The 144,179-nt window shown below is 41.2% G+C and overlaps 2 protein-coding genes and 1 pseudogene across 2 annotated transcripts; 2 read left to right on the forward strand and 1 right to left on the reverse strand.

Moving 5' to 3' along the window:
* The first annotated feature begins 2,011 nt into the window (after window positions 1-2,011).
* On the forward strand, window positions 2,012-23,489 carry LOC110206794 (quinone oxidoreductase-like protein 2). The gene is given in 11 exon segments (XM_020984294.2): window positions 2,012-2,389; window positions 2,504-2,612; window positions 4,857-4,953; window positions 7,820-7,878; window positions 8,577-8,642; window positions 10,489-10,598; window positions 11,197-11,278; window positions 13,817-13,998; window positions 16,147-16,160; window positions 16,163-16,374; window positions 19,516-23,489. Coding segments are annotated over 11 exon segments (1,077 nt in total). The 5' UTR covers window positions 2,012-2,312; the 3' UTR covers window positions 19,585-23,489.
* A 9,022-nt stretch (window positions 23,490-32,511) lies between these two features.
* Window positions 32,512-115,348, forward strand: SEC16B (SEC16 homolog B, endoplasmic reticulum export factor). Its single transcript, XM_078156479.1, is given in 27 exon segments — window positions 32,512-32,614; window positions 55,624-55,993; window positions 58,940-59,049; window positions 60,041-60,161; window positions 62,152-62,272; window positions 64,788-64,935; window positions 66,571-66,719; window positions 68,740-68,801; window positions 69,880-70,015; window positions 70,854-71,084; window positions 75,441-75,538; window positions 77,456-77,537; window positions 85,514-85,631; window positions 86,303-86,414; window positions 88,798-88,903; window positions 93,776-93,916; window positions 94,993-95,115; window positions 99,177-99,255; window positions 102,780-103,007; window positions 103,010-103,051; window positions 103,914-103,969; window positions 104,674-104,820; window positions 105,907-105,999; window positions 109,359-109,467; window positions 110,386-110,438; window positions 111,476-111,574; window positions 112,387-115,348. Coding segments are annotated over 26 exon segments (3,138 nt in total). The 5' UTR covers window positions 32,512-32,614; window positions 55,624-55,688; the 3' UTR covers window positions 112,456-115,348.
* Window positions 78,687-79,472, reverse strand: LOC110206899 (small ribosomal subunit protein eS1 pseudogene; annotated as a pseudogene).
* Window positions 115,349-144,179: the final 28,831 nt, after the last annotated feature.

Here is a 144,179-nt window from a genome sequence, read left to right on the forward strand (position 1 = left end):
TATATTTTGCTATTATTGTGTTATAGTGAAGGCTCAAAGTCTTCCTGGGACAGTAACATACAATGGAAATTTTCATAAATGACCGATAGGTTGCCTTCTACTCTAGACTAATTAACAAACTTTATACATTCTCTGCTCTGCTACCTTTCTTCTAGCTCTTGCTAGAATAGCAGTGGCTACCCTTCCCCCTGCTGCCAGAAGGCTAGGCATGTCACCTTTCACCTCTTTCCCAGAGTTCTCTGGTGTGTTGTGGGGTTGGAGTGGGTCTAGTTGCTGCCATCAGGTCAAGTCTCTACCAATTGTATTCCCCTAATTTAGAGGTCCAAGAACCCCAGTTCTGTTTAACTACTTACCGTTCAGTCCAGCTTTTGCAAAGGAATGTATGCTTCAAAGATACAGCAGAAACAAATAGACGTTTCTGTTCTACCTCCCAATGCTTGGGGGAAGGGCATTATTTTCACCTCATACCACCTCAGACTGGGGAAAGCAGGGGAATTAGATTCGCAGTTTCTAAATAGCACAGTTCTACCAAGTGCCCATTCCAAAATCCCTCTGGATTTTCTTCCTGGCACTCTGGCTTTTCAGGTTTCCCTGCTGGGTTGGAAGCAATATCTTGCTTGAAATCTTTGCTCCAGGGTCACTCATATTTGAGTTGAGCTCATGGGGTTGGGACTTCATTCCCAGATCCTAGAACCAAAGAGGATAAAACAAGTCTAAACCACTAAGTAATTTTCTGTGGCCTCAAAGAACCTGAAGGGGAAAGGAAAAGTGGCCCTCCTCCCACCCAGTTTAGTGCAAGATGCTCATGCTGTGAGTGAATAGTACTTTCACCCTGGATGCTATCAGACATAAAGGGAATGACTACCCCTATCTGATAGTTTTAGAGACACAGCCAGCTCCTGCTACATAGCCAATGGAAAGAGAATGCTTCCACCTATATGGCAGGGAAATACAAGACGTCTTTTCCCAGAAGCAGGTCTTTGGTATCTCCCACACAAATTTCTCCATCTTAGGTAAGATGCGGGCATGTGTCAAAGCCCTATTACACTAACAATTCCTAGGATTTACAGCTAGAAGTGACACTAGACATCATCAAGTCTAACTTTCCCCCATTTCCTTTTTACAGATAAGGAAACTGAGGTTCCCAGTATTTTAGGTGGTTTGTTCAAAGTCCCACTTGTGACAACCATTTAGTGTGAAAAAATGAAACTTCACTGGGGACATATTCAATTAGAGTCAGGGCAGGCACTGAAAGCCGGAGGTGATGAGAAGGCAGGGAGCCTGGCGGTAAGTAGTGACACAGAGAACAATCTCACATGAGCTTCAGGCAAGTGGAAGAGATGGACTTCACTTTGGAGAGGGAGCAGGGAAGGGCATCCCTGTTAGTATATGGGCACCCAGAGTAGAACCACTTTGCAATAACGCAGAGGCATGACCATCTGCTGCATCTCTGCACCCTACGGAAGATGGGGCCTCTCTATCTGACTTGTGCCTAGAACCTCTATGTATTCTCTCCCTCCTATTAAAGTGTGAGTCCTCTGTAAGCAGGGACTATCTTACTTTCCTATTTGTTTCTTCAGCACTGAGCACAATGCTTTCTTTACATGCAGTAAGGGCTTAATAGATGCTTATTTTCTGGCTGTATTGCAACCATTATATAAAGATGATAGTGATGCTTGTATTTAGCAAGTAGGAAAGAGAAACCATTGGCATCGAGAAGAAAAGAGAGATCAGGTCTTTAAAAAATAATCAAACAAACTTCAAAGCCTCGTTATATGCCCATGTGACTTCTTTACTGCTATTAACACAAAAAGTAGCCCTGTCAAGATTAAAAAGTTTGCTAGCGTGGTGCTCGAGTGTCCCAACTTTGCTAAAGGAGAAATAACAATAACATCAACAGCAGCCAGACGCCAAGAAGTTATTGCCTGGGGGACAAGTGGGTATTTAGTTCTGCTTTTTAACTGGTTTTTCTCCCTCTCCTTTCTCCATTATCTTGGCACTGCATTAATAGACACCTTGGGTCACTCCTCAGTCAGCAACCCAGACAGCCTAACAGAAGAGGAAAGAGACGCAAATAGCCAGGGGGAGTCCTGCCCACAGAACTGGAGCTCAGATTCCCCTCACTGGCTTGGGTTTGCTGTTGGGAAGATGTGAGGCAGGATTGGGTGGGTGGCATAGTACTACAACCCATACATGCTTCTTGGCCGCCTTCTGTAGTTAGAGGAGAGCAGCCTAAGAGTCTGGGATTTTTCTGCTTCTAAGCCATCATCTCCTGTTTGAAAACTCTTCTCAGAGTGTGGAACCCAGAGAGGATGGCTGCGTCTGGGTTCGCCCGGTGTCTGTCCTGTGGGCCAGTTCCTACAACTCTCCTCTCTTGGCGGCTGTACAGGTAAGAAACCCCCAGTCCTCCCCATCCCATGGTGGCCTAGGGCAGGGGCTTGGATTTCTGTCACAGGGGATGAAGGGATCTTTTTCAGGAGGGACTCCCTTTCTTGTCTTGCAGAAAGGACAAGGCTGGCTGCTTTCGCTACTACCGGGCAGCAATCTGCAGGAAACTGAAGGTCCCCTTGGCTATTGAGGAAGTCCCTACTCGCCCCATCCAGCCTGACGAGGTAGGGATCTCCAGGGACAAAAAGTCATATTTAGGACCACCCACAGCCTTTCCCCTTCCCTAGTCCACTGGGTGTTTATTCTTTAAATGTTATAAGCTCTTCAAAGACAAGTACTGTTTCTTTTTGTATTTATATTTTCAACTCTTAGGACAGTGACTTCTCTCCCTCCCTTCCTTCCATGCTTCCATCTTTCCCTCACTCCCTTCTTCCCTTCTTTCCATCCTTTTATCCTTCCCTTTTCCCCACCCTCCCTTCCTTTTCTTCTTTCCTTTCTTCCTTTCCTTCCTTCCTTCCTTTCTTCCTTCCTTCCTTCCTTCTTTCCTTCCTCCTTCCCTCCCTTGCCTTCTTCCCTTCCTTTCTTCCTTTTTCCTTCCTTCCTCACTTGCTTCCCTTTCTTGGTTTTCTTTTATCCCCGGGCTAGAGAGTTACTGGAAACCCCTGCTGACCCTTCTCTTGGTGTAGGGTTTGCACTTCAAGTGAATTCACTGAAATGTTTCCCTACCATCTCATCCTCTGCACCAAAAAGAAAGAAGAGAGAGAACACACACACACACACACACACACACACACACACACAGAGACAGACAGACAGACAGACAGAGACAGAGAAACAGAGCAGCAGTATTGTTTCTAAAAACACAATAGCTGTAACTTTAGAAAGAAGACCTAGAGCTTTTTTAAATGGGGAAAATAACATCATTAATATCTGCCTCTCATCGTTGCTGTGAAGCTCAAACATATGCAATTTCAAACTTCCAGGCTCTCTATTAATGTCAATTGTTATCATCATCATCATTTAATTCAGTGCTGGAAATAGTTGCTCCTTCTTTTTCCTCCAATTTGTCACATCTCTCATTTCAAGCTTTGTAAAATGTAAAGTGCTATACAAATGTAGGTTAACAATGATGCTTATTTATATAGCACTTTCAGGCTTATGAAACAACTCTTATTATTATTATTATCCTCACTGCTATCTTATTCTCATCTTTTTTTTTTTGTTGAGGTTCAGACAGAAATGGTCCTTGGACTCTATTCTGCTATTATTCTTACATATTCAGTGTTCTACAGACCACCGCACAGGTAGAGAAAATGACTGCTTTGGGTAATTGGATGAATATTAGGATGGAAGCTCAGTTTCTGTAGAAGCAGTGAGTAGTGCCTAAGTGGCATCCACCACTTCTCTTGCTAGATTCTGCCTTTTGTTCCTTTGTCACTGCCAGCTCCTGCTTTACCAAGTTGAACTGCCAGGACCTGGAGGAACTCTTGGCTATGGTGTAATGGAAAGAGGTCTGGGTTTGGAATCAGGAGAGAACAATGTCTGAATGCTGGATGACTTTTTCTTTCTTTTTTTAAATAGTATTTTACTTTTTCCAATTACGTATAAAGACAATTTCAAACATTGTTTTTTGAAAGATTTTCAATTCCAAATTTTTGTCCCTCCCTCCTTCTCCTTCCCCCTTCTTAGGATGGGCAAGCAATCTGATAAAGGTAATGCATGTGCAATCATGTAAGACATATTTCCTCATTAGTCATTAACATTCATTTAAAAAAGTTGAGTTCCAAATTTTATCCCCCCTTCCCTTCCCTTCTCCCTGCCTAAAATGAAATTTGACATGTTATATATGTGCAATCACATAAAACATATTTCCATATCAGCTGTGTTGTGAAAGAAGAAACAGACTAAAAGGAAACTCACACATACGCACACACACAAAAGTGAAAAATAGTGTGTTTCAATCTGCATTCAGACTCTATTAGTTCCTTTTCTGGATGTGGATACCATTTTCCATCATGTGTCCTTTGAAACTGTCTTGGATTATTGTATTGCTGAGAAGAGCTAAGTTAATCATAGTTGATCATCACACAATGTTGCTGTTACTGTGTGCAGTGTTCTCCTGGTTTTGCTCATTTCATTTTGCATCAGTTCATGTTAAGTTTTTCCAAGTCTGGATGTTTTACTAGCTGTAGGATCATAGGCAAGTAACTGAACCTTTCTGAGTCTCAGTTACCTCATCTGCAAGTTGGAGATAATAATATTCATGCTACTTCCCTCACAAGAATCTTTCAAGGAAAGTCCTTTGTAAAGCTGAAAGTGTCCACCTTAATTGGAGACTATTGAGAAACATGGTAGAGGGAGGACCAGAACAGAGGTCTCTTGAACTCCTATTCTGCTTTGTCTCCACCAAAATAGATTGTTACCATCCTGGTTGCCCTGTTTTGTTTTGTTTTGCTTTCTCTTTGCAGGTCAGAGTTGATGTCCATTTTTGTGGGGTTAACTTTGCAGACATTTTGACCTGTCGGGGGCAGTATCAGGAGAGTCCATCCATTCCCTTCACACCTGGTGAGTAAGAGAATGGTTGTGGAATTAATGTATTGCTTCCAGGGATTGCCAGGTGACTTGTTGAGAGGTAACACAGTTGGGAAATGCTGCATGGTGATACAAGGCAGTGGTCTTTGAGATGGAGCCAGAATCCTAGCTCCTGATCAGATGTCATGGTAAAGCATCCCTATGTTGGTGTTTGTCCTAAAGACTGTGTGCCCTCAAAGGAGGTGCCTCACACTGAGGTAATCACTGTTTGAAGTAGTAGAGTATCTGCTAGTTTGGGGGGATAGGGAGGGTTGTGTTTGTGGCTAATAGAATCATGTACTTCTAGAGCTGGAAGAGCTGTCTAGGTTATGTTGTAGTTAGCAAGAGTGGAGTTCCAAAGAATTTAGCTATTTGAAGAATGTCACTCAAATAGCTAAAGTACAAAAAGCTAGGTGGATTTTATAGTGGAGGTAGCTAGATTGCTCAGGGGTGGAGTGCTGGACTTATAATTAGGAAGACCTGAGTTCAAATCCTGCCATGTATGCTTACTGGCTGTGTGACCTTGGACAAGTCATTTGACTGTTTTATGTCTCAATTTCCTTATCTGTAAAATAAAGATAATAACAGCACATACTTCACAGGTTATTGGGCAGATCAAGTGAGATAACGTATGTATAGTGTTTTACAAACCTTAAGGCATATAGAAATGCTAGCTATTATTGTGTTCACATATAAAAATTTTTTAAAAAAACTATAAAAAGTGGTTTGGAGGGGAGTACCAGCTGCTGGGAGGCATTAGGAAAGGCCTGGGAAAGCAATATAATAGAGTGGAAAGAATGCTGGCTCTAAGGTTGGAGAATCCGGGTTTGAATCCCACATTTGGTGCTTGCTGCTTGCTGCTTATGTGACCTTGACCATGTCATGGAACTTTCTTATGTGGGGATTAAAAGTCACCAACCTACAATAAAATAGACTGAGGCAGAGCTCTGAGCCAATGCCACTTTATTAAAGGGTTCATGGTCCCCTCCAAAGGAGTGGACCTCAGATCTTCCTCATGATCTGAGATACCTCCTTCTTCTGGAACCTTGTATTTATAGAGTTTGATACCTAACTATGCAAAAGAGGCATGGCAAAATACAGAATCCCATTGGTTGATGTAAGCTAAAATAAGCAAAAATGATTTGTCAGCAGGGTCATGAGTTGAGTGAAGCAAGGAATATCTCCACTTACTAGGTGGTCATAAGATGGATGGGCTCCTACTTAGGTTAGGCAGGAGGAGATGGTACAAGCTGTACATACACTCCAAGAACTTACTGGGGGGACTTTACATGCCATGCCACCTTGGTTGTCTTGGTCATGGAATTTGAGCAAAACGGGATGCAGATATCTTTGTCAGCATTCTTGTGGTTGCTCAAGTGAATTCCACAGCTGTTAAACAAGTAATGAACATTACATTAAAGTTTGAGGCCTATTATAGGGCCCTTCTACTAGAATCTATATTCCTATGTGACTTATACAAAATATGGATTAATACATTGCTTATTCTTATGCCTATTATTAGGTGACTGACTAGATATGTATTACTAGATGATATATTAAAATAATTACTAACAATCAGCACCCCTTATAAAATCATAATGAACTAATACTGATTAGAGTTTGAGTGAGGGTCCTCCATGAATCATTTCTCTTACCTAGACCTCAGTTTTCTCATCTGTAAAATGAGGGGGTTATACCCAGTGGCCTCTGAGGTCCTTTTCAGTTCTAGACCTATGACCTTTCGATTATATTGAAGGTGGTCCTTGAGTTAAGCTTCGAAGGAAGCTAGGGATTCCTTATATGCATATCATAAGTATAAAATGAATAAGCGTAAATGTGTACAAAGTAGTTGAGAGGAAGGCATTAGCAGTGGGGGGAGGGGAGATCTGGAAAGACATGCAGAAGATGTTACCTGAGATGAAACTTAAAGGAAGAGAGAGACTACAAGGTGGAGGAGGTAACTGGTCAATAGACACCTGGGTTTGTATACTGCTTTCAATGCTAATATAAGCTCTAGTCCTGTGGTCTTGTTATTTCATAACTCCAAGCCTATTTGTTCAGTCATAAAATGGATTCAAAACCCACGAAGGTTATTGTGAGACTCAAAAAAGATAATAATGATGCCAAATAAGGTTAATGATGCCAAAGACTACATAAATATATTTGTTTAAGTATTTGAAGGACTATCACATGGCCCCCAGTGGACAAATCTAAGAGCAATGAGAGGATTCCACAAAGAGTGACTTTAAAGGAATGATTTCTTACCAATCAGTGGCATACCAGAGTTGAATGGGCTGCATCAAGTGATGATATTTTCCCATAAGGGAAGTGTTCAAGCAAAGGTTGGCTGGCTACCTGTCAGGAATGTTCTAGAAGGAATTCTTCTTCAGGTTGGACTAGATGGTCACTGAGATATTTTCCAACTCTGAGGTTTTGTGATTCTGTGAGTAAAGTTACCAGTGTCTTCCAGGAGGGTACCGCAGAAACTTAAATCAGGTTGCCATGGACTTGGGATATAATCAATCTGGAGTGCCGTATCCTTCCTCCTTCAGTCTAGATTCTAATGGTTCTGTGGGATTTTTAGCATTGAGTCCATGAACTTGTTTTTTTCCTAATACACAATAAATATATTTCAATATAATTGGTTTCCTTTGTAATCCTATATATTTTATTTTATGCATTTGAAAACATTATTTTGAGAATGGGTTCATAGGCTTCACCAGAGAGGTCTGTGGTACAAAACAGGTTAGGAACAATTATGAAAAGCATCAAATATAAACTTCTTGTCTCCATAAAGCTGATTAGAAAGTTGATAAAGGAGCATGATGGCATTGGACAAATGATCTTATCTTCTTTTTAGGATTAGAGCTTGCTGGACAGGTGTTGGAGATTGGCAGAAATGTCAGCACAGTAAAAGAGGTAACCCAGCAGATCGGGAAGACCTGTTGGATCAATGCATGTCATGGGGCATGTGGGCAATATGTTGGTGTGATTAGTAGGTTTTTTTTAAAGATCCTTGCCAGGGCCTTTGCCAGCAGACAGTGAAGCCAAGAGGAAAGAAAGGCTCATAGATTTATAACTGGAAAGGATTGAGTCCAACCTCCTCATTTTACAGATGAGGAAACTGAGGCACAGAGGGTGCCATGTTGAGATTTATACAGTTAACATTTGAGATAGGATTTGAACCCAAGTCTTCCTGCTTTTAGGCACTTTGTTTACTACTCTTAGTGACAAATTCTAAGGTAGACCGAAGAAATCAATGAAAGTTTTTTATTCCATTTAAATACCTCCAGAGTATGAATAAGAGGCAATACCTTGGTCTTTCATTAGAGAGAAGAATGTTCTGTCTGTGTGTTCTGTGACAAGAATAACACCAGCATTTGAATATATGTCACTTGGACATATATTCTGTCCTCATTTTGTACTTTACCTTCCCCATTCTCTGCCCACACAATAGTTCATGTTGGTTTGACAACTGGGTATTAGAATATTGATGGTAGCTATGTTACTCTGAATAGGTCACCAAAGCAGTCAAGAGTCTCTCAGTGTTGTAGACAGAACAGCTTTTCAGAGCATGAATTTGAATGTGCCACTAATACTTTTTATTTTCCTTACAGGGAGATCGTATTATTAGTGTGAATAACTTTGGTACCATGGCTGAACAATGCATTGTTGATCAGAAGGTAGCTTTAACTCTCAATAAGAATTCTGAATGAATTCTTTTCCTCTTCTTTTACTTTTCCCTTCCTCTTCTCCACTTCTTTTCTTTCCCTTCCCTCTTTTGTCCCCTCCTTCATTCTCCTTTCTCTTTCCCCTCTTCCCTTACCCCCTCTTCTCCCTTCTCTTCCTTTCCTTTCTCCCCTTCTCTTGTTCTTCCTTCCCTCTTCCCCCTTCCTTTTCTTTTTCCCCTTTCCTTATTCTCCCCTTTCCTTTTCCCTCTCCTTTTTATCTCCTCCCTTCCCCTCTCCCACCACCTTCATTTTCATCTCTCTCTCTCCCCCTCTCCCTCTGTCTGTCTTTCTCTGTCTCTCTCTCCTTGTCTCTCTCCCTTTCTCTCTCTCTGTCTCTCCTCTCTTCTCAAATCCTTTTCCTTTACCCACTACATTTCCCCATCACACTACTAGGTATGTACTCACAACTGGTGTGGGAAAAGGGCTCTGAGGAACTTCCAGTCTATTTTGTTTCTTTCCTCTTTCACTTGTAAAGTCCCTTCTCTCTATTTATCCTGGAGATGCTGGCAATGATGACTACCTGAGGGGAGAGGCAGAGCCATTCTTCAAAGCTCTATTGGGTAGAGTTGGCTAATGAAGAAAGGCCATAAAGTTCACTGACACCTGGAGCTATTGGTTTCTTGTCCAGATTGTTCTACATTTGGTTAATTTCAGTAGCAAAACTGGTTTGGTGAACTGATTGCTTTCTCCCCCATCAGAGCTTGTGAAAGAGAAAATTAGGCTTAAAGTCACAAACTGGACCATATTCCATTCCCTGTGATGTAGATCTTATTTATAGTTGAGGCTGCATTTGCATTTTTTAACCTGGGTCACTGAAAGCCTGTGCTTTTATGTGGTTGTGTGGAAAGTCTTTCACTCTTCAATTAAAAGGAGCTTATTTTTCCAGAATTTCCTTCCATTGGTAAATCGACCAATCAATAACAATAGTACTATATAGACGTTAGCTCATTTGATCCTTACCATAACTTTAAGAGTACTGGAGATATTGTTATCATTTTACTCATAAGAAAAGTGAGGTATAGAGGGGTTCACTGATTTGGTAACTTGCCCATAATCTCACTGTCAGTAAAGTTAAGAAGCAGGATTTGAACCCAGGACTTTCCTGACTCAAAGTCCAGTGGTTTCTCCATGACACCATACTTCCTTCCTGAATCAACAACTATTTATTGAACGCCTTCTTGTTGCAAGGTATTGTGGGGGACTATAAGAGATTGTAGTCATAGATTTGGAGCCAGAGGGAGACCTTAAAGGACATTTACTCCAACTCCTTTATTTCAGAGGTAAATGAAACTCAGTGAACCTCAGAGAGGTTCCTTTAATTTCCCTGAGACTCAGTTTCCTCATCTGTAAAATGAGGGAACTACACAAGAGGATCTCTGATGTCCTGTCCACCTCTAGATCAATATATATATATATATATATACATATATATATATATATATATACACATATATATATGTATTATATATATGTAATATATATATATATATATATATATATATATATATATATATATAAAACTTTTTGGCAAGGCTATTGGGGTTAAGTGACTTTCCCAGGATCACTCAGCTAGTAAGTGTCAAGTGTCTGAATCCTGATTTGAACTCAGATCCTCCTCACTCCAAGGCCGGAGCTCTATCCACTGTGCCACTTGGCTGCCCCTAGATCAATATTTCTATGACTATTCTATGGTCATACAGCTAATAAGTGTTAAAGGTAAAATTTGAACTCAGTTCTTCCTTCTCTTCTATGCTATCCTGCCTGTCCAAGTAAGAAACTCCAATGTCTTTGCATGTAGAAACTGTGGCAGATTCCAGATGGGATCTCCTACCAAGAAGCTGCTGCCCTTCCTGCATGTTATGGCACTGCCATGCTGGCCCTAGACCAGCGGGCGAGGACACAGCCTGGGTAGGTGTTCTGCGCAGTGAGAACTACAAGGATGAAAGCTGTCTCTGTGGTCATAAAGTACTTTCACATTGCTTGAGGTCATCTGTCCTGGGAGATAAGTAGTATTTTCCATTTCGTTTCCATTTTACAAATTAGGAAACGTGTTCAGAGACATTAAGGGACTCGCCTGAGCTTGTGAGTGAAGGAAATGGGTTTCACACTCTGGTCTTCTGGTCAAGACCAATATTGTTGTTGTTGTTGTTGTTGTGTTCCCCAAATGGACTACCTTCCTTTTTCTCTGCTGAAGAATAAGAAATCAGAGAGCAGAGCTATGAGCATCTCTTGTTTTCCTAAGGTTATCAATATTTCCCCTTCCCTTAAATGTCACAGGTTGAGAAAAAGCTCATGGGTAGCCCAAACCGAGCAAACTCTTATTCCCTGGGATGGACTCATAGAATGCTAGAGGTGGAAGAGATCTTAGCTCGGTCCTTACCTACAGAAAGGGAAGGAGACTAGAGGATGTTCCAAAGTCTAGGAAATCAGACCTGTGGGTGCTTGACCCCTGGTCTGCTCCAGCGTGGACACGTGGAGGAATGCTGATCTTTTTTTTCTGACACAGGGAAACTGTTCTGGTGACAGCGGCAGCTGGTGCTACAGGCCTCGCCTTGATAGATGTGGCATCGAACATTCTCCAGGCCAAGGTATCTGCTGTTCCATTCTGTTTTCACCTGATGCAGGGTCCTTCTTTCAAACTGAGGCCTCCTTTCAGAAATAAGTCAAGGGATTCATTTCAGTAGGAATTAGTTATCCCTTACGTATAGTTCAAGTCAGTCTACCAGCATTTATTAAGCACCTGCTACATGCCAGCACTGTGCTAAGCACTAGGATAGAAGGACAAAAGACATTCCCTGCCCTCAAGGAGCATACAGTCTAACAGGGGGAAGACAACATGCAAATAATTATGTACAAACAAGATAAATACAGGGGGAAAAGGGGGTAATCAACAGAGCAAAGGCACTAGCATGGAGGGGGTTTGGAAAAATCTTTCTATAGAAGATGGGGTTTGAGTTGGGACTTGAAGGAAGCCAGGGAAGCCTGCAGGTAGAGATGAAGAGGGAGGGAATTCCAGGTAGGGGAGACAGCCAGTGAAAATGCCTGTGTTGTTTGAGGAACAGCAAGGAGGCCAGTGTCACTGGGGGAAGAGTATGTGGAGGTGAGTAAGTTATGAAGACTGAAAAGGCAGTGGGGGTGGGGAGGTCTGGTTATGGAGGGCTTGGAACACCATAGGATTTTATATTTATTTTTAGAAGTGATAGGGAACCATTTGAGTTTTATTGAATGATATGGATGATATGGTTAAGTAACTTGCCCACAGTCACACAGCAAGCATGTGTCAATGGCACAATCACAACCCAGGTCTTCCCAACTCTAAGGTCAGATCTATAGCTACCACCCTATACTGCTCCTTTGGCTACTACAACATTGACTTAATTAGGACACTGTCCTTTCACAGCATAAGCTCTAGGGTGCTTGAAAGAGCTACTAAGGAGATCCAAAGTAGATGTTCTTTTTCACCTGTTAAGGTGAAGAGCCTTTACTCTGACAATGTAAATGGTGGGAGAAGAGAGTAAGAAGGACCTGGCTTTTGAATCCAGCCTCTGACACTTCCTAGCTGTGTGATCGTGGCCCATTTACTTAACATATCTCACCTTCAATTTCCATATCTGTCAAATGAAGGTAGTAAGCTTTGTTATAAGACTCAAATGAGACAAGGTACATAAAGTGCTCTTCAAACTTCAAAGTTTGAAGCTTCAAAGTACTAAATAAATGTCAGACATTGTCAATTATAATATGAGATAAAATTCACTGTAGTTTTCTAAGTAAGATTCAGTCAAGCCCCTAAGCATTTGTGAAGTCCTTACCATATGCCAGGCATTGGGCTAATCTCTAGAGATACAAAGAAAGGCAAAAACATGGTCCCTGCTGTCATAAAGCTCACATTCTAATGGGGAGAAACACACAAATGACTATGTACATACAGTATGTCTACAGTATAAATGGGAGGTAATCTTAGAGGGTACAGATTAGCAAGGAAGGGAGAGAAACAAGGTAAAATCGCATCCAGAAGGTAAGATCTGAGTGAATCTTGAAGGAAGTCAATGAAGTCATGAGGGAGAGATGAGGAAGGAGAATTCTCAAGGCATGGAGGATAGTCAGGGAAAATGCTTAGAGGTGGGGGATGTCAGAACTAGCAAGAATGCTGGTGTCACTGGATTGAAGGGTGCCGGAGAGGAGTAAAATGGAAGAAATCCAGAAAGGTAGGAAGAGATCAGGTTGTAAAAGTCTTCAAAAGGCAAACAGAGGATTTTATTTTTGATCTTGAAGATAATAGTCATTTTACAGATGAGGAAACTGAGGCAAACAGGGTTAAGTGACTTGCCCAGGGTAACAGAGCTTACTAGTGAGTGTCTGAGGTTAAATCTGAACTCATGAACATGAGTCTTCCTGAGTCCAAACCTAGTGCTCATATTCACTATGGCATCACCTAGTGGCCCACAGCCAAATTACAAGATCACAGAATCTCAGAGTCAGAAATTCTTAACCAGAGTTAACCCTCAGAGTCAGGGATTCTTAATCTCTCTTTATCTCCACCTCCCACTCATTACTGATCCTGCCAGCAAAGACTATAGACTCCTCCTCAGTATAATATTTTAAAAGAAATCATAATCGACAGAAATGATAAGTTTCAGCTAGAGGTGAGAGAAAATGAAGATGTCATTTTTTTTTAACCTATCCAAGTTCAAGGACCACTTGACAGTTCATGGGCCCCAGGTTAAGAATCCCTGGTTTGGTCCAACCCATCATACCTGATCAAGAATTCCCTCTATGACACATCTGACAAGTGATCTTCCAGCTTTGTTTGAAAGTCTTCCAGGAAGGGGAACCCCCTCCCTCTCATGGTAGCCCATTCCACATGTAGGTAGCTCTAATCATTAAAGACATTTTTCATCAAGCCTAAACCTGTCTCCTTTTAATTTCCACTCATTGCTTCTAGTTTTGCCTGCTGTTGCCAAGGAAAGCAAATCTAATTGTTAGTCCTTCAGCTAATTGCAAACATATTCCTTTTAAGTCATGTCCCTCCCTAATTCTTCTTTCCTCCTCATGAAATATCCCCAGTCTCACCAACCAATCCTTATATACCATGATCTCAAAGCCCTGTTCCTATTTTCCTCTTGCAGGTGATCGCAGCAGCTGGAAGCGATGAGAAGTGCAAGCTGGCACTGCAAAGAGGGGCAAAGGCCGCTGTGAATTACAGTCAGGGCAACCTGAAGGAGGAACTGAAGAAGCTGACAGGCGGCCAGGGGGTCAATGTGGCCATTGATGCTGTGGGAGGCGACGTTTGCCTAGCTGCCCTCCGCAGGTGCAGTAAAGTCACTTCTTAGGAGGGCTTGGAATGGTGTATCTTAACTCAAGCCTCGTCAATGGCTGGGCTCCTCTTTTGGCTCTAACTTCCTGCTTTGTCTGGTATACACTTCTGCTATAGGGATTTGTAGCACTGTGTTGTAGGTAGATGGGTGAGAAGGGAGGTTCAAAAGAAAAATATGAAGAGATGCAAATCATCATAATAATAGCTGTCAAATGATAGCTATTATAGCTGTATATATATATATAGCTGTTAAATAGTAGATAAATAATATTCATATGCTGTTCTAATGTTTGTAAAGTACTTTACAAATATTAACTCATTTTATCCTCACAACATCTGCGAGGAATACGTGCTATTATTATACATTTTACAGATGAGGAAACTGAGGTCGAAAGAAGGTAAGGAACTTGCCCAGGTTCACAGCTAGTGTTTGAAAGAGTAATTTGAATTCATCTTTGAACTCCAGGACCAATGCTATTCACAGTGCCACCTAGTGGAAAAGGGTAGAACTGCAATGTGGAAATAATTCGACAAGAAACTGACTTCTCTCAAATGATGCAAATGATATATTGATTATGCACAAATCTAAGACAAGTGTTCTTGTAGGATGTAGCACTCAGAAAAAAAAACCCTAATAAAACTCCTCCTTTCGAGGAAGCAGTGACTGGTATGGCCATTCTCACTTCCATATTCATTTTTTTTTTTTGATAAATAAGATATTCTAAAATGTCCTAGTGGAGGTATTAGCTTAAAGTCTCGATCAATTAGTCAATCAATAAGCATTTATCTAGTTCCTACTCTCAAGGCAGCTAGTGGGCACAGTGAATAGAGTGCTGGGCCTAGAGTCAGGAAGACCCAGGTTATCTTCCTGAATTTAAATCCAGCCTCACACACTTACTAGCTGTGTGACCCTGGGCAAGTCACTTAACCCTGTTTGCCTCAATTTCCTCATCTGTAAAATGAGCTGGAGAAGGAAATGGCAAACCACTCCAGTATCTTTGCCAAGAAAACCCAAATGGGGTGATGGAGAGTTGGAAGTGGCTGAAAAACAACAGAATGATTAATGAACACCTACTCTGCTAGCCAGTGGGGGAAAAATACAAAACAAAACAAAACAAAAACAAAAACTCCATTATCAAGAATCCTATGTTCTGTTGAGGATTTGTATAGTTAACCCTTTTTTTTTCTTAAAGCGAATAATGACCCTCTAACTTCTCTTTTGTAAGTTTGGGCTTTATTGGATTTTTTTTTAACTTGGGATACACTTGTATAGGCAGGTATTCATAATAAGGAGAATTGACAAAAGGAAGGCTTTGTCCACCTAAAGGCTCACTTGCCTTTCATCCCTAATGCCAAATGTGCTAGTTTCTTTTTATTTGTCTCACTTGGAAAACCAGCACAAGGGAGTAAGAGTTACCCTTTGTGTCCTGCTGGATAGAGTCAGGAAGACCTGGGTTCAAATCCTGCTATTAGATAATTACTGTGTCAACTTGAGTAAGTCACTTCTCTATGTCCTCATTTTCCTCATCTCTAAATGTTGTGAGGATTAAATCAAATAATATATGTAAAACCCTTTGCAAATTTTTTTTGGGGGTGAAGCAATTGAGGTTAAGTGACTTGCCCAGGGTCACACAGCTAGAAAGTGTTATGTGTCTGAGGCCAGATTTGAACTCAGGTCCTCTTGACTCAGTGCTCTATCCACTGCGCCACCTACCTGCCCCTCTTTGCAAATCTTTAAATGCTAAATCAAAGTCAGCTCTTATTGTGGTCCAGGGCAGCTAGGTATAGTGGATGGAGCACTGGGCCTAGAGTCAGAAAGACTTGAATTCAAATCTGGCCTCAGATACTTACTAACTATGTGACCCTGGGTGAGTCACTTAGCTGGGTTTGCCTCAGTTTACTCATCTGTAAGATGAACTGGAGAAGGAAATGGCAAACCACTTCAGTATCTTTGTCAAAAAAACCCAAATGGGGTCACAAAGAATCAGACATGAGTGAAATGACTGAACAACAACAAATTATTGTGGTCTACTGGGATTTCTAGAAGCAGGAATGAGGCACTTTCCTTTTTTGTATTTTTTTTGCCTTTTTTTTTTCGCTTTTTTGCATTAAAACATTTCTTGGCATCTTCTCCCCCCTCAGCCTATCTTGGGAGGGCAGATGGTGGTGATAGGGTTCACAGGAGGAACGATTCTGTCCATCCCATCCAATCTGCTCCTGCTGAAGAACGTGTCAGCCATGGGCGTGTACTGGACCCGATATCAGAAAGAGAACTTCCCGGTCTTCTCACGGTACATGTCCTCAGCTCTTCGGTACTGCCAGGAAGGATCCATCAGGCCATATATCGGGGCAGTCTTCAAGCTGGAGGAGGTGAGATGCTACAAAGGAAGGGCAGAATGAGATGCCTTCTGGGTCCAAATGGCCAGAAAGTCATCTCTGTGCCATGCCACTGAGTGGCCATATGTATCCTTGTGAGTCTACCCTAATTAATGATTTTTAGTCATCGTAGTGATAAATTTATAATGGGATTAACCAATGTAATAGGCCATGAAATGGAGTAAAGTGAACATGTTTGAGAAAATAATTTACCATATAGAATCATAGATTTAGGGCTGTCAGGGACCTTAGAAGCCATGTAATCCAAACCTTCATTTTGTAGGTGAGGAAACTGAGGCCAACAGACATCAGTGACTTGTCCAAGGTCACATAAGTACTAAATGTCTAAGCAGAATTTGAATTTAGTCCCCCTGACCAGCAATCTTTCCATTCTAGTAGGCTGCTGTCCCCGGTGCAACTACTGATACTGTGCTCTTCAACAAGTACTCTGAAAAGCAAACAACGTGATCAATTTTTAAAAATCATTTGATCAGCATTTATTGTTGACTATGGCTAGGCTAGTCTTGGGGTACAACTACCAAGAATGACACACTTCCTACTTCTATGGACCTCTCTACCAATTGTCTATCCCCAGAAGATTATCCAGGAAAAGGGACTTGTTGACCTTCAATTCTTTTTTTTTTTTTTTTGGCAAGGCGATAGGGTTAAGTGACTTGCCCAGGGTCACACAGTTAGTGAATATCATGTGTCTGAGGTCAGATTTGAACTCAGGTCCTCCTGACTCCAGAGCCGGTACTCTATCCACTGTGCCACCTAGCTGCCCTGATTTTTGATTCTTAAAAACAGACATTTAAAAGTTCTGCTGGACCGCATGAACTGGGATCCTGTGAAATGAATGCTAAATCATGCTGGGTATCATGGAATTATTAGTCACTGAAATTAATTTTGTTGGCAGTTACTTCCTTTTTTCAGTCCCCACAGTCCATTTATGTGGCTTTAAGCTTCCTCCAAAGTATAACTATGTGCGTACATCTCTAATAAACTTGCAAATGTGAATCTGTTCTGCATATGCTATAGAGCCTTAATTTTTTTTTTCCTTCTGAATACTTGGCTGGTATTATTTAAAACCACCTAAAACTCTTCTGGTGACTACAAGTTAAAATTGTGTATTGCCAGTGGGGGCTGATTCAAATGGAGATCATCTGGGCTCCCCAAGCTGGCTGAGTGAGTTTCCCTGCCCATGAGTTTCCCAGGGAGGCAATTCTCTTCCTTTTTTTCTCCTGTGGAGAGCTGCCTTTCTTCATTTCTTTTGGAGCCTGTCAGTGAAGAAGATTGTGTTGACCTTCCTACAATTTTTTAGTTGCCTATTGACAAAAAAATAAAGAGGCCAAGGTGGAGCAAAGTGTTAAAATATATTTCTTTTTTATCTTTCTATCCTTCTGGCACTCACATGTTTTGCCTGACTATAGATGGATCAATGAACTTATCTGAGCCTCAGTTTCCCTGTAGATAAAATGGAAATAACAATACCTGTAATCTCTACCTCCTGGGACTGTTGTAAAGCTGAAATGGGACAATGGATGTAGAGAGCTTTGTAGACATTAATGCACAATGTCATTTTTAGGGAGTTATTCTTCTTCTTTACTATACTATAATTTTTTAAATATTTTATTCATATAATAATACCTAGTATTATTCCACTATTGACAGGCAAGTGTGATGGAGTGGATAACCCGGGCTAAGACTCAGGAGATTCAAGGTAGACATTCCTGGGCCTCTGACACACAAATTGGCTGGTTTACTTTGGATAATTCACTTATCCTCCCCATGCCCTGGGGCATCTCTCTAAGATTAGAATTAAAATTCAACCCAGAAAGGGGGAAAGTAATGTTGCTAAGAGTCACCTGGGGCTTAGATTATTTTTCTAAATTGCATCAATCATTGGATTAGGCTGGATATTAGTGTCTTCTGTCTCCACGACTAAAAATCCAATTTGTTCATAGTGGAGGTCCCCAATAGGCGGAAGCCGATTAAAGACAGGGAGAGATCTGTGAGAAGTGTCCAAGCCTGGAAGGGCTGGTTTAGATCCTTTCTTGCAGAGCCCTCTTCTTTTTCCAAAGAAACTCTGACACCCAAGATGCATCACAGTAGGGCATGGGGTGGCATCTGAAACCGTTGCCTGTCAGTGCTTGTTAGATGTCAAGTGAATTCATCATTTAAGTTTGTAGACTTAGGCAGGGGGCAGAAAGTGGTGGTATTGAGTTTTTTTTTTTTTAAAGAAAAGTGTTTTCTCAGAGTTTGTGGCAGGTGGTATGGGATCCACTATTTTAGTAGTTAGTGGAAAGAGTGATAGATTTGGAATGAAATCCTGACCTTGCCACTTATTACCTATGTGACCTAGGGTAAATCATTTGACCATTCTGGGCCTGTTTCCTCAACTATAAAATGAGGAGGTTTAACTAGGTGATCTTCAAGGATTCTTCCAGCCGTAGATATCTGATGCAGAAACCCTCCGCTATCAGATGACCTTGAGTCTGAAAATGGAGCTTAATTTAATACTTTTGCCACTGAGTGTGTGTGGGACAACGACCACACTAGAATTAAAAGTTCCAAGGCTGAGTCAGAGATCAGAAAAGGTTTTATTCTTTCTCATGAGAAAGGGCACAGCCCTCGTAGTTCAAGCGGTGACAGCCAGGGAGTGCAAAGTCTGTTAGTGGGGAGCAAAGTGTTATAGTCCTAACGCGATACCCACACCCCATTCCTGAACCCTTCTTCCCATTGGCTGGGTTTCAGGGTGCACAATCTAAACGCAGGTTTCTAAGACCCTTAGTACCATAATATCCTTATTTGGAAGTATTGGCCTAGAGACAAAGGTTCGGGAAGACTTTCGATAATGTTTAGAAGTTCCGCCTACAGACAGATAAGCAGGAAGCCCCTGGCGGTTAAGCTAGCAGTCTTTCGCAATTTTTACCTTGCTAGAGGAATTGGAGCACAGGTTAGCTCTTGCTTAATGCACAGCAAATGTTTGCAGCTTCAACAAGTTTTACTGCTTTGGGGGTACAAAGGGAATTGATGAGTTTTAGTACTGAGGAAACCTCATCTATCTCTCAAGTGGATTGAGTGTTCGTATGTGTGTACAGCAGAGTGACCTCGAGGCATCTTGTTTTCTTACAGGTCAACGATGCCTTTGAGTATGTGACCCAGCGCAAAGCTACAGGCAAGGTGATTCTCTCTGTTAAATGAACCTGCTTGTTGAGACCTGGATGTCAAAGCCCTTCCTTGCTGCTCCTTAGGAATATGCTGTCTTCACATTCCTTCGGTCTCAGAGAGAATAAGAGTGCACAGCAAATGGATTTGCCTGCCACCATGCTTTTATCCCCCGGTCTCCCATGTCTAGAAGGCGCTTCTTCACCTCAGCATTCTAAACAAAATTGGATGTCACCCCCGATCCTTCTCTCCCTCTCCCCTCCCATTCTCTACCCCACCTTCTCCTTAGAGCTCTCGCTGGAAATCACTTTGTTTCACTTTCTTTGTATACTTTTCATTTGCTTATCTATCTAAGTATTGCATCCTTCCCCCTAAAATGAAAGCTTCTTGAGGGCAGGCTCTTACTTTAGTTTTTAGAAAGAACAGATAGATTTAAAAAGAATGAATGTTTCCCCAGCACCTAGAACAGTGTCTTCTGCAAAGGAGGCCATTAAAGTAGGGCAGCTAGGTTGCACAAAAGACAGAGTGCTGGGCTTGGAGTAAGGACGACTTTTCTTTCTGAGTTCAAATCTGGCCTCAGACATTTACTAGCCAGGCTGGTCGCTTAACCCTGTTTCCTTCACTTTCCTCATCTGTAAAATGAGCTGGAGAAGGAAATGCCAAGAAAACCCCAAAAGGGGTCCTGAAGAGACGGACACGTCTAAACAACAACAGTAACAACAACAACAGATGGAGCAGTGGATTGAGCACTGGGCCTGGAGTCAGGAGGACCTGAGTTCAAATGTGATCTCAGAACAAACACTTGCCACTTACTAGCTGTGTGACCCTGGGCAAGTCACTTAACTCCAATTGCCTAAAAAAAAAAAAGAAAAGAAAGAAAAGAAAAGAAAAAGAGAGGCAAAATAATAGCACCTATCTCCCAGGGTTGTTTTGAGGGTCGAAGGAGATAATGTTTGTAAAGTACTTGGCAAACTGCCTGGCATAGCGTAGGCACTTAATAAATGCTTATTCCTTTCACTTCCCCTTTAACAACTTATGCTTTTAATGGCAGAACGAACTTGAACCTCTCTATAGAAAGCTAGTTGATAGGGAAGTCTTTTTGATAAGTGCCACATATGGCGCATTAGGTCCCAATACCCAGCCAGTGTATCTCATACTTCTCTTGAGGTAGATATCAGCCATAAAGGTTGTCTGGTATGATAGGCATGTCTCCCTTACTACCTGCAAAGGGTGACAAAACACCGCATCTCCTGGATGACACTCTGTCACTTGTTGGCCCTCTCAGCAGAGTTTTTTCATTGCCCAAGTCTTCATCGAGAAAGGCTATTAAAAGCCTTCAAAAGTGCTAAGGAGTGGTTGCTTGGTTGGTTTTGCTTTAACAAAAATCTTTCTGGTTTTAGAATATCACGAAACAGTAGGGGTTTCTTAATTGCCAAGTTAATTGGAAATAAATAATAAGCAGGAGGTTGGTGAATTGAAATAAGGAAATATGCTTGCTTTATAGTGAGGCCATCTGTCTTCTTTCTCCATTGATCTGCTTTTCCACATCTTTCTTTTTTTTTTTTTGTCCCCTTTCATGCTCCAATCAAAGCATTCTCACCTTTGAGAACTGTGTAACATCATGGCGCTCTGCTTGCCTTCTCAAAATACTGTATGGCATACAGTTTATTTCTAAAATAAAGTGAATTACAATTAACTTTATTTGGAGAATCTCATGATTCCCACTGAGATAGGAAGAGATTATCACAAATATCAGAGGGTCAAGAGGGTAGAGTTGGTAGTCCTGCATTAGAATGTGTAGTTAGTAGATTTTCTAGTGCTTAGCACAGTGCTGCCTGGCATATAGTAGGTACTTAATAAATGCTAAATGACTGACTTCCAAAGCTGATTAGTTCGTGTCATAAATGATGAAAATGTATAGCATTGCTTGCTTAGGGCAAGGTGACTTAGCTAGAAAGTGACAATAATTAAGGCAGGTGAGTTTCTCTGCTGTTTAACAAGTATAGGCAAGAATCCCTAATGAACTGCTTTCTGCTGTCCCCATGTTCCTGCTTCACTGGAAGGATTTGATTTGAAAGTATTTGACTCATCTTCTCATCATAGATTTCTACTTGCACCATTAGTTAGCTTAAAAATCAGTGAGGCTCCAAGAGACAGAATGTATTCTAAAATTCCCAGGCTTGCTTGGTTTTCTCTTCCAGGTTGGTTACTGTAGAAATCAATCCTGCCTACACCCCTTCTTTGTTCAGTAATATTCGGCTAGCTGTCCACCCAAACAAACTTTCCTTATCAGAGTGAATGGAGGGTTTGGGCTGAGATGTTTGCAATGTGTATAAGCCATGGAATAATTCTGCACAATCTGTTTGCTCTTCCTTCCTCTGTAACCTTCCTGTTTGAGCTGTTCAGAGAACAGTGGGAACTTTGCTATCTACCAGGTTGGTAAATATACAGGTACTTTCACTTGGTCACAAGTTCTAATTAGCTGAGTTATCGCTTCTCTTGGTTTTTCTCCAAAGACTACATTATTGAATGAAAAGAGTGATTTTTTAAAAAATCACCATTATTTTCAAAGGGATTTGGAGTTAGAAGTCTAACTTATTTATATTTAATTCTGGCAGAATCTGAATAATATATTCTGTTTAGCCTCCAGCATTAGTGCATATTACCAGTGTGCAGATTTTAATTGGGGATAGCAGAAATGCTAGTTTCTGGAGCTTTCTGGGTGGTAGGGTGTCAAAGATAAAGAATTTTATTGTGTTTGGTTATTTTCTATTTGGAAAATGGTCAAGTTGTCTATACTTTTAAAGAATCTATTTGTTATATTTTAAAATAAATGCTTATTGATGCTTTTTTTGTTTTTGGTGTTGCTATTACTTTCTTACACCATGCTCCCCTTTTTGTGATAAAGAAGTATAATCAAGCAAAAAAAAAAGGGTACATTGTTAGTATCCAATGATCCCTAGTCCTCTATCTCTCTACAAGAGGAGGGAGGTATGTTTCATTATCAGTCTTCTGGAGGCCATTGGATGTTGCATTAATCTGAATTCTGATGTCTTTTAGTGTTCTTTCCCTTTCCTTTCATTCTCTGACCATGGGAACCCATGATACACTGAGAAATGCAAAATGGCCCCCGTCCTGTGTAGCCCCTTTCTACTTCAATAGTAACAATGGTAGAGTGGTTAGAAAAAGGGGATAGAATCTATTAAGAATCATACAAGAATGTTTTGGCAAATCTTGGACATTTTTCTCCATTTTTTGTAGAATATATTGCCAACAATCAAAGGTTATAAGAAGTCAAATCATTCTTCTAGCATAATTCCAAAATGATTTCCAGAATGTTTGAATCAATTCACATTTTCACAAACAGTGCATTAGTATGCGTGTCTTCCCATAGTCCCCTCCAACATCAACTATTTCTGGCTTTTGTCATCTTTGCCAATATCCTGGGTGTGGGTTGAAACCTCAAAGTTGTCTTAATTTGCATTTCTCTTATTGTTATTGCTTTGGAACATTTCTATGTATGATTATTTATAGCCTGAATTTCTTTTGAGAATTGTCTGTTTCTATCCTTTGACCATTTACCTACTGGGGCATGACTCTTGGTCATTTGCATTATTTCCTTATGCATTTTAAAATCAGACTTCTATCAGAGACTCTTGCAGTTTTCCCCCCCTAAAATTGATGGTTTTATTCTAATTATGTTGATTTTATTCTTGCACAATCTTTTAAATCTTATGTAATCAACATTTTTGATTTCACTTTTTGTGATCTCCTTTATCTCTTATATTTGTTACTTTTAACTAAGACTTTTGCTATTACAATTTGGAATAAAAATATTTCTCTTCCTGATAAAATGATTTAAGGAGAGAAATCTTTATAGAGTTTTTAAAAAACCCAACCAGGCAGTTATATTTTGTATAATCAACATCAAAGTTATTGAATATCAATCTGTCCAAAATGCAAATAAATTGTTTGAACTAAAAGCAAGAACCGTTTTCAATTATTTAGTCCCAGTTCTGTCATTGACTTTGCTTTGTGATTTTGGGAAAGTTTTTAAAATGAGGGGATTGGATCAGATGTCCTCTAAGCTACTTTCCAACTCTAAAATCCTAATTCAAGGAGGCAAATTAGTCCTTGTGGTCATCATCACTGAGACTTGGAGACATGTGCTGGAATATGGCTCTGGAAGGGTATACCTTATTCACAATTAACAAAATTAGTAAAGTGGTAGGTAGGGTGGGGAATGGGGACAGAGTAGCAGTGTATATTCAGAAGACATTTTTAATTGAAGAAAGGCAGAATCTTGAGTGGGGAAGCCTTGTGCAGAGTATTTAGGTGTTTAATGGAGATAAATAGAGGTGACATTATCTACAGATTATACTACAAACCTGCCTAGACAGAAAGAGAAAACATATCAGGAGTACTGAAAACATCCCAAACCTGGCATAAGACATGATGTAGTAGAAAAAGGGGGAACATGTTAATTATCTGAACTTTTGATGGAATTCTTTCAACCATAAGTAGAAAAGTTAATAATTTCTTGACTTACTTTAAAGATAATTTCATTCTTCAGAAGGTGGAGTAATTTTTACTTAGAGGGAGGAACTGGTAGGGCTAAGGGGTTAGAAATGATGGGAACTGTAGAGAATCTTAAAATTAGTTATGGAGAAGTAAAAGAAAGTTGGGAGGAATTTAATCACTTATTAATTTTGGGGAAAGCAGATTTCACAGGGTTCAAAGAAAGGGTACATAAGATTCAATGGACTAAAATTCTATAGGGGAAATCAGCTCAAGAGGGCTGGGAAGCTCTTGTAAATGAAACTCTACTGTAGGGGTGGGGGAAATGACATATCCACAAATAAATAAATGCAAAGCACATGTATAGAAATAAGACAAAATAAACCTCTTTTCTCCTTCCCCCAGCAATATCCCTTTTATGGGATCAACTGGAGGATACGTGAGTTTGAAGCAAAAGACATTTAGTAAAAAATATGAATGATAAGGAATATCCTTCCATATACACGGGGCTACAATCACCCTGTTACTGTTTACTGCACCACTGGTGGTAATAGAGAATCCATTTAAGGAACACATGGACAGCGATCATGTATAAGGTGAGCACACACATGGGGAACATATATGAAAGGGGGTCCATATGTAAGGAATGTGCTAATTTACCCTTCAAGAACAATTTCTGTGAGTAACTCTCCCTTGCTTCTGGTATTGTTGCTGGCTGTTCCCTCTGCAGAACTTTTGATATCACTTAGCTGCTCTAGAGATGTCATTAAATTTCCAGCTACAAGGTTCGATGCTCCACCATCCACTGGTCCTCCATGACTGGGTTGCCCTCTGCTGTCATCTGCTGGTCTACTGTGTCTCTACAGGTTGCTCGCTACAGGTCCCTTGATGCTCTCTGCTGCCACTGCCTGGTATTTTTCTGAATTGCAACTGTCATTGGACTTTACGCCTGTAAATCTTTTTTCACCCTTAGTTCTGTAGAAGAGATAAGGAGGCAGGGATATAATCCTAACAACTTTGGGAACAGAAAACATTTTGTGTAAGAGATGGCGTCTCAGTTTTTTTGGGAAGGAGGCTATAGATTCTAAGAATGGAGGTGAGGTGGAAGTACATTTTAGACATCAGGTGCCTGTGCAGAGGTAGAAAATGGAAGATTGTCTACACAGAACAGGTAGCAGTGGTTTGATTGGAATGAAGAGTATCCGAAAGGAAGTAATGTGAAATAAACTAAAAAAGATAAGTGGGAGCCAAATTGTGGAATTTTTTAGACTTTTTTTACCATTTAATTTTAATTTTATTTTTCTCAATTACATGTAAACACAAAATTTTTAACATTGTTTTAAAAAATTTTGAGTTCCAAATCCTCTCTCTCTCTCTCTCTCTCTCTCTCTCTCTCTCTCTCTCTCTCTCTCTCTCTCTCTCTCTCTCTCCCTGCCTCTCTGTCCCTCTCCCTCTTTCTCTCTCTTTTTCTCTCCCCTCTCTCCTCCTTGAGAAGGCAAGCAATTTGGTATAGATTATGCATGTGCAGTCATGCAAAATGTTTTGTGGAATGTTTTAAATATCAAGCTTTAGGATTTATACTTTATCCTAGAAGAAATAAAGAAACACTACAGATTTTGAAGTAGGTGAATAATATGGTCAGATCTATGTTTTAGGTATGTGAATTAGACAGCTTTGTGGAGGATGCGAAGAGTAGAGAGCAGATTCAGGGAAGCCAACTAGGAAATTATTAATGTAGTCCAGGAACAAGGTGATGAAATAGAGTAATGTTTCTGTGAATGGAGAGAAGAGGTGCTAGAGAGGTTGTGCAGATTTGGGTGTTGTTTGCATGGAGACAATAACTGAACTCAGGGTCAAGGACTGTTCTATTTTGACTTTGCATTCCTTGTACCTTACATAGGGAAAACAATTGTTTGTTGAACAGAATTGATTGAAGGTCCATTAGATCTTAGGTCACAGTGAGAGGTGTGGCACAGAGGAATACAAAACTGATGGCCATGTTTCTTGTCTTGCCCTGGTCAGACCAATCTGGAGTTTTGTGTCCATTGTGGCCACTGCATTTTAAGGACGCTGATAAACAGAAGAGGGTGCAGGGAAAATAGCATGAAGAAATTAGAGATGCTTGTCTTGGAGAAAGTTTATAGAGAGAATTGTTGCCGTATTCATATATTTAAAGGGTTGTGGCATGGAAGAGGGATGAGCTTCACTCTCTTTGGCTCTAAAAGGAAGAACTAAGAGCAAGAAGTCCAAGTGGCAAATAAGTGTAAGGGATACCTCATGCACTCTTTTATTAATTTTAATTTAATTTAAGTTTTTGCAAGGCAATTGAGGTTAAGTGACTTGCCCAGAGTCACATAGCTAGTGAGTGTTATATGTCTAAGGCCAGATTTGAACTCAGGTCCTTCTGACTGTAGGGCCGGTGCTCTATTCATTGCATCAGCTAGCTGCTCCCCCTCCCCACTATACTCTTTTTAATACACGGCTTTTCCTTGTTTGTACCTGGGCTTGGACAATTGATTGCCAATCATCTCCCATGCCTTTGTCTAGGAATATATTTAAATAAAGAGTCACTAATCTATTTAGTGAGGCAGCTAAGTGGTGTAGTGGATAGGGCTATAAGCCTGGAGTAGGGAAGACTGAATTCAAATCCAGCCTCAGACTCTTACTAGCTGCATGACTCTGGGCAAGTCACTTAACCTGTGTTTGCCTTAATCCACTGGAGAAGAAAATGGCAAACCGCTCCAGTGTCCTTGCCCAGAAAACCCTACGGACAGTATGGGTGTGCTAGGTCCGCAGGGTCATGGAGAGCTGGGCACGACTCAACAACAGCAAAAACAACAATCTGTATAGCCCCCAGTAATGGCCGCTCTTATTCCTTCCAAACGTGTTGTTTTACTCACTTCCATGTTCATGGTTAAACAGTTAAATGAGTTGAATAAAAGCGTGGTAAAAATCAAGAAAGCATTAGCTTGAAACCCCAGACTCAATTTAGGTGCTACTTCTTCCAGGAAGCCTTCCTGGATCTCCCCAGTTGAAAGTGCTCTCTCCTTCTTTAAATCTCTTATAACACTTTATTTGGCTTCCTCTGCACACATCACATTCTAATTTCTATTATAGTTATTAATGCGCAAGTATTATCTGTCTATTTGATTGCAAGTACTTTGTAGGTAGGACTCTATCCTATTTCATCTTTGTATGACCAGGGACTGTTTCAATACTTTAATGAATGTTTGTTGAATTATACTGGGTAGAAAGAAACAGGTAAGGCTTCAAACTGTATAGTATCCTGGACTTATTTTTAGAAGGGCCTGGGTTTTATCTATAGTCATAAGAAAAAAATGCTCTAAATCACTTTTTTTCCTCTTTAATATTATTTTATTTTCCCCAATTATATATACAAGATTTTGAGTTTCAAATTTTTCTCCCTCCTTCCCCTTCCCTTTTCTGAAAATGGTAGGCAGTTTGATATGTTTATACATGTGCTATCATGTAAAACATATTTCCATATTAATCACAGTTGTGGAAGAAGAAACAGATCAAAAGAAAAAAAAACAAACCATGAGAAAGAATAAAGTAAGTAAAAAAAATATGCTTCGATCTGCATTCAGAGTCCATCAGTTCTTTATCTGGATGTGGATAGCATTTTCCTTCCCGAGTCCTTTGTATTTGTCTTAGATCACTGTGTTGCTGAGAAGAGCTGAGTCATTCATAGGTGATCATCACACAATGTTGCTGATACTGTGTACAATGTTTTCTTAGTTCTGCTCATTTCACTTTGCATCAGTTCATAAAAGTCTTTCCAGGCTTTTCTGAAATCTGACTGTTCATCATTTCTTAGTGCACAATAGCATTCTATTACATTCATGTCCCGGAGCTTGTTTACCCATTTCCTAATTGATGGACATTCACTCAATTTCCAATATTTTGCCACCATGAAAAGGGCTGCTATAAATATTTTTGCTCATGTAGATTTTTCTAAATCACTATTGATGAGAGAAATGCAAATTAAGACAACTCTGAGCTACTATCTCACACCTGTCAGATTGGCTAATAGGACAGAAAAGGAAAATGACAAATGTTGGAGGGATGTGGGAAAATTAAAACACTCATGTACTATTGGTGAAGTTGTATAATGATTCAAGCATTCTGTTTTTTTTTTTTTAGCTAGGCAATGGGGTAAAGTGACTTGCCCAGGGTTACATAGCTAGTAAGTGTCAAGCGTCTGAGGCAAGATTTGAACTCAGGTCTTCCTGAATCCAGGGCCAGTGCTCTATCCACTGCACCATTTAGCTGCCCCTGGTTTTTTGTTTGTTTGTTTTTTGATTCAACCATTCTGGAGAGCATCTTGGAATTATGACCAAAGGGCTATAAAACCATGCACACCCTTTGACCAAGCAATAACATTACTAGGTCTGTATCCCAAAGAGTTAAAAAACAAAAAAGAAAAGGACCTATATGTACAAAAATATTTATAGCAGCTCTTTTAGTGGTGGCAAATAATTGGAAATTGAGGGGATGTCCATTAATTGGAGGATGGCTGAACAAGTTGTTGTATATGATTGTGATGGAATACTATTGTGCTTTAAGAAATGGTGGGCAGGATGCTCTCAGAAAAAACAAAGACTTACATGAACTGATGCAAAGTGAAATGAGTAGAACCAGGAGAACAGGCCACACAGAAACAGCAATATTGTGTGATGACCCACTATGAATAACTTAGCTATTCTCAGCAATACAATGCTCCAAGATAATTCTGTAGGACTTATGATGAAAGGTGCTGTCCATCTCCAGGAAAAGAACTGGTAGAGCCTGAATGCAGATCAAAGATACTTTTTCTTTACTTTTTAAATTTTCTTGTTTTTTTTATTTGTTTGTGTTCCCCCTCCCCCCAAATGACTTACATGGAAATGTGTTTTACATGACTTCACACGTATAACCTATATCAAATTCCTTGCTTTCTCAATGAGGGGAGGAGAGAAAGGAGGGTGAGAATTTGAAACTCAAAATTTGAAAAAAATGTTTTTATATGTAATTGGGAAAAATAAGAAATTAGATAAATTAAGACAAAAAAAATAAAAGAAAGGCCTGGTTTTGAATCCTGCTTCTGATATTGACTAGCTACATGACCCCAGGGAAGTCACTTAAGTTTCCTAAAGTAATGGTGAATGTTGCTTCAATCAATCAATCAATCATTCATTCAATCATTCATTCAATCATCTCTACCCCAATTAACTAACTGAATATTGTATGCCCTGATACCTTTTAGGAGAGAATACCTCTACCAAATCAGTCAATAAACATTTATTAAGATCCTGTTATGTGAGAGACCCGGTGCTAAGAAATAGTGATACAAAGAAAGGCAAATGAGTCTCTCTGCTCAAGGACTTCACAGTCCAATGGGAGAGTCAACTCGCAAACAATTTTGTACAAATAAGTACGTACAGGATAAATTGGAGATAATCAGGAGAAGGAAGGCACTAAAATTAAGGAAGATCAAGAAACTTCTGTGGAAGGTGGGATCTTAGCTGGGATTAGAAGGAAGCCAAGGGAGCGAGGTGTCAATAATGAGGAGGGAGAGAGTTCTGGAAATGGAGGATAGATGGGCAATGATAATATGTGGAGTCTGGAGATGGGAGTGTATTTTTTAAGGAATTGTAAGGAGATCAATGACATTGGATGAAAGAGTATGTGGGAAGGTATAAGGTGTAAGAAGATTGGAAAATGTTTTCTGTTTCTAAAAGTTATTTAACTTTGGCTTGTCTAAATGATATAAACTGATAATCAGTTGGTTTTTTTTTTTGGTGGGGGCATATTAATTGGAGATTAGATGACTCCGTCAAAGGAGAAGTAGTAACCACACTCTAGGGACTTGACTTTCTAGTGTGTGTGTATGGGTTGGGAGATTGAACCCAGAGCTACGTGCTATAACAGGATAATAATACTTGATAAAGTATAATAAAGTAGTATAAATAATATAGTAATATAGTAAAAATTTAGTAATATAGTAAAATAATACAGTAAAATATAATAGTAGTAGTATAAAGGATGATAATACTTGATAAAATGATGAAGTAAGACAGTATTTATCAAGTGTTTTGCAAACCTAAAAGTGCTGTATGAATGCTTATTATTATTATTTTTCACTAATTTCCTGATGCTCACATTCTCTTGATATGCCATATGAGTTGACACAATTTTCTGTTGTACACACAAACATATGGAGCGCACAACGATACCTTTATTACATATGTCATTAACCATTTGGGGCCAATAAAATCCATCTTTCAGTAGTTCAAGGGTTCTCACCTGACTTAAATGTTGAAAATCATCATGCAGTGCTTACATGGTCATAACGTATTTACAGAGGCAGCACCAACCATCTCTAGATATCATCTGAAGGATCAATTAGCTCTTCCAAATTTCCAACTTCTGTCATTATCTTCAAGTAGTAACCCTTCTAGAGAATAACATTTGAGTCCGTGAGGGTTAACCCCTCAATTTATTGAGTGTATTATTTCACAGAAGCCATCCTCTGTCATTTCTTCTTATCACCAGTCATCCAATGATAACTGAGATAAAGAAGTTTTAGCTTAATGTAATATATTTGACTCTACTGATGTTATGCTTTTAGGTGGCAGTCCCAAGCTCATGGTTGTACGTATTGATTGTTAATTAGCTCCCTTGGAGTTACAGATAACTCTCACTTCTATAATTATCAACATATCATGGGGTTCATGAGATCGGAAATAAGTCTCCATATTAATTTTTCCTGGTTAGTCATATATACTAATTTCATAGTTATAGGTAAAGAATGTCAGAGTTGAAAGAAACCTTAAATTTTATGTAGTCCCATGATGTCCTTTCACAGAGGAGGAAACTGAGGCATGAGGGAAGGGAAGAGACTTACCCAACAGCACACAGGCAGTGATAGGTAAGGGCTAGAATTCAAGCCGCGAAGACACAGAAGGAAATCCCTGATCCCATTTCCTCAGACTAGGTTGCCTTTCCCCTCACTGATTGCCTGGCAACAGGCACTCTCTGTCATACCCTCAACATGGTTCTGGTGAGGCCATATGGGCAACAAGTCCCACCTTCCCCCCATTACTTCTCTAGCTGAAGCTGGTGGATTCTGTTATGATGCCATTAATGAGTAGTTCCTTTCCATCATTTCTGAAGTCTGCCATTAGAGACAGAGGAGCTTTTCATGACTATTCTAGAAAGGCTCTACAGCCTATGATCAAATGAATTTTGTGACTTGTTCTTTGGGCACATCCCATGTTCCATTATTTTATTAAAAAAACACTTCCTCCTCCCCTCTTACTGAGTTGTTCTCGAAACCTGAACTTCACCTCCTTAGGTGCCAGAGAATCAGGAAATTCATATAGTTTGGGATCTATCCCTGATCTGGAGAAATTACTATCCAAATGGCATTCTGTGTTACCACCTAGTTTTATTTTCTTATATGCTTCTATACAAGCCATATGTAGTACAAAATATTTATATACTGAGTTCTAATTTTCAACTTAGAATAATAATAATAGGTAGCATTTATATAGCACTCTAAGTTTTGCAAAGTGCTTTACAAATATGATCTCATTTTATCTTTACAACAACTCTGCGAGGTAGGTTCTATTATTATCCCCATTTTACGGATGAGGAAATTGAGACTATGGAATATTAAGTGACTTGCCTAGGGTCTCATAGCTACTAAGTGTCTGAGACTGTATTTGAAATGAATGCTTATTATTATTATCTGTCAGGGTGTTTGTGAGACTCATATCAGATAATATATTATAAAATGATTCAAAAACTTTAAATCACTCTACATATGCCATTTATTATTAAGAGAAGGCTTAGGGAAGCATTTATGTTTAGCTTGTTTATTAAGCTCAGGAACTTTTTGGAATTCCCTATTTGGAATTCTGGTATTGTAGAAAGATAGATTTGACCAAGGACGATAGGTATTTTCTTTGTTTAAAAAAAGATACATAAAATTTTAAAAAATCTGATAAAATACAATAATCCATCTCAGGAGGCAAATAGTCAAGACATATTTTGTGGAATCACAGAATTTATCATGTTTTAATCTAGGCAATACTACCTACAGAGGACAGGAATAGCCCCAATGTCTCCTTGTTTATCAAATACATCCACAGGGTGAAATGTAAAATAGAATTTGCTCCCTGGTCAGGTTATAGCCAGTTACTTTCTTTTGGCTAGAAGTTCATGATATGGTGATCCTGAATTTTCAGAGTTTCTGCAAAAAAAAAAAAAAAAAGAGCCTGTGACCTTCTTTGCTTGGACCTTCTCAGTATGGTGAAGGGAGCCATGCTTCCAGGATTTAGTTCCACATGCTAAATAGTCCCATTAGGAAATGGCAGCTGTAGCAGAAAGGTTCCTGCTAGCTGACGTGGCAGCTGACCGTCCCTGCCAGCTGTGAGTCACACCAGCGGAGGCTATGAGCATGGGGTGTAGCAGCTGCAGAAACAGCAGGCATGGGAACAGCAGTGCCGGCAGCAGCTGCATCTTCTATTTAGGTGCAGAAGATGTGAGTATATCTTTCTCACCATTAACTAAGAAAGTGGAGAAATTACAGGGAGCAAAAGCTGGGAAGTGGTGGTGGGGTAACTTTTCAGCACATATATTGGAAAGGCTTAACTTGCACAGGAGAGAGAGATGAAGGAAGGAGACTTTGTAAGGAAGCTATAATGCACACATGGGTTTGTTCCAAAAACTAGTTGGACGGGTGGTTAATGCCAGATGTCAACTGCTGCTGCCTCACTGAGGTGCCCATGCTGGTCTGGAAGGCCTTTCTGCAGTCGGGTTAAAAATGTTTTTAGCCCATCTGTGTGTGGGATTGATGGTTTCATTTTTTCACTCACCATTTCTAGCAGGCAGGATCACAGAACGTGGAGCGGATATTGACAAAAGTTGCACTGTATAGGAGAGAACGCGTTAAATATTTCAGAAAGGATTCAAGTTAGTTAAGAGACAGCTTAGAGGTTGGGTGGAAACTTGGAGCCTTAACCTATAGGTCTGGTAACAGGCAAAATGCTATCAACAAGTGACAGGTTAAGCTCCGGAAACTCTATGCCCTTACCCTTATTCTGCCCCCTGCCCGCACTCCCTGGGGGCTGATGGCTGTTTTCTGCCAGCTACTGTTCTGAAGACCCTCTTCTCTGATAAGAAATCCTGAATATTCCACTCTTTCAAAGTAGTGGGGGGACAGCAGCCATTGCCCCTGAAATATGCCCCCATCTGGGTTTTAGCCTTTATTTTGAGAGGTCATGGAGTAATATTTATCACATTTCTGGAGCCCTTTAAGGTTAATAAAGCCTTTTTCTCGCAAGAGCCCTGGGAGGGAAGAAGTTGAAGCCTGATTAACCCATTTTACAGATCACTAAATATTAATATGTAAAGAACGTTAGAAGATAGCCTTGGAGTCCTGGGAAATATAATGAAGCTGGAGCCAGAGGAGCTAGTTTGGAATCCTGCTCCATCACTTCTGAGCTGTGACCTTCGGTTATTCCCCTTCTCTGGTCTCAGTGTTCACATGTTTAAAGTGAGGGAATTGGGCTACATGATCTTTTCAGGTCTAAACCCTGGGAGAGGCAGTGATGTAGAGGGCTGAGCACTAGATTTGGAGTCAAAGGACTTGGATTGAAATCCTATTTCTGTCCCTGATAACCACTGTGACCATGAGTGAGTCACTTCCCACTTCTGGGCCTCAGTTTCCTCATCTGTACAAAAGGAGAGGGGAGTTGGCTTAGATGGCCTTTATGGTCTCTTCTACCTCTGAATCTATAATCCTGTATGACATGTCATCTAGTCACAGAATCTCAGAGCTGGAAAGGACCTCAGAAGCATCCAGTCTAATTTGTATGGGATCAGGAATCCCTTTGGCACCATCTCTAATATGTTGGCAAACTTGGAATACCTTCCTTCAAGGAGGAAGCTTGAGAGGTCAAATGATAGACTTGGAGTCAGGATGACCTAGGTTTAGACTACTTGTAGCCAAGCCTTCTTCATATCTCTGAATTTCAGTTTCCTCCTCTGTAAACATGGGAATAATAGTCACACCTAGATCACAAAGCTTTTGTGAGACTCCTGGAAAGCACTTAGCACAGTGCCTGGCACATAGCAGGTACTTAATATATGTTTATTGACTGACTGACTAAAGCACTGTGCAAACCTTAAAATGCTATACATGTGAGGTGCTGATATATTTAAGTTCTTGATGGGGAAATTGAGGCCTAGAGAGGTGACTTGCCCAAAGAAAGTGGAAAGATTGAAACCTAGGACTCTGGACTCAGTCCAATGCTTGTCCCACCATACTATACTGTCTCCCTGAGATATTGACTTTGTTCCTTTAAACTGATTTTCTCTGATGGTTTAGTCCACAGAAGGACCCTTTAAAATAGTATAAATGAATAATGTCGTCTGACTAGAGTCATACCGGATTCCCCACAGTCTAAACTTTTCATCATAGATTTGGTGTTTCACCACCGAGGCCAGCTTCTTGCTAGGCATCCAAATTGTTTGGGATTTCTCTTTGGGTAAGAGTGCCTTCTCCATGATAAGCCTCTTGTGTGTGTTAGCAGGACCTCACTAGGTTATAACATGAAAATAAAAGTGCTTCCCATTAGTTATTTTTTTGCAATGAAAATGGGGGTGGGGAGTAGGGTGGAGGTAGGGCAGAGCTACAGGGCTGCATAGAGAACAGGAAGCAGTTTGGGTCTGGAAGGAGATTACCTAGTCCAACCTTATCATTTTACAAGGGAGTAAACTGATGCCCAGAGCTTAAGTGACTTGTGTAGTCCTATAAGTAGCGAGCGCTAGAGCTGGGATTTGAACTCACATCCTCTAAATCCAAAGAGAGGACTTTGCCTATTATATCACTGGAGATATTGATGGGAGCTATTAATACTAAACAGATTCATTTGAATACTCCCAATATCAATTTTCAGTTAGTTACCAATTAAAGCAAGTGCATCTTTCTAGCTGTCCAGGGCACAAAGGCATGAAATCTTGAAGGAAAGAAAGATGATATTGCTTAAAACAGGCAGACTCTGTGGAAGGAATTGAAGTGTCTAAATGAAATCAGGTTGGGATGCTAATAAAAATTGCCGATACCAATGACCATATCGGTATTGTGTGCCATTTGGTGCTCATTGTCAGAAGTGGCATCCTTGCCTTGATATTGACAAGGAGGAAGACCAGTAAACTAGAAATAAAAAAAAAAGTGATTGATATTTTGAACCTGGCACACAGCTAGCTTAGTACAAAGCAAAGCCAATTTCTTGAACATAAATGTGTATTTTCTTCTTCCAAAGTCAAGGAGACGTGTTGGATGACATGATTCAATAGCCACAGCCGGACTCTGGGCTTTTGTACGATGGCTCGAATCCAAAGAACAGCTAGAGAGTTAGAGTTATTCTGATGCGTCCTTGTGAAATACCTGTCTGCTCTAAATCTCCAAGTACTTTCTACCTAGTAATCTTTTTTTAAAAAAAATTTTATTTTTATTTTTTAAATTTTATTAATTTATTTTGATTTAGCAACAATCACCTCCATATGCTTTTGAGTTGAAAATTTTTCTCCCCCTTCCTCCCCCCCACCCTCCCCAAGATGGCGCACAGTCTGATATAGGCTTTACATTTACATACCCATTAAACATATTTTCACATTAGTGAAGTTGTAAGTAAAAATTAAAACCGGTATCTATCTAGCAATCTTAAAAATAACCTGGACAAGGTGATAACTGGTGGATTGACAAGTTCCTTTATTTTGAAGCTGGGGAGAATGAAGTGCAAAGATAATTGGCTTATAAATTTAGACTGGGAAGGGAGCTCAGAGGTCATCTAATTCCACCCTCCCCACCCCCAAATTTTGCAGATGGGAGCCTGAGGCCTCGAGAGATTTCTGAGGTTCTAAAAGCAGTAATTAGCGGAGCCAGGATTCAGTTTCTCCACTCTGTTCACACTCACGCCTCATTCTCATTGGTGTCTAGTTACCTCACTGTTCAGTCTCTTTGAAGATTTATCCCAGACTTTGTGAGTCAAACTCAAAGGTGGGTATCTGAATTGACAAAGTGATCATTTGGAGATTCAAAGAACTAATCCAGGTGTTGGCTATGTTTAGGTGAGGAATAGAACTGCTCCCCCTCCCCCAACAAGTTATGAAGCGCTAAGTGCTGGGCATTGGGAATCCAAGTACTAGAAGATAGTTCCTGCCTCCAAGCAGCTTATGTTCTAGTGGGGGAAGACCTCACCTTAAAGGGAACTGAAAAGGAGCTGGGGAGATTTGAAGTATTGGATGTCTAGAGGGAGATCTGGAGAGGAATGCCATTAGTCTAAAGAAAGTATATTGCCTTTTTTTTTTTTTGCAAGGCAAAGTGTCAAGTGTCTGGAGGCCAGATTTGAACTCAGGTCCTCCTGACTCCAGCACTGGTGCTGTATCCACTGCACCCATTAGCTGCCCCCTCTATTGCCTTTTAAAAGGCTACCTGTTTGAGCCTGATCCTTCAGCCAGCCTATAGCTAGCCTACTTCTAATTTCACTTAAATCCAACTCACTCACAAGTCAAGACATCACCCCATGATGTCACTGGTCCTCTCTGAAAATGAAGGAGGACAGGGGGCGGAGCCAAGATGGCGGAGTGAAAGCAGTGACTTGCTTGAGCTCTCCCCCAAACCCCTCCAAATACTCATAAAAAATGGCTCTAAACAAATTCTGAAGCAGCAGAACCCACAAAAAGGCAGAAACAAATTTCCAGCCCAAGACAACCTGGATGATTGATCAGAAAGGTGTATCGCGCTGGGCTGGGAGCGCGGTGCGGTGCGGCGTGGGTGCGCAGGCCGCAGCAAACCTGGAGCAGGCCTCAGAGGACTGAATCGGGGGCAGCTGTGGAGGTTTCCAGACTCCTCAATCCACGAATGCCAAAGACAACTTAGAAGGTCAGTGGGAAAAGTCTGTTTCTGTGGTGTCAGAGAGGAAGGCGGGTCTCAGTTCCATTCCCCAAGAGCCTGGCCCTGGGGGGGGGGGGGGCAGCTGCTTCCCGAGCTTCCGGCCCACAGACTGAGGGGGAGTTCAGTGGCTGATCAGAAGGGACTGCAGGGATCTGTTTGCCAGTGCTGAGGCAGGAATCTCTTGCTTTGCCTGTGTGTGGATCTGGGTCACAGTTCTGGGCAGCAGTGCTGGCGTGGAGGAGCTTGTAGTGGATGTAGAGAGAAGCCCCTCCTCACAGTTACAAGACAGAAAGGAATACTTGTGGTCACAGGCCAGGAAAGGAGTAAACACCTCGCCCCTTATCATACCACCTTGGAAGAACTGAAAATTTACAGGTCCCTACAAGTATCTCTGAAAACAGCTACACAAACCCCTGAAGCTTGGGACAGTAGACTCTCCACATTGGAAGCAGACTCTTACCTTAACAAGGAGTTTAAAACTCAAGTAATTGGCCCGGATCATGAGCAAGCAGCACAAAAAGAGTCAGACTATATTATCTTACTTTGGTGACAAAGAAGATCAAAATATACAACCAGAAGAAGACAACAAAGTCAAAGCTCCTACATCCAAAGCCTCCAAGAAAAATATGAATCAGTCCCAGGCCTTGGAAGAGCTCAAAAGGGATTTTGAGAAGCAAGTAAGGGAAGTAGAGGAAAAACTGGGAAGAGAAATGAGAGTGATGCAAGAAAATCATGAAAAACAAGTCAACAGCTTGCTAAAGGAGACCCAAAAAAATACTGAAGAAAATAACACCTTAAAAAACAGCCTAACCCAAATGGCAAAAGAGGTCCAAAAAGCCAATGAGGAGAAAAATGCCCTAAAAAGAAAAATTGGCCAAATGGAAAAGGAAGTCCAAAAGATTACTGAAGAAAATACTTCCTTAAAAATTAGAATAGAGCAATTGGAAGACAGTGACTTTATGAGAAATCAAGACACTGTAAAACAAATCCAAAAGAATGAAAAATTAGAAAACAATGTGAAATATCTCATTGGAAAAACAACTGACCTGGAAAATAGATCCAGGAGAGAGAATTTAAAAATTATTGGACTATCTGAAAGCCATGATCAAAAAAAGAGCCTAGACATCATCTTTCAAGAAATTATCAAGGAAAACTGCCCTGATATATTAGAACCAGAGGGCAAAATAGAAATTGAAAGAATCCACAGATCTCCTCCTGAAAGAGATCCGCAAATCCTGTCTCAGACACATAACACTTACTAGCTGTGTGACCCTGGGCAAGTCACTTAACCCCATTGCCTAGCCAAAAAAAAAAAAAAGAGATCCCCAAAGGAAAACTCCTAGGAATATTATAGCCAAATTCCAGAGTTCCCAGGTCAAGGAGAAAATATTACAAGCTGCCAGAAGGAAACAATTCAAGTACTGTGGAAACACAATCAGGATAACACAAGATTTAGCAGCTTCTACATTAAAGGACCATAGGGCATGGAATATAATATTGTGGAGGGCAAAGGAGATAGGATTACAACCAAGAATCACCTACCCAGCAAAACTGAGTATAATCCTTCAGGGGAAAAAAATGGTCATTCAGTGAAATAGAGGACTTTCAAGCATTCCTGATGAAAAGACCAGAGCTAAACAGAAAATTTGACTTTCAAATACAGGACTCCAGTGGAACATGAAGAGGTAAACAGGAAAGAGAAATCATAAGAGACTTATTAAGATTGAACCGTTTACATTCCTGCATGGAAAGATGATATTTGTAACTCATGAGAACTTTGTCAGTATTAGGGTAGTTGAAGGAAAAAAATTGTATGTATGTATATATAGATAGATAGAGGGCACAGGTTGAGTTGAAGATTAAGGGGTCATATCTGGAGAATAAAATTAAGGGATGAGAGAGGATGATACTTGGAGAAGAAAGGGAGAGGTAGAATGGGGTAAATTATCTCACACAAAAAAAGAAAAGAAAAGTCTCTCACAGTGGAAGAGAAACAGGGGAAGGTGAGAGGGAATGAGGGAATCTTATTCTCATAGGATTTGGCTTAAGGAGAGAATAACATACACATTCAATTGGGTATGGAAATTTGTGTTACCCTACAGGAAAATAGGGGGAGAAGGGGACAAGAGAGTAGGGGGGTGATAGAGAGGAGGACAGATTGGGAAAGAGGGTAATCAGAAGCAAATAGTTCTGAGGAGGGACAGGGTCAAAAGAAAGAATAGAATAAATGGGAATGCAGGATAGGATTGAGGGAAATAGAGTTAGTTTTTCACAACATGTCTACTAAGGAAGTGTTTTGCATAACTGCACATGTACAACCTATATTGAGTTGCTTGCCTTTTCAATGAGGGTGGGTGGGGAGGGAGTAAGGGAGAAAATTTGGAACTCAAAGTTTTAAAAACACATGTTTTAAAAAAAAATGTTTTCACATGCAACTGGGAAATAAGAAATACAGGAAATGGGGTACAGCAGTCTATCCTGCTCTATAGGAAAATAGAAGGTGAAGGGGATAAGAGAAGGGAGGGGGGAGAGAGAGAAGAGAAGGCAGACCAGGGGAAGGGGTATTCAGAATGCATGCCATCTTGGGGTGGGAGGAGGGGTGAGAAATTTGAAACTCAAAAACTTGTGGAAGTGAATATTGAAAACTAAAAATAAATAAATTTATATTTTAAAAAAACAATTAAAAAAAAAGAAAATGAAGGAGGACAATGGATAGAGCACCGGCCCTGGAGTCAGGAGGACCTGAGTTCAAATCTGGCCTCAGACACATAGTACTTCCTAGCTGTGTGACTCTGGGCAAGTCAACCCCAATTGCCTCATTAAAAAAAAAATGAAGGAAATTTCATTTGGCTTGAATGAATGGCTTCACACTTCATAAAGTGTAGCAAAGACCTCGGTGCAACCTAAAGATCATAACGCCTTATTGTCTTTGTTATCTGCCTTTTATGATCTGTAGTTTCTGCATTGGAGTGGGGTGACAGGCTCATTCAGTGAACTAACTGGTCTAGTTCCCCATCACTACACATGGAAATCATTCTAAACTACTTCAGGATGGGGTGATAATTTACAAAGGGAGGGGAGTGGAAGGAATGAGCAGTAAGAAAATAGGATTCTGGTTTAGAATGAATAGAATATCATATCTAGATATGATAGAATGCTGATATATAATGATAGAATGCTGAATTAAAGTATTAAAAACCAAGATGATCTCATATGGGAAAGATGTGGCCATTAGCTTTAACTAAGGGTCTGAAAGAGTTTGGGGCAGCTAGGTGGCACAGTGGATAGAGCACTAGGTCTGGAATTAGGAAGACTCATCTTCCTGAGTTCAAAGCTGGCCTCAGACACTTACTAGCTGTGTGACCCTGGTCAAGCCACTTCACCCTGTTTGCCTCAGTTTCCTCATATGTAATATAGCAAGAGAAGGAAATGAGAAGCCACTCCAGTATCTTTGCCAAGAAAACCCCAAATTGGGTCATGAAGAGGCTGAAATGATTCAACAACTAGGAAAGCTTGTTGTAAGCACCCATTTTCTTACCTATTTCTTTGAAAGGTGACAGGCAGAGAATATGTTCTGTGTGTTTTACATAACCTTGGGGGTTCAGTAAATGATCAATGGTAATACATGAGCTAAGCACTTTTAGGAGAAAGATTGGAAAGAGTATAGTATTTATAGAGAAGATATAACCTTGTTATTAAGAACTGCGAATGAGATTTGTCCCCTTTTGGGTCTTTCTTGTCAATTAAAAAAATCTTTCCTATTTGTAATATAAAACACTTAGTATATTGGAATTAGTAAAGCATGAACTTAGTACCCTCAGATACTTCGTTTAGCACAGCTGAATGCAGAAAGACACCATCTTGATGTGTGATCTATCCTTCCATTGTCCCTCAATAACTATTTACCAAGTATACACTGAATGTCAGGCACTGGGGAAAAGACAAAGTTTAGTTAAGCAATGGTCTCTATCCTCATGGCACTTACTATCTAGTAGAAGGATAAGGCAAAAAATGCAAATAACTTTAGTACACGATTGTAAGTTTATTAAGAGTGATACAACAAAATGCCATGTGGTGTCTAAGGGGGAAGGGAATTACTGAGAGATCAGGAAGATGATGGCTTTGAATTTGTCTCTTAAGAATTGGTTCTGGGAGCAGCTAGGTGGTGCAGTGGATAGAGCACCAGCCCTGGAGTCAGGAGGACCTGAGTTCAAATGCATCCTCAGACACATAACACTCACTAGATGTGTAGCTCTGGGCAAGTCACTTAACTCCAATTGCCTTACCAAAAAAAAAAAAGGGTTCTTATGCTTCAGCAGGTGAAATGGCCAAGGGAGGACATTATGGGCATGGGCAACAATGTGAACAAATGCACCATGGTGAGAAAGCACTGGGTATGTATGCCTGGGCAGGAAGTAAAACCAGTTTGCCTGGAGCGTAGAGGTCATAGAAGGAAATAATAGGAGATAAGCCTGGAAAAGGTGTTTCTGTATTTGTATGGCTGCAAAACACAGAACACAACAACTTCCAAAGCATTAAAAATGAATATCATAGACAGGGCAATTGAGAGGCACATGGTGGGCATAGGCCGGCTGCAATATCTAACACTTGGGAATCTTTGAAGAAGAGGAGTAAAGGATGTCACTGGGGACGTGGACAACAGGAGAGGAAGACATTCAGGTCACGTGGTGAGAGTGAGGGAGAAGAGGTAGACTGAGTGCTCTCCTGGCACCCTTGTGATGTCAGCAGGAAGGAAGGAAGGAAATCTTCAGCATGCTGAGTAATCCCCTTATGGGATTCTTATGAGAGCACACGGATGAGAATTGCACAGGATGGGCAGACGAGGATTTCAAATTATTTCATTTAGTTGTTTCACTCATTCAGAAGTGACTCAATACCATGGTCCCATGGGCCTCATATAAAACCAGAAGTCACAGCCATGTTGATTAGTCAGTCAGTCAGCTATCATGTATAAAGTGCCTACTATGTTCTAGGCACTGGGGATGTGGGGAAAGGCAAAAAACAGTCCTTGTTCTCAAGGGGCTTGCAGTCTAATGGGGGAGATAACACACAAAAAAACCATGTAACAATAAGATATATCCATGCTAAACTGGGGATAGTCTTAGAGGGAAGAGACTAAGATTAAAGAGGCCTGGGAAAGGCTTCTTGCAGCAGATAGGAGTTTAGGTGAGACTTGAAGTTAGCTAGAGAAGCCACAAGGCCAAGATGGAAAAGGGGAATATTCTAAGCATCTCCCTGATCTCTCAGTAATTCCCTTCCCCCTTAGACACCACATGGCATTTTGCTGTAACACTCTTAATAAACTTATAATCACGTACTAAAGTTATTTGCATTTTTTGCCTTATCCTTCTATTAGATAGTAAGTGCCATGAGGATAGAGACCACTGCTTAACTAAACTTTGTCTTTTCCCCAGTGCCTGACATTCAGTGTATACTCGGTAAATAGTTATTGAGGGACAATGGAAGGACAGGTCACACATCAAGATGGTGTCTTTCAGCATTCAGCTGGGCTGAATGAAAATGCTCAGAGTCAGGAGACAGAATGATATGTACAAGGAAGAGCAAAGAGGCCAATGTCACTGAATTGCAGAATATGAGGTGGGGAGCAAGGTGTAAGAAGTCAAGAAAGGTAGGAAGGGGCCAGATTATGAAGGATTTTTATATTGGATCCTGGAGGTGATAGGGAGCTCCTGGAGTTTATTAAGTGGGGTGGGGGGGTGATATGGTCAGACCTGCATTTTAGGAAGATTGTTTGATGTCTGAATGGAGCATGGACTGGAGTGAGGAGAGAATTGGGGTAGGAAGGCCGATCAGCAGGCTATTGCAATAGTCCAGGCTTGATGAAAGCATGCATCTGGGTAGTGGCAGTATTAGAGAAGAGAAGGTGGAATATGTGAGAGATGTTAGCCACAGATTGGATATGGGGTGTGTAATAGAATGAGGAGTTGAAGTTGGCCCCCTAATTTTTGAGCCTAGGTGAATGGGAAGATGGTGGTTCTCTCAACAGTAATAGGCAAGTTAGGAAGAGGGAAAGGGAGAAAGATGATAAATTCAGTTTGGGGTATGTTGAGTTTAAGATATCTTCTTTGAGATGTCTGGTGGATAAGGAGTGAGAAATGGGGAGGAATTGAGGTTGACATCTGATTTTTGAGCTTGGGTAAAAGGTAGGATGGTAAGTAATAGATAAGTTAGGAAGAGGGGTGGGGGTGGCAGTGGGGCGGCAGATAAATTCAATTTGGTCACATTGACTTTATGATATCTACAGGACATTCAGGTTGAGATGTCTAATAATAATAGGCAGCTGGAGATTTGGGACTAGAGGTCAAGATAGGTTAGGAGTGGATAAGTAGATTTGAGAGACTTTTGTGTAGAATTGATAACAGAATCAATGAAAGCCAAGAAGGTCACCAAATGATAATGTAGAGGGAGAAGAGAAGAAGAGCCTTGAGGAACCCCCATGCTTAGTGGAAATGATATGGATGATAATCTAGCGAAGGGGAAGAAGCAGTCAGGTAGGAGGAGAACCAGGAGAGAGCAGTGTCATGAAAACCGAGGAGACGGAGAGTAATCCAGGAAAAAGTGATTGAGGTTTCAGAGAGGTCAAAATGGATGGCAGTTGAGAAAAGGCCATTAAGTTTGACAGCTGAGAGATCTTCAGCAACCTTAGAGAGAACAGTTTTGGTTGAATGGTGAGGAAACCAGAATGCAAAGAGAGTGGGAGCAAAAGAAATGGAGTCACTCGTTGTAGATGACCCACTCAAAGAGCTTAGCCACCAAAGGGAGGAGAGATATAGGACGACAGCTTGTAAGCTTGGACATATCAGGGGATGGTTTTTTGAGGATAAAAGAGACATGAGAATGTTTGTGGGCAGCAGGGAAGCAACCAATAGACAGGAAGCAGTTATAGGGATGACCGTGGGGGCAATCTGTTAGAGAGCATGGGATGAAATAGGGTCACCTGTGCATGTAGAAGGGCTTGCCTTGGTAAGAAGGACGACCTCTTCATATGGAATGAGTGAGTGAGGAGATAGTGGCAGAAAGCACCTGAATGAAGTGAGATGAGGACATGATTTCAATTTTTTTCAATGAAATAAGGGTAGGAGGTGAGGGAATTGTGGAAGGTTTAAGGAGGGGTAAAAAGGTTTAGAAAAGACCTTGTGGTGAGTGGGATAGTATGTTAATCATTGAGGAATGAGTTCACATAGGTTAACATTACAGAAGTTCAGCCTGGCAGTGGAGTTGTCCCAGGGTGTCAGGGTATGGCTGAAATGGTGTTGGAGTGGGTGGGGTGGTACAGATGGTTTCTGGCCAGGGGCAAGGCAAGCTCTATGAAGTTGTAGATGGCAAAAGAGGGTGTTTGGAGTAGGATGGAAGGTCATGGACCAGGCGATCCTCATGGAAATGTAGGTGACCAGAGAGGGTGCCTGCCTGGAGTGAGATGGAATTGTGAATACAGACAAGCCCAGTGGAGCAGTAGATGGCCCCAGAGGGTGTCTAGAGCTTCCTGCTGTCTTACCCTGGTAGTATATGTCCTAGTAGAATGAAAAGGGAAAGATGAGAGAAAAAAACTATAGTGAGCACCTTTCATTATAGGAGTACACGAGAGATGGTGAAAAACAGAGATATTGTATGTACAAAGGATTGCCTCATTCTTTTTAGATAGTGATGATCTACTTTTCCTGCTCTTAAGGCCACAGATTTAGAGACAGAAGAAATCTCTGAGGAAATAGTGACCAACCCCTTCATTTTATAGGTGAAGAATTGAGGCCCAGAGAAGTTAAGTAACTTGTGTAAAGGAACACAAGTAATTGGCAGACTCTGGATTTGAACTCAGGCCATCTATATTCAAATCAAGGCCCCTTTATATGTTACCACGGTGTCCCTCTGGGCAACAGAGATATAGCGAGAGGGTAGTAGTTGGCGTGTGTGCACGTGCCTTAGCTCTTTGGCCTCAGGCCACGTATCACTGGTGCATAGGTACAGTGTGACCCTAAGCCTGCAGAACAAGGGTTCTTAACCCTTTTTTGTGTGTCCTGGACCCCTTTGTTGGGCTAGTTAGGTCTATTGGACACCTCACCATCTTGTTTTTAAATACATAAAATACACAGTACTATAGAGGAAACTAATTATATTAAAATACAAGTATCAACATACTTTTTGAAAGGCAAATTCTCTGGCCCCAGGTTAAGAATCCCTGTTTTAGAAAGCCAACTAGTGCTGAAGCCAGACCTTCACCTCTGTGAGACTGCAGATTGGGAAAGAATGCCTCTGACAGATTTGAACAACCTTGGGTGTGCATGCTGACTATGGAACATAGGCCAGTTTTCTTTGGTACCCAGATTGGTAGCTAGCTGTGGCAATAGCTCCCATCTCTGCTGCTTTCCAGCTGGCTCATCTGCACCATCTTCCTACTCCCATCTTGTGAGAAGGAAAAGTGTAAGAATTTCAGCACATTTTTCAAAAGTTGTCAATTGGTTTAGGACATTGATAACAAGGCCTGTTACCATGTTGTGACTTTGGCTCTTTGAGTCTATCAGTAGCTTACCAGATCACCTTTGCCAATTGCCAGGAATTTGGATGCACCAGAGGTCATTGAGAATACAATTGTTAGCGTCATCATAAAAGTGTTGGAATTAACCATTAGATCTGTTGGCCTTGGGTAGGTTTGAAATATAAGTATTCAGTTAGGCAATCTTTGTACGTAGTCTTATGGCTCTCAGTTCAGATATCTATAAATCTATACACATTTTCTATGTGTCTTATCCCATTGCTAGCTTACAGTCTCCAATAGAGCAGGCTTTCGAACTTTATCTCTCATAGAATCTCAGAGTTGGAAGGGCCCTCAGACACCATTTAGCTTAATTCCTTTCCTACCTGGAAGAATCTCATCTATAATAGACCTGACATATGGGCATTCAGCCTTTGCTTGAAAGACTTGGGGTGAAGGGGGAACCCACTACCTCCAAAGCAGGCCACTCTACTTTTGAATGGTTCTAATTCTTAGTATGCTTTTCCTTATAGCAAGACTCAGTTTGACTTTTTTGGGGGTAAATCCTACTCATTTCCTCCAGAGCCTCCAGAACAAGACTATTCCTTCTTCCATATGACAGCCCTTGGTCCCCAGCACAGTTGTCTGCCTGATAAATGCTTTATGTTGATTACCATGATTATCACGACCAGCATGTAGTACATAGCCTTCTCTTTTTCTGTCTTGTTAGAGGGAGTTTTTTTACATAGTTGGAGGTTTTAGCTCAGCCTATGGATTCCAGGTCGTGTAGGTGTTTCTAGCTACATTCAGAAGGGCAGACCAAGGACAGTGTTTCAACGGTGGGAGGTCAAGACAGACTGCACTCTCTTTTAGTGCCTTATTAATTCAACCTTTTACTAGTATGAACAAAAACATGTTGGGATTGGTTAATTGTTCTGAACTCAGTTGAAATTGTGGCACCCTGTTTTTGTTCATGTGATTTCCCCATTAAGGTTGATTAATTAAAAAAAAAAAGATGCCACAAAGATGACCACCATTGGGCAATCTTTTTCCTAGGGTTGGGAGATGAAATTGTGGAAGATCAGAGATGTGGCTTTGAGGCTGAAGCTCACAGGACATGTCTGATATCAGCATTTCTCTTCAATGTCTTCCTTGTCCAGGCTTCAGAGCAGTACATGACCCAGATGTGGGTGACAGGAGACATTCAGAGAAATACAGACCTAGCTCATGATCTCCTGGCTGCCTCCCCTGGAGGCAGCAGATAGAGCCACCCACAACACTGAAGAAGACAACAAAGGAAATCCAGGCCATTGACATGGGAGCTGCTTCAGTGTCTTACTTGGTTTTTCACTGCCCCGCCCTTCTTTACACTGCACTGGCCACCTTATCAGGCAGTACTGGGCTGGTTTAAATATCTGCTCTTTTCCTGAATAGGTTGTTAATGAAGCCCCTAAATTTCATTTCCTGTGCATTGCTACAGCTATGTTTCCAGCCTTTCTCTTGCTGACAGATTTAAATGAATTACAATGCCCGCCTATAAGATGATATATGAGTTATATTTTAACAAATGTAAGACTTAATATTTTAACAAATTTACCAGAACCTGTAAATCCAAAAAAGCATGATGCTTTCAAGTAATCATCATGGGAGTCACACTTATTTGCTGCCATTGCTTATAAATATTTTTAAAACTCTTGAGACTTGCCCTAGAAACCTATCAACAAGCTACATAATAATAGCCTATAGTTACATAATTGTTTTTAATTGCAAAAGACTTTGCATCTGTGCTCTCATTTGATATTCACAGCAACACTTTGAGGTAGGTCAAATAGGATATCTCCATTTTACATAGGAAGAAACTGAGGCTCAGAAAAGTTATGTACCCCCCCTAAAGTCACACAATAAAGATACAATATGAAGCCTACACTGTACTGCCACATAAGAAAATATCTCATTATTTAAAGGTTATAGGTTTTTTTTTCCCCAGGTGGACCAACCATTTTATTTTCCTCCTATCAGTTCAGGAATGTCGATGGACAGATAACTCTTTACATGGGCTTTGAAGGGTCTGGGGGGCAGCACCAGCAGGTCTGGAGCTGGGGTGGGGGTGTCGGGACCCATTCCTCACTAACTTGCTGCAGATGGCACAGCTCACACAGTAATGTAGTTTCACATACAGTTTGGGCAGCACGTAGGAGTCAAAGACGCTGGCCTCGGAGATGTCTCTGAAGGCCGCAGCTTCCACGATGTCGCGGATGACGGACTTCTTCATGGCCTTGTTCTTGGGCACACAGTGAGCAGTTGGTGCGGCGGACTGGCTGGATGTGGCTGCGGCCCTTTGTGGCTTGCCCCTTTTTTCTGCTCTCTGTCATCTTGGAAGCCACGAACCCCAAAAGCTAGAGGTTTTTTTTTTAATTTTCCTGCTTTGACCCCCTATCTTATTCATTGAACATGGCTCCAGGTGACTTGGTTCCATAAATCAAGTTGATCCTTAATGGTCAAAGCTTTGCCATAGGTAGGGATGTTGAAAAAGAAATTGCCCCACGGGCTCTGAAGGTAGTTTTAGTTCCCGAAGAAATACTTACAGGTGTTTTGTTTTAAGCAGGGTTGGATTAAGTGCTTTGCCATCCAAGGCACAGGTAGGCTGGGGCTGCTGCTGCCGAGGAAGAGAGGAGAGGCACTGATTGTTGGTACTGGTGGCCATATTCTTTTAATTCCTCTGCTTTTAAGTCACTCTCCTTCCTTTCTCAAGGAATTCACTGTTTGGTTCACAATCTTCCACTCCTCCCCGATGCCTGCCCTCATTCTTGGATAGTTGCTCCTTGTGTTGACATCTCTCCAAACACCCTAGCCTAGGGATGAAAGACCTGCGCCTCGAGGCCACATGTGGCCTTCTAAGTCCTTGGGTGCAGTCTTTTGACTGAGTCCAAATTTTACAGAACAAATCCTTTTATGAAGGGGATTTGTGCTGTGAAGTTTGGATTCAGTCAAAGGCCCACCCTTGAAGACCTAGAGGGCCACATACTGCCTCCAGGCCACAAGTTCCCCACCCCTGCCCTAGCTCCTAATTTTTTAACCTTGATTACCATGACCAGAATCTCTACTCCATTTCAGCCACCTGCAGGGAGAGTTACACCTTAGATTATAGAATCACAGGATTTGAGAATCAGAAAAGACACCTCAGGTCAGTCCAGAGGTTCCCAAACTTGGCTACATGTACCCCCAGGGACAGGGCATCTAGGTGGTACAGTGGATAGAGCAGTGAGCCTGGAGTCAGAAAGACCTGAGTTCAAATCCCACCTTCGATACTTACTAGCTGTGTGACCCTGGGAAAGTCACTTTACCATGTTTTTCTTAGTTTCCTCAACTGTCAAATGAGCTGGAGAAGGAAATGGCAAACCACTTTAGTATCTTTGCCAAGAAAACCTCAGATGGGGTCATGAAGAGTTGGGACAGGACTGAACTGATTCAGCAACACCCCCAAGGAGAATGAGAACCTTGTCAAGGGGATGCAAGCAGTGGTGTGCTGGTAAATGTTTAACAATTGGCTGTCCAAAAAAATGTACATAGAACACATTTTTAAGTTTACATGCATTACCATTTTCTCCATGACTTAAATCTAGAAAAAAAAGTCAAGCATTATTTTGCAGCATTTGCTGATTTCAGAGAGGTAAATTCTTATACGGAACATTTAATAATCCACTCTCAGGAGCTTATACAAGTCAGTTCCAGCACACCCCTGGATACAGGGAATATTTGGCAAATAACTATATTATCCTATTGTACTTAATCTATTTTATTTTAAAATTATATGCATAGTAAGCTCTAGAATTTGTTTCATTTCATATTGAATAGGAGTTATGAGAAGGTTTGCTAAAAGTCAGAGGGTATGGAGATTGTTAAAGGCTGGGAACCGCTATCTAGTCCAAGCTATGCACAAAAGCAATACATACACACATAGAAACACAAAAGGATAGAGTGCTGGACTTGGAGTCAGGAAGACTTGAGTTCCAATGTGGCCTTAGACATATACTAGCTGAGTGACCTTGGGCAAGTCATTTTACCTCTGCTTTAATCTACTGGAGAAGGAAATGCCAAACCACTCGTATCTTTGCCGAGGAAACCTCAACGATAGTATTGACATACTATGGCCCATGGGGTCACAAAGAGTGGGTCATGACTGAACAATAACAACAAAGCATTTATATAACTTGTTAAGGTTTGCGAAGCGCTTTACACGTTATTTCATTTGATCTTCACAACAACCCTATGAGGAGAGAAAACTGAGGCTACAAGGCTAAGCAACTTGTTGGGGTTACTTAGTGTCTGAGGAGGGATTCGAACACAGGTCTCTCTGCCTCAAATCCAGCACTCCATCTACTACATCAGCAATGAGGATCCCAAACTATCCCCTTCCCATGGTCTTGACCTGAAATTCCACTCCTAGCCTTCCAGCTCTCTTCTCTTCCTCTGTCCTCCTAAACTTCCTTTGTCTTCAGCACTCCCTGTGTGTGGTCCTCTCTGTCCCTCCCACATCTTCCAGCCAATCACCCTCCTCTAGCCTCCCTTTTCTCTCTTCACAGTCTATTCTAGAGTTAACCAGTTGGTTGTTTTAATAAATGCTCATTGAATTAGATAGTTAATGATTCTGATGAATAAAGCACCACATTCGAGGAAAAGAATTGAAAAGCGTTCATGAGCCAGTCTTTGATTATTCCGTTATTTTTGTTGTCAAATTATTTCAGTCATGGTGGACTTTCCATAACCTCATTGTGGGTTTTTTTTTTTGGCAGATACTGGAGTGGTTTGCCATTTCCTTCTCCAGCTCATTTTATAGATGAGGAAACTGAGGCAAACAGGGTCACACTTGCCCAGGGTCACACAGCTAGTAAGTGTCTCAAGTCAAATTTGAACTCAGATCTTCCTGACTCCAGCCCTGGCCCTCTATCCACTGTGCCACCTAGCTGCCTCAAGAATTTATTATTCTGGTGTCCTGCCAATCCTCGATCTTGGGTCACCTCCACCATCTGCCTTCTTTCATGCTACTCCAAGGTTGCTGAGAATGTGGCTGGCTGGTGGTAGTCATGTAATGGTTTGCACTACAAATTCAATCTATCTAATTGCAAACTACCCTTATGGTTGCATATCAATCACTTTATCCTTTTCTAATTGATGGTTTAGCATATTGCCCACAGCAGCAGCTGTTTCCAGTCTTCTCTGTCTTTCTCGTCTCTCTCTCTGTCTCTCTCTTTCTCTCTTCTCTCTCTCTTTCTCTCTTCTCTCTCTCTTCTCTCTCCTCTCTCTCTCTCTCTCTCTCTCTCTCTCTCTCTCTCCTCTCTGTCTCTCTCTGTCTCTCTCTGTCTCTGTCTCTCTCTCTGTCTCTCTGTCTCTCTCTGTCTCTCTCTCTTTCTCTCTTCTCTCTCTCTTTCTCTCTTCTCTCTCTCTTCTCTCTCCTCTCTCTCGCTCTCTCTCTCTTTCTCTCTCTCTCTCTCTCTCTCTTTCTCTCTTCTCTCTCCTCTCTCTCTTCTCTCTCTCTCTCTCTCTCTCTCTCTCTCTCTCTCTCTCTCTCTCTTCTTCTCTCTCTCTTCTCTCTGTCTCTCTCTCTCACTCTCTCTGTCTCTCTCTCTCTCTCTGTCTCTCTCCCTCTTTCTTCAACTTTCCTGCTTTATTGAGAATACTGAGCCAGTCTGTCATAAACTCTCTAGTCCCTCCTCACTCTATACCCCCAAACCTCCCTAAAGCTCCTTCTAGGCTTTCTTTCAGTTTTGTCTCAGAGGATAACTTGAGTTTACAAGGTTGTTATCTTCACTTGGAATCCTTGCTCCTCCACACCTCTTCCTAATGGGTATGGACATGCCTCCTGGAACCTTATTAAGAGGACGAAAAGACAACTCTGGTTTAAGTCTTAATGACAGGGTCTGTTAGGTGAATGGGTTAGTCTGGGGCTGCCCCTTGGTACCTCCCAGGGAATGGGTTTCAGTACCTGGGACTGGAACCTCAAGATGATTTCACTGGTCTGGACTCCTGAGGGAGGAGCCTCCCCTTTATGTGGGTCTATAGAAGTGAGCCTGCAGACCTCCTCAGCCCTTTTGGCTTTTTTCCTTGTTTTCTTTTTCTTCTGCAGAGATTCTGCCAGACAGCTGAGGAGGTCCTTAGAGGAGGGGTGTGTGTCTGCCCTGCACCCCCCATCAGCCTTCCTTGTGCTTAGAGTGGCCTGACGTAGGATGAGACAATAGAAGTAAGAAGTAACAGGATCAGTCCCTCCTTGGAACATGAGATCCCACTTTGTGTTGACGTTTTCTTTGAGCAACAGGCATTTTGAAACATACTCTGAAAAGTACAATTTATGTCTCCCAGTTATGTGAAGTTAGGGGAGTTCTTCTGTGGGAGAGGATTTTTAATAGTTTTAGTAAAAGACATTTCAAGTGCTCTGTGTTGGGCATTTTCATCAGCTTCCTGGAAGAAAACAGATTAAATAATGCGGTAGAACTCAATGAAAGGAAAAGCAAAAGAAAAAGGGCAACAACAAACTCTTTCAACCCGGATGACAGTCCTCCCAGTGGGAGCAGTCTGTTCAGATGAAAGGAAAGAAAGCGTGGTAGGGGGCAGTGAAATTAGCTTTGGAGGCTACTTTTTCACTCACTCTATTGCTTTGAGGGTTTAGAAGTTTTACATGAACCTGAGCCGCTCAGGCCCTGAGCAGGGGACCTGACAGTGTTCTGAGTAAACAGTCATAGACAGGTTGTCCCACAGGCAGCTAGCCAGCCTGGACTTTGCTCTGATTAATCAGTTCAGGAGAGGCTGGGCAGTTGTAAAGGTAACTTCGAGAGTCTGTGAGAGTCAGGGGACAAGTAGGTATCAGTGTATGTGGCAGCTGGACTTTGACAGTTTCTTCCAGAAAAGGAGTAACAGACTCATTCCAAGGAGGTTTTTAAAGCTACTGAAGTTGGAAGGAGGGGATCTGATCCGAGCTGGTGTACGCACGGTATGTTATGCACGTGTTGGGCCCCGTGTCCTGGCTTTGGCAGGGGACCTCCTGTAACAGTCAGCTCTGAAATGACAGTTCTAGGAGTGTTGTTTATTTTGGTGTGTAGGTAGGTATATCACTTCTCTGTCAGATGGCTCATGAACGCTTTTCAATTCTTTCCCTCGAATGTGGTGCTTTATTCATCAGAATCATTAAATATCTAATTCTATGAGCATTTATTAAGCACCTGCTCTAGACTCAGAACTCTCCTAGGCACCAGAGATACAAAGTCAAAGATGAAAAAAGTCCCTGCCCACAAGAAGTTCACAATCTATTGAGAGAACGATGTGTACGCAGAACATTAAATACAAAATCTTTATAACGTAATTTCTGGGGGGAGGGCACAGGGCTATTAGTAAGAATAGTTTACTAGCAATACTATAGGGATTCTAGGGGGCATAATGGAAAAGTAAGGTAGAATAAGATGCGGTCACATAAGGAAAGGGATTGATATGAAGGATTATGAGCAAGTGAGCAATGGTAGCCAGGGAAGGGACCTTTAGACTTGGCAACCTATAGTTGCGAAGTAGAGCCAGAGGGCAGTAGATTGTCATGCCCTCCACAGAAGCAGTGGTCACGTTGATTTGATTATCAGTTGCTGATTGATAGGTGGGAGGGACAGGGGTGTTGTTTTGGCAAAGGAGAACACATGTTTTGATTTCTGCAATGTGACTGGTGTCTTGACTGTGGTGTGTCTGTCCAGTGGAAATTTTAGGGAGACTATAGGTAAGCAGTGTGCTCATAGGGATTCTACTATGTTCCAAGGGCGTAAAGCCCAGCAGGATCTCTGGAGATTCCCAAAGCCCTGTCACTGTATTCAAAGTCATTGTGTCTGCTCTCTGTAGGTCTGCCACAAAGGACTTTCATTGCACCTTGTTTAGGCAATGGAGAGGGGTGGTTCTGGTAAGACAATGCCTCAGATTGTGAGTGTAACTGAAGAAGGGGTCTGCCGATAGACAGACCTAAGAGTTCCCATGCTGGTCCTTTGTTGAAATTCAGGAGTGCATTTCTACTACTCCCTGCTAAGTTTTGGATTTCTGGTTCTCATACACTAATGGAGGATGCCCACTTTGTTTGAATGCATTCTTTTGACTTTTTGCTCTGGTGGGAATCTTGATCTTATGCTTGGAGTTTTAAGGGTAGATCAGATTGGACTAGACTGAGCAGAACTTTGCCATCCTGAAATGCTTCCTGAGGGAGAAGAGGGGATCAGGGCTGAAATGGCCCAGGCATCCAGAAAACAGACTAGGTAAGGATGGCTTCTGGATATTGCATGGGAGGCAGTCATCCACTAAGTATTTATTAAGCAGCTATTATGTGCTAGGCACTGTGCTAAATGCTAGAGGTGAAAAGAAAGGTAAAAGACAGTACCTGTCCTCAAGGAGCTCATAATCTAGTGCAAGAGGCAACAAAGCAGATAAATATTTACCAACTATGTACAGGATAAAAATAAAGTTATCAACAGAAGGAAGGCACTAGAATTAGGAGGGACTGGGAAGGGCTTCCTGTAAGGAGGTGAGATTTTAGTTGGTGCTTGAAGGAAGCTGAAGGAGCTGGGAGGTGATAAGGGGAGAGAACATTCCAGGCATGAGAGATAGCCTGAGAAAATAACTAGAGCAGAGAGATGGAGTGTCTTGTTCTTGACAGAGCAAAGAGGACAGGGTCGCTGGATTGAAAGGCGTGTAATGTAGGGAGAATTTAGGTTATGAAGGGCTTTTAGTGCCTAACAGAAGATTTTATATTTGATTCTGGAGGTGATAGGGAGCCATTTGAGTTCATTGGATTCAGGGGTACCATGGTCAGATCTGTTCTTTAGGAAAATCACTTTAGCAATGAATGGAGAATGGATTGTAGTGGGGAGGCGATCCACCAGCAGGCTATTGTAGTAGTCCAGTAGTGAGGTGATGAGGGCCCGAACCTGAATGGTGGCAGAGTCATAGGAGAGAACAGGACATATTCAGGAGATGTTGTAAAGAGGAGCAGCAGATTGGATATGGAGGTGTGAGGATGAGAGATAGTTAGGAGACAAGAGTGACAGCTAGGGGACTGAGAGGATGGTGTTGCCCTTGACAGTAATAGAGAAGTTTGGTAAGTGGTGGGTTGGATTTAGCTTGAGGTATTATACTGACTTGAGTCCCAATAATGGAACTTGAGTAGTGGAACACAACTAACTGTCCCACTTTCCCAGGTAGCACAGTGGACAGAGTACTGGGTCTGGAGTCAGGAAGACCTGCTTTCCAATCCTGTCTACTAGCTGTGTGACCCTGGGCAAGAGTCCCTTAACCTCTGTTGACCTCCATTTTCTCGTCTGAAAATGAGGCTAATAATAGCATCTACGTCTGAAGGTTGTTATAAAGCTTTATACATGCTAGCTATTATTAGAACGAGCGTGCCTTTCATCTTTTCCCTTTACTGGAAGTAAGTAGGAGGAACTGTGCTTAGAGAGTTACTTAGGGATATAAGAAAGATATCTTTTGGAGAAGAAGCTTCACTTTTCTTTCTACTTAAAGAATAGCTTTGGTTGTTCATATTGAAATAAAAATACTTCTTTGTATCTCCCACCGGACCTTTCATATTTGTTGAATGAATCGAATGAATGGATGCATGTGTGAACAGATGAATGGATGGATGAATTAATGAGCAAACATATGGTATAATGCAGCACAAATCTGCTAAATTGATTTTTTTCATTTTTATCAACTTTGTTTAAATAGTCAGCTCCCATGATTCCCTCTACATTAACTGGCTTAGATACATTTCTTCTATTGTTTCTAAATATGATTGATATAGTATTTAAATATGATTAATATCATTGTCAAGTTACTTAATTCATGCTCGTTTCACACTTTTCAGACACATTCAGTGTCTGAAATGTCCTTTACATCCATCTGAAAGTGTCTTAGGAAGCAGGTTGAGATGGTTATTTTTGTTCAGTCTAACACTGGGCCATGTACCGATGTGTTCTTAAATTTTGATGATGATGAGTAGGAGGATTTGGATGAGGATAATGACGATGATGATGATGACAAGTAGCGTTTTCTCTTTGGTCCACAGGAAGATAAAGCAGCTGCAACACTGATTCAATCAACACTCAAGAGAAACTCTGAGGACAGCCAGGGATGGAGCCCTGGGTTCCTGTTCCACAGCCTCAGCCCCAAGGGAGGCCTGCAGCACAGCCTAAGGGGCTTCAGAGGGGTGGCTATCACAAGCTGATGATCCCTCAACCTCAGCAAAGTGGTGAGAAGTTCTACCAGTGGTCAGACCTTCGAGGGGGCCCTCCATCATGGCCAAATCAATGGGCAGACTACCAGTGGACAAACCACCCATATATGGCAGGGGATCAGAGTAGGCCTCATTCTGGGACTGAATATCATTCTGGGACTGAATATTATGAAGGTGGTTATCCCAGTCAGCTGTATCCCAGGTAAGTCTGGACTTGGGTAGAACCAGCATTGACATCTCCTAAAAAGTAGGGAAGAAATGATTTAAATGATAGGATTTTGATAGCTAGGGTTTCTTAAACAGGCTAGGCTGAGAGACTTCTTTTCTTCATTTACTTTTCACTCTATCCTCCTCTGTACTGTTTCCTTAGCAACTCCCCTCTTTGTCTGTGCCAAATTCTTTTTGCTTCCAAATTGGTTACAGTGACTGAGGATAAATGGCTGTGAACTCAACCCATTCCTTTCTCTTATTTCTTCCCCTATAGTCCCTTTGTGAGCCTACAGCCATGTGGTCAATAATAAAGGTTTAACTAGGAATTAGAAGATACTCTGGCAGTCAGACGGGAAGATAGAGCCCGGCTGTCTGGGAATCCCGACAAAATCTCTAGTCTACTAAAAGGCCCTTATTCTAGGCAGAGCCATAGCAATATTTGTACCCAGAGCAAGCAGCATGGGACACTCCCAGGCATGAAATGTATTCTCACTCCCCCCCCAACTTTTAAAATTAATTTTAGTTCAGCTGAATGGGAGGGGGAGGCCTTAGAATTCTAACATTTGGTGTGGAGACAAAAGCCCCCTGTATGCTAAAAGGCTGCTGCTAAGTGTGGCCAGAACAGTTTGGTCTCCACTGGAGTTTGACTACCCTGGGTCTGCAAGCAGGGAAGGAACATGTCCTTTGCTAGCTTCCTCTTTAAACTAGTAAATCTTGTTAATGGGGAGAAGCAGAATAGTGTGGTAGATAATGAGCCAGCTTTGGAAGTCTGGTAGACCTGGTTCAAGTACCACCTATGACATCCTTTAGTGTGTGACCCCAGGCATCTCAGTGCCCTCTAAGACTAAGACTTTTCCCTGTTTCAATAGAAAATCACAAGTCTAGAACAAAGGGGAAAAAATTCTTGCTAATTAGGTGTTAAGGTCAGTTGTTTCTAGCTTGTGGAAGGACTCAATGCAGTGGATGCCCTCCAAATTTTGGTATCCTAGGACAAAGCCTTGATTGTTATACTCTATATCTTTTTTTATTTTAAAATATAGGGCAATGGGGTTAAGTGATTTGCTCAGGGTCACACAGCTAGTGAGTGTTATGTGTTTGAGGTCTGGTTTGAACTCAGGTCCTCCTGACTCCAAGGCCAGAGCTCTATCCACTGTACCACCTAGCTGCTCCGATTGTTATACTCTAGTTACATTTCTACTTCCTGGCATTCTTGAAAAAAAAAAAAGGACCCCTCTCACAGTGGGCTGGTCAGATAGAGTGGTGACATCATTAATTTCTTGCTATTTTGATGATTTCAGCAGCTTCAGAAAATATCAGACATCAGAAATAAATGACAACTGCTACAAATTCAGAAAGCAGAGGATTTCAGTAAGCTGATTTCAGGTTGGAGGTTCCTGGACTCTCGAATCCTAATCATGTCCTGCCTATGACTCATTGTAGGCTGTGGCCTACACCCAAGTTACCCTTCTTGCTTTTTTCTTATGAGAAAGAGGTAGAAAAAGATGGCAGTTATAGTAGTGTGCTAGTAACTTGCCCACAGGTTCAACTAGTTGAAATTATTTCAAAGCATTTGTAGCAGAAAACAAAGTAATACTCATGCCTGAGTAAGAATAGTGACTGATCTTCCTTATCTCATTCTCTTTTGGTCTGTTAGCTTTCAAAGGATGGCAGGTTAAGGACTGATGAGGGGAAAATAAACACATTTAAAGTGACCTGACCCAAATCCTTACTTCAGTTCCTCATTTTTAATATTTATTCAAACTGTGATCGTAATTGAATCCATATACAGAATTGTGTCCAGTGCCACAGGCTTATTGAATTGAATTGAATTGTCTTAGAAAGGGTTGATATGAGATAAGGCAGGGGTGGGGAACCTGTGGCCTTGAGGCCACATGTGGCCCTCTAGGTCCTCAAGTGTGGCCTTTTGATCAAATCCAAAGGGCCACACTTGAGGACCTAGACGGCCACGTGGGCCCTCGAGGCTACAGGTTCCCAACCCCTGGAAAAGGTCTCCTAGGATGTCATCCTTTTGTGGTGTCATGGAGGAAGAGAATGGAATAGAAATTGAATGGAAAAGCATTTATTAAATGCTTATTATGTTTCAAACATTCAGCTAGGAATGCAAATAGCAAAGTGAAGGAGTCCTTGCTATCAAAGAGCTCACGTTCTAATAGGGGGAGACAACACCAGGAGCTCAGCTTCCAGGTGGATGGAAAGGCTTATGGTCCTTAGGGTCCTTCAGTAGGATAGGTGGACAGGCCTAGGGGTTCATAGGGTTCAGCAGCAATGTAGAGGGCAAGGCCCAGGGAGCCAGCCTATCTGGTGGGCTCCACTTTCTGGTGCCCTATGGTGGTGTCTGGGCTTTACAAAAAAGCTTTATAAAGAACCCTTGACTTGCATGGAAGTAGAGGTAAGCATAGTATTTTTTATTTTTTTTTCCCCAAGGCAATTGGAGTTAAGTGACTTGCCCAAGGTCACACAGCTAGTAAGTGTCACTGTGTCTGAAACTGGATTTGAACTCAGGTCCTCCTGACTTCAAGGCCAGAGCTCTATCCACTGCACCACCTAGCTACCACTCTTTCTCTCAGTTTTAATAGCATTAATGTGGCTTTGGAGAGATCACTTCAGTTTCCTGGACCTCATTTTCCTTATGAGGGGAATTGTCCTGAGGATCTCTAAGGTCCCTTGAAACTTTAAATTCTCCTGGGCTCTGGCTTTGGGTCTTGTTCTGACCTTGGTGCTGAACTTTGTTCAGGCCATTCTTCCTACCTCTGAGTCACAGACTTGCTTGGAAGCCAATTTCTTCCCGCGCTGGATTATCATCTCTTCTCTTGACTTGTACCTTCTTTCAGTGTTTTGTTTTATTTTGTTTTGTGTTATATGTGTGTGTGTGTGTGTGTGTGTGTGTGTGTGTGTGTGTGTGTGTGTGTGATTTCAGGTCAGGATATAAGAATACATATCAGCACTACCCTCCTACAAGCACAAGGGAAGAGTATACCTATGGAAATTATTATCATGGACACTCACAACTGCGGAAAGAAGACGGAGGTATGGATGCCATTGGTCTTTGGACTTGGTGCTGGCCCAGATAGGCGGGTGGCCTTGGAACTCACCAGTAGAGTCATGCCTGGCAGTTTTGTGCCATGGTAACCTTAAACCAGACATCTGCATTTCTTGGTCCTGAGGAATGGAGCCAGGGAGGGAGCTGCTGTCCTTTGTCTACTAAGAGAATGCCATTGATCCGCCATGATTAAGAGATGTCCCTTAATTTATGTTTGTAATACTGGAGATGTGCTGATGTACTGCTCCATCTCCCTAGTAGTTTTTGTAACCAAGTCCAAAATCTGAGAGCAGTGGACAGCCGAACTATACGGGAACCAAATGTTTGACTTTAGCCTCCTTAGTATATGGTGATCTCATTGACGAAACCAGTGGTTTAGTTAGACTAGACCTCCTCCTGCATCCCATAAAATACAGAGATTCTACTTTAGGGGTGAGACCTCTCTAGCTATTGTTCACCTGTGGAAAATGTTCAATTCCACAGTTACAAGGAGGGGAGGAGCACATTCAGTTGTGGGTGGGTGACAGAGTTGGAGAGGAGAAGGAGGCTGTTTTGGTGCTGCCTGCACACACATAGACACACGTACATCCCACCTCCATCTCCCCACCATTGTATAATTCTGTGCTCTTAATAGTCTGTGGGGGATGAGGAATTGTGTGTCGGAAGCTGACACTTCCAGCTTTCTCCTCATTCAAGCAACTCTGGCTCATGCCTCTCACATACATTTTTGGGTGCATTGCTTAGGTACCCTTCTTTTTTTTTTGTGAGTTAAATGACTTGCCCAGAGTCACACAGCTAGTGAGTGTTATGTGTCTGAGGCCGGATTTGAACTCAGGTCCTCCTGACTCCAGGGCTGGCGCTCTATCCACTGCACCACCTAGCTGCCCCAGGTACCCTTCTTGAGAAAACAAGCATGTCAGCTCTGACCTCTCAGAAATCAGAACTGTCTTCATTCCCTTTTTTTTTTTCTGGTTATAGTTCCAAGGCAGGGGAGTCCCTACACTAGGCATGGAGATTATTGGGATCAAAGCCCTTACAGTGACTACCATGAGGAAAGACAGAGCAGTCCATTTGGAACAAATGGTGAAATCCAGTTTGGGTAAGTATGGCAACAAAAGAAGATCTCACCTTCGTCTAGTCACGGTCACAGTGCTGAAGCAAACTTTGGGACAAAGGGTGTTTTCTTCCCTCAACTTCAAGGCCAGTCTTGTGCTGGCCTGGTCTGCCAATCAGCTAACATTTATTAAGTGCCTGTTATGTGCTAGGCACTGTACTAAACTCTGTAGATACAAAGAAAGGCAAAAATCAGTCCCTTCCTTCAGGGAGCTTGCAGTCTAGTGGGAGAGACAATGAGATACATACAGGATAAATTGGGCACAGTCTCAGAAGGAAGACGCTAGGATTAAGGAGGTCTGGGCAATGCTTCCTGTAGAAGGTGGATTGTAACTGAAGTGTCAGGGAAGGCAGGAGGTAAGAGATGAGAAGGGAGAGTTTTCTAAGCATGGAGACAGCCATTGAAAACGTTCAGAGAATGTTGTGTTTGAGGAACAGCAAGGGGGAGGAGTGTAAGGTGTAAGGAAACTGGAAATCTAGGAGGGGGCCAGGTGACAAAGGGTTTTAAAAGGCAAACAGAGGATTTTGTATTTGATCTTGGAGGCAGTAGGTACCCACTGATTGGTTTGGGAGGCCAAAGCACAAGCCATTGTAATAGTCCAGGTGTGAGATGATGAGGACCTGCATTAGAGTGGTGGCAGTGTCAGGTACTTGGATACAGACCAGGTTGGATTCTGAGAATCTACTTAGGTTTAGAATGCCCAGGAGACCTGATCCAGCTTTCAAGATAGATTCTTGGGAGAAGAGACCCATATCTGCTATGGTCTAAAGATCTAGGTCAATCTGAGTCTTGGGCCCAGGCCTGTTCCTGGAAGACACCACAACTCATTGTTATCAGTCTGAGAGAGGCAGCTGGGCATGTGTCTTAAGAGAACCAGCTTAGATTTAGGATGGTGTGGGTTCGAGTCTTGCCTGATACATGGTTGCTTGGCCATGGGCAAGTCACTTAAACTCTTAGTGTTCTAGGTCAGTGGAGTCAAACTCAAGCAGAACTGGATTCCTGCCAGCCTCATATTGACCTAGAAAACCACATATTAACATTACCTATGTTGCATTGTATTTTTATTTATTTTGTTCATCATTTCACAATTACTTCTTATTCTAGTTCTGTCAGCACTGAGGCAAGGAGCTGTGAGTTTGGCACCTCTGCTCTAGGTCATTCTGTAAGATTATAAATGGCAGAGCAGGTCTTGATATACATTGATGGAGAGAGTTTCCTCACTGGGAATTCTTTACACTAATAAAGGCACAGGTCTGGTCCTTAGTTGTTATTTTCTGAATTGACCTGGTCTCTATATTATTCTCATGGTTAGCCGTGATCTGGGTGTAGGATGCTCATCCTGCTCTGGACTGGTAGTATCAAAGATGGGTTAGCATCAAATTGGCCTCTGGGATGAAGAATGGAAGAATGGGGACAGTCCAGGGAGTAAGAGAAAAGGAAAAGAGGGCAGAAACCCATCTGTGCTGGTGTCTTTGCCCAGCTGAGTCCCTCTCAAATCTAAGAATTTTTATTTAAACTGAAGATTACTTGAGTCTGCTTAGACCAATAGAGAAGGAGCCTTTTCTACAGACTTGGACTTACTCCCGGCCACTGCACCAAGCAGGTGATAGTTTTTTTCTTATTTGTTGAATTGCTGTGTTATAAAGGCCAACAAGAGAGAATGTCTTCATTAGAGAAACAGTGGCATAATGCAATGAATACCAGCTCTGCAATCAGTGAACATAGATTCAAATCTCAGTCTCTGACGTTTATTGATTTTTGTGACTACTACGCAAGGCAGCAGATCTCTCTGGACCTCAGTTTCCTGATCTATTAAATAAAGGGGTTGTGCTAGATGGGCCTTGAGGTCCTTCCTTGCTCTACAGCTAGGGTCCTTTGCTTCTCCCTTTGGCCCGTGATGCCCCAGCAAAAGTACCATCTCATTTGTGTTTGCATAATGTTGGGTTCTCACCGTGCTTTGTCCCGCTTACTGCAGGTCTAAAAGTTATGATGCGTTCAAGGAAAGTCCAGTCTCTGACTCTGCCAGGCAAGAAAGGCCAGGGGAAGGGGAGCTGCAGCCGAGCACCTTGGAAGGTGCCAGCACCCGGCTTAGTGAGGTAACTAACCTGCTGGGACATGGAGGTTCTTGACCTGTCACAGTTAGGAAGCTACTACCTTCATTCTCAGTATACAGTGTCTTTTTGAGTCTCACCAGCAGCCAGCACTCTGCAAAGCCCTGGCCACAGTTGGCTTGATCAGGGTCCTCTACTTCTAAATTCCAGATGCAAAGTCCACCTAGGGCAGCAAGGTGGCGCAGAGGACAGAATGCCAGGTCTGGTGTCAGGCCGACTCCTCTTCCTGAGTTCAAATCTGGCGTCAGACACTTACTAGCTGTGTGACGCTGGGCAAGTCATTTTGCCCTGTTTGCCTCAGTTTCCCTATCTGTAAAATGAACTGGAGAAGAAAATGGCTAACCACTCCAGTATCTTTGCCAAAACACCCACAAATAGGGTTGTGAAGAGTCAAGGCACAACTGAAAAGTGATTGAACAACGACAAACCTTCCTCTTTCTCTTGACATTCAGTTTCTTTCTATGTCGAGTGTCTCATTAGATTGTGAGCTCTCTGAGGGCAGCGACTGTCTTAGGCCCTTCTCTGTATCCTCAGAGCTTAGCAGGGCACCTGTCATGTAGTGCTGTTGCTGAGTTTCACTTGTGCTTGACTCTTCATGACCCCATTTGGGTGCTTGTTTTTTTTTTTTTAGGCAGAGATACTGGAGTGGTTTGTCTTCTCCAGCTCATTTTACAGATGAGGAAACTGAGGCAAACAGGGTTAAGTGACTTTCCCAGGGTCACACATCTAGCGAATGTCTGAAGCCAGATTTGAACTCAGGCAGAGGAGTCTCCCTGACTCCAGGCCTGGTATTTAACCACTGTGCCACCAAGCTGGTGTGGGGTATTCAGGAGGACTAGCGCCTCTGGTGTGAGGGTTTGCTGAGCCCTTTTCAGGGCTGCTCATCCACCTTTGGTGTCTACCTGATTCACTCAACTCTTTCACCTGGGGCTCCAAGAAGCTGTAGAATGTGCAGGGGCCACACCCTGGCAGATGGTCTCAATAGTTGGGCTAACCCCAAGTATGTGAATACTTTCTCTGACAGAATGAGTGGATGAGAACAGTTTGTTCCAACAGCCATGAAGGCAGCTGAGGCAGGCGTCATGCAGTACTTAGAACTCGGTCAGGCATAGAAGATGCCAAGATCATCCACCGTATCCCAGGCCATGGCCAATTGTCTTAACTTTTATCCTGCCACTGGACTTTGATGACTCAGGAAGGGAGAGTGAGGCTGATGACTGCAACTGTGCCTCACTTAAATCCAATTCACCCATGATGTCATTGGTCCTCTTAGAAAACAAAGGACAAGGAACAACAGTAGATGCTTAATAAATGTTTACTAACTCTCTGTACACTCTTTTCCTCCAGTAGGATTTAAGCTTGATGGCAGAGACAATTTTCTTTTTCATTTTGTATTTCTAGGGTCTACCTAGTACAGCGCCTGGCCCATAGTTGGCCAGGGGCTCTCAAACTTATTTTTTAGCTCACAGAACAGTACTATTCTCTGTGTGATGAAAGAGAACACTAGGGAGAGTTGGGAGATACAGATACATGCCCTTGACTATGTAAGTTCAGTACAATCTGAGGCATGCCCAGCAAGAATCCACAGAACTGGCAATATGGTGGCAGTGTTCTGGGGAACTCTTTGAGAACTGCTCTTGTAAGCATGTCATAAATATTTGTTGAGTTGAATTGAATTGGCCTCTTGCCCTTGAAGTCACGTAGATTGTCATTTTGTTCTTCTCAGGGATCTGTGAGCTATTGGAATATTTTAGTTTAGGTAGGAAGACAGAGTCACACCACACACTAGGTGGATACCTAGTGTGGACTTCTCTGCAGAATCCCTATGGTTCTTATAATAGGTTCCAACGAACGTAGTGATCTCTTCCTATTCGGTTTTATGTGGTTTTGTGTATGCTGGTCTTATCTCCTCATTTAGGTTATAAGTTTCCAAAGTCAAGGGCTATGCCTTATGGTTCTGTACCTTTTACAGATGACCCACTCCTGAGTGTGGCTGGGACCAGGTGAAAATGTTTAACAAATATAAATTTAACTTTTAAAATATTTAACAAAATAATTTAATATTATTTGACAAAATAAATTAAGAACTATTTAACAAAATACATGAAAACACAATAAATCTTAGCATTATTTTAAAAACTAAGTCAGTCTGTGGCCCACAGGGATCCTTACATATGGATTAGCAGTCCCAGTTTCTACTTGAGTTTAACACTGCTGCTTTACAGTGCCTAGCTCAGTAAATACTTGTTGATGAATTGAACTACTAATGAATCCTTTCACTATCACAGTATTTACTGAGCAGTTGGAATTTTGGATCTCTTAAAAGAGCAACCAGGAGGGAGAGGCCTCTGCAATGATCTACTCAACTGATGGAGTACCATCTTCTCAATGTATTTCCAGATGTATTTCCATTGCCCAGTGCTTAGCATAGTACCTGGCAAATAGTAGGTGCTTAATCAATGCTTATTGATTGATTGTTGACTTTTTTTTTAATTTCCAGCTTTCTTTGGCCGATGAGTCCAGTTTGCTCCAGCAGTATAAAGAGTCAGGTCTTAGCTCCAGCAGCTATGAGCTCAGCCAGTACATGCTGGATTCTTCTGATCAGTTTGATTCCGCCCTTTTGAAGACCTGGAGTCCTGTTCAGACAGGTAGCAGTAACATGGGTCTGTTAAGAAGCTATGCTTACCTAGAGAGGCCTGTCACCTGCCTCATTTGTAAATGGCCCTTAAATTCCCTAGTAAAATATAAGCTCCTTGAGGGCAGGGATTTTTTAAATTTTGTCTTTGTATCCCCAGTACCTACAATAGAATCTGGTATAAAGCAGATACTTAATAAATCTTGCTAATTGGCTGAACTCATCGGCTTCCATAGCATGGATTTTAATTATGATGTTAATCTGAGGCTCCTATCTCTTGTCCTCTAGTTACTCCTATATAATGAAGATGTTATTGTGGATTCTTAGAGGGTGTATCTGACATTTCAATGGTGGTCCACTTGGGAGATGAGATAATAAAAGGTGTTTTTTTCTTTTTTTTACCTAGATAGGAAGGTCTGTCTAAAAAGAGATTCCTAGAGAGGAGAAATCAGGAAGGGATGGAGAAGGTGAAGGTCACTCACAAAGCAAAATGATTTTTCTGAGATGATGAATTCTCAGAGAAATGCAATCTCGAGAACCAGGGATTTTTCATGTTTTGTAGCAATTGGGCCTTTCTTGCTCATTAGAAGAAAGAATTTGTTGGGTATCACTTAGGATTGGTCAGCTAAACCTTGTAACATGTTTGTAATAGGTCTGGTATATAGAGGTTCTAGAGCAAGGGTTCTAAACTGGGATCTGTGAACAAACATTTATTTATTAAAACATTTTTTTTATTAATTTATTTTGATTTATCAATAATCACTTCCATATGCTTTTGAGTTGAAAATTTTTCTCCCCCTTCCTCCCCCCTACCCTCCCCAAGATAGCACACAATCTGATATAGGCTTTACATTTACATACCCATTAAAGATATTTTCACATTAGTGAAGTTGTCAGTAAAAACTAAAACCAATAGGAGGAACCACCAGAAAGATGAAACAAAACTCAACAGAAGGTAAAAATAAGTGATAGCGATTCGACTTCCATAGTTCTTTCTTTGGACGTGGACAGCATTTTCCATCCCGAGGCCTCTGGAGATGCCTTAGATCCTCGTAATGCTGAGAAGGGTTCAGTTTAACAATCTCAGTCATTGCATAACGTGGCTGTTATTGTGTACAAAATCCTCTTGGCTCTGCTCGCTTCACTCAGCATCAGATCATAGAAGTCTTTCCAGGTTTTTCTGAAGTCAGCCTTGAACAAGCATTTATGAAGCACCTACTGTGTGCCAGGCACTATGCTAAGCACTGGGAATACAAAGAAAGATAAAAAAGGTCCCTGAGCTGAAGGAGTTCCCAGTCTTTTATAAATATAAAACCATTTTGATAACCTCATTTCAACATAATTGATTTCCTTTGTAATGCTATGCACTTTATTTTATGCATTTAAAAGCACTTCTTTTTTCCCTCTGAGAAAGCATCTGTAGATGTCATCAGACTGCACAAGGGGTCAATGATAAAAAAAGTTTAAAAAACCCTCTTCTAGAGCCTAGCCCCTTCCAGCTCTCAACTCTTTTATCTTATGATACCAGGGCCCTGTCTATTTTTCTAGTCCATCCAGAATCTTGCCCCATCTGTCATTTCCATAACAATGTGTTATAACCCGAGACACCAGGGTCTACCAGTGATTATCTCTGTGTATCTCTGGTTAGCAGATGCATCCGTCGGTCCTGTAGATCCCATGAAGTTCTTCGTCCCTCACATGCCTGTGTGCTTTGGGCCAGGAGGTCAGCTGGTAGTGGTGTGTCCCAACCATCCAGCTGATGGGCAGACAGCACTTGTGGAAATACACAGTTTGGAGGTAAAATTATTAGAACCCCTCTCCCTGCCCCCCACCATACACACATGCTGTCTACATTCCTGACCCCACCTTCCTTTACACCCTTCTCCATCTGGATTGCTGACCAACATAGAGATTGTATTGATATACTATCACAAAAAATGGGGAGAAAGCAGTTTTTAGCTCATAAAATGAGATGGTATTTGTAAAACACTTTGTAGAGTGCATGGCACATTTGTGGTTTAGTTGTGTCCAACTCTTTGTGACCTCATTTGGGATTTTCTTGGCAGAGATACTGGTGTGGTTTGCCATTTCCTTCTGCAACTCATTTTACAGATGAGGAAACTGAGACAAACACCAGGTTCACACAACTAGTAAGTGTCTAAGGCTGGATCTGAACTCATGAAGATGAGACTTCCTGACTCCAGGCCTGGTGTTCCATCCACTGAACCACCATCACTTTTACAATTTCATAAATTAAGACTCTGAAAACTTTAGTGACTTGCCCATCACGATACAACTAGAAAGCATCAGAGACAGGATTTGAATCCAGATCCCCCTGACCAAGCTAGCATTCTATTGACTATACCATACTAGATTAGGCCCAGTTTTCCCTCGATATGCTACCAGCATACTGCCTCACCCAGAAATGTACCTAATTCTTCAACTGGATACAGAGGCCACGTTACTGCTTGGTGGTGTTCTGAATCACGAGTAACTGGACTATGTAGAGTTCTATTCTTGAGCAAACATTACAGCTTAGTTGAGTGCCCTGGAATTTGAATTTCTTGCCCAGATCTTTATCATAAGGAACATATATAATCACATATCATGTGCTTATAGTAAAGCTTGGGAAGAGGAAACAGGATGCTGTATTTCGAATATGGTACAGTGGGAAACATTGTGGATTTTGAGTTGGAAGACTTGGGTTCAACTCTTGGCTTTTCCATTTACTAGCTATGTATTTCTCATCTGTAAAATGAAGGGATTGTACTAGATGTGAGGTCCTCTTAAGTTTGAAATCTAAGGTCTTATTTTTTAAGCTGCTTAATATGAACCATTTTATTTTAAAAATTTAATATTTTTCCCCAATTACATGTAAAAACTAATTTTTAACGTTCATTTAAAATTTTTTTTGCTTTCCAAATTCTCTCCCGCTTTCTCTCTCTTCCCTCCCTTATTGAGAAGACATTGATATAGATAATACATATTCAGCCATGCAAAACATATTTCCATGTTAATCATATTGTGAAAGAAAACGCAGATTTAAAAAAACACAAGAAAAATGAAATAAAGAAAAAGTATGTGTAGATCTGCACCCAAACTCCATCAGTTCTTTCTCTGGAGATAGATAGCATTTTTTTTCATCATGAATTCTTCCGAATTGTCTTGGATCATTGTAATGCTGAGAATACCTAAGTCATTCACAATTGATCATTGTATAATGTGGCTGTTACTGTATACAACGGTTCTGCTTATTTCAATTTGCATCATTTCATGTGAAGTCTCTAAGGTCTTACAACCCTAAGTTGGAGGGACCTAGTTTTAACGGCCTGTCCTGTCAGTTACATTTGAGGTAATAATTATAGCTCACACCAAAGTTCATTGAAAATTACAAACTATAACAACCCTTTGAGGTGAGTTGTCCAAGTGTTAGTATCTCTGTTTTACAGATGAGGAAACTGAGGTGCCAATAGAGAAAGTGGCTTGCCCATTGACTCATCTATCTATAGTATCTATAACCCACAATCCTATCAAACAGCTAGTAGGTTAAGTGGCAGAACCAGGATTTGAGCCCAGGTTTCCAGATATCAAATCCTGCCTTCTACAATGCACCATCTACATTTATTAAAAAGGCCAGTTGCTTCTGTTAGCATTTTGTTTTGAGTTAGGACAGTCTTGCTTAAGTAGAAGAAATGTTACAAAATGATTTTTAAAATCATTCTCTCTGGCTAAGGGAGACTGACAAAACCTTTGCCCCCGCTGGCCCAGGAGGATCAGGGCATCAGATGGGCAGAGGAAATCTATTTTTGTTTTCCAGGTTTTCCTTAATGACACTGAGGAACAAGAGGAACTTAGAGCTTTCTCAGGACCTCTGATCAGGTAAAGTTCCTGCCAGACTTTCAGAGTCAGGCTTCTCTGTTAGCTAGAGGTCTGTCCCTTTTGTTTGTGGCTGACATGCTTCTGGATCTGCTCTCTGTTTGGCTCTTGCTTGCCTTTCCTTGAAGAAAAGGTTCACTAATGGATAATGAAGCAAACTCCTTTATATTGCGGGACAGAGCCAAATGTGTCATTGTCTGTATTGATTTCATCATTTGTAGCTAAAGAGAACAAGAAAACATAGGTTTAAAAAAGGACACCCCCCACGGGGAAAGAAAATCAATTAAAATTTGCAGAGATCACCTCAAGGAAGTTCTAGGGCTCTATATGAGTGACAGCAGATGGATATTAGAATAGCGCACTATTGTCAGAGTGGATTCTGGGAAATTGCCAGCAAGTGAATAAATGTTTAAAAAAAATAGCCTGGCTTCCAACTAGGGAGAAGACGCATGGTGGAATTCAATAGTCGGACTAGTATGAGTGGCACATATGCCCTCTATAGGACTGAATTGGAGCTTCTCTATTTCAGTGATTATTTTTCTCAGCTCCATGTTCATTCCAAGAAGAAAAACAACAACAACAGTGCATTTTTATGGCCATGGGGCATTCTTCTTCAGGTCTAGGTGAATAAAAGCCTTGTTTTCTATGGCGTATGACTGTGGGGGAATAATGGAAAAATCACTGAATTGTGAATCAGGAAATCGAGATTCATATCTCATCTCTGTCACTGCCTAGCTTGATGAGCTTAGGCAAGTCCCATAGCCTCCCTGGGCCTCGGTTTACTCATCTGGAAAATAGGGGTTAGATCCGGTGGTTCTCTTTAGCTCAAACATCCTCTATGAGTTGATGATCCTAAATCCATCCTCCTTCCTTGTGATGTCAGCTTCCTTGTAGCCAGACTCTTCCCCGCTGGCTTTATGTAGCCAGAAATCCTCACTCTTCTAGTTGACTTCATAGACAGAAGAATCTCCTTCCCTGAGGCATCTTTCATCAGTTTATAGAGAATCCTAAGTATGCTTCCCTTGAGTATTCTAGAATATGGCTCCCAGTGGCTGACTCTACTTCTTGGGTTGCCCCACAGGGAAGATTTGCACAAGGTGGATGTGATGTTGTTTTGCCAGAAGAAGGCAGCGTTGAGTAGCAAGGCTGAGATGCCAAGAGGTAAAGACTTGTCCCTGCTCTGGAAGCTGCTGGTTCTCTTTTGTCGGCAGAATGGGGTAAGTAGACAAGCGGCCCAACTTGGGGTAGATGGGAATGGAAGGGCTGGATTTTGAGTCTTCTGATTTGGATAAAGCTGAGTTAATTTCATGGACATTTATGACAAAATGTAAGAAGTAAAGAATTTTTCTGGGAGAAAAAGAGTACATATAAATTATTGTTATTTTTGGTCTAGATCTGTGAATTCATCAGGATAAGGAACTCCTGGTGTGGGGACTCCCTCTATTGATAGAGCCTGGTAACAGCTATTATGTAGAATCTTAGAGGGCTGATTGGGTCACTGAGAAGTTAAGTGACTTTCTCTTATTTCATAGTTAGAAAATATCAGAGCCGAGACTTGAACCCATGTCTTCTTACCCCTAAGGCTGACCTTCTATCCTCTGTACCACACAAATACCAACTTAAAATGTGAACCCTTCTACTTGCATCCCTAGACTATAGATGATGGTCCGGCTTGGTAACAACCCCACAAGAGAGTGATCATTTTTCTCTCTAACTTGCTTCTGACGGTCTTCCAGAGAAGTCACGATTATCGTCAGCAATGTTAGTGGGGGTGAATGCTGAAGAATGACCATCCAAGTGATTTATGAGAAACGTTACTCCTGTGCAAATGTGTGTGTGGGGGGGGGTGGGAGGGTGGGGTAGAGATGGTGGAGTGGGGTGGGGTAGGGTAGAGGAAGATGGAAGAAATAGCTTTTCTTTTATTATATAGATCTTTTAGAAAGGGCAAGGCCCCTATGTCATTGTTTTCTTAGCCTGAACCACAGATTAGGACCAACCTAGGCTGTTGCTGGACTCTTGCTGTAGGCCTCATGATCTATTCTCTTTGCTCTGAAGTCAACGGTGGGGTCAGATGTAGCTGAGCTGTTGATGCAAGACTGCAAGAAGCTGGACAAATATAAAAGACAAGTCCCTGTGGCTAACCTGATCAACCTGACCGATGATGATTGGCCAGTAGCGAACTCTGGGACACCCAACCTACTCACTGGTGAGATTCTGCCCAGCATAGAGACACCAGCCCGGGTTATTGAGAAGTTCACTAAACTTCTCTTCTATGGAAGAAAGAAGGCAAGTAATCTCTAATTTTATGTTCAAATCCCACAAGGAGTTTGGTTTTTAAAGCAGTGTAGGCATGATGGGGTCTGCTAGATGACTGCTGGGTGGTGCAGTGGATAGAGTACCCGGCCTGGAGCCAGGAAGACTCATCTTTCTTAGTTTAAATCTGGCTTCTGACACTAGCTGTGTGACCTTGGGCAAATCACATAACCCTGTTTGCCTGAGTTTTCTCATCTGTAAAATGAGCTGGAGAAGGAAATGGCAAACCACTTCAGTATCTTTGCCAAAAAAACCCCAAATGGGATCATGAAGGGTCAGAAGTTACTGAAATGACTAAACAACAATAGACAGGGTGATTTAGCAAAAATTAAAAAAAATTTTGGATGACATTATAGGGATTCCTCCAGCAGTAATATGTGTTGGAGTCTCATGATTGTACCAATCTAGTCATATAAGATGGTGACAGGTTTTGACTAGCACAGGGTAGGATTGATAACCTAAAAGGCCAAACTTTTAGTTTCTTTACATGGTAGTCACTCCCCCTTCCTTCCTTCCCCTTCCTTCCTTCCTTCTCCTTCCTTCCTTCCTTCCTTCCTTTCCTTCCTTCTCCTTCCTTTCCTTCCTTCCTCTCCTTCTTCCTCCTTTCTCCTTCCTTCCTTCCTTTCTCCTTCCTTCCTCTTCCTTCCTCCTTCCTCCTTCCTTCCTTCCTTCCTTCCTTCCTTCCTTCCTTTCTCCTTCCTTTCCTTCCTTCCTTCCTTTTCCTTCCTTCCTTCCCTTCCTCTCCTCCCTCCCTCCTTCCTTCCTTCCTCCTTCCTTCCTTCCTTCCTTCCTTCCTTCCTTCCTTCCTCTCTCCTTCCTCCTTCCTTCCTTCCTTCCTTCCTTCCTTCCTTCCTTCCTTCCTTCCTTCCTTTCTTCCTTCCTTCCTGCTTCCTGCCTTCCTTCCTTCCTTCCTCTCTACCTTCCTTCCTTTCCCACAGGTTAGCAGCCTTAGAGTGCCTATGACGCTGTGAGAGGTTAACTTGTGAGGTGTTAAGTGACTTGCCTAGGGAAACACAGACAGTGTATGTCAGAAGCTGGACTTAAATCTAGGTCTTCCTGACTCTGAGGCTGAGGCCTGCTCTCTAGCCATAATCCCACACGGCCTCTCTCTCTCTCTCTCTCTCTCTCTCTCTCTCTCTCTCTCTCTCTCTCTCTCTCTCTCTCTCTCTCTCTCTCTCCCTCCCTCCCTCCCTCCCTCCCTCTCCTCTCTCTCTCTCTCTCTCTCTCTCACTCTTTCTCAAAGAACTAAATGGGGAATTGTTTAAGATGATCAATTTCTTTTCACGTGGAGGTAGAATTAGCTCATTAGCTCATTAGTGTCCCCAAATGACAAATTTCCTGGAACTGAGGAAATAATGGGTAATACTAGCATAGAACCTTACACACATCCACCGTTCGATAAACATTTGTTGAATGAGTCTATACTTTGAGAAAAAGTTAGATACATTTCCTCTCTCATGAAGTCATTGGCGTGATTGATTCAGCCTTGGAGAGGTGTGAATGTCATCCCTGACAGTAGCTATTAGAACATGTAGCCTTTATCCATTATTAATTTAACAAATCAACACTGTGTCTGTGGCCCATGGATCCTGTTTTCAGTCTGTTTGTTTGAGGAGCAGGTTAAGTCCAGTGTTGAGGGATCAAAGTTATAGCACTCTGGTACTTCCTCCTCTGATTCTCATGTCTTAGACACAGAGATATTTTTTGGCCTTTGCTAAGGTCAAGGATATTTTACTTGGCTAAGTCTGAAGAATGGTCACCAGCTGCTAGCCAGAGTTTAAAAGCAATAACCTTATGGATGCTTGATTCGTGGGTAGTGGAGGAAGAGGAGGAGGAAACTGGTAGATGAAATAATCAGTTGGGTGGGGGAGTGGATAGAGAGCTGGGCTTGGAGTCAGAAAGACCTAAGTTCAAATCCAGCCTCAGACACTTACTACCTCTGTGACCCTGAGCAAGTCTCTGAACCTCAGTTTCCTCATCTGTAAAAATGAGATGATATATTGCTTGCCTTCTCAGCGGGTGTGGGAGGGAGAGAATTTGGAACTCAAAATGTGAAAAGAAAAGAATGTTAAAAATAATTTTTTTTTAGGCAGTTGGGGTTAAGTGACTTGCCCAGGGTCACACAGCTAGTAAATGTCCAAGTATTTGGTTTGAGGCTGGATTTGAACTCAGGTCCTCCTGACTTCAGTCAGGGATGATGCTCTAGCCACTGTGCCACTTAGCTGCCCCAATAATTTTTAAAAACTAAAATAAACAGTAAAAAAAAACAGTGATTCTAAAAGCGCCTGCCCTCCAGGGTTGTTGTGAGGATCAAATGTGATAATATTTATGAGTGCTCTATGTATAAATGCTTTTGCTTATGTAGGAAGTCAGGCAGAGGGAGGAATAAGAACAAGTATTATTAAGTATCTACTGCGTGTCAGGCAGTTTCTTCCTCTTTGGTGTTAATATGTGAGCTTTTTTTTTTTCATTTAATCACAAAGCGTTTGTTAAATGCCCACTATGTGTAGGCACTGCACATACAAAATAAAAGTAATGATCCCTGCCCTCAAGGAGCTTGCACTCTACTGAATTAAATGGCTTTTATTTTTTCCAATTTTTAAAAACATTTTTATTTGAAGTTTTGAGTTCCAAATTCTATCCTTTCCTCCCTCCCTCCCTCCCTCCCCTCTCCCCTAACTGAGAAAGTAAGCAGATACAGGTTATACATGTGCAAGTATGTAAAACATTTCCATATTTGTCATTTTGTACAAGAAGACTCAAATAAAAGAAAAAAAGAAAGTGAAAAATAGTGTGCTTCAGTCTACACTCAGTGAATATCACTTCTTTGTCTAGAGGCAGATAGCATGCTTCATCGTGAGTCCTTTGGGATTGTCTTGGATCATGGTATTACTGGGAATAGCTAAGTCATTCACATTTGGTCATTGAACAGTATTGCTGTACTGTGTGTGATGGTCTCCTGCTTTTGCTCGCTTCACTCTGCATCAGTTCATGTAAATCTTTCCAGGTTTTTCTAAAATCATCCTGTTTGTCATTTCTTATAGCACAATAATATTCCATTACATCATCTACCACAACTTGTTTAGCAGTTCCTCACTTTCCAAATCTTTGCCACCACAAAAAGAGCTGCTATAAATATGTTTATACAAATAGATTCCCTTCCTTCTTTTTGGGCCTGAGACCAAATTACATTTTATTTTGAGGCCTTACATGTAGCCATTTTGATGCTATTGTCCTCTTGTAAGTTTATGCCTTGATCCTCCTTATCATCATAGTAACTTTCTATGGTCAAGCTCTTTTTTTGAGTTTTTTTTTTGGCTCATTTTTCTGCCTGCCCCCCCCCCCCCTTTTTGTGATTTGGTATTTTTATGTGAGAGTTGAATTCTCGTCCTGTACTACCTCAAGCTTTTTGTGCTGGGGCTCTGGGTCTTACTGCTAGCTTTCACTGGGCTTAGCTGTTTGCTTTCTCTGGAGGTAGGCTTCCTTTCTGGCTTGTGCTGGGGGATGGGGCCTCCCCAGGTTGTGGGGTTTAACTGCTGGCCTGCTCCAGGGTGGGGCCTTGCTGTTGAGAGTCTTTCTGGTGTATGGCTCTGGAGGAGAGATCTTATTGCTGGTCTGCCCCAGGGGTGGGGCTGTGCTGTTGGGTTACCTCCTTCCCATCCCAGTGAGACAGAGAAACAGACCTTTCCTTCTAGGCTGGTGAGCTGCTTCCCTGCTCCTCGATCAATTCTGAGGCAGTTCTCTGGTTGTTTGGAAGGGAATTTGGGAGAGCTCAGAGAGTTCCTTCCTTACTCAACCATCTTGGTACCAGAAGTTTCAATATGTGAGCTTCTGAAAGACCTTCTAACTTATTCTTGTACTACCAGTAGCTAGCATTTATATAGTGCTTTAAGCTTTACACAGCTCTTTACATATATTAACTCATTTGATCCTCCCTCCTATCTTATAAGATAAATGCTATTATTATTCCCATTTTACAGATGAGTAAACTAAGGCATAAAGAAGTTAAATAACTTGCTAAGGATCGTTCAGCAAGGGAATATCTGAAACAGGCTTCAAATTCAGGTCTTCTGGATTCCAAGTCCTAGAAGTCTGCCTCACTTAAATCCAATTCACACACAAGTCAGGACATCACCTTGTGGTGTCATTGGTCCTCTTCGAAAATGAAGTATGAACAATGAATGAGTGAACTGCCTGTGCATTAGCCACTGTACCATATAATTGCCTCAACCTGAGTCTGGTGTATGAATCCCGTGCAAAGAAATATCATTTTTCAGTGGGGGTGCATCAAGAAAGCTGATACTGACCTAGATGCATTCTTGATTTTAGGAAGCCCTGGAATGGGCCATGAGGAACCATTTGTGGGGCCACGCACTCTTCTTGTCCAGCAAGATGGACCTGAGGACCTACAGCTGGGTCATGAGTGGGTAAGTAGGAACCTGTGTCTGCTCAGAAGTCATGGTACTTTCCCTGCTTCTATTAGTGTATTTGGGGAGTGTTATGGTGTGTGGTGTGGGAGAAAAAACAAGGTTCCAAGAAAATGATGTGCACATTATTTCCTATTTTCCTTTTTTAGTGTGAACCAGACACAGATTCATCTTTTGTAGATTTCTCAAATGCAGACACGACGATTAGATAGTCTGACCCTATCTTCCTGCCACAAAAGAGTAAAACAGCTTAGTAATATTTTTATAGGGGATATGGTCTACAAAAAACTAAGTGGGAACGACATTATGCTTTAGTATTTTTCTTTCCTTGGTTATATCTATGAAGCCAATTCAGTGTTTATTTGAATTGATCCTGTCTCTTGTGTAGAGGAAGGTTGAATAGAAAGGGATTATTTGTAATATTTCTTTAGGATCTAGTGATTGTCATGGCAGCAGGGGAGGGTGTTCTACATAGTGATTAGTCAAATCATTTTATTACCCCAGAGCTCAGTTTCCCCAGCTGCCATATGAGAACAGGCATAGCTTTGCTTTATGTCAAGGGCAGAGTGGATACAGTGCTGGGTCTGAAGTCAAGAAGAGCCATCTTCCATAAGTTTAAATCTGGCCTCAGACACTTACTAGTTGTGTGACCCTGGGGAAGTCACTTAACCCTGTTTGACCCAGTTTCTTCCTCTGTAAAATGAGCTGGAGAAGGAAATGGCAAACTACTCTAGTATCTTTGCTAAGAAAACCCTAAATGAGGTCATGTGAAGAGTCAAATAGGACTGAAAACGACAACAACAAAAATTTCAAGAAAATTTAAAGTGGGAAGAATTCCAAAATGACATCACTAAAAGCATTTCAAACTCCCAAGATCAGGGTGATATTAAAAAAGAGATGATGTTCTGGGAAATAATCCCTTTTGGGCTAATAGCAATGAGCATCCCACCACTCCCACATCTGCAGGGCTTGTCGCTGCTTCAGCTCTTTGTTTTGGACCATTGCTCTTTGATGGGACCCAGTGAGTTGTGAAAAATATCTCCCACAGAATATCCTTAACTCTCAGATCAGCTGTGGACCTTATTATATCCTTGTTAAGCATATTCTGCAGTTTGTCATCAGTAGGATAATTTCTGGTCCCTGTTCTACGCCTCTTTGGTTATTGATAATGGTCATTAAGTGCTTGTGAGCACAGAATTATAAGCCTGGACAGCTTTATGCTTGTGATGAGATAGTAAAAAAAACCCCCCAACTATATCCAGGCCTATGAATTTGGCCCAGAAAGCTGATATGCAGTTAGTGGCTGATGGGTGGCTGAGGAGGATGAGGACGAGGATGAGGATAAGGAGGATGGTTGCTTTGCAGAAGAGCCCCAAAGTGGTGGGCTGATGACCTAAAAGATCTGTGTGTTATAAAACCTGCTGCTCAGAGGATGAAGGCTTCTTCCTCGCATGAAATACTATGATTCGAGATTTGTAAGGGTTCAGGTCTCAACGCCAAAGAGGAGTAATTCCCCTCAGGCTTGAACCCCAGGCAGATAACTCTGTTATAAGAGTGTATGGTACAATGAGTAACTGGGATCAGTTTCTTCATCTATAGAAAGAGGATACCTCATGGAACTGTTGTGAGAATCATGAAATAACCTATTTAAAGTGTTTTGTTAACCTTAAAGTGCTATGCAAATGCTATCTATTGTGATTGTTAATATTATTGTTATTATCCTTATTAATGTTATTATTGTTGTTGTTGTGACCCATGATTTGCTGCAGAGAGAAGCTCGTGTTTTCATAAATGCAGCATCTTGAAAAGCTGAAAAAGCCCTTTTCCATGTCTGAGGTGAACAGATACCATTGTTTTCTCAGCTTGGTCAATGATCCCAAACAATGGATTGATTATAGTCCTTTGATTTGTTCTCAGCTTTATTAGCTCTCTGGCTCTCAACGATCCTCTGCAGACCCTCTTCCAGCTCATGTCCGGGAGGATCCCCCAGGCAGCCACGGTACTGTATACATGGGATGCCCTAACCCCCACCCCTGGTGACCTTTGTGTTGTGGGATAGGTAGTATGAGGAAATGCAATGTTGGCCTATTTTATAGTGAGGGGCAGAAGAGTCCATTACTTGCCAACAAGAGTTGGTCCTGCAAAGTCTGTCACATTCGGGGAGTGATTCTCATGATATCTCAGGTTGGCTGCTGCTGAAACTAATAAGTTTTTGATCATGCCACGTGACTCATCATCATTGTGATTGGTTGTACTTCCCAGTGGCCCTATGAGGGAGAATTAGTATGGTCACCCCTGTTTTATAGATGAGAAGACTGAGACACTAAAAGCTGATGTTTGAGCTAAGATATGGCAGATATGATATTAGAATTCATAGTCTGGGAGTTTTCTGAAAATCATTTAGTCTTTTTTTGGGCGGGGTTTGTTTTTAGGCAATTGGGGTTAAGTGACTTGCCCAGGGTCACAAAGCTAGTAAGTGTCAAGTGTTTGGTCTGAGGCCGGATTTGACCTCAGGTCCTCCTGACTTCAGGGCCTCTGCTCTATCCACTGCGCCACCTAGCTGCCCCAATAATCATTTAGTCTTGAGGTGCCATGTTATTCCCTGGGGTATGGTGATCATCACAAGCAAACCTCAGTCTGAACTTGCTTTACAAAGTCATGGAGTCTCAGAGGTAGAGGTAGAGAGATTCAGAGAACCTCGAGTCCAATCCCTTCTAAACATCCCTCTCTGCAGCAGAAAATCCCCTTAAACCATCCCTAGAATGTGGTAGTTTGCCCCTCACTAGTATCTTCAAAAGAAGGCCAAATGATATTTTGTTGTTATTGTTCAATTGTTTCAGTGGTGTCCAACTCTTTGTGACCCTATCTCGGGATTTCTTGGGAAAGATACTAGATGATTTGTCATTTTCTTCTCTAGCTTAATTTATAGATAAGGAAACTGAAGCAAACAGGGTTGCTCAGGGTCACACAGCTAGTAAGTGTTTGAGGCCAGATTTGAACTCAGAAAGATGAGTTTTCATGACTTCAGGCCTGGCACTCTATGCACTATGGCGCCACCTAGCTGCCCAAATGACATTTGGGGTTGCAGTTATTGTTCATCCTTAATTCTTTTTTTTTTTCGCAATGATAAACTTTTATTTTTCAATCTTTAAAAGTTCTTAGATTCTTGAACTGGTGGTTCATAGCCATCAGCCCTTTCTACTTTTGTGCCCGTTTCATCTCCTGAAGGTTTTCCAGAGCCACTACCTTCACCATGCAGTTCCATTAGCTTTCCCAATTCAAATTTGGGCTTCTTGAGCATCTTGACTTTTCGGACAAATACATCATGGAGAGGGTAAATGGACTGGCAAGCCTTTTCTGTGTCTTTTCCAATGCTGTCTGGAATTAGTTTATTGACAACTTCTTTCAAGTCATTTGTTTGCACCTGTCAGGTCATGATTTCCATCATTTTCTTACGAATTTAATGGACCTGTTGGTGCTGGGCATAAGAAGTCTTACGGATCTGGTTGTTGTGCTTTTTGGTAAAACCAACACAAAAGAGGTGGACCAAGTAACCATCGGTAGTTTTGACAGTCATGGTCTGCCACTTTTTGACCATGGAGCACATCTTGTCCCTGGTAAGGTCCATTCCATGGAAATTAGTCAAACAATTTTTACCCTGAACATCTCCAGTAATTAACTTGAATTTATGAAAAGCAACCTCATCATTCTGCAGATCAGCAAGACTCACTTCAAAAACTTGACCCTGGAGACCATCAGAGGCAATTTTTGTTCCTCAGGTCCTTGTAACCAGTGTCTTGCCAATATTTCAAATGTTGAACAGAGCTGGTGCTTTTACATCATACCAATCCTTCTTTCAAAATGGATCAACCACTTTCTTCTTGGCTCCTTTTTTGCAGCCTTTGGTGAGGTGCGTGTTCTTGTCCACTGCCATGACCCCGCTCTGAAAGCCAAAAAAAAAAAAGCCCTCCTTAATTCTTGAAGAAGACTAATGACATCACCAGGGTGATGTCTTGACTTGTATATAAATTAGATTTAAGTGAGGCAGAGCTATGCAAAGTTGTCAACCTCACTTTCTCTTCCAGAGTCATCAAACTCTAGTGGCAAAACAAAAGTCAAGACCACTGGCAATTGCCCAGAATGTAATGGATGACCTTGGCCTTTCTAAATCAAGATCTTTCCCAGACCTCAGTTTGTTTGAGGCAAATGACATCTAGTGAGGGGCACATTGCTGTATCTTGAAACAGACTATTCCCTTTTTGGACCACTCTAATTGTTAGGATGTACTGTATTTTCTTACATCTCTCTTTGCAAATCCTACCCACTGGTCCAATTTCTATTTTCTGGGGACCAACAGGACAAGTCTCTAATTCAAGTCTAGGATCTTCAGAATTAATATTCTGCTGCATCTAAGCTGGTATGTTTGGACCTGGTAACAAAATCTTTGAAGGAACCCAAAGTGATCAACTCTATTATGAATCCCTATATAAAGCATATCGTCAAAATGAAAACCCCAAGTAACATGATAGTCAAAGAGAGGTTTTCCTCCATCATAACCAACTTCATGAATTTGTTTGATAAAAGCGGTCACTTAAACAATACCCCAGGAATCATTTCAGCATTTTCTACCATAGTGAATGTGCGTTGTAGAGAGAAGTACAATGTTCAATTATTACTGCATCTACCTTAGAAGAGACAGCTCTTTCAGAATTAAAAACAGTCCTTAACTGCTTCCTAAGTAAAGTCCACATTCTGAAAATGGAGGTTAAGACTGATCCTTCAGTCACTGGAGGAATGATTTTCATATAGCAGGGCAATGGGTTGATATGTCTGCAAGAACCAAAATCTGTTTTCATTTTGTTTTTGTTTTAAGAACCAAAATCTTGAAGCTAAGCAGGATTATGAAGGAAGCTGTTTGAAAGTCACATTTCTCCCCACAGTTCATCAATGAAACATCTAAAATTTGTGGAAACAATAAAGTCTTTGAAAACAAAACAAAAAACCCCAAGATCTAGCAGCTAAGTAGGATTATGAAGGAAGCTGTTTGAAAGTCATATTTTTTCATAGTTCATCAGTGAAACTTCTAAAATTTGTGGAAACAATAAAATAGCTGGAAAAAAATCCTAAGATCTAGAAGCTGAGCAGGATTATCGTGAAGAAAGCTATTTGAAAGTAACATTTTTCCACAGTTCATCAATGAAACTTCTAAAATTTGTGGAAACAATCAAATACTTGAAATTTAAAAAAAGATGAAAACCCTAAGTGACATGATAGCAGAAGAGAAGTTTTCCCTCATCACAACCAACTTCATGAATTTGCTTGATGAAAATGTTGACTTAAACAAACCAAGGGAAAGACTGAAATATGAAAAACAAACAGGGATATGAGGGAGACATGAGGTCCAGGGAGAAAAAGCAATAGTTTTTGCAGGTCAGAGAAGGAACAGATGTTCTTCAGCCTTCACATTGGGTTGGGGACCTGGGGTCCGAGGCTCACCCAGTAAGTTTGCTGTGACACAGCTCCTCGTAGATTTGCTGACAAAGTTTGGGCACGTTCTATTGCATGAAACTGAAGGTCTGAGACAGGGCCAGGTACTTGCAATACTGCATTATGAAGGCACCACAATTACTGTCATTATTTTGTCTGGCCACATTCATCCTGAAGTAACCCTTCCATCCCTAGCAGAAATCTAGATGATCCTTCACTGTCTCAGCCAATAGGTTCTTAGCAATATGCTTGGGACATCTGCATTTGAGAGTACACTGTGAGTCAACATAGTATATATGGTTCTTCTGTATGTTATCGCTTTAAATGGATTATAGTTATCATGGCCTTAAGTTCTCTAGGCTAAATATTTCCAATTACTCAACCACTCTTCCTGATCTCAAGGCCCTTTACTCTCCTGGTCACCCTCCTTGGGACAATCTCTAATATCAGTGTACGTTCTTACTGATGATCTTCCTAAAATGTAGTGCTTAGAACCAAATTCAATATAGCACTTGTATTCTGGCTTGGTCAGAGCACAATGAGATTATAATAATACTCGTGTTACCTTTAGTAAATCACATAAGCTCATTGGGCCTTTACTTCCTCATCTATTAAATGATAGCATGGACCAGATGGTCATTAATATCCCTTCTAGCTCACTTTTTTTTTGACTTTTTAAAAAAGATACCATTCATTTCTTATGTTTTTGGCTTATTTATTGATACCATTCATTTTTAAAGTTTTATTTTTAATTTATGGGATAAAATAAGCATTTCCATAACAGCATAATAAAAAAGATGATTGCACATGAAACTGAAAATCTGCTGTGCACAACTTGCTATGCCTTTCAAATAAACAACAGAATTGTCATGTAAATTTCTTTTTTTTTCTCTTCCTTCCCCCCAGCCTCCACCTTAGACATGGCTACCATTAGACATAAATAGTATATATATGTAACATTATTCTATTCATACTTCTATTTATCAGTTCTTTCTCTAGATAGAGAAAGCATCTTTCTTCATATGTACTTTATAGTTAATTTGGGTATTTATAATAGTCAAAATAACTTATTTGCTGAAAGAATTCATTTCTTAATGTGGCCCAAGATAGAGTTACCATTTTTTGGCTCCTATTTTGTAGTGTCGACTCACATTAACCCTAGAGTCCACTAAGATTCCTGGATTCATTTCATAACAGCTGATGTCTAGCTATCCCTTTCCTGTCTTGTTCTTGTGAAGTTCATTTCTTTAAACCCAGGAGTAAGCCTTTACTTTTTTTCTCTATTAAACTTTGTCTTACTAGATTAAACCCAGTCAACCAAAGTCTTCTTGGATCCTAACTCTGTCATCTAACATAGGAGCTATTCTTACTTGCTTGATACCCTTTTCAAATCTGATTAGTATGCCTTCTTTGGCTTTATCAAATTTGTTGACAAAAATATCCGTTAACACAGGTCTAAAACACAGATTTCCCAAGGCACTTCACTAGCAACTTCCTTTTACGTTGGCATTGAATGACTAATGAGTACTCCGTGGTTTCCTTCTTCCTCAAGTCACCAATCAACTCTTCTATCCTGTCCTATTGGTCACATCTCTCCATTTTGTCTGTAAGACTAGCAAGAGAGACTCTGTTAAATGCGTACCTGAAATCTAGGTCAACTCTATTTATGCTATTCTCCTGAACTGTCAGGCTAGAGGTTTTGGGTTGTGGTTTTATTTTGGACCTCTAACTTCATTGCGAGGGGAGTTCATCCACTTTGAATGCAGATTAGCCACTCTCTGTGATTTGTAGTCTTTGAGATTTTCTTGGCACTGAAAAGAGAAGAGACTTACCCATTGTCATATAGCATATGTCAGAGGGAGGACCTGAACCCAGGCCTTCCTGACTCCCCAAGGTCTGCACTTGAAGCCACCAGTTTCTTGTTCATCCTTTGTTCCCACAATGACATCATGAAAGTGATGACTCGACTTGATTTGGATTTAAGTGAGGCAGATTAAGTGATGCACAGTCATCAGCCTCACTTTTTCCTGCAGAGTCATTGAAGTCCGGTGGCAAGACAAAAGCCAGGGCATCTGGCAATGGCCTAGGATGCAGTGGATGAGCTTGGTCTAACTACTCCTTTTTAAAAAAAAAATTATTTTATTTCCTATTCATGGAATAAAACAAGCATTTCTATAATGCAGTTTAATAAAAAAGATGATTACATATGAAACTTCAAGCCTACCATGTACAACTTGCTATTCCCTCTAAATATACAAGGAAATGAGGACCAGTTGGCAGGGCCTATTCTTCATGAAGCCATGCTAGTGCTTTGGGATCACTGCTTGCTTTTCTAGATGTTTACCAGCCATCACTTTGATAATATTTGCAATCATTTTCTCCCAGGAATCAGAAGTCTAACTCACTGGCCTTAGTTTACAGCCTTCATTGTCTTCCCTTTTTAAAAGTTAGAATAACCTCTACCCTTCTTGAGCCCTGTGGCCCATCTCACATTCTCCACGGTCTTTTGAAGATTGCTAGCAGGGGCTTCACACTCATATCTGCTATTCCTTTCAGTTCCTTGGGTTGTTAACTGTGGTTCATCTAGGCTTGGTGGCTTGAGCTCATTCATTAATGATAAATCAGCTGGCTGTCTCCTTCCTTCTCTTTTCACTGTCCACATTTATTGGGAGGGTGAAGCACCCTCCCAGAGGAGGTTTTCAAGTACCACACTGGACAGGGCATTTGGGGAGGAAGGGAGTGTGACTGATAAGGCCATTAGTGTATGTACTTACTATGTGTTAGGCACTATAGTAGGTGCTGAGGATACAAAACAAAACAAAACAGAGAAACAAGCCTTTCCCTCAGAGAACTTACATTCCATCAAAATTTATTTAAACCACACTGCCTCTCAGAAGTACTTCAATAGTCAGAGTGGGGTTTGAACCCAGGTCCTCTGACCTGGGTCACAGCCAGAGAACTGGATTCAGAAGTCGGACCTTCCAAGAGATATTTGCATTTTTAAACTGCACTTTTATTAACCTCCCCAAGATGAATTTCTCATAGTTGAATTTGAACTGTTTTGGGAGATGATCTTCCATAATAGGCATCGTCCTCCTCCTCCTCCTCCTCATCTTATCAATAATGATGATAATAATGGCTGACATTTATATAGTGCTCTTAAGGTTTACAAAACACTTTAAATACATTGTTTTATTCTAGAGCCCTTTCAGTCATACTGTGTGAAGAGAAGACTTAGAGGAACATGGTGGCTGGTTGAGATATTGGAAAGACTGTCATGTAAAAGGGGGATTGAATGTGTTCTTTGTAGCTACTAAGGGCAGAAATAGTGATGACAAGTGGATCAGGGGTGACAGGGAGGAAGATTGTTGCACCATGTGATCAAGAACTGCTTAACAAAACTGTCTGCTTCTTGAGGTAGTGAGCTTTGTCTCACCAGAGATGTTTAAATAGAGACAAAAGGAACCTTTTAGTTGAAAGGAGCCCCAGGCAGCTAGGTGGTGCAGTGGTTAGAGTGCTGGGCCTGGAGTCAAGAAGACTTATTTTCAATCTTCCTGAGTTCAAACCTGGCCTCAGACATTTACTAACTGTGTGACCCTGGGCAAGTCGCTTAACCCTGTTTGTGCCAGTTTCTTCATCTGTAAAATGAACTGGAGAAGGAAATGGCAAACTATTCCAGTCTCTTTGCCAAGAAAACCCCACATGGGGTCATGAAGAGTCAGACAAGACTGAACAACTGAGTATCTGGACTGAACTGCTCCAGATATTGTAGAACAGGCGTTCTTAATTTGGGGTCTATTTCAAGGGGTTTATGAAATTTGATGTGAATAAATTACATCCTTATGTATTTAATTATATCCTTATGCCACTGGGTTCCTTTTTAATCCTGCGTATTTTATTTTATGCATTTAAAAACCTTATTTTGAGAAGGGGTCCTTAGGCTTCACCGGTCTGCCAAAGGGGTCCAAGACACAAAAATGGTTAAAGAATCCCAGATGTAGAGGGATTAGTAGATTGGATGGGGGTTGGGCTAGATGCTTTTTTCCTCTGAGCAATGTCTCTGGAATCTAGCACCCAGCTCCCAGTCACCTCATAACTGATTTTCTCAATATACTGAATTTCCCTGCTTGTTTATTTTCCCTGACTTCCTTGGGTCATTGGGTGACAGCAGTGCTATTGAGAAATGATAGGAGGTCAGAAGAGTCTGCTTGAATGTGGACAACCTGAAGGGAGTGCTGAGGCAGTAGAGACGCTGAGTCTCTGATCCGAGGACATGTTTCCTGACCCTGAAAGGCTAGCAGAAGCCCTCAGGGATGTTGGAGATGGTCCTCTGCAGTAGCTGGGAAGTTGTAATGAATGAATCACCTTTCTACTTGTGAGATTCTATAATCCCATGATTCTCAGTAGGGATCCCCCTTCTCTATTTGCTTGCAAGACCAACTGTGGGAAATTCCACTAACCTGCCTTCTTTCCCCATCTGTTTTTCAGTGCTGTGGGGACAAGCACTGGGGAGACTGGAGGCCGCATCTGGCAGTAATGCTGTCCAATCAGGCTGGAGACCCTGAATTGCATCAGCAAGCCATCGTTACCATGGGGGACACCCTGGGTAAGGCAAAGGAAGCAGAGATTTTTTTTTCTCAAACCCACTCAGAGAAGCCTTGACATAGACTATGCCCACCTAAAGCCTGAGCTGTGAGGTCTATTCCCCATATACCCCTGCCTCTTTGGAAGGAAGGTCAATGAATCAACAAAATTTTATTAAGTGCTAGGCACTGTGCTAAGTGTGGGAGATACAAAGGCAAAAATAAATCAGTTCCTGCCTTCAGGGAACTTACATTCTACTGGGAAGAGAGTTCTCAGATAGAAACCCTGGGGAAAGGAGCAAAGATCTGCCTTTGATTCTGTGTGTCTCTGATCTCTGAGAAAAGTTTTAGATACAGGTCTCAGTTCTATGGAGGCACAGGCTTCCCACCCTTAGGAATGACAGCAGTAATTAGAAGCATCAATGAATTTTAACTAGAAGTCACTTTACCTTGACTAAATACCCTTCCATCATGCCTCCCTCGCAGCATACCTGCTCCTTAATTTTTTTTCTAATTATCAAGGCCCCTAATTCCTAGACTGAGTATGTGGGGTGGGGGCATGAATTTCTCTATTTGCCCACTAGAGGGTATCCATGCGTGGGCCCTCAAATACCATCAGATTCACTGATCTCTGCATGGGCGCTTCCTCTGGTGGCTGTCTCAACCCTTACTGGCTTTTGCTTTTCTCATCCAGCTGGGAAAGGGCTATTGGAGGCAGCTCACTTCTGCTACCTGGTGGCCCATATGCCTTTTGGTCACTACACTGTGAAGACAGACCACCTGGTTTTGCTGGGCAGTAGCCACAGGTACATGGATATGTTAGCAGAGGGGAAGTAGATGGAACATGTGTGAAGGGAGGGCCTTTTTATGTTTTTTAAAGCACATTTTGAATTTTACAATCTCCTCTTTTATATTCGATTTCACTTCCTTTTCATGAGACCCTCAGGTCAGTATAGCTTCCATGGGCAATATCTCTGGGCAGTATCTGGATGCAGAGAAATGGCACATGAGCCGTAATGGACCACCAAGGGTCTGTAGATGCCACTTGAATTGAGAAATACAGTAGTATTTGCATTAAATGTTTTCAGCCACCAGGTGGTGCTCTGGTCCCACAGACTAAAAGCTACAAAATTAGATAACATTTTGGAGCTCTCTTTGGGAAGTGTTGGGTGCCTGTGACAGCCAGGGCTGGCCCTGGACCTCCTTTTCAGAGATTGGGTTTCTTTCTTTCTTTGCCATCTTCTCATCTTCTCTCCATCATCCTAATGCTCAGTATCCTACTCGAGCCCAGCCATCCACCCACCCTCTACCTCAACACTCTGTTCCAACTAGCTCTCCCTAGGAATACTCTATGTTCTGGACCCCCAACCCCCTTATCAAAGTTTATCAATCAGTCTTGCTCTGACAAGCCCTTGTTCCTTACCAAGGGATTGCTAGCTCATCATAGAAGTTATTCTGTGTCAAATTCATAATGAGTGTGTGTCTTCATTAACACGTTACCCTTCTTGGGTGCTGTGTTTTCATTTTAAGAGGGAGTTTTTGGAGATAGAGTCTTCATGTAGGGTTAAGTCAACAAGCATTTATTAAGTATGCCAGGCACAGTGCTAAGCACTAAAGATTCAAATAAAGGCAAAAACAGTCCCTATTCTCAAAGAGCTCACAGTCTAATGGGGGTGACTACATGCAAATAAATTGAAGGTAATGTCAAAGAGAAGGCAACAGTTCCTGCCCTCAAGGAGCTCACAATCTAATGAGGGAGGCTACATTCAAACAAGTGTGTACAAACAAGATCTCCCTCTGTCTCTCTTTCTCTCTGTGTATATATGTATGTATGTCTAGGTGTATGTGTGTATATATGTATATGTATATGTATATGTATATGTATATGTATATGTATATGTATATGTATATGTATATGTGTGTGTGTGAGTGTGTGTGTGTGTGTATGTATATGTATATGTATGGGGAGCAACCAGTGAAACTGCACAGACTCAGGAAATGGAGTGTCACATGAGAGGAACAGCAAGGAGGCCAGTGTTGGCTGGATCTTAGGGTATCTGGAGGAGAGTAAGGTATAAGAAGACTGGAAAGGTAGGAAGGAGCCAGGTAGAGAGTGACTCTAAAGCTGGGGAGGCCATATGATATAGTGAAAGGAGAGAGAGAGATCTAGAGTCAGAGGACCTGTGTTCAAATCTCATCTCTGACTCATGTGACTTTGGGTAAGTTTAATTCACTTCCCTGGGCCTCAGTTTCCCCATTTGTAAAATTTGAGTTTTGGACTACCTGGATTCTGAGGTCCCTGCCAGCTTTAAATCCACGATCATTCTATGGTTCTCTGCTCAGCTTTAGGCACCCAGTCAAGCTGGTGGGGGAGATATTTTGAGCAGATGGAATCTTTTGGTTTTTCTTCTGATCACCAAATATAGCATTCTGCCTCTTCTTATATTCGATACATGGGTAACCCTTTGATTTCTGCCTTAGCAGCATTTCTGCTGTTTTCTTTTGTGCCATCCACTCTCACCATCCTTTCTGTGAACCTCTGATTGATAGTTGATTCCTTGATGTCATTCTTTTCAGAATATTATTTCATCAAAAGGACTCATCCCCTAGTAGCCATCTTGCAGTGGTGTTGGGCTTCTCTGGATTTAGCTAGGCAGTCTCAGGACAGAAGGGCAAGTTTGTCCCCAGGACTAATGATGATTCCTCTCAGTCAAATGGTTTTTTTTTCTGGAGCTTTAAGGTTTATCTCTGGGGACACCCTGAAAAGCATACCTACCCATGTTCATGGTAAAGAGAATTTACAGGTCATTCACAATGTGAGTGAAGTAGCCCTGATGAGATGTGCCCCTATACCACGAAGAGAAGGATATAGGGATGTCTATATTCTGGATTCAGCTTGCTTTGCTTGGCTCTCTAGTAAGAAATTCTATGGTTGTATTTCACAGCTACTCAGTGGCAGCATTTTCATGCATTTTTCTCCTAGTTCTAGAGGGTGGTGGTGATGGGAGAGATCAGAACACTTATGCTGGGTCCCCAAACTTTCATGAATAATTTTCATACTAAAGTAATTTACCCAGAGATCAAAACCCCACCAGAGATAGGTGGCGGTGTGTTTGTGTGCCTACAAATAATTCCCATTTCTTTCCTATACCTTACATTCTTTTATTTACCATTATTCCCTGGTTTTAGTCAGGAGTTTTTGAAATTTGCAACCACTGAGGCCATCCAAAGGACGGAAATCTTCGAATACTGTCAGATGTTGGGACGCCCCAAATCCTTCATCCCTTCTTTCCAGGTAACTACATTCCTTGGCATTACCACATATCAGCTGTAGCATATCCATGATCAGCTAATGCCACTGATGTCCTCACCTTTGATGACCCTGGCTATCAGGTACATGTGATAAATTACTTATTCCAAGTTCTCAGTCAGCTTTGAGTCCTGGGAAAATTGATCATCTTTTTCTCAAAAAGCTTGGTGTTCTGTTCAATCCCCTTCCCTCCCAAAAAGATGATCTTTAGAGTGAAGGATTTGTAGCACTGACAAGGTCACTGGTTGCAAAGACTTTTGCAAACCCCTTTGTTAGGATAATCAATTAATCAATCCACAAGCATTTTTAATAGGGGACTGGCCAGTGAGTTTATTCCTTATGAGCATCCATGGAATGTGTGGGATGGCTCCAGTGTTCATGTAGAGATTGCATGAATTGAACCTAGTCTTTGTGAGCATGCAAAGAATGTTTGGTGGATGCAATACTTATGTAGACTTTGGAACAGGTGCAGGCATTCTCATACGGTCTAGGCTTATTGGCCAGTCCTGTATCACATACTTATTAACACCTACTATGTATCACTCCTTGTGCAAGGTATTAGGGCTGCAAAAACAAAAATGAAACACTTCCTACCCTCAAAGAGTACACATTTATCAGGGCATACAGCATGTAAATACACACATACACACTGACTCTTTATGACCCTATTTTTTTTTTTTTTGCTTTTTGGCTAGGCAGTAGGGTTAAGTGACTTGCCCAGGGTCACACAGCTAGTAAGTGTCAAGTGTCTGAGGCCAGATTTGAACTCGGGTCCTCCTGACTCCAACACCGGAGCTCTATCTGCTGTACCACCTAGCTGTCCCTATGACCCTGTTTTGTTTTTTTTTTGGTAAAGATATTAAAGTGGTTTGTCATTATCTTCTCAAGCTCATTTTACATATGAGGAAACTGAGGCAAGTAGGTTTTTAAATGGCTTTCCCAGGATCATAGCTAATAAGTGTCTGAGACCAGATTTGAACTTAGGGAGATGAGTCTTCTTGACTCCAGGCCTCAGTACTCTATCTACTATACCACCTAGCTCTCTATCTCTCTCTGTCTCTCTCTGTCTCTCTCTGTGTCTCTCTCTCATTATACACACACACATACATACATACATACATATATATATACATGAGATAAATGCAAAGTAATTTTTTTTGGGGGTGTAGGAAGCACTGTGGAAGCTGGTGCTTGAGCTGAACCTGGAAGGAAACTAGGGTTTCCAAGAGATAGAGGTGAGAAAGGAGGACATTTCAGGCATGGGGACAGCCAGTGCAAAGGCATAGAGGTTGAGTGTCACATATGAGGAACAGTAAGAAGGGCAGTTTGGCTAAACCATAGAGTGTGAGAAGAGGGAAATGTGTAACAAGGCTGGAAAGACACACTGGGGCAAGGCTGTGAAGATTTTTAAATGACCAACAAAGGAATTTATATTTGATCCTAGAGATAAGACAGAGCCACTGGAGTTTAGTAAGTAGGAGACTGACATAGTTAGACCTACGCTTTAGGAAAATCATTTTGGCAGCTGTGTGGAGGATGGATTGAAGCTGAGAGGATCTGAGCCAGGGGGACCATTGAGGAGGCTATTACAATAGTCCAGGTAAGGGGTGATGAATTAGGGTGGTAGCTGTATGAGGAGAGAGAAGGGAACACATACAAGAGATGTTGAGGGAGTAGAAAAAACAAGACTGGGAAACTGATTGGCTATGTGGGAGCAAGAAAAGTGAGGCATCGAGGTTGACACTGAGTTTGGAAACCTTGAGAACCCGAAGGATGGTGGTATCTCAACAGAGAATAGGGAAGAGGGATAGGTTTTAGGGGGGAAGATGATAATTCTGTTCTGGACTTGTTGAGATTGATATGCTTATGAGACACCCTGTTTGAAATATCCAATGGATAGTTGGTGACTGGTCCTCAAGAGAGGATTAGGGCTGAATCTATTGATCTCTGAATCATCTTCATTTTTATTTTTTTGTCTGTTTAGTTGTGTCTGACTCTTTGTGACCCCATTTGGGGTTTTCTTGGCAAAGATACTGGACTGGAGTGGTTTGCCATTTCTTTCTCTAGCTCATTTTACAGATGAGGAAACTGAGGAAAATAAGGTTAAGACTCTTACCCTGGGTCACATAGCTAGTAAGTGTCTGAGGCCAGATTTGAACTCAGGAAGATGAATCTTTCTGACTTCAGGCCCAGCGCTCTATCCATTATATCTGCTATTTAATCATCTTCATAGGATGGTAATTAAAACCATGGCAGATGGTAAGGTCACGAAGTGAGAGAGTGTAGCGAGAAAATAGGAGATGGCCCAGGACAGAGCTTTAGGGTATATAAACAATTGTGGGGGTGGGCATGATATGAATGATGCTCCAGCAAAGGTTGTCGTAACTTGTCCTTCATTCTCAAAGAGGACTGAGGCAACACCCATTCAGTGATTAAGGCTATATAGAAATGAGGCAAAGAATGGCCTTTTTCACTTAGTTAAAAAAAATCAATCTACGAGGGGAAGACCCTCAGGGTTTCTGGCCAAAACAGAAACAAGGACTTTGGGATGAAATGGCGATGCAAGTATTAGGAGGATCGAGACAGAGCAATGTTATGAAAACTCAGAAGAAGAGAAAATTTAGATGGTAAGAGGGAAGTTGATAGCAACATATGCTGCAGAAAGGTAAATGAGGTTGGACATTGAAAAAGCACAATTAGATTTGTTAATTAAAAGATCATAAACTGATATTTATATAGTGCTTTAAAATTTGTGAAGCACTTTACATATATAATCTCATTTGAACCCCAGCAAATCTGTGAGGTAGTTGCTATTGGTATTATTATCTCCATTTTACAGCTGAAAAACTGAGGTTCAAAGAGTTTGTAAATTGCCCATGGTCATATAGCTAGTAGGTATAAGAAATGGGATTTGAACCCAGATTATTCTAACTTCAATAATCTAGCAACATAATCAATCAACCAATATGCATTATTAAGTACTCACTGAGTTCCAGGCAGCGTATTAGGTATTGAGGATAAAAAGACAAAAAAGGAAACAGTTCTTTCTCTCAATAATGATAATAATAATAATAATAATAATAATAACTGGCATTTAAATAGCACTTTACAAATATTATCTCACTTTATCCTCATGACAACTGTGAGGTCAGGAAATGAAGACAGATGAGCTTAAGTGACTTGTCCAAAGTCACGCAGTCCAAAGTCGCACACACACATTTGAACTTGGCTCTTCCCAGTTCCAGTATGCCATCTACTGTGTCTCTTAGCTGCCTCTTCAGGAGTTTATATTCAAAAGGAACTTTACTTGAACGAAGCTACCTTTCAGAAGTACTTCAATCTCCTCTCTGTCTCATTACTTTTGTTCTTATGGACCATTCCTCTTCAGTATCGGCTGATTTAGAGTCTCTCCAAAATAGCGATGCTAGTGTTGCCCATCTTCCCTAGCTAACAGTGCCCTTTGTGAATCCCAAGTCCTCAGCTACTTAATATTAAAACACATCAACTCTCCAGAAATATGGGGCTTGCTACTGTTGGCCATTGAGTTCTTGGTGGTCTCTCCTTCTTGGCTTTTGTGACACTAGAAGACTACCCCTTGATTTTCCTCCTACCGCTGCCTGTCTTGTCTTTGTCTTTTCTCTGGCTCATCTTCTTCTTCCTTCTTCCTGCCCATGAGGATTCCCAAGGCCTGGTTCTCCACCCACTGCTCTTCAAGATATCAACAACTTTCCTGCTTTTGGATTGTTGTTGTTGTTTGTCCTTCATTCTCAAAGAGGACCATGACATCAGGAAGGAGACGTGATGACTTGTAAGTGAATTGGATTTAAGTGAGTCAGGGCTGTGCAAAGTCGCCAGCCTCACTCTCTTCTCCGGAGCCATCTGAGTCCAGTGTCAAGATACAGATCAGCACGACTGGAGATGGCCCCAGATACAGTGAGAGACTTTGGCCTCTTTAAGCTAAGATCTTTCCCAGGCCTCAGTTTATCTGAGGCAATGCTCAGTCAGTGATTAAGGCTAAGTAAGAAATGAGGCAAAGAACGGCCAAAACAGAAATAATTGCTATTTATAGTCACTCTGCAACCATCAGAGCCCAAACAGTGACCAAATGAGGCTTAGGCTGGGACTTATTGTTGGCCAATCAATGAGAGCCAGAGTGATTTGGATTTAAGGCATGGTCTTTAAAAAAGAAATCTAGCCTGTAAACCCTAAGATATCATGTGAGGTTTCAGTGATCAAAATTTATATTCCTTTGTATTTGGAGAACAGACATAGTATATCACTGGGTCTTTACCTGAAGCTATTCCAGGTTGATCAGACCTGCCAGAACTCCTGTTTCAAAGGCATAGTCTTTGGAAAACCTACATCACCCCCATACCATGATAAGTCATGGAAGTAGAACTTTAGTGGGAGAACACAGACAAACATAATACCAAATAATACATGATAAGTACCTTAGAGAGATAGTTAGAACACTGGTCCTGTCCTCATAGAGCTTGCAGCCTGCTGTGGGATATGGCATATACAGAGAGCTACAGTACATTAAAAGTTTACTAGAAAGACATGCATATTGTATTACCTGAATGACAAGCATGTGATATCTCAGTTCATGGCCCAGAATCATGGAAAAATTGAGTCCATTTAGTTTCCATGGCTTTCTACATTGACCTGGTAACTCCACATTGATTTGCAATTGGACTTTTTCAGAGTTAATAGTACGTAGCTTTCCATCCTTAAGTAGGAAAGCCATTTGGAACTGGGTGGTCAGTCATCTGACTGTCAAGAAGTCTTCTTCACTGTTCTTTCTCTTGTTTTCCCCTCCTGGATTAACCCACCATTGGCCCTCTTTTTCCTTCACAGGTATACAAACTGCTTTATGCTTCCCGTCTGGCAGATTATGGCCTCACATCTCAGGCCTTGCATTACTGTGAGGGTATCAGCTCAATCCTCCTGAGTCAGACAGAGGGCAGCCACCCTGTGCTATTAGCAGAACTCATCAAGGTGAGCTTCTCCAAGGCTTCCGGGAATGTGTTTTATCTGAGCCACTTAATGAAAGGCATTGTAAAGCAGCTTAGGCGCCCCCATTCCATCTCCTTTGAAGGTTCTATAAAAGTGGAGCCAATGGAAGCCTTTGACCACATATGTATGCCCAGATGTGATAAGCAGAAAGAGGCCTGAAGCTGTGCACAAAAAAAGGCTGCCGTGCACCCCTGGGGGTAGGCATATGAAATCTTAGAAATCCATCCTCTATGTGTTTTCCAAATACAGTAGAACCACACAATTCGAAGTGTGCTCTCCTAATTATAAACATTAGGGTTTAGAAAATATATTTCAGTGATTAAAATGGGAAACAAGTCTTATTAAAATGCTTTTAAATGCATGGAATATTTTATCACATACGGGATACATTTAAAAAGAAAATACAAACAAATCAACCTACAGCTTTGAAAAAAAAACCCGCATACAAAAGAACAACCAGAAAACCAGGAAAAGAGTAGAAACTTTTTTTTTAAATACCGCTTTATTAGTTGTGGAGTAAAAAGTCATCCTTTCTTAAAACTAATGTTTTAGAGGAGGCCCAAGTGTTAGAATGCTTGGGTCCCATATAACCAATGAGACTGTTGTTTGGAGCTCCATGTACCTTGTAATACCTGCTAATGGGATGCAGTGGCCAGGGCCCAAGCCCATACTGATAGGGAAGGCTTAGCTCTCAGTGATGGTGGAATTCACATAGCTTTGGAGATAGCCACCTTCTTAGGGCCGGTAGTGATTTATTTCTGACATTTTTCTGTGTTATTTATGGCTGGCCCAATGAGATAATGCATGTAAATTGCTTATAAACCTTAAAGCACTACCGTGTATACAAGAAAGTTTTTATGCCTCTTATTCCTTAATAGATATGGGGACAAAAGCAGCTGAAGTGGTCTATTTATTTCCTTAAAGACTGCTGTTCGTGTGATTTTGATTTGCCAGTAGGTTAAGGGTTTCTTTCCCCTTCCTCTCTTTTGTTTCCCTTCCCCCACTTCCCCTGTATTTCTGTCTTGCTCCCCACCATTCCCCCTCCCAATCTTACATAGTTATCAGAACAGCTGAAGCTGTCAGACCCTCTGCTCTTTGAAAGACGTCATCGAGGGAGAGAGCAAGAGCCTGGGTGGTTGGTGAAGCTTCGGGAACGCAAAGGGAACTCAAGGTAGGTGAGGGTGAGGGGGGAGAGTCAAAGGGGAGGGAGACTTTAATTTTCCTCTGCCAGGATGGGCTCAAAAGGTGGGGGCTTGATATCCGTAAAGGTCCGGGGCACTGTGTGCATGTGTGTGGGCGAAGGTGGGGGAACAGTAAGAGTCAGGGGGAGGACTAAGGTACCTTAAGAGTGAGGCTAAGGGAGTTTTATCTGCCTCTTCCACTGGGCCCTCTGGAATCCCTGTCCTACTAGAATAATCTCCCCTTCATCTTCGGCCTTCTCTTCTGACACTCCTTCCATCTCTTGGCAGTAACAAGAGCCAGGCTTTCTTCAAAGGTGCCATATTCCTCTTTTCATGCTCCCTTATTTGTAGGGCCAGGGGAGTGGATGGGCATATCCCTTGCTTGCTGCTGCCAGCCTTGCTCTATCACCTTTGGGTATCACCTGATACTAGACACTTTCATCCATTGATCTTGAGCACCCTCCCCTCCCTTCTATGATTTCAGCACCTTACCTACAGTGTTTCTCACCACCCCAACCCGTCATCATCCTTAGGGACTTCCATATTCATCCTGATTTCCCTTATAATCCCTTGGTCTCTTAGTTCATCACTGCCCTCAATAGAGTCTGGGATCTGGTGACACTGGATTCCATGCACAGACTCTTCATCTCCTGACTCTTTTCATTTTCATGGGCTGTCCTCTATGCCTGGAATATTCTCTGTCTTCTGGCTTCCCTGGCTTCCTCAGCTAAAATCTCACCTTCTTCAATAAACCTTTCCTGATTTCCCACTAATGCTGGTACATTCTCTCTTAGATTACTTTCAATTTATCCTTTCTATATCATGTTTGTACATAGTTAATAGCATATCGTCTCCTCCATTAGACTGAGCTTCTTGACAACAGAGACTGTCTTTGGCCTTTCTTTGTATTCCCAGCACTTAGCACCATGCCTGGTATACAGTAGGTGCTTAATAAATGCTTGTTGACTTGACAAGCTGCCTTTAAAAGCCAACTGAAGTTAATGTATCGCCTTTCGCAGAGCCTCGTTTCTAATTAAGGGAATGGAAGACAATAGTCACAGTTAAAAGAATTTTAGAGCATCACTAATTGAGGGGGGGAGGGGAAGGTCTTCTTTAAGGTATCTGGTTTATTGTACCATGTAGATGGCCTATGATTCCTACACTTAAGATCATGTCTAATGTCCTTGGGAAGTTGGCAAGATTTCCAGAAGGTCCTTTTGCCCTCATGCCTGAGAAGCTCCTTTTCCTTATTCTTGTTTAGTAACTGTTAGTGTGCTGGGGATATCACCCCTTAATATCACGGGCACATGTGATAGACTAGGAAAGGCCTCACAAAATGTTAAAGATAACAGCTAACATTGACTTTGTAGCTCAATCATCACCACATAGCCTGTTGGTGGATGCTGCGTCTAAGACCCTAGGCTGCTTAAAGTACACTGTTTTTTTTGTTTTGTTTTGTTTTGGAGGATGCACATGCAATACAGGGAGAGGGGAAGGGAATAAGCATTTATGTGACACCTGCTATATGCTGGGGACTGTGCTAAGTGGTTTTACAAATATGATCTCATTTGATCTTTACAACAACCCTTTAAGGTAGTTGCTATCGTGATCACCATTTTACAGTAGAAGAAAGTGAGGCAAACAGAGGCTAAGTGGATTGCCCAGGGTCACAGAGCTAGTAAATATCTGAGGCTATATTTGAATTCAGGTCTTCCTGACTGTAGCCCCAGTGCTCTATCCACTGTGCTATCATCTGCCTTGGGGGAACACAAAAGGAGAAACATAGGCAAAACTCATATCCTCAGAGCTGGACTGATCCACCTCGGTAAGGTGCTGTCTAGCTCTCTTGTTCTCTCTTGTGTTGATACAATCAATTCTGTAGTTATAGTATAATGATATTAATAATGATGATAATGATGATGATGATGATAGCTTTTATATAGCACTTGAAGGTTTGCGAAGCACTTGACAAATGTTATCTTATTTGATGTGGGCCAGTTTAAGGAACAATAGCCCCAAAGCCTGGCTTCTTCCTAATTTGATATAATTCCCAACATCAGAGTGGGAAATGACCCTGGTAGGGTTATGACAGTAGGCAGTAACTGCTATATTCTTGCCCACTCAGCTCAACTGCCCTTTCTCTGTCATTATGGTAACGATGATCAACTCTTACTGGTGCCTCTAAGAAGCTCTAGCATGTGCAGTGGCCATACCCTGCTAAACTGTCTTGGCAGATGGGCTAAAACTAGGTTGAGGTTAACCAACAGTCTTCAAACCCATTGGTGAGTTAGGGGATGTCTACCCCAAGTACATGAAGACTTTTCCCCATGGAATGGGTGGATGAGAACAATTTGTTTCAATGACCATAAAGGTGGCTGAAGCAGGCATTGTGGAGTGCTTAGAGCTTGGTCAAATGTTGAAGACACCAAAGTCATCCACTACATCCTGTCTTGACTTTAGTCTTGTCACTGGACTTTGATGACTCTGGAAGACAGAGTGAGGTCGATGACTTTGTACAATTCTGCCTCCCTTAACTACAATTCACATGCAAGTCAAGATATCACCCCATAATGTCATTGGTCCCCTTCAAAAACAAAGCATGAACAACAACAATGGTGCTTAATGAAAGTGGGAAGCTCCTTCAAGCTGTGGATCTTTGGCTTTCCATTTTGAACTCCCTAAAGCAGTAGGTCATGGCCACCAAAGCTCTTATAATGGAAAAGCTGTGAGGTGGAAGTTGTCTTAGAATAAGTGTAAGCAAAAATTTGAAGAGGGACTTGAGATTTTTTAAAAACTAGTGCTCAGGGGACCCTTCTCTTTTAGAAATCACACTTCTGGGTAATGTGGGGATAATTACTTAGAAGTTTTCCCTTCATTTCTTTCTTGTTTTTAAAATTGTAAAAGTCAGTCATAAATAGCTAGAACAAACCTAGACCTTAAGAGAAATTCACCAAATTTGCGCTCTGCAGAGAGGATAAAGGGGGAACTTTTTACAGAAAGGAGGGATAATTCCTTAATTTCTCCAACTTCCTAAGTATTCATTAGATCCACTCTTCTAATTCTGGCATGTAAGGATGGCTCCCTTTGCCTCTTCTCAAGGTGTGGAGTAGACTCGAGAAGCTGTATGCTCAAGGCATTGTGTTCTAGAGTGCAGCAGAGAGAATACTGGATTTGGAGCCAGAGCAGGGATGTGCTTCAACTAGCTTGAACCTGGTCATGAGAGCTGATTATTAAATTTCCGTTTCAGTATTTACACCTCAGAAATCAGCAAGCCACAAATCAGGGCTTGGTTTATTGTTTCGTTGATTGTCTAGACTTAAAGTGATGGTGAAAATGTTCATAATGCAGATGAAATGTGTGTTTTTATACATATACGCATATTTGTATATATAGTTAAACATTAATAATGCTGATTAAACTTGTGATATACATACATAAATATGTAATATGTATTTTATATTTTTATATGTATATGTATGTATGTGCACATATATGTATATGTGTATACACATATCTATTATATACATACATATACGTGTGTATGTGTGTGTGTGTGTGTGTGTGTATGTGTGTATGTTGTCAAACATTTACCAGCATGCCTGTGAGCCAAAGGACTTGAATTTGAATCCTGGCTCTGCCACGTGGATGATCTAATTTTGGGGCGATCTCTTTGGGCCTCGGTAAGATGAAGGGGGATTAGACTAGTTGGCTTTTACCATTGATTCCAGCACCAGATTGTGCTGCTTTGATCTCACTTCTCTCCAACCTGACTGTTTCACTTTCCAGTGAATAATACGTGGGAGGGCGGCCTGATGTTGTCTCCAACCACTTCCTGGAAAGCGAATCAACATTATTCTTCTGGGGAGCTGAAGGATCAGGATATGGCATCATGGGTCAATACCCAGAGGCCATTGTGTTGTTAGTGACCTATTTAGCTTCCACTTCGTTGTCAATTGCCTAGGAATTCCTATCACTATAATGAGTTTCCTTTTGGCTTCAAGTTTGTAAAATACCTAATTCTCTCCTTTTTATCCTCCTTTTTTTGTTTGTTATTTTTAAAGTTTGTGAAAAAGGCAGAAGACCTTGGTGATCCTGATTTCATTTACACAGATATTTTAAAAGACAGACAGTCAACAGCAGGTATCTATACCAAAAGTTACATGTGTATAATTAACTAGTAGGGCTGATTAGCTTAATCTAATCTAATCTAATCTAATAACATGATGTAATGATATAATATGATATAATGTAAAAGAGAGGCAGTGTGGTATGGTGGATACAGAATGTCAGCTTATAGTAAGTAAAATCTGGGTTCAGATCCCACCTGGGACACATACTAGTTGTGTGACATTGGGCAAGTCTGTATCCCTAGTTCCTGACACTATAGTAGATGCTTCATAAATTCTTATTGATTGGTTAATTAGATTAACCTTTCAGTGCCCTCTAAGACTTTAAGTTGTAGAATAGGTGATCTGTGTTAGTAGGACTTTACTCACTGTGAGTTCTCTAAACCTATGAAATCAAAGGAATGGTTCTCCCCTCCCCCAAAGGGCAGCATGGCATGGTGAATAGAGTGTTGGTCTTGGAATCAAGAACAGCTGAGTTCCCATCACAGATACTTACCAGGTGTGTTACTTGGACAAGTCACTTCACATCTACTTATACCCAGAAGACTTCCTAGAACTTTTCTATTAAGTCATAGACATATTTTGTGTGAAAAGAACTCCTACACCAAGGAAAGAGCAGATCTTTTTCTTATTCTACATATAATGATGATGATGATGATGATGATGATGGTGATGGTGACACTCTTCCATCTGACAGGAATGAATTCTCTATCTACTCAATTCCTACCCATCTTCAAAGCCTCATTCAACTTTTGCCTCCCCCAAGACACTTTTTCTGAGTAATGTGGTCCATTTATGAATGGTGACATTAGTAGTTGATACTATAAAAGTGATTGCTTAATTATATACTGACCTCTATTTTTCTCTAATTGTTTTGCCTATTTTGTTAAGATCTTTGAAGTTTAATAAGTAGTTTCTTGAGGGCTGGAAGCAGAGACTGTGCCATATCTTTTGTATCAGTTCGGGACCCACAGTGGGCACACAATAAATACTTGTTAGTTGAGTGATTTTTAAATTGAATTTTGTCTCCATCAAATATTATTGTTAATACAGGGAGTCTCAAAAATCTTAAGGTACTCTTAAGTTTTAAAAGCTTTAAAATGCACCAAGACTTTTGGGACACCTTGCATTTCTCCTTCTGAAAAAAAAATAAAACAACCAACCCAGCACAGACAACTACCTGGAGTTTCTCTTGCTTGAACGACTCAATCCCTTTCTTCTTCCTTCTTACCCTTCTAGCTTTCAGACCGAAATCATTATGCCTTGCCCTGTAGTTTGTTACTGTTGTTTGTTTTATTTGAGGCAATTCTGTCCCTCACCCCTGCTAAAGCTGCCCATTGCAGTCCGGCCCCCTTGTTTGCTTACTTTTTTGGTACTTCTACCACTGTAATTGCTGTTTAAAGCTTCCTTTGTTTGGCCCAGGTAAGAGTGAGATTCACGAGATTGTCCACTGTTTCTAACTTCTTATCTCTATATTTGAATGACCTTCAAATATGGTGCCTCGATTGCGAGAGATGATGTTACTTTCTCTTACTCCCTTGTAGGGTATTTCCCTTTTTGTTTGCTTATTTTTGGAATAATCAAGCTCAGAACTTGTCTCTTTTTGTTTTTACCTTAATCCTGGTCCAAAGGCATCATACCTCTGCCCCTGCCATTCTCCTTCCCTCCTCACCCCAAGTAAATAATAGACTGGGGGTGGGGAACTTTCAGCCTCAAGGCCACATGTGGCCCTCTAGGTCCTCAGGTATAGCCCTTTGACTGAATCCAAACTTTCGGTCAAAGTCCGTATTTGAGGACCTCGAGGGCCACATGTGGCCTCAAGGTTGCAGATTCCCCACTCCTGAGCTAGACCATCACTTCCCTCTTTCAAACACTTAAGTTCCTTTACTTTTCATAAGTTTCAAGGAGGGCAGAGCCAAGATGGTGGAATAAAAGCAGTGACTTGCTTGAACTCTCCCTCAAACCCCTCCAAATACCACATGTTTCTTTTGTTCTCTGCACTTGCATTTTGAAGATTTTGCTCATCTCTAGTTTTCTTAGAGGGTGTTTGGAAGCCATCAATTCTAATAGCTTTTCCTCTTCCTCATTGCTAATGAATAGTCCTGTGTGATTATTCTGACTGGAATAGTTTTCTAATATGTTAATTTTGAAAGATAAAATTGTTTTTGAATGCAAGCCATTTTCTTTTGTTTTTCAGTCTGTCATTTTGCAACTGCCGCTTCCACTTCCTTTCCCTTTCCCTTCCCTTGTATGCAATCTCTCTGTTGCCTACCACTTGGAATATTTTTCTTTTTGATTTGGAAGCTTTGGAGCTTGAAAATCACATTTTTATTGGTTGATTTAATATCACATATGTAGAATGAATGAATGTTTGTATAGCATGGTTATTTTCAAAGTGCTTTTACAAACACCTTCATTAGGGTTTAAAATATCATTGAGAGGCAGGTAGTCATAGATATCCCTAGAGAAACTTAGCTCCTTTTCCAAGATCACACACAACGAGAGGAGTTAGCCCGTGCTCTTTCCAGGGGGCAACATTTGATCATGCAGATTCTCTTTTCCTCTCTCTTTTTACCTGCCTTTTGGTCATTATCCTGTTGCTTATCCCCTTCATCAGGAGACGAGCAAGGGAAATCAAAAGGATGGAAACTTCTTGCATTTTGTCAGTCCTGCTTATTAGCGGGATTAGTAAGAATTCAAGGTAGTGAGGTTGGGTTATCTTCAGAGTTCAGATTTCTTTGTAAACTCCCATCCTTGGGTACCTCACTTAAAGGAGAGTTGGCTTTATTCTATTCAGGAAAAAAGGAAAGCCATCTATGAATTTCTGATGTTGCACTTGAGATCTTTGTTGGTTGCTTTTCCAAGGCTTAAGTAAATGAGCCCCTGAGGATGCTCTTAAATGGGACAGTAGAGCTTTAGTTTCCATCCATCATCAAATGAGAAAATGTACCTAGAAGCAAACTGACAACTAAAAAAAATAGTGCTGTGAGGAAGGAGCACTGGATTTGGTTGCAGAGGACCTGGATTTAAATCTTGGCTTTGCTTTTAGTTATTTGTGTGACCTTGGGCAAGTCATTTAATCTCTCTCTCTCTCTCTCTCTCTCTCTCTCTCTCTCTCTCTGCAAGGCAATTGGAATTAAGTGACTTGACCAGAGTCACACAGCTAGTAAGTGTCAAGTGCCTGGTCTGAGATCGGATTTGAACTCAGGTCCTCCTGACTTCAGGGCCAGTGCTCTATCCGCTGTGCCACCAAGCTGCCCCAAGTCATTTAATCTCTCTGGGCCTCAATTTCCTCATCAGTAAAATGGGGGAGGATTGAACTAGGTGACTTAAAAGGTCCCTTCTAGTTTTCAATCCTTTTATCTTAACTGTAGGATATTATTATTAATATTAATATTATTATTATCATCAGCAGCATTATCATTATGCTATCCTTATCACTATGTCCTAATAAAGACATTAGAATGAATAATTTTAGACTGGTTTAATCAAAACCTGCCTCTGAGCATCACATTCTTCTTTCCCTTTTGTCTTCAGGAAACACCCTCTACCAGGATCCCAGTCAGGGTCAGGGCTACTCAGAACCCCTCAGGCACCCCTCAACCGTGCAGTTTCCACCTGAGGAGACAGGTTTGAGCCAGCCAGATCTGCAGCAGCATCCTTCCTTACAGCTAGGCCTGAGTCCTGCTGGGGAAGGACCAGAGTATCCAGACACACCAGTGCCTCTTTGTGCCAGGTCAGAGACAACAATCACAGTATCCTCTGCGATATCCAGCCAGAGGAAGATCAGAGGGCACACTTACCCCATGGTAAGTGGCTAGTAAATGTGCTGAAGAATTTTTGGTGCCAAAAGATTTTAGGACACCTGGATGTAGATAAGGGGTAAGTGGGTAATAAATACAGATGGGAGCCAGAACTGCTAAAGATACAAGTGGAATGTCTGACTTCAGAACAACTTCTCCTTGGATGTTAGGCCCTTTAAGGATGAAGTAACTGTTTTAGGTCCTCTAACTCCCAGATGGAATGGGGAGAATTGGTGTGGGGAAGAAAAACGTCTTGAATTATGAGGGTTTTTGGAGTGATACTCCAGCCTGTAGGGAGAGAATGCCATTCATTTTTTTTAACCTCACTCTGATGTAAGGCAGGACCTCTTTCTGAAGGTCATCTGTTTACACATGAGGATAAGAGAGAAAATATCCAGAAAACTTTTCCTAATTTTATTCTGAGTTCCTTCATATGCAGCCTGATGCCTGGATAAGGTTGCTGACTGTGCCAGAAAAGAGCTATAAATGGAAGAGAAGAGATAGACAAAAATTAGCATCTCTAACTTTTTCTGCTGTCCAGAATGGTAGCAGGGGTCAAGTTAGCGAGAATGGGACGGGAAACCATTTTTATTAGATACAGAAGTCCAGCCTAAGGTCTCACTGTGCTCAAAGGTATAGACATGGCCTTCGGTCCAGGAGGCAGAAAGAGGCTGGGCTAAAACCTCCTTCTGGCATGGTTGGAGACTTGAGCAGAACTGTCCTTGTAGTGCTAGGAGGCCTCTGAAATGACCTTGGGTTGAGTAACCCTATTGAGCCTGCCCTTGAGTGCCAGTAGCTTTGTGGACAATTTCAGGAAATAATGAAGATAAATGTCTAAACTATGTTATTTTGTTTTTTTATATCACAGAGGATATCCCAGAATCTCAAAAATCATACCAGTACCAGTACCCTGAGATTCAAAAGGTAATTTCCAAATTCCAAGTGAGAGCAGACCTAAGATGGTTAAATCAGGTTATATTGTTTATCTAATGGAAGTTCCTAGTTATGATCTGCCTGTTTGTCCATATGTGCTTACTACCCAAAGATTCTTCCAACTGCTTCCAAGAAGATCCTTTCTCTTTTATTTCTTTCTATACCCATGGTTGCTCATTCTTTAGGTTATGAAGGCCAGGAAAGAATGGTCTGTGATTGCTGTTTATTCCTAACCCTGCCAATTTCTCTGAAGGGATTGTACTGGGAAGGAAAGCTAGTTCACCCAATCCAAGCCAGCTTTGATTGGACTTGGCATCACATCACAGCATTTGCTGTGGTTTTCAGTTTTCTAGGGGGAAAAGTGGAAGGACATGTTTTCCTGAGTGGCTCTAAGCAAAGGATTTAACCTGAACATTGCAGTAGGGCCTAGGACCATTTTCTACTCTACTATAGGCAAGGACTCTCAGATTTATTCTCTGCAAATTGAAGCACAATTGATATTGGTCCTTATGTTTGTGATAATTCTGTGCCATGAGCTGAAATGACTTCATAAGCCTTCCTGCATGGCTGGAGAGGAAAACAGTTTCTTGGCTCCTATAGTCTGGGTGGAAGATGTCTTGGATTTTCCTTTTGTGTCTCTTTGCTTCCTTAGCATAAACCCACTAAGTGACCTGATGTTATCTTTCTTGTTTCAGGACTCAGTGGCTTCTAGAGTACGGGGCATTTCTGAGAGTTCCACCATTTCTTTAGATGAAGAAAAAGAAGACTCTTCAGATGATGATGAAAAGAAAGCTGTCCAAGATAATGAAAAGAGCAAGAAGGAGCCAGAAAAGAGTACAAAGGTGGGAGGGGCTGACCTCTTATTATATCTCCTCTGTATCTACTCTGTACTTTTGGAATGTTAATTTATCTCTGAGCCTCAATAATAAAAATTCACATTTATAAAGTATGCTATGGTCCAAAACACTGGACTTGGAGTCAGAAAGACTTGAATTTGGATCCTGCCTCAGACATACTTGCTGTCTGACCCTGGGCAAGTCACTTAACCTCTTTCTGCTTCATTTTCCTCATCTGTAAAATAATAATAACAAATTCTGTCTCACAGGGTTGTTGTGAGGTTCAAATGAAATAATATGTGTAAAGTGCTTTGCAAACCTCAAAGCATTCCATGTTAGCTATTATTATAATTAATAACAATAATAATAATAAAAATAAAGCTCTACCTTCATGACCACCCTGCGAGTCATGTTATTATTCCTGTTTTAGAGGAGAGGAAACAGACTCAGTGATTTGCCCAACATCACATAGCTAGTAAGTAATAGAGACATTGGCTTCTGACTCTGAGTCCAGCACTCTTTTCACTAGGCCTGCTGATAGACTTGAGGTCCACAACCCTCTTGTTTGCAAGGGCCTAGTTCTTTATGGCTTAACTCGGTCCTGCTTCCTTTGACATCACTACCGCTCTCCATAGAGAAAAAAGGGGAAGTGAAAATATTGGTTTGAGGACGAGCTGCAATTTCTTTTTCCTGTTCTTCACCTTATCTGGAAGAGACCATGAATGTTCCCAGAAGAACCTGTTCCTTTTTCCCTGGCCCCACGGTTCTGTGAAGTGTCTTTCTCCTCGCTCCAGGGCAGTAAGCAGAACTCTAGATCATCTTGGCTAAACACTCTACTTTTCCTCTGCTCACCTGGAATGGGCATAAGAACTTAATCTTCCCAAAGCTATCTATTCCTCCTGCCCCTGTGCCAAGGTGAGGTCGAAGCTCTGTCCCCTCTTCTCTTCCAAGTGGCACAGCACAGATGGAGGAATCACCAGTTATCTGTGGTATTCGTTGTCTTCTTGCTCAAAGATTGTTATCACATTGTATTGGACTGGTGGAGAGAAACAACTCAGTGGACAGTATGTTTCCCCCTCCGTCTTTCCTCAGGGCCATGGGTTTGGATGGTTTGGTTGGTTTCGATCAAAACCTGCTGAGATGCCTTCTGTGGATGAGGACTCCTCTGACGGCTCTGACTCGGAGGTAATCACCGAGTGGACACACAAGGCTTTTATTTCAACCTCTCATCCCCTTGGGGAACTTCCTTGGTACCTCAGAGGTATCAACTGATATCTTGTCTCTTCCCAGTTTGACAGGAGTGGGGGATAGTAGGAAGTAAAGTTGGATTGGTAATAATTATGCTTCATAATTTGTAATATCAATTAACCATATACATACATACATACACACACACACACACACACATATATATACACAGACACGTACACGCACATATATACATACATACACACACACACATACACACATATATACATGCTTCAAGAATTGCAAAGTATTATCCCCATAGTTCTTTAAGGTGGGCAGTGCAAATCCTATAATCCCTATTATATAGACAAAGAAACTGAGGCTGAGTGATTAAGTAACTAGCCTATGGTAATACAACTAATAGATATTGGAACTGTAATCTAAATTCAAATTTCATGAAGGTGAAGGGAATGAACCTTTATTAAATGCCTACTATGCACTAAGCACTTTAGCAGTGTTGTTTACATTTGATCTTCACAAGAACCCTGTCTGATGGACACTGTTATTATTCCCATTTTACAATTGATGAAAATGAGGCGGAAATAAGATTAAGTGACTTACGAAGGGTCGCATAGCTAGCAGGTGTCTGAGACTGGATTTGAACTCAGGTCTCCTTGAGTTCAGTGCTCTGTCCACTTTGCCATCAAGATGCCTCATGATTCTGAATCAAGTGATTTTTGCATTATGCCATCCTAGGGTTATGAAGACCTTTCAAATCCTGACATAGGAATATTGATATGGTAGGCCAGTAGGTAGTTATTATAAGTTTTGAGAAAGGGAGTGAAATGAAAGCAGTGTGTTTAGAAGATGAATCTGGTAGCAGAACAGAGGATGGATTAGAATGACAAGAAGCTAAACTAACATGTCTCATTTCAAAGGTTTTATGGTAGTCTAAGTGTTATATTTTGTTATCGTATTAACATGGCTTTTTTTTTCCTTGAAGAACATTTTGCCCATTTTATTTTTTAAAATTAATTTATCTGAAGTACTAAAACTTAAATAAACAATAAGAAAAGAAAAAGAAAAAGAAACTTAAGTACAAAAAAAAAGATTTGCCATATACACAGCAGAACGTAAGAGAGGATCCAAAATAGACAGCAATAAAATTTCCATTTCAAGAAAGCCTGTACGATAAATACTACACATTGTGTTCAGAGCTGTACATCTTTTCTTTGCTTCCTTATAAGTTTTCTTTTGTTCTCTGCTGTGCTCTTTTTACTTTGTTCTTTTTTTCCCACTTCCTCTCACCTCCCCACCCCCACCTGAAGGCTACAAGTAGGTGGGGATATGTACGTATACGTAGATATATATACACACACACACATACACTTATATGTATATATACACACATGTACACTTATATAAACATACATATACATAAATATCTATAATCATACACATATATACACATATACATTCATAGGCATCTAGGTAAGAGCATATTGTATTTGTCCTCTGTTGCTCTGAGGGTGAATAACCTCTTCTTTCAAAAGTCCAAGTCTTTCCATATTTTTCTAAGTCCACCAACTCATCATTTTCTACACCACAGCAATATTCCAACCTTGTACTGTCTAGTTTAAATAATCTAAAACAATATTGATTAATATGACTGACATAGACTGTACTTTCCCTATTTTTTCTTTTGATTAAATCTATTTTAGCTTTAACTGTGTCTAAAATCATGATTACTACCCCTGCTTTTTTTCCCTAATAAATTCTACTCCTGATCTTTATTTTATGTTTATGTGTATCTCTTATTTCCTATCCCTCTGACTCCTCTGCTTTCCTTCTATCTGCTACCTTGCCCTCCTATTACTTAACCTCTCCCTTCCAAAGACTCCTCTCTTATCCTCTTCCCCCACCGTTTCCCCTTATCCTCTTGTTTCTATCTGAATTTGGAATACTTATAGCCTTCCAAATATATGTTATTCCCTCTTTATTCCATTGCCGTTAATCTAGACACCCTTCTGTACCACCCCTCATCCTATTCCCTCACTCTCTTATTGTTTTATAAATATAGAAGACTTTTATTCCCTTCTAAATGTATATATTCTCTCTTTAACCTGATCTGATGTGAGTAGCTTCCCTTAAAAATCCCTCTTATCCTCTCCACTACCCTAACCTTTTATTTCTTTCTGAATTTAGAAAACTTTTATACATATATGCATGCATGCATGTATGTATGTTTTTTTATGTATTGTTCCCTCTTTAACCCATTCCTGATGAAAGTAGGAGTCCAGAACTACAACCCCTTCTCCCTATCTAATTCCTCTCTGTTAGTTCTTCGTCTTTCACCTCATTTGTATAAGGTAATCACTCTTTTTATCTTTTCCCAAATGGTTACTTTTTAGAATCACGTCATATTCAGGTCTACCCCAATCTTTCTTTCAAACTACCCAACAACAATCTTAGACATATGTTTTACATTTCCTCATTTAAAAAGTAAACAGTCTGTCCTTACTGAGTCCCTTGTAATTAGTCTTTGATGTGTATCTTATGTTTCTGTTGAATCTTGTATGTCAAATTTTCTATTAAGTTCAGGGCTTTTTTTTGCAACAAAATCCTGAAAGTCTGGCAATTCATTGAATATCCTTTTTTTTTCCATTCAGGATTATGTTTAACTTTGCTGGGTATGATATTTTTGGCCCCAACCTCAGTTCTTTTGCTTTTTGATATACAGAGTTCCAAGACCCGCAGTCTTTTAGTGTCACCTCTGCTAGGTCTTGTGCAATTTTAATTATGGCTCCTTCATATTTGAATTTTTTTTTCTTGTTGCTCAAAATATGTTCTCCTTGAACTGGGAGTTTTGGAATTTGACTATGATATTCCTATAGGTTTCCTGTAGGATCTTTCAGGTGGTGATCAATGGATTTTTTAAAAATTTCTAATTTCCTCTCTTGTTCTAATGCTTCAGACAATTTTCTTTATTTCTTGGTATTGTATCAAGTAACTTTCAGGTAGTCCAATTATTCTTATGTTTTCTCTTCTTGATCTGTTCTCCAGATCAGTTCTTTTTCTTATAAATATTCTATATTCTCTTCTATTTTTTCATTCTTCATATTTTGTTTTATTATTTCTTGGTCTTTTATAACTTCACTGGCTTCCCCTTGCCCAATTTGAATTTTCAAGGAGTTGTTTTCTTCCTTAAGATTCTGGATCTCCCTTTCCAATTGTCTGACTTTCTTTTCATAATCTTCTCATTTTTCTTGGATTGTTCTTTTCTTTTTTTTGAATTTTTCTTCTCATTCGGCTTTTTTTTTAAGAAGCATTTTTAATGAACATTTTTCCATTTGTAGGAGACACCCACTGAAGCTCAGCCTTCCTTGTCTAGCACAACCCCCTCCACATCATCTACTCCCTTTTTTCTGCCTCACCCGGGTGCCAACACTGTCTCCAGAAGTCCAGGTAAATCTGATTTTATGGTGGTATATAAGACCACTCAAGTGTCACCTTCTTCATGAAGCCTTTCCCGCTCCTTCTAATTGCTAGTGCATTGCCTTCTTCCCTAGACAGTTTTCCTTTCATTTTATATATATTCTTTATATATTTTTATGTATCTATGTTGTCCCCTTGATTAGAATGTCAATTCCCTGAGGGGAGGGATTGTTCCACTGATTTTTACTTATTTTTGAATCCCCAGCACAGTGCCTGGCACAGAGTAAGCATGTAACGAATCCTTATTTATTGATTGACGACCACATTCAGGGAATCGAGGGTGTTGTGCTATGAGAGCATGTGGCCTTTCTAGGGAGCAGCTGCTGTCAATAGCCTTTTAATGAGGGCACCAGTTTCTTCCCCATAATGGGGATAACAGTAGGCAATAAATAAAAGTTGTGATAGCTCAGGCTTCGGAGCTGCTGTTCCTAAGCCAGCTATTATACTGTGATTGCAGAACTGTTTGTGCTGGAAGGAGGGAGAACAAGAGAGGCAGTTGGCAGCATTTTATGGCAGAACATTAAAGCTCTGTGGACTCTGATTACCTGGTCAGCTTTCCTTGTGTATTTTTATTTGTGTTTCCTTCTCCCTGGGACAAGTCTTATGCATTAGCACGATGACTCTGCTGTAAACTGAAATCTTAAGCACAGAACACACCAAAAAAAGCCTTTGCAATGATGTACACTGTCACAAAGTCAGTGACAGTTGTGTCCTTTACAATGCCTTTTGAGACCTTCCTCTTCCTCTTCCTCTGGGATATGGCCATGTCAGAGATCACTATGATTCTAAGTACGTTGACACAACTCTGCTCCTTGGGGGATTTCTAGGAATGGGGGAGCCCCTCAGCCTGGACCAGGTGTGAATTTTCATGGATTTACTGCTTTCTAGGTGAGGATGAAAGAAGAGGATCCATGATTAATAAAAATTTATCTGCAACAGAGGTAAGTGATTAAGGGGAAATTAACCCAGGCAGTGCCTCAAAGCTTACCTTGACTGAGATCTTGGGGAGGGGGGGAGGAGTTCTGCCTTTAAGGGTTCTACTGCTTTCTGGAAATGATTAACTCATGGGACACTGGGAAAAATCCTCCAGGCAAAGCACATAAGTGCCTTTTGGTCCCAAGACAGAACCTTTATTGGAGAGATGAAAACCTTCCCTTTTCTGTAGACTCAATGTACATGACGCCCATGTTTTAATCTGGTAATGACTAACTTTACCAAGGTTAAGAGCTAAAATTAACTTGTTTCATTTACAAAGGGACTCAGTGAAGCGTTGACATTATTATTTACTATAGATTCCACTGTCATCATATGAAAACATTTTTCTCTATTACGGGTTGGTTAGAGCTTTCTTATTTGTCTCTCCATTGTCATTGTCTGGTTTTAGGATAATGTTTTCAAAGGAAAATAATAATAATAATAATAATAATAATAATAATAATAATAATAATAATAATAATAATAATAATATATATAACTAGCTTTGTGACCCTAAGTGACTTTGAGTGAGTCACTTAGCCTCTCTCAACCTCAGTTTCCTCATTTGTAAATTGGGGATAATAGTATTCCAGAGGTTAGAATGAAGAACATATACAAAGTGTATCCAGATATTAAAGTGCCATGTAAATGTTAGCTATTATTATTATGAATGTTTATATTAATGCAATGTCATACTAATGCATTATAATATATAATAATTAATATATTAATATAGTGATAGATAGTATCATACTAATATAATCTACAATGGCAGTTAACTTTTCTTTATATTTGATTCAAGGGTCACATGGATTTCTTAATAGCCATGCAAAGTCCTCCTTCCAGAAGTTGTCCAACTGTGTTTTTACTCTATTAGGTTGGGATTCCTTGGTTTCTATATGAAGCTCTTACTGTGAACTCTATTGACTAGATATACAAGAGACTCTTTTCTTTGATCTGAAGAAAACTAGGGATCCATTTTTCTTATTCTCTTTTGTTCCAGGGTGCCCCCCATGAAATTAATTTCAATCCCAGCAGCCCACCTCTTCCTCCCAACTTGGGAAAAACTGTCCCTCTCTACAACCCATCCCAGGTACCTCAGGTAAGGAGGCTTCCACTTAGCAGTGTAGTCAAAAGGAAAACAAGGAAAGGACTCACCATTGCTGCCAGTAATGTGGGGGTATTCCCAAGCGTTATGGTGTCACTAAGTGTCTGAATAGAGATTAAGATTTCAGTTTTTTAATCTGATTCAACTCCATTCAACAAATGGGTTCTTTGAGGGCAGAGACTATGTTTTTGCCTTTCTTCATACCCCCAGCACTTAGCAAAGCACCTGGAATGTACTAAGTGTTTAATGACTAACTGCTTGGCAGGCATATTAAGTGCCTACTGTATGCAAACTCCTAGAAATAGAAAAAAATGAAACAATCCCCACTCTCAAGAGCCTTACATTCTACTGGTGGGGCAGAGTAGAGATATAAGGACAAGGATATAAGAGAAGAGCAGAGCATTGTCACCGAGGGCATGTATACGAAGGAATGTTTCACAGAAAAGGTGGCCATTGGGCTAAGCCATCATAAAGCAAGCTCATGATGCCTTGTGTGGCAGAAAATACCTCATGTTACTTGCAGGGTGGGTGGGGATTGGAGAGGATGAACACTTTCATTACCATGCTCCTGTCTTTGTGATAACTCAATTTCTTCCCCCAACTTAAACAGCAAAGTGTGCATAGAGTAGCAAACAGGAGGCTCAGAAGGAAGCGGGGAACGACAGACGTAGCTTGCAGGATTCTCTGGGAGAGCCGTTCTCTGCTTGCCTGGACCAATTAGTCAATCAATCAGTCAGTCAGTCCTACTCACTGAACCATCTTGGTTCAGCTGTTATGTCATCTACAGTCTTTTCCTTCCCTTCTAGTTCTCTATGACTACAAGTGTGAATCGGCCAAATCGCCTTGCTCAACGGCGCTATCCGACCCAGTCATGATAAGAATAACTGAGAACATCCTTCCTGGACTTCAGGTTTTCCTCCCTCACAGCTAGGACACAGGACAATGGTGCTGCCTTCATATCGGGCTTAGTTTTTTCACCTCCTAATGCCTTGTTCTGTCCTCTTTGGAAGTGATGGGGGTCCTTATTAATAGATCATTATCTCCACAAGAGATGCTGGAAGGCCCAGGAGAGTGGCCTGGTTCATTGTTTGTTGAACTTCTTCAGACAAATAGGAGGCTATAACTTCAAAGGGTGTGTGTGAGGGAAACCCTTGGGATGAAAGCAGACTGTGAGTGCACTGAAAGCTCTTCTGTGATGGTGATGACTTTCTCAGGAAAACAAGGATCCGCAGAACCCTTTGCTAGAATCATTTATAATACCACTTGGCACAGTTAGGAAATTCACTATGGGGAGAAAGATGGGCACATAACAGAAGACTTTTTACATATACTTAAGTCCTAGAACAAAGTTCTTAAGCTGCCATGTAATAGAGGCAGCTAGGTGGTACAGCAGATACAGCATTGGCCCTGGAGTCAAGAGGACCTGATTTCAAATCCGGCCTCAGACATTTACTAGCTGTGTGACCCTGGGCAAGTCACTTAACCCCAATTACTTCCCCTCTCCCCCCCAAAAAAAAGATGCCAGGTGGGATAGTGGATAGAGAGCCAATTCTAGAGTTAGGAAGCCATGGGTTCAAGTCCTGTCTCTGACACTTATTATCTGGGTGACCTTTGGCAAACCACCTCATCTCTCAGTGCTCCAATCAATAGTCAAAGACATTAAGTGATAATTGAAATGCTGACCTACATTGGTGGATGGGATTTTCATACATGCAATTCCTCACCACAAGTACAGGAAGCCCCCTTCCCCCTCCACACACACACACACACACACACACACACACAAAATCCCAATATAGGCTTAGATCAGGTATATGCACAGTAATGCAAGAGAAAGGCTTTATGCAGATGCCTTTATAGTATTTCATTTCCTGTTTTCCCCAACCAGCACTGTTTGGGGGATTTTCTTATGGCCCCAGTTTCTTATGCCATTTCTCCAAGGTTGATATTGATTTCTTATTTTTGAAATTATATTTTGTTCTTTGGGTATGTACATGAGGCAATGGTCTTATTGACCTGTGGGGAAATGAAACAAATAGTTGTTTCTCCTGTTATGAAGCTTTGGAAAGTTTTCCAGTTGATTATTTAATTTGTTTGGCTAACTTAATGAGACTGGGACCATCTTTTTTTTTTCCAGTTGCTAATGACTGCTTCCTCTCCAAATTACACTGTATTATCTGGATTTGTCTTCATAGGAAGAGACCCAGGATCATAGAATCATAGATCAGCAGATAGAAGGCACTTCGGAGTCATTTAGTCCAACTCCTTAGTTTACAGGTGAAGAAACTGAGGCCTGGAGAGATGGAATGATCTGCCCAAAGTCACACAGGGAGTAAATGGCAGAATCTAGATTTGAACTCAATCCCCCTGTTTCTAAATCCATCAGTCTTTTTTTTAACCCCTGGTATAGAATGTAAGCCCTTTGAGGACAGGAATTATTTATTTCAGAAGGGACTTCTTATCAATCAATTAATCATTAAACACTTATTAAGTGCCTACTATGTGCCAGGCACTGTGCTAAGGGCTTCTATCCCTCATGCCTAGCACAGAAGCAGTGCTTCATAAATTCTCATTGAATTGACTTGAACTGTTTTCAAAACAGGGTATGTAGTCTTAAAATGCTTTTATTTTCCTCTACTAGACCCATTTGTTCACAGTCTAGCCCTTAGGTTATTATAGGTCCAGTGTGTCACAGTGACTGTAGTTGCCAAGTGGATAGAAAATCAGTACTGGTAGATGGTGGGAAATTTTTCTAAATCCCTTTTCTCCTGAAGAGAGGAAGTACCCATATCCGCTCTCTTCCCTTTGATACCTCAATTCCTCTCTTCATCCTTTCTTTCTTTTTTTTCTTTCCTTTTTTTTTTGGCTAGGCAGTGGGGTTAAGTGACTCGCCCAGGGTCACACAGTTAGTAGGTGTTATAAGTCTTATGTGTCTGAGACCGGATTTGAACTTAGGTCCTCCTGAATCTAGAGCCAGTGCTCTATCCACTGCGCCACCTAGCTGCCCCCTCTTCATCCTTTCTTGGGAAATACTGAATCTGGGGAGCCATTGGGAGGAGATGAGAATATCTGAGAGGCCCTCCATTTTCCACTCGCAATTAAAAGTATTGTGGCTCTTATGGAGATCATTTAGCAGTGACTTAGTGCCTTTATCTCCTCTATATTTGCTTATAATGGTACCTTACCAAAACCATGTTTGTGTATCTAGACATAGCCTTATAGAAGCAGGTTGGGGTATAAATCACGAATAAATAAGTGCAAAATATTATGTACAAGCTTTTTGTATTTTGATGTACTATTGATTCTGATGGGAATAGAGATTAAATTCACATTATTTTATAATAAATGCTTGTCTCTGGTTGATCTTTACAAAATAAAAAATATACATAAGTAGTCTCATCCCTAGAGGGCTGGTCCTTCAGTTGATCAATGACCTTATCCAGGAGAGGGAAGTGATTTTAATGGGCCCTGCTAAGTGACCTCAAGAACCATTGCCACGAAGCTGCCACTTCCTGATCTTAATTTTGCAGACTCAGTCCCAGAGGGGAGGGGTTTATTCACTCTTTAAAAACAAAACATAATGAAAATACAAAACCGAAAAACTGACCTTGCAAATCAAATCCACTACCACCCATTGATGGTATTGTGCCAGTGGTCATAGGGGCTGAGGAAAGACAAGATGGAAGACAGAAGAATTAGAAAGATGTACAGGACCCTAGAGGTGGCTTCATCCAAGTCTTTCATTTTACAGATGGGGAAGGTGCTGGTCTTTCCTGGTTTTCTATTGTACAGTGGATTTTTGATTTGTTCTGTTTCAAAAATAAATATTTATTTAAATGGCTTATGTGAATAACATTAAGCACCTAAAACATATATCACCTTCTGATGCACTTTTACACTGACGACAAATTTTTACCTAAGATACAGTTGGGTGGCTTTATTGTTTAAGCATTACTTCTTTCAATGTGGCTTCTGATTGTACACTGCTCAGTAGTGGTTTCTCCAAAGTCACGTGTGATATCTTAACTGCATCCACCTTGACTTTTTTTGCAGCTTTTATTACTATTGGCTTCTATCTTTTCTCCTGGGTATTCTTTCCTTTCTTAACTTCTTTTCTACTGCTCTCTCCTGGTTTTCTTTCTACCTGTTTGACTTCAGTTTCAAAGTCTCCTTTGCTGGCTCATTATCCAGCTCTTTTCCTCTAAATGTAGGTATCCCCCGGGGACTCTGTCATGGGACCTCTTTTTTTTTCTCTCTATGTTCTCTTCCTTGGTAATCTCATCTCCTCTCATGAGGTGTTATCACCTTTATGCAACTGACTGTCAGATAACACACTGCAGCCTCTGTCCCCAAACCTAATCTTTCTTGGGAACTCTCATTCTGCATCTCTGTTGGACACCTCAACCCAGATGTTCTTTCAAAATCTCAAACTCAGCAAATGTGTCCAAAATAGGACCTGCTTTCTTCCTTGCTTAAACCTACCCCTTTGCTAAAATTCTCTGTTTCTGCTGAGGGCACCACTATCCTGCCAGGGTTTTACAACCTCAGAATGCCCCTCAACTTTTTTCTCTTTGTTCATATCTAATCAATTTCCAAGCGTGGTTGATTCCACCTCCACAATCTCTATCCAGCATCTTCCAAGTCTCTTCTCTACTCACACTACCGCTGCTCTAGGTCAGCCTCCCATCCCTTTTTACTTAATCATAGCCTCCTAACTGATCTCTCTGCTTCTGGTTTCTGTCCTTGCTAATTCTCTATTTGAATACTTTAATGGTTCTCTGCAATGTGGCTACTACCTCCAAATGACGCAGGGTGTAACACCAATTCCATCTTGGCCTATGTGACTGTTTTCCATGTCTTTCCATAAATCCGTAGCCCCTAAAAGGCTAAGAATCTTTAAGCAAAAAGTGGGATTGTCTCGTATCCAACATGCTAGGGATCTTCCTTGGTATAGCACATAGACTGTCCATCCTTCTCTCTCACTATATGATTGATCCACTATTTTTCTTCCCATCATTTGCCTTGCATGTTTAAGGTAGCATAATGCTTGGGAGGCTTGTTTCTGGCCACATGCATAATAAAGGCAGGAATCTGGGCCAAGAGGGTGGAAGAAAATGACCTTGACTTCTTGGCTTCATTTTGCATGGCAACATCCAGGGGATTTAGATTTGGATTTTATAAAAGCTGCAATTCCTCAAACCAACACAACCCTTTGGACTTGTTCGAATTCACCCTCTCTTCCAAATGATTTGAGTTAAGAATTCAATTTGGCAATCAGGAATTAACTGAGTTAAAGGGGATGTTCTAATCTTAAGTTAGAGTGCTATAGAGATATTGATCCTGCTACCAGCAGGAAATGAGTTCAATAGGCAGACTTAAATTCATGTAGGCTCTATTTAGCTGTCTGGCTGACTGGAATGCCAAAGTTCTTCAGCTCCTAGAGGCCAAGACTCTGAGCTGGTATGTTTCTCACTCCTTATGGATTGAAGTTCTTTTTCCTGGTCTAGTGACTGGGTATATTAAGGCCTCCTTTTCTAAAAGGAGCTGAAGCTTAGCCTCTGGGCTTTTAGCTTAGAGAGAGATGACACAGCCCACTTCTCTGAGGGCTCTTAGAGGAAGAGGTAGCCCTACAGTTGAGATTCCAGCTGAAGCCCAGTAAATGGTGGCAGAAAAAGGCAGGGAGTAGCATCCCTGATAGCATCCTCTGAAAATACTGGTGGTTTTGCAGCATCAGAAATATGAGTTATTCCTCCATAGCGTACCCAGACCATGCCTTCTCTACAGGTGTGCCCTGATGACATGCTCTCTAGGTGTGTGTCCCTCAAGTGTCATTCTTATCAATGTTCATCCCTCTTCCTGATGGTGTGTATTTGTGGGAGAGTGTGCCTTAGGTTGGTGGAGGGCTTTGAACTAATTGTGTTCTTTGATTGACTAATAAAAGCAAACACATTGGTGGCACCTGTGAGCTACATTTATGAGTGGAACCAGACCCTCATAGTTATCCTGACCCTGGAGCAGCTTTTTTGGTGGCCCCGCATGTGAGAGAGGGGTGCCCTGGGTGTGACTCAGATCTTTTATGCCACTTCTTGCCTGTGAGTCATTGTTGGAAATATTCCACAGCTTATTTATGCCCATTATAAATCTCTCCATTGCCCTTCGAGTAACCCATGATTTAGACTTCTTTTGGAGTTTGTTGTTCCATGATTTATAGCAATATAGCTTCAACAGAATAAAATCAGTATCAAAAGATGAGCTTTTGTTTTAAGAATCTTAGAGTCTTCAAATGTGCTGAATAATTTCCCTCCCAATACAGCTGCCAAAGTAATCTTCCCAAGGTACACATCTGACCATGTCAATTCCCTGTCCCCTTTCTAATCTAGAAGAAAATGAAAGCATTTTTACCCTGACACAATCTGGCTCCAGTCTACCTTTCCAGCCTCATTCCTCTTGATGTTCCAAACAAAATGGTGTTCTAGCTATCTCTCCAACTTGACATCATGTCTCCTCCTTTTATGCATTCATACGATCTGACTCCTGTGACTGGAATGTATTTCTTCCTCAGTGATACTTTACAGAATTTTTCCTTCCCTGCTCAGTTCCTGTACCACTCCCACTGTGAAACTTCCTTTGTTTGCTTCAATGTTCTCTCTCTTTCATTGTCTCTCTCTGTCTCTGTGTTGCTCCACTTGTGTCTCTCTGCAAATTCCCTTCGATTTGCATTTACTGGATGCATGCCGTGTCTCCGGTAAGCTTCTTGAGAGCAGGGTCTATTTGGTTTTGTCTTTGTATATTTATCTTGCCCCATAGTAGGCACCTAAGAAATATTTGTCGGAATGAAATGAAATTGTACTCTACGTGTGGCACTTAACAGAGAACCTTCGTTCTTTTCATTTCACAGCTTATCTTTGTATCAAAGACCCCATCTGGCAAATTTATTCTCAACTCCAGCTTAAAGGCTTGTTTAACATCAAAGCCCTCCAGCTTCTTTCTTCCTCAAAAGGCTTTTCTTCCCTAGCCTTTCTTTATCTCAGCTAGCATGAAGAAGAAACATTTAAGGGGAAGGGAAAGACACAGTATCTAGTCCCACACTGAAATCTCTTCTTCCTTTTATCACCCTATGAGAAATGATGTAAGATGTCTGGATCATTGGGATTGACAAGCCCAATATGACTAGGTTCCCTCCCATCACAAAAGGTTATTCTCTCTCACTGATTTTTTTCTTGAAGACAGTGGAAAAACAATCCCCTCTTTTTTGACTTCTTCAGCTTCGTAGGAAAAAGGGCTATTCCTTATTTAGGAGATAACAAAAATAATTGTATTTTAAAACTTTAATTGGATTCCATTAATTAATAATTAAATTAACTACATCATTTAATTTTCATTTAATTGAATTTTATTTATCAAGTATCTCTTGTTTTCTCTCCTATTTCCTCCCATGCTGCACCAGAGGGAAGAAAACCCTTATAACAAATAAGCGTAATGAAGTAAAATAAATTCCCATTTTGGCCATGTTTAAAAATGTGTGTCTCATTCTTCATATGAATCCATTACCTCCCTGTCAGGAGGTGGACAGCATGCTTCATCATCCTGGAGAATTATGATTGATCATTGTGTTGAGGATTCTTAAGTTTTTCAAAATTTTTGTCTTTTACAATATTGGTGTTATGGTATAAATTGTTTTCCTGGTTCTTTTTGTTTTACTCTGTGTCAGTCCATATAAGTCTTCTCAGATTTCTCTGAAAGCCCTTACCCTGCCTTTGTAATTTCTTTTTTAATGAATATTTTATTTTTTCTCAATTACATGTAAAAACAGTTTTTAACATTCATTTTTTAAAAAAACGAGTTCCAAATGTTCTCCCTCTCTCATCTCCCCACTCCCTGAGATGGTAAGCAATTTGATATAGGTGATACATGTAAAATCATGCAAAATGTTTTTCTGTATTAGTCATGTTGTGAAAGAAGATACAGACCCAAAGGGGAAAAAACATGAGAAAATGAAGAAAGTGAAAAATAATATGCTTCTATCTGCAGTCACACTCCACCAGTTCTTTTTCTGGATGTGGATACCATTTTTCATCACGAGTCCTTTAGAATCATCTTGGATCATTGTATTGCTGAGAAGAACTAAGTCATTCACAGTTGATCATCATACAATATTGCTGTTACTGTCCTTAGCGTGACTTCCAATTCCTCTAGTTTTCAGTCTTTTCCCAGGCCGTCATCACTGCTTTGACTATACTCTCCTCCCTGATCTTGACCCCTTGGTGAATCAGGTCAACTCTACACTGTCTCCTACTTTTGAATCCCTTATTCCTCTGTCCTAATACTGATCATGCTTTATGAGACTCCAACTCTGGATTACTCACATCATCTGTTCACTTGTTTCTTATTCATGAGGAAATAACAAAACTCTGCTGACTAAAGCCACTACAAATTTATTCTAGCTAATCTGAGTTTTCTACTCTAAGACTATTTTATTCCTTTTTTTCTTTAAAAATATTTGTTTTTAGTTTTCAACATTCACTTTTATAAGATTGAGTTCTAAATTTTCCACCTCTCTCCCCTACCCTCCTCCCCATGATGGCTTACAGTCTGTTATAGATATGTGTATAGATGAAGATATGTACAATCATATTAAACATATTTCCACATTAGTCATGTTGTGAAAGAAGAATCAGAACAAGGGAAAAACCATGAGAAATAAAAAACAAAAAAAGAGACAATAGTATGCTTTGATCTGTATTCAGACTTCATAATTCTTTCTCTGGATGTGGACAGCATAGTTAATCATGAGTCTTTTGGAATTGTCTTAGATCACTGAATTGCTGAGAAGTATTCCACCCCTTTTTAATTGATTCCTTATCCCACTATCACAGAAGTTTTTCCAAGCTTTCTCTTCTCTCCTAAAGCTTCCCATATCATTCCCTCTGCCCACTCTTTCTACTGAGGACCTTGCTTCATACTTTAAAACAATGCCTGAGCTGTTGTCTCATCCTGGAACTTCCCTTAGCATTCCTGGAGCCCTTTTGCCCAAACATCCAAATATCCCTATGGCCTTCTCACCCTGGAATAGTCCTTTGTGGGGCCAGCCCCCTTCTTGCTGCTGAGTTTCTCATGGGACCTGTTTTTTGTGAGGAGTCCCAGGCCCTTGAACCTTAATTCCCCTTCTGGCCCTTCTCCTTTCTTCGACCCAAAGACACTCCCAATTTTCAGTTTCCTTTTGTGTGTTAAGGGCAGTGGTTGTCTTTATTTTTGTTTGCATCTATATTCCCCAGCACTTAGCACAGTACCTGGCACATAGTAAGTGCTAAATCAATGCATGTTGGTTTTCCTTGCCTTGACCATCTCCTCCTGGACACTCTCCAATCTGGATCATCCAGACTGCTCTCCCTCTTGGTTTTCTTCCTGTCTGTGTGCTCCTCAGTCTCTTTTGCTGAATCTACACCCACAACTCATCTGCTACCTTCTAACTGTGGGTGTGTCCCAAGGTCCTGTCCTGGACTCTCATCTCTTCTTCCCATGCTTTCTCACTTGGTGGTCTCATCAATTCCTATGGATTCAATTATCATCTCTATGCAGATGATTCCCAGATCTAGACAGCTAATCTCAGTCTCTTTCCTGAGGACCAGTCTCACATCATCAACTACCTATGGAACATTTCAAACTGGATATCCCATTGGCATTTTAAACTCAGCATTTCTAACACAGAATTAATTATATTTTCTTTCCCCTTCTCCCCCTTTAAGAACTTGTCTGTTACATTTGATGGTATCACTATTTTTCCAGTCACCTAGGTTCCCATGACCTCTGTGTAACCTTTGATTTCTCACTCTCACTTGCTCTACATATACAATCAGTTGCCAAATCTTGTATTTTATGATTCGTATGATTTTTTTCTTCTTAAAATATTTAAAATTTAAAATTAATTAATTAAATTTAAAAGAAAAATATTTTTCTTTTAAATAATTTATTTATGTTTGTTTTTTAATGTTAAAACCATTCCAAATTATCCCCACTTGGTGAAAGTTCTCTTGTAACAAAGTAAAACAATTAATCAAAATGAAATACAGTGACCTCATCTGAAAGTGGGGAGGGGGATGAGGGGGACAAATGTTTATTAAAGGCTTACTCTATGCCCTCAATGCTTAACACTACCATGTGTGGATGAGAACAATTTGTTCTCCTGGCCATGAAGGTGACTAAAGCAGGCGGTGTGGAGCGCTTAGAGTTTAGTCAGTCATGGAAGACGCCAACCTCATCACCCCATCCCAGGCTGTCTTCTTGACTTTTGTCCTGCCACTGAACTTCAATGACTCTGGAAGAGAGAGTGAGGCTGATGACTTTATGCAGCTCTGTCTCATTTAAATCCAGTTCATGTGTGAGTCAAGACATCACCTGGGGATGTTGAGGGCCAGCACTGACAAGTCAGAGGATTTAGGCCAGTCCAGGTTTTACCTGTTGTTTTCCTATGTCTGATGGCTGCCTAAGTCAGAAATGTGGGTTCTCCAACCCCCCTTGCTCTGTCTCTCTTGAGAACAGAAAGACCTTGAAGATTACAGGAGGCGAGGAAATGGTTCAAGGGGGACTCACCCGGTTACTGTTCCCATGAGAAAAATAATTGTTGATACTTTGCCTTTGTTACTCTGGGTGCTGTTCCCATGCATGAGGTATAAAAACCCTAGCCCTCAGATGAATAAGTGGAGCTTGTTCTTTACTTGCTACCCACCTGGCCCGTGTGTTTCTTTCTTTCTCTCATACTCGACCAGCATTTAAACCCGGCCACGGATGCAGGTGCCCGCGGCAATTGGTTCTCTTTGAAAATGAAGGACAAACAACAACCTGTGCCCTGTACTGTGCTAAATGCTTTTTTACAAATGTTATTTCTTGATCCTCATCTCATGAAGTAAGTGCTATTATTATCCTCATTTTACAGTTGAGAAAACTGAGGCACACAGAGGTTAAGGGACTTGCTCAGGGTCACACAGCTGGTAACCATCAGAGGCCTGATTTAACTCAGGTCTTCCTGACTCCTGGCCTATTATTCTATCCACTGGGTTATCTAGCTATCTGCAAAATTCCACTTCTATAGCTACCCTCTTTTCTCAATTTTTGAAGTGTTTTTTTTATTAACAGAAATCTACTTTTCTCCCTTTCACTCTCATTGGAAAAATATGTATATACTCCAAATAATGATTATTATTATATTAACAATTAACACTTTGGAGCATTTTCTCATATGGTTATGGACAACCTGGATTGTTCCCCTGAAAACTGCCTGTACACATGCTTATTGGAGAATTGTTCTTATTCTCATAAATTATGAACATTATAATATAATTATTCTTATAAAGAACTGGGAAAAAATCTTTGCAACAAGGTTCTCTGATAAACTTCCTTATATATCTAGGAAATGAGACCTTTTCTAGAAAAAAAAAGACTTATTGCAAACATTTTCCCTAGTTAATTACTTCCCTGTTAGTCTTAGCTTTATTGGATTTGTTTGTGCAAAAATTTTTAAATTTTTTATAATAAAAATTATCCATGTCATCTTCTGTAATCTCTGCCCCTTATTTGGTCATGAACTTTTCTTCTATACTGTAGATTTAATAAGTATTTTTTTTCCATGTTTCTCTAATTTGTTTATGATGTGACCATTTAGATCTAGGTCACATATTCATTAGTAGCTTATCTTGGTATAAGATATGAGATGCTGGTCTAAATATAATTTATTTCTTTAAAATAGTTAAAGTAGGGTTGAAATCATCCCTCCTTCTTTAGCCCTACTACATTTGTCATGGGAGCTAGGTGGTGCAATAGATGGAATATTGGATCTGGAGTAGAGAAGATCTGAGTTCAAATCCAGCTTCAGACACTTATTAACTGTATCACTCTGGGCAAGTCACTTCACCTCTGTCTTCTCTCAGTTTCCTAATCTATAAAATGACGATAATAATAACATCTATCTCCTAGAGCCAAGGTGAGGATAAAATGAGATCAAATTTGTAAGAGCACTTTTGGAACTATAAAAAGGGCACTATACAAATGTTAGCTATCATCATTATCAGAAAACACATCTCAACCACTTAGCTTTGATTTATTTATCAGAGGAGAAAGTCTTAATCAATAAATCAAAGACTTCCAAGTAAGTGCAAAAAGTCCTTGAAAGCCATTGGATGCAGTGTTGTTGCATCACTGGGAAGTATGTTCTGATTGGGTGAGGGACTTGCTAACACCCTTCGGGTCCTATATAAAACCATGGAACTCATCTATAATACAAGAGATTGGAGCATGTGGAGAGGGAAGAGTATTCCATCTAAATTGCCTGTGAAGGAATTGATGAGTGGGGAATCAGCCTTTATATGGGTCTCCTTCCCTCCCTTCCCCTCATCCTTAGTAAGAGAGGACCCTTTGAGCTTTGAAAGATCTAAAGCATTTTGGACTTTATGTTTTCCCAATAGCATCCTTGTAGCAACAGCTAACAGCAGTGACTATATCATGGCTCTGAGGACACACTGGGCAAAGATTCAATGCTCTACAAACAGCTTAGCAGAAAAGCTGTACCAAATCTAAGGGACCTTCTGAGGACTCCAGCAACAAGACTTCCAGGAGCTGTTATTCCTTCGTCACACGTGCTTTCTAAGTTTGAGCCCACTTTCTCCTGGACTCCTTATTTACTGGGTAAAAAGTATGCCACAATCTTTTTTTTTCGTTTTGGGGGGGGATAAAAATTAATATGCCATTTAAAAAACTTAAGTCTGATTAAGTGATATTGGTGATAATCAATGGGGAGATGCATGCCAGCGGGGATTCATGAAGGTTTGGGGAGTATCTTTCTATTGCTATAGTTCATGAGGAAACTATGCTCTGAGGATCCAGTTTCATCAGTATGAGCACTGAGACAGTTACCCTACAGCATATGCTACACCAGTGTTATCAAGTATACGTGCCCATGACATTCCCAAGGTGGCCTGAATCAGATTAAAATGTAGTTCCTAGTCGATGCATTAATAAAAAAAGAAAAATACATAAACTTGTGGTTTTTCTAAGTCAATATCCACACGGGGAGCCTTATGTATAGTTTAATGGCCCTAGTGTTTTGTTTTGTTTTGGGTTTTTTTGGTACTACTCTCTACAATACATCTTGCAAATATCCCCTTCTCTCCACTGTCCTAGTCCATTTTCCCCTCTTGCTTGGACTATTATAATAACCTTCTAGTTGGTCTCCCCTCCTCAATTCTCTCTCTACCCCAACTCATCCTCCACATGGAAGCCAAAGTGATTTTCCTAATGTGTATGCCTGACTGTGTCATCTCCTTCCTCAATAAACTATAGTGTATCTTAATCAAATCCTTTGTTTGATACCTAAAACTCTTCACAAGCTGAGGACCCCCTGCCTTTCCAATCTTCTTACATTCTTTTCTCCTCCATGACCTCTGCCATCTAGAGGTATTGGTTTATTTGCTATTCCTTATTCATTATGCTCCAACTTCCACTCTAGAAAGTCTTTTCTGGTTCCTTTAGCTGTTAGTGACATCACCTCTAAGGCTGATCTCCATCTACTCTAGTTGTTTTGATTTATACATTGTCTTTGTCATTGGAATGTAAGCTCCTTTAGGGCAGGGACTTTTTTTTTGCCTTTTTTGTAACTCTGGTGCTTAGCACAGTGCCCCTGGTACATGCTCAGTTTTTGTTCAGTTGTATCTGACTCTTTGTGGCCCCGTTTGGTGTTTTCTTGGCCAAGATACTAGAGTGGTTTGCCATTTCCTTCTCCAGCTCATTTTACAGATGAGGAAACTGAGGCAAACAGCGCTAAGTGACTTGCCCAAGGTCACACAGCTAGGAAGTGTCTGAGGCCTGATTTGAACTCATGAAAAGAGTCTTCCTGACTCCAGGCCTGGCACTCTATTCACTGCATCACCTAGTTGCCCACTTAGTACATGGCAAGCACTTAATAAATGCTTGTTGATTTATTGATTTTTCTGGACCTCACTTTCCTCATGTGCAAAATAAGGCTGCTGGACTACATGATCCCTGAGGTCTGGTCTAGCTTAAAATCTGGTGACCTATGAGCAATGCTTTCTGTATTGTAGACACTTAATTAAAATCTGGTGACCTATGAGCAATGCTTTCTGTACTGTAGACACTTAATTAATGTATTTTGAATGGAATTGCTTTTTGATTCTGGGGAATGGTGTCCTTGATTTTGGGGAATGGCTTAACTTTCCTTCAGTCACCTGCCGTAGATCTGTTATCCGTACATTTTTGTAAAGTCTTTTCCCGGGGGCAGGGGTGGAGGTGGGGTGAGAAACGATTTCTATGTTTAGCCTCCACTGCCTCTTGGGGGTTTGAATTTCAAATTTAATACCCACTGTGTAAAGTAATATATCTGCGTGCTGCATTTTAAAGTAAAATATGAAAATGGCAAGTGTCCACAAAGTCTAAAGGAACTGAGGTGATGCAGAACACTGTGAGCCCAGGTTGCCTTCAAAGTACGATCCATATGGAGGCCAATCTGTTTTTCATCTATCCAGTGTGCCAATGGATCACAACAGTTTATTGCTTTGCTACCTCCTGCAGTCTTCAAAATTCTGGTAGTGAGAAAGGTTGCTGCTGTTGTTGCAAAGGGTTTGTGGAAATACCCCTACAGGGAAAGACCTAACACTACTACCAGAGATGCTGGAGGCCAGCCTTCCTGTGAATGTGAAGGAGAATGAAAGGGAGGGGAAGAGGGAGAGACATGGGGAGAGGAAGAGGCAGGGAAATAGCAAGGAAGAGAGGAAGGGGGAAAAGAGAAAGATAGGAAGGGATAGAAAGATAAACAGACACATAGAGACAGAGATAGAGAGGCAGAGTCAAAGAGACAGAGACAGGGCTGAGGAAGAGGGAGGAGGGGGAGAAGAGAAAGGGGAGGGAGGGAGAATGAGGGAAGGGGAGGGGAGAAGGAAGGGAAAAGTGAGGGAGGGTGAAAGAGAAGAATAAGAAAGAGGAGAAGGATGGAGAGGAAGGGAGGGAGGGAGAGAAAGGGAGAAGAAGAGGGGACAGGGGAGATGGGGAGAGGGAAAGAAGGAGAGAGAGAGAAGGAAAGAGAAAGAGAGAGAGAGAGAGAGAGAGAGAGAGAGAGAGAGAGAGAGAGAGAGAGAGAGAGTTCTCTCCATGATGATATTTAAAATTCTTCTCTTGGGGACAGTTCTCATGGTCCCCAAGGCTTCCCTCTCCCTAGCTCCTTGTGTTTTTCTTTCCTTTTGTAATTTGCATTTTATTTCTGAACTTACCATTCATCCCCATGGGAGGATTAGACAAAGGACAGGATCTCCTTGAGGGTGTCTTCCAAACTGAATAGGAAGACGAACCTACAAGCAGATCATAGAATCTCAGATTTGGAAGGGAACTGAGAGCCTAAACCTTATTGGTTGCAAGAATCTTTTCTATGGTACCTCTGTCAAAGGATCTATTAGTCTGTCAGCATTCTCAATGATGGGGATTTTAGAATCTCAGAAGCATTGCATTCTATTTTTAAATAGTTCTAATTATTGAGAAAAATTTTGTCCCATTTAACTGAACTCATCACTTCTACCCCTTTAATTCTTGTTTTGCCTCTAGGCTAAGCAGAATAAATCTCATCCCTCTTCTGCAGGTCTACCCTTTAAATATTTGATGACAGTGATCATGTCCCTTGTAAAGTCTTTTCTAAACATTCGCATTTCTCTCATTAATCCTTATTTGGCTTTGTTTCCAGTTCCCTTTGTGTTCTGGTCACTTTTCCTAGCTTGCCATATCCCTCCTATAACGTGGCATCCAGAAAGAAACACAATATTTCAGATGTGGTTTAACCATGACAGTATAAGAAGATTGTCATGTATCTTATTCTGGACAAAGTAATTCTACCTCTACAGTGAGAGACTACTGCACTGGGAATTGGGACACCTGGGTTAATTATACCCGTAGCTAGCCATTTGACCTTGGGAAGGTCTCTTTCCTATCTGAGTCTTACTTTTCTCATTTGTAAAAATTAGAGGGATTGGGTTAGATGATCTCTAAGATCCCATTCCAGTTTTGGTTTTATTTTTTAAGAAGTTATTACACATTGTGTCCCTTAAAGATGTGTCATTTGGATGCCATTTGCCAAGATTAAACTGGTTTAATGGACTGGTCCACCTTTAGATCACTAAAGGTAGTAAAAGTAATATTAGAGAGAAAAAACCAGGGCCAACACAATATAAAGGATCTTGGAAATTAGAGGGGAAACATGATCTAGTGCTTAGATTACATACAACAGAAACATTCTTAGAAATTCTACATATATTTAGGTAAAGGAAGCCACATTAAAAATGCATGAGTTGTTTTCTTTTTAAATAAATCCAATGCTTAGTCTTCTTATGAAGAATTTTTTTTGTAAAGAGAATAAAAATAATATTAATAGCTAGCATTTATGTAACAATTATAAATTTTATCTTCACAACAACCCTGGGAATTAGGCCCTTTTTGTAGATGAGGAAACTGAGGCTCAGAGAGATTAAATTATTTGCCCAGGGTCACATAGCTAGTGTTTGAGGAAGTTTTGAGAACTCTGTTCTTCCTGACTCTAAGTCCAATAGTCTACCCACTTATCCACTTGGTTGCCTTTCAACTTCACTCATTTGTTCACTCATTCACTCACTCATTCATTCATTCATTCATTCATTCATTCATTCATTCATTGTAAGGGCAGGCTTTGGCTTCTCCTGGAAAGACTGCTCATCTAGGAATCCCTACTCTCAATCTCAGCTCTGCTGTAAGTTGCTGTGTGACATCAGGCAAATCACTCAACCTCTTGGTGCCCTGACTTGGAATTGGAGGACAACTGTGTTTGACTTTCACCCACACTTCAACACTAACCAGCTGTGTGACCATTGACAAGTCACTTGCTCTTTCTGAGGCTCAGTTTTCTCATTGTAAAATGGGGACAACTTGTAGAACTTGCTTCATGGGGTAGCTGTGAGGGTCAGATAGATGATGTATTAAAAGGTTTTGTAAATATTGAAGCATTTTATAAATGGTAGCCGTTATTATTTTTCATGCTTCTCTGTAACCAAGGCAATAATACTTGTGAGGTATTTGTTGTGAGGAAACTCTCAAGTACTCAAATGGATCTGTGATTTTATCAACTAAGAGGTTCCCTTCAGTGATATAGATTGCGACCCATTCACTCCTTCTGATCTATCTGGTGCAGCTGCTGTCCATGTTTTACCTAAAAGTCCATGGTAGGGGTTTTGCCAAAAGGAATGAAGACCTTCCTCCTTTTCTCCTAACATAAACGGGTTGCCATCGGAGCATTCTGGCTACCGACGTGTTGCCCCTCACTCTCACCGTTGAACCAGCCTGTGTTCTCTCCCTGCCATACAATGCCTTGATAACATCCTTTACTCCTGTTCATCTTCAGAGTTCTCCTTTGGTCTTGTGCTGCAGCTTGCTCACAATCCCACCCTCGTGTCATGAGGATAAAACATAATTGGAACCGAAAAATTTTAGAGTTTTGCATTAGGAAAGAAGCTTAGAGAGCTTTGAGTTCCAGCCTTCCTTTTGACCGAGCAATGAAACTCAGATGCATACAGATTCTATGAGCTGTTCTCTTTTGGCTCTGCTCCTCTTCAGTCTGCTTTGCTGGATTACATAACATCTACCAACTGTGACGGTACCCCAGGGGTCTGCCTTGGCCCTTTCCCTTTTTTTCCAGCAGTGCCTGGCACATAGTAAATGCTTAATACAGACTTCTTGATTAACTCTCACTTGGTGATCTCACCAGCTCCCAGGGGTTCGATCATCATCTCCATGTGGAGGATTCACGGAACTATATGTCCAGCACTTGACTCTCTCTTTAGCTCTGGTCCTGTGTCCAGAACTAGCTATGAAATATTTCACTTGGATACCGTATAGGCATCTTAAACTCAACGTATCCAAGACAACCATTTGTCTTTCCCCCTAAACCCACCCCTTTTCTACGCCACTTGGCACACAGTAGGTGCTTAATAAATGCTTGCTGATTGATTTACTGATTGTTTGACTTGCTCAAGATCACCCAGTTATAGCCAGTGGCTGAGCCTGCTTCAGTTTTCTTTCATTTTAGATATGAAAGTGCTTTGTAAAGATAGAAGTGCCACGTCCCTCCGAGCTTATGCAGATCGAGTTCAGTTTTGGAGATATTCTCTGAGATTTTTTAGACTTGTGCTCTCATCTTGAGTTTCCCCAGGAATGTAAAAATTGTGATTGAGTCTATGCCCACGCTCAAGGGGAAAGCACCCTCAGCTCCTAAACACATAGTTGGGCTAACACTGAATACATGGTAGGTTTTATTTACTCTGATACCATGTCTAAGCCAACACATTTTCCCTCCTTAGGCACCTGTATCCTCCTCCAGACTTACAGTATTACCCCTGGCATGTCCCACCCCACAGTGAGAAATAATTAGGGGTTTCTGGAAAGTGAATCAATCAAGCATTTATTAAGTGCCTACCACGAGCTAGGCGCTGTGCTAAATGTTGGGGATATAAGCAAAGGCAAAAGACAGTCCCTGCCCTTGAGAAGCTCACAGTCTAATGGAAGTATCAACATGTAAATAACTACACGGAAGCAAGCTTGTATATAAATAGGAAATAATCAACAGAAGGAAGGCCTTAGAATTAAGAGGGGTCAGGAAAAGTTTCCTGAAGAAGAAACATTCCCCTCTTTTGAGCCCCAACTTCTCCAGGGACATATATAGTTTTCCTCACTTACAATACTAGCCTAAGAGCTCATCTCATCCCCTCACCCCATACCCAACAAGGGAAAACCGTTTGGGGTTGCTAGGGAGCCAAGATAAAGTTCTTCAGAGTTACGGTGCTACCTTGGTTGATTTTTAACTCTTATAGGCAGAGTGCTGGAAGCTGTCATAATCTCAGCTATCAGGATGGTGCAAATATTAACCTGGCACAAGCAATGAATATAAAATATAGGTTTACATAGTTTGTAAAGATAGAGTTGTTGAATACTGAGAAAGGCTAGTCCTGGTCATGGGCTTGTTCCTAGTTTGTGTCCATCTCTCCTTGTTCCTTCACAAAGACAGCACTCACAATGGTGGCTGGTGGATCACATGGTGTGGAATAATACAGATCTAAGAAAATAGGAAGCTGCCTTGGTGGGGGCTTTTCCATAGAGACAGGCCAATGCTAGGATCCACATCATCAGCATGAAGCCTTCTATGTAGAGACTTCCAAAAAAGCCTCTCTGTTTTAGCTGCCTATATAGCAAAGTATTACTGTCCATTAGTAGCCTCCAATCCTCAGTGGCTCTATCTGTTCAAAGATTGAGAACTTTTCCTTTGAAATGTTATCCATACCACAGCCTAGGAATATCCCACTTGAAATCATAGCTGGTTCTCTGGCCAGGCTTCCTCCATTGTCGTGTGCATAGGCCTAGCTATAGCCTATATATACTCCAACCTAACTCAGAGTCAACAAAGAGTTGACCCACCTTCTTCAATACCTACACAGTGTGCATGACATGGTAGAATTGAATAGAATTTTTTTTTGTCATGGTTCTGTACCCTTTTGCTCCATGGCTTCTGGATCTTGGTGCTCTCAATCAGACCCATGTTCTTGTCTTGATCTGTGTCTTCACTTGATGTAGATTCTCCTGGTAGGGAGGGATCGTATAGATCTACAAACTTCCGTCTAAGGAACTGAGTCTGTGTTGATTTGCTTCTCTGTCCTACCTTTCTCTTTCTGACCCTGCAAGCTTTGGAGACCCCATGTAGCACTCCTCTGGCAATTTAGAGGCCATACCTTTAAGGTGTATGAAGGGGGTGTGAACCATCATCAGGATGGTGTGAATAGGGCAAAAAGCACCCCCTGAAGTCAAAGCAAGTATATATCTTGTCAAAAAGCTCACCTAGGGAATCTGACACAGAGATCTTATAAGTCAATAGGAGCTTACCAGATTATTACTGGTATGCTTGGGCACTGTCTTTACACAAATATCAAGTGTTAGTATTCTCACTCTTGCTAAAATGAGGTATTCACATACCATTCCATTTTCTACTTGGGTGCCAAAATGATCTTAAAGCAATTCCTAATTCAGTAAACTCCACTGGTTCCCAATTATCTCCACAATCGAATATGAAACCCCCGTTTGCCTTTTAAAGCCCTTTGCAACCTGGCCCTTTTTTTTTCCTGGTCTTCTTACATTGACTCTCCAACATCTCCTCCCCTCCCCCACATCATCCCAAGTAGTCTACGGACACTGTTTGTGCTATTCCTTGGACATGATACTCTCTCTCCAGACCGTTTCCTTCCCAGTCCTTCCTCTATCTTTCCTCTGAGATTATCTCCAATTTATACTTCCTTACTGTATACTTATATCTTGCATATACATTTTTCTGTATTTTTTTCTCCTGATCCTTCTTAATTCTAGAGTCTTTCTTCTGTTGATTATTTCCTATTTGTATACAAGCTTGTTTGTGTACAGTTATTTACATGTTGATACTTCTATTAGACTGTGAGCTTTTCAAGGGCAGGGACTGTCTTTTGCCTTTGCTTATATCCCCAACATTTAGCACAGCGCCTAGCTCGTGGTAGGCACTTAATAAATGCTTGATTGATTCACTCTCCAGAAACCCCTAATTATTTCTCACTGCAGGGGTGGGACATGCCAGGGGTAATACTGTAAGTCTGGAGGAGGATACAGGTGCCTAAGGAGGGAAAATGTGTTGGTTTAGACATGGTATCAGAGTAAATAAAACCTACCATATATTCAGTGTTAGCCCAACTATGTGTTTAGGAGCTGAGGGTGCTTTCCCATTGACAGTAGGCATAGACTCAATCACAGAGAGCTCCTGTGAGCTCTTTGAGGGCAAGGACTAAGTTTTTGCCTTTCTTTGTATCTCCAGCTCTTAGCACAATGCCTAGAAAATAATAAGTGCTTAATAAGTGCTTGTTGACTGAATGCTAGACCCATTTTGCATAAAGCTGATGTACACTTACTAAAAGTGGAGGAGGTCAGGGGAGATGATGCATGCTGGCAATCCCAGCTGGAGAGGGGGAGGTTAGTAGATCTCTTGAGCTCTGGCATTCGGAGCTGCAGTGGGTTAAGCCTCTCAGGTCTCCACAAGTAGGTTTGGTATCACTGGAGTGAGCCCCCTGGAAGCAGGTTGCCTAAGGAAGGGTGAACCAGTTCAGGTTAGAAATGGAGTAGGCCAAAGCTCCCATGCAGATGGAGTGAGACAGAGCCCTTGAGTAGTTTCTGCACTTCTAACCTTTGTGAAATAGGGAGTCTTTGTCTTAGAAAAAAACAAAATAAAACAAAACAAAAAAACCAAAAACAACCTCCCCCCAAAAAACCCCAAAACAAAACTTAAAAATAAATGAATGAATGAATAAAAATGGAGGTGATACACCTGGGTTCAAGGCTTAGTCTTTCTAAAGACCTACCATATAACCTTAGGTGAGTCACAACCCCTGGGCTTCCATTTCCCTGCTACGAATTGGAAGTACTGTTTTTTGTTGCCTAGGTAAGCAAATATCATCTGGACATAGGAGAGAGTGGCCATAAAGTATTCTGGGCTTATCAGAGGGGTTACACTAGAAGTGAGGAACCTGCTGCCTTGAGGCCACATGTGGCCTTCTAGGTCCTTGGGTGCGACCTTTTGACTGAGTCCAAGTCTTACAGAACAAATCCTTTTACTAAGGGGATTTGTTTTGTGAAGTTTGGGTTCAGTCAAAGGATTGTACTTTGAGGATCTAGAGGACCACCTGTGGCCTTGAGGTCACAGGTTCCCAACCCTTGGATACCTTTGGGCAGTTCAGGTTGAAAGTCATGGTTGTTGTTCTTCAGTCATTTTTGAGTTCTGTCTGACTCTGTGAAGCCATTTTTTTTTTTTGGCAAGGATACTAGAGGGGTTTGCCATTTCCTTTTCCAGTTCATTTTACAGGAGAGGAAACTGAGGCAAATAGCGTTAAATGACTTGGTTAACATCACACAGCCAGTAAATGTCTGAATTCAGATTTGAACTCAGGTCTTCCTGACTCCAGGCCTGGCAATCCATCCACTGTGCCACCTAGCTGCCCTGAAAATCACAATTAGGAGGCCTAGGATTCAGATCAGAGGAAAGCAAGTGTTTTCATGATTCTGAATATTCTTCTTAGCTGTTGGAACCCATCTTCTCCCCTTCTCCATCCATCCTCCCCTCTTCCCCCCCAGGAACTATAGTCCCAGAGAGGCTGTCTACAGCTGACAGGGAGCAGCTTTTCTAAGAGAGACCTCTCCCTGGCAGCTGAAGGAAGGAAGATGCCCTACATGAGGTCAAGAAAAGTGATGTCCTGCATTACCAACCCTTCATTTGACCCTGGGGCCACTTCTTTCTGGCAGAAGCATTTCCTGGTTTTAAAGTCACTTTACCCCTTTATAACCTATATAATTGCTATTAGAATGCCATGGCCTGGCAGTGCCTTAATTAGGTCAGATTTTATGCCAAGGGCTTTAACTTAATGCTACATTTGCAATTCTAAGCCTCCTTTCTTGCTCTCCCTCCTGGAGGAAAGATCCACATCTTCTGGGGAGGGTGCTTACCACTGACCCTGAGTTTGTCTGGCCTACTGACTGAGGTTCTTTCCTTGGGAGGCGGGCGTAGCAAATCAAAGAAGAACGCTGCTAGAAAGAAAAACAAGACTTACTTTCCCCACCATAAGCATTCCTTAGATAATTTAAATATTTAAGTTAAATTACATAGTTTTGTTCTCCTTGTTTTTTTTAAATCCCTTTTTATTATCTGCCTTTTATCAAGCAACACATGCTACCAAGGACACACCCTTTTTCCATCAACCCACCACACTGATAATGAGAAAGTCAGCCATCTGCCAAGAAAATAAACATGATATAAAAATTTCAGCAATATAAATCTCCAAACCAGAAGAAAGAGACCAGCTGCCACCTGGTGCCAAGCAGAAAACAACATAATATTTACCCAGCATTCTAGGTGCTTCAACGGGGGAGGAGAAGAGGTCAGTTATGAGAATCAACTCAGTAAGCCCTGTCAAAATGGGGACATTGTAAAAATCAATTCTGGCGAGCTCAACAGTTGCAATTCCCTGATACGAATACAGCTCAGGAGACACCTGAGAAACTAAGGCCATCAATCTGCCATGTTAAAGAGGAGGGGTAGGGGGGGAAAACAAGTCATTGGAATTGAACTTCATGGAGGGCTTTCTGGCAGGAGGCTGTGACAAGCGGTGCCAGTCAGGGCTCTCTGCACGGTAAATTGGTGAAACTGCCCAGACACCCCTGAATTGCAGAGGGATGGGGTGGAAAAAGGGGAGGAGAGAGAAGAGGGAAGGAGCCAGGCAGCAGCTCAGGGAGCTACTGGGATAGGGTCCTCATAGCTACTGCTAAAAAAAAAATGAAGTTCATTTACATATAAACAACTGGTAAACCTCTCCCATCAATACCAAGGTAGATTTGGGAAGATGCTCCTTTCTCCCTTCAATTCCCTACTTCCAGACTGCCTCTGTCACCTTTTTGTGACTGCTTTTCCTCTTTGATGTGGGCCCTTGAAGTTCATTTCAATCAAGTTTCATCTGTATAAAAGTGTTGAGGGAAGAGGGGAGGGACACTTTTAGTGGGTGTGATGGGGTGGCTCAGACCCCTTGTTTTGTTAGGAATGGCTTTGATGCCAGTTACCATCAGGTAAAGGGACAGACAGTTCAGGAGAAGAGGCCCACATATGTTGTGCAGAATACTTTCAGGCTTTCAGACGTTTAGTTACATAAGATTTGACCCAGGGCTCTTTCTGATTTTGCTTCAATTTAGTTCCATTATTTTTCTAGTTAGGGCATGTCAGAAGAAGGACAAGGTGTCCTACCTTATGAAAACAGCCTCAGTTTCCTCATTGCAAAAATAACAGGTTGGACAAGATGATCTCCAAGGTCCCTCCTAGGGACCTATATTCTATAGTCCCATGGTTCTAAAATGATGAAGTTGGTTGCTTAAGGAAATGGTGTAAAATTGCCCTGGGAAAGAAACAACTGCAACACGGTAGAGGAGGTTGTCTTTGAATTTGGGAGTAGTATCTCCAAGATTTGAAAACTCATCCTACAGAAAATGATTCCTTCTAGCTGTGCTGGGCAGTATCATCTGCTTAATCAGTCTGATCCTGGCAGAATTTAAGATGGGGTTGTAAAAGGCAAAAAGATGACTCTTTTTTTCCTGGTGTTGTTATCTGGCCGAGGACACAATGAGAAATCATCCAGTCAATCAATCAACAAGTATTTATTAAGTGCCCACTATGTGTCTGGTACAATGGTAGGCACTGAGGTTACAAGGGGCAGCTGGGTGGCACGGTGGCTGAGTGGTGGACTTGGCTTCAGGAAGCCCTGAATTTAAATCTTGCTTCGGATACTAGCTGTGTGACCCTAGGCAAGTCACTTAACCACACTGTGCCTCAGTTTACTCATCTATAAAATATGTATAATAATAGCTTCTATCTCAGGGTTGGTGTGAAGATCAAAAGTTATAAAATTTGTAAAGTACTCTGCAAAATCTTAAAGTACTATATAAGTGTATATAAAGTGTTTTTTTCTCTCTCTCTCTCTCTCTCTCTCTCTCTCTCTCACACACACACACACACACACACACACACACTATACTATTATTAGAGGTAGCTAGGTGGTGCAATAGATTGAGTGCTAGGCTTGGAGTTGGGAAGATTGATCTTCCTGAGTTCAAATCCAAATTCAGACACTTAACTAGCTGTGTGACCCTGGGCAAATCATTTAAACCCTATTTACTTCAGTTTCCTCATCTGTAAAAAGAGCTGGAGAAGGAAACGACCAACCATTCCAGTATCTTTACCAAGAAAATCTCATATGGGGACATGAAGAGTTGGACACGACTGGACAACAACAATTATTATGTGTGTAAAGAATGAAATAATACCTATTCTTAACTTACATCTTAATGGAGGAGACAAGTCTCCTAAGTCTAAAAACGTATACAGTAAATATAAAATGAATATATACAAAATAGTTAAATGTAAGGTAATTTGGGAGAGAAGGTACTAGTATTTGAGAGGACCAGGAAAGGCTTTATGCAGAAGATGGTACTCAAACTGAGGTTTGAAGGAAGAGAGGAAATCTATGAAGTGGAAATGAAGAAGGAACATATTACAGGCATGGAGGAATGGCCAGAGATGGGAGATGGGGGAGCAGAGAGGCCAGTTTGGGTGGATCTTGGAATGAAAGAAAGAGTGGGTTAATGCCAGGTTGTATAGGGCATTAAAAGGTAAACTGAGGAGTTGAAGGCAGTAAGAAGCCACTGGAATTGATTGGATAGGGTAGTCACGTGGTCGGACCTACATTCAAGGAGACATACTGTTAGACACAAATGATTGAGTGGAAAGCTTTTGTTGAGAGCGTACTGTATTCCAGGCATTGTGCTAAGTGCTAGGGATACAAACACAAAAGAGGCAGACCTTACCCTCAAGAGGTTTATATTCTAATAGAGGAACACAACATATATGAGAAAGTGATGATTAGGGAAGGGAATTTTGGTCTGGGGAATCAGAAGGATGTTAAGTTGATAAATATAGCAGGGGAGCTACAGGTCCTCTCCAGAAATGTGTAGGCTCCTAGTTCAGGTGGGAAGAAGTAGAGCAGGGGTGGCAGGAAGATGGCAAGACGACCGGGGTAAAGGGTATAAGACTTAGGGAGCTTAGTATGACGCTGTATCATCAAAGGTTGATAAGTGCCAGAGGTTTCCTTCGCTACCTTGCAACTGGTAACTGAAGGCCAGAAGAAACCCCGCACAGAGAGGTCTTCACTCTCTGGGAAACACACAGACAGAATAAACCTTCCTGGGTCCTTTTCTGATAGAGAGGAAATCAGGAAAGGCCCACATTTCACTCAGAGTAGAATGTGGAACTGGAAACCCCAGACTATGGGAGGGGATCTCCTAGAATCTATTATCTCAAGTTTCTGTGCCCAATACTTTCTTCCTTGGGCTCATAATGCACAGTTTTTATTCTTTCTGAATGAGTTTTATTCTATTTTATATGATAGCATGCAGTGATCTCCCAAGTGGGGTCTGTGGCATGGCCTAAGGGGACTGTGATCTAGACAGGTTGCATGGCCCCCTCCCAACACAACTCTTATTCTCTGAAACTTTCCTATCCACCCTTTCCCAATACTTTCCCACTCCACTCCTTCCCTTGGATGTCTAAGCTTCCAAGTGTCTCTCCCTTCCCCTCACCCCTAATTTTGAGCTTGGTGTCATCCTCTCGGGACAGTTATTACCTAAACTAACTGCTTCCCGCAGGAGCTATGCAGGGGATATTGGGAAGATTTTGTTCCCATCCTCTGTCTCCCAGATTACCTTGCATCTTCTCCAGGATAACTAAGGAGGCAGCCTTTGTGCTTGGGGGCAGTGACAAGAAAGTAAGAGCTCCACCTCCCCTCTTTTCATTTTGAATGGGACAGAATGAGTCACCCAGGATGAGAAGGGATGTTTGCAGGCTTCTTTACATTATTTTTCTCCCAAACCCACTCATCTTTTAAGCTTCCTTATTAGTATTGAGGGCAGCTAGGTAGTCAGTAGATTGAGTGCCAGGTCTGGAGTCAGGAAGATTCATCTTCCTGAGTTCAAATCTGGCCTCAAACACTAGCTGTGTGACCCTGGGCAAGTTGCTTTACCCTGTTTGCCTCAGTTTCCTCATCTGTAAAATGAGCTGGAGAAGGAAATGGCAAACCACTGCAGTATCTCTGCCAAGAAAACTCCAAATGGGGTCATGAAGAGTCAGACATCTGACTGAGATGATTGAACATCAAAATTGCAGTTGAGGGCATTGCCATCTTTTTAGTCACCTATGTTCTCATAGCATGGCATCCTTGACTCCTGACTTTCTTTCCTTCACCCCACATCCACATATCCAGTTGGGATTCCCAAATCATCTTGGTTTGGCCTCCAGATTGCTCACATCTGTCCTCTTTTCTCTAATAAAACAGCCACCACCCTGGATCAGGTCCCCATTACTTTTTATCTGGACTTTACAAAGTGGTGTGTAAGGTATTAAAGGAGGACTAGGACCTCTGGTGTGAGGGCTTGCAGAGCCCTTTTCAAGGCTGCTCATCCACCTTTGGTGTCTGTCTGCCATTCAACTTTCACCTGTGGCTCCAAGAAGCTAGAGCATGAGTAGTGGCCACACCCTGGTAAAACCTTCTTGGCAGGTGGGCTAAACCAGGTTGAGTATAACCAATAGGCTTCAAACCCATTAGTGAATTAGGGGGAGTCTACCCCAAGCATGTGAAGACTTCCCTTGGTGGAATGGGTGGATGAGAACAAATTGTTCCAGTGGCATGAAGATGGCTAAAGCAGGCTCTGTGGAGCTATTAGGGCTTGGTCAGAAGACACCAAGGTCATCGCCAGTGGTCCTGACTTTTGTTTTGCCACTGGACTTTGATGACTTTGGAAGAGTGAGTGAGGCTGACAACTTCTGCAACTCTGTGTCATTTAAATACATGCACAAGTCAAGACATCACCCCATGATGTCATTGGTACTCTTCAAATGAAAGACAAAAAACAATCACAACAACAACAACAAAAACCCAAATAGAACATGAGTTTATAATTAGTCTCACTGCCTCCAACTTCTCCCTACTCCAGCCTATTCTCTTCATAACTGCCAAAATGACATTTCTAAAGTGTGACTCTGGCTATATCTGTCCTCTAATCAAAAAGCTCCAGTGCTTTCCTATTGACTTTAGGATAAAATATTTCATTTTTATTTCATCCTATTTGAATGTCTGTTTTTGTGTTTTATAATACATATAATCATCAATATAGTAGACCATGTATACAATTTATGAAGATGTAAATATACATATTGGAAGTATGTCACCAATAATGGTTTTACTGATAGAGGTACATTACCAATAAAGTTTGGAAGCAACTAGCCTCGTGGATATGATTATGATATTGTTTCTTGCTTACGTGGAAAAATAAAAAAGAGGGATCCATATCTATTCCTCCTTTGCACAGCTTGTGCATCCCTTAAAAAGGTCAAAATCCTTTCCCCAAATCCCTATCTTGACATTAGCAACACAAATAAGGATTTAGCTCAAGAAGAAGAGAAGTGATTGTGGGATTGGAAATGGAAGATGGAGTTTTCTACTACAGTGCCAATTTTGAAGCTTTCTGAATCAGGATGTAGGGGAAGAGAGATAGGAAAAGTCTTGATTAGAGTGAATGGTGGAAGGAGCTTTAGTGGTGTTTTCTAGGAGATCGATTCCAGGCCTCGTAGAGTTTGGAGGCTTTTTATTTCTCTGGCTCACAGCTTGAGAGAAAACAGCAGAAAGTGCCTGAATTACAGAATATCAGAGAAAAGTTGGGAACAATAGAGAATCTACTTCACTCTCTTTTTCTCTTTACTATTTTACTGTTACATGCAGTGGGTGGCATGGTTCATTACTAAACATTTCTTTGCCATTTAAAATTTTGCTTACTGGGTGTTTGTTCTTTTAAACAATGGTTTCCTAGATAAAGATAAGATAATTTTCATTGCATCCCAAACTTGTGTTTTGATAGGAAAGAGTGATAAAGGAGGGAATCCTCTTGATTATTGATTACCCTAAATTCAAATGGCTGGGAGACCACTTTCCCAGCTTGGCAATAGGCAGATTACCTTGGGGCTTAGAGCATTTTATAAATTTTATGCAATCTATATTTTAGAGATTTTTTTGCTTTGCCACATGAAACTTTGTTCTAGATTAACTCTCTCAGGAGAGAAATATGTTATCTCTAAACAGATACTTTACTTTTCACCAGAGAATTTGGGGGTTATCTCAACTTCCTGAGGCAAAAGGTGGGTAAGGGGATCAGAGACCTTAACAAAAGATCGTACTGACCCTAGCGAATTGAGACAGGCATTGTCAATTCAACCCATTTACTACTAAAGGAATGTATATGAAAACTGCCCCTTATCCAAATTCTCCCCAATAATGACCCCTGCTAGGCTTCACCTGCCACAGTAAACTTCTAGAGCTCTGGTGTTCAGGCACCCCTAGGCTGGAGTATATCTTTCTAACACCCCAACTCAACCTGTTCTTTTGTGTAATACTCAAGAGCTATCTCCTCCCAGATTTTGTTTCCCAGAAGTCTCAATGCAAGCTCAAAGAAAGTTACTCTCTGACGTCTGATGGTATCCATGGCAAAGACCACTAGGCAGTGGCTTGGGAGCTGAAGGGTTGCATTTACAAGTATTCCTGACTCGATCTGGCATCCATTACACATTTTTTGTTCATCTGTGAAGATGAATATTTCCTCCTTTCTCAGTGTTTCCCTGGTACATGATGCAGCTGACAGTACCAAAGTAAAGTCAGGCTTGCACTGGCTTCTGCCTAACTTATTAATCAATTCTCTTTTGGTAACAAGACATCAAGGGATGTATGGCATATTCAAGGAAGACTAGCACCTCTTGAGTGAAGGCTGTCAAACCCCTTTCAGAGCTGTTCATCCACCTTGAGTGTCTAGCTGGCGCTGAATTGTCATCTGTGGCTCCAAGAAGCTGCAGCATGTACAGTGGCTGCTCCCTGGCAAACTGTCTCAGCCCAGGTCAAGGGTAACCAACAGGCCTCAAACCTGTCATTAGGGGGATGTCTACTCCAAGCATGTGAAGACTTTTCCTAGCAGAGTGGGCAGAGGAGAAAAATTTCTTGTTGTAAATAATATTTTATTTTTTCCAATTCCATGTAAACGTAGTTTTCAACGTTCATTTTCATAAGATTTTGGGTTCCAAATTTTTCTCGCTCCTCTCTCCCCAAGACAGCAAGAAATCTGACATAGGTTTGTTTCCACATTAATCATGCTGTGAAGGAAGAAACAACAAAAGGGAAAAGTCACAACCCCAAACTCCCCAGAAGTGAAAATAATATGCTTGGATCTGCGTTCAGACTCCATAGTTCTTTCTCTGAATGTGGATAGCATTTTTTGTCACGAGGATAAGAACAATTTGTTTCAAGGGCTGTGAAGGCGGCATCAAAAACGTCAAGGTCATCCACCGTACCCCAGGCCATCACCAGTTGTCTTGACTTTCGTCTTGCCACTGGACTTTGATGACTTAGGAAGAGAGAGTGAAGCTGATGACTGTGCAACTCTGCCTCACTTAAATCCAATTCACATTTAAGTCAAGATATCACCCCATGATATCATTGGTCCTCCTAAAAAATGAAGGATGAACAACAAAATTGCCTGAGCAGTGTATGTGTGTGTGTGTGAGATCTGTTAATTTTATTGAGGAATTGGAGTGTTCAAACAAATATCACTGCTTGTCTAGACATTTTCCTGCCTGATAAATAAGCAGTTACCAGGGCCTTGCACATAAGAAGCTTCTTGGAGCTATGGTTTGGAAAGCATTAAAGGCTCAACTGTCTACCAAAAAAAAAAAAAGGAGCCTGATAGCAAGCCACTGAAGTACCATTATACAGGAGGGTGTTGACACAGTATGTTGTTTGGATCAATGACTACATGGTGGACAGGAGAAATATGGGGTGTCCCAAAAGTCTTAGTGCAGTTTTGAGCTGCAGTTTATGGGGCACCAAACACACACACACACACACGCAGATAAATTCAGTGTATGTATGTGTACGTACGTATGTATATGCATACACACATATATAAGGTAAGGAGGTAAATTCTGCACTCACACATACACACACACATAAAGTAAGACTTCCTAAAAGGAAAAGTGTGGTGTGTCCCAAACGTCTTAGTGCAGTTTTGAGCTATAGTTTATGAGACACCATACATATGTGTGTATATACATACACACATATGTGTAGGTATGCATATGTATATACACACATATGGAGGTAAATTCAGTGTATATATTTATGTGCGTATATAAGGTAAGGAGACAAATTCAATATGTATAACACACATATATAAAGTAAGGTGGCAAATTCAATACATATATATATATATGTATATATATATATATGTACATACACATATAGGTGAGGAGGCAAATTAGTGAATTTGCCTCTTCATATATGTGTGTGTATATATACACACACAAACATACATATTTATATATACATACACATATGCAGAATCTGCCTCCTTAATTTATATTATGTATATATATATATATATATGTATAAATACTGAATTTGTATAGATAGCTAGACAGCTACCCTGTGAGTTAAGGAGACAAATTCAGTATACATACGTGTGTACGTGTGTGTGCACTGAATTTGCTTCCTTATCTTACAAGTTGATGGTCAAGTTGGCATAAATGCCAGGCCAGTCTACTTGCTACTATGACTTTAGTAGTGTTGCTTGGTGACAGCAAGGAGATAGTATTATTTGTCTACCAAGTAGTGTTACACTCAAACCACTAACCAAGTGTTTTTTATCAAAGTGTATCCAGGTGGCCTGAACAGGCTTCCTCAAAGGCTAGAGTAAGCCTATAATGTTCCCACTGCCCAGACTCAAGCTATATATATATATATCCATATATTCTTAATCTATTTCCCTCTTATAACACCCTGACCTTGCATCCTCATGACAAGGCCACTACTGACCCCAGATTTAACAGTGATCTAGGGGTATGGAAGTAAAATATGGCACATAGACACATATATTTGCTGTCATTCAGTCGTGTCTGATTCTTTGTGTACCCGTTTGGGGTTTTCTTGGCAAAGGTACTGGAGTAGTTTACTATTTCCTTCTCCAGCTCATTTTACAGATGAGGAAACTGAGGCAAACAGGGTTAATTGACTTGCCCAGAGTCACATAGCTAGTGTCTGAAGCCAGGTTTGAACTCAGGAAGATGAGTCTTGCCAACCTCAGGCCTGGAAATCTATCTACTGCAATATGTGTGTGTCTGTAAGTATGTATGCATGTATATGTATATATGTGTATGTGTGTATCTATATACATACACAAATATATGTATGTATTTAATATACACACATACATATATATTGTATATCTATCTATCTATCTATCTGGCAAGGAGGTAATACACACACACACTCACAAGAAAGACATAGAGACACAGACACATTATCTCCAGCTCTAGAGCCCTATACTTGATAAATGTCAACTGAACTCTCTGCCATAAGATTCAAGTGACTGACTTCAGTATTCATGCGATTTATTAAAATATAATAAAGTAGAATTGCAAAAAGAAGGTTAAGTGCTCTTCTCTTTCCAACATTTCACCTGCTTGTTTCTCCAAATCTCCTCCTTCATTTGTAGGTCCTGGGCTGGATAAATGGAAGGAGATTTTGTGTTTGAAACCTGTGGGAGGAATTTTGCAAACCAAGATGCATGGAAAGAAGTGGCCTGGGTGGGACTGGCCATCAAACTGACCACAGCAGGTGCCAGGCTAGTTCTGCGCAGCCCTGCCTCTGCTTACTGGTCTAGCCCCCTCCCACCTCCCACCCCCAACATTTTAGTCTTATTTCTGCCCCAGTGACTCCCTCTTTGCAGTGCAGGTCTCCACAACATGTGTGTCCTAGCAGGTAGAAGCTAGGACAACCTCTTCACCACTCAATTTGCCCCAGGAAGGGGCCCAGGGCAGTCACCTGTTTCTCCAGTA

The sequence above is a fragment of the Phascolarctos cinereus genome, unplaced genomic scaffold (assembly GCF_003287225.1).
Source record: "Phascolarctos cinereus isolate Bilbo 61053 unplaced genomic scaffold, phaCin_HiC Scaffold_5;HRSCAF=322, whole genome shotgun sequence".
Classification (NCBI taxonomy): domain Eukaryota; kingdom Metazoa; phylum Chordata; class Mammalia; order Diprotodontia; family Phascolarctidae; genus Phascolarctos; species Phascolarctos cinereus.